This window comes from Vulpes lagopus, chromosome 2 (assembly GCF_018345385.1).
Source record: "Vulpes lagopus strain Blue_001 chromosome 2, ASM1834538v1, whole genome shotgun sequence".
NCBI lineage: Eukaryota > Metazoa > Chordata > Mammalia > Carnivora > Canidae > Vulpes > Vulpes lagopus.
This window is the reverse complement of record NC_054825.1, coordinates 168,569,866-168,691,277: the sequence shown is the minus strand read 5'-3', so window position 1 is coordinate 168,691,277 and position 121,412 is coordinate 168,569,866. Positions and strand designations below refer to the sequence as shown.

The following is a 121,412-nucleotide window of genomic DNA, read 5'->3' as shown; positions in this document are numbered from 1 at the left end:
AAGGCAGTCACCAAACTGCTGAGCTACCCAGGGATCCCTGATCGTATCAATTCCAATGAACAAGGGGGACAGTCCTCTCTCTGCTCCCGTTCACTGTGAAAAACCTACACAGATCCCCCCTCCCTGGGGCTTGTGAAAAGTGCAGCTTCTCACAGACCTAAGACACGCCTACAGTGAGCAGTGTCACGCTCCAGGGTGAAAAGAACTCTGTCCGGACAGTGAAAGCACCCTCACTCCCATGGACCTAGCACTTCTTGTTCCAGTTTACCATCCTGACACAGATAACATTTATCCTGTTGCTATCAGACTAAGGCATGGACAGAACCTGTCCTCAAAGAAATCCCAACACTCCACAGACCTCACTCCTAGAAAGGAAACTGTATGGATGATAAAAAATCGGAGTTGCAACCTACCCATCATCACCTAGAATGAGCAACAATGAGCCATTACTAGGTACATTGTAGCTCCCTTAGAAATAATATGAATCACCCTATAAGGAGAATGTAGCCACCTAAACAGTGTGACCGCCCCCCAAACAAAAAAAAAATGTAGCCCCATTAAAGAGTATAACCCTTCTTCAGCTCCCTGACTTGAAATGCTGAAGGGCTCCTGCACCCAGACCTGGGTCCTCCTCTCCCCCTGGGTGATCTCCACCAGCACCATGTTTTTCATATGCCATCTCTATGCTGGTTATACCCAAATTTCTCTCTCCAGCATAGGACTCACCCCTGGCCTCCAATCTCACACATCAAGCTGCCTCACCAGTGTCTCCATTTGGATATCTCAAGCTTGTCAAGTCTTTCTCAGCTCCCACAAACTGTCCCCAAACCAGTCTTCCCCATTGTGGGCACCTGCAACACCATTTTGTAAGTTGCCCAGGCCGAATTCCTTGGAGTCATCCTTAACTTCTCTCCCTCACCTGTCATCTGGTCTGAAGGGAACTCCCATATGCTCTACTTTCAGCTGCTTCAGAATCAATCTCCTCCCCACCACCACCTGGCACCTCTGGTCTGGGGACTCTTCACCCTCTCCTAGCTGCCACCAGCCCCTACAATTTGTGCCTCACTCACAGCCAGAGGGGTTCTAGTAAGTCAGATGACATTCCAGTGCTGCCCCAAATCCTCTGTTCTCTGGGAGTAAAAGCCAACTCCCTGCAGTGGCCAGCAAGGCCCTTCCTCCCTGACTTCACCTTCTACCTCTCCCTCCATTTCTGTGCCAGCTGCACTCCAACCTGTGATTCCTTGAACAGGCCAGGTTTACGCCTGCCTCAGGGATTTTGCCTGTGCTGTTCCATCTGCCTGGAAGGCTTTCCCTCCAGAAGTCTACATAGATCTGCCCTTCATCCCCTTCAGATTTTTATTCAGAAACCCACCTTCCCAATAAGACCCTACCTGACCACTCTATTTTATTTATTTTATTTTTTTAAGATTTTATTTATTTATTTATTCATGGAAGACACAGAAAGAGAGAGAGGCAGAGACACATGCAGAGGGAGAAGCAGGCTCCATGCAGGGAACCTGACGTGATCCCGGGTCTCCAGGATCACCACCTGGGCTGAAGGCGGCGCTAAACCACTGAGCCACCGGGGCTGCCCACTGACCACTCTATTTTAAAATGGAGCCCCCTTGAGATGCCTGGGTGGCTCAGTGGATGAATGTCTGCCTTCGGCTCACATCATGATTCCAAGGTCATAGGATCGAGTCTCACATCAGGCTCTCCACGGGGAGCCTGCTTCTCCCTCTCCCTATGTTTCTGCCTCTCTTTCTGTGTTTCCCATGAATAAATAAATAATTAATCTTTAAAAAATAAATAAATAAACTGGAGCCCCCTATGTCCCTTCCTTCTATGCACTGTTTTTCTCCATAGCACTCATTCTCACATGATATGTATTTCTGGGACGCCTGGGTGGCTCAGCGGTTAAGCGTCTGCCTTTGGCTCAGGGTGTGATCCTGGAGTGCCAGGATCGAGTCCCACATCAGGCTCCCTGCATGGAGCCTGCTTCTCCTCTGCCTGTGTCTCTGCCTCTCTCTCTCTCTGTGTCTCACATGAATATATACATAAAATCTTTTTTAAAAAGACATATATTTCTGTAATATATTAGTTTGTCATCTGAATCCCTCCTCTACAATGTCAGCTCTGCTTTATCACCGTGCCTATACCATAGTGGGTCATAGAACAGTCTCGTAATATGTATCTGCTGAAATGAACTGAGTCCAGGTACAGTTGGTATAACCCTACAATCAGAACCCATCATACAGACAGAACGAAGTCCATAATCGATACAAACTCCAATCTGCAGTGTGGCTCTCATATGGACAGTGGAAACCCCAAATAGTGCGAAGCTGAAAAACAGTACGAACCCCAGTTTAGGCAGCACGACCCTCATAAATCTCATAGAGACCGGGTAACCCTCATAAATAATGTGAGTCTCACTCAAATAGCACAGCCTTCATAAACTTTGTGAGCCTCATATAAAAGGGCAATCCACATAAATGGTGTAAACCACATATTGGCAGTGTAACTCTCATAAACAGTGTGAGCCCCATATACATGGTGAGACAGCAAATAAACAGTGTGGGTCCCCCTACGTATAGCATATACTCTCATTAGTGCGCTCTACCATAGAGGCAGCACGGCTGGCTTAACACTTTGAATTCCTCTATCAACAGGGTCAACTCCTACAACCTGGGTAAACCCATATGCACTCTGGAGACAAGCATATAAATAGGATCATTTCTGTAACTGGTGTGACTTTTCATGTGAACAGTGTAGCCCCATAGTCATTTAGCCTCATGCAGTGTAACCCATGGACACCGTGCCCTCACATGGACGGTGCCGCCAGCCTCAGTGGGCCACTCAGTGAACAGTGTAGATTTAACAATGATTGCAATAGGGTGCCTGCATGGCTCAGTCCTTTAGGCATCTGACTTCAGCTGAGGTCATGATCTCAGGATCCACACGGGAGTCTTACATGGGGGAGGGGGGAAAAAATCCGTGCTCAGCAGGGAGTCTGCTTCTCCCTCTATCTCTGCCCCACTCCATGCTTGTGCAAGCACTCAGGCACTCTCTCAAATAAATAAAATCTTTAAAAAAAATCCAATGGTTGCAATAAACCTCAATGTCACTATGTCAGTTTTATTGTCATTGACAATGTAACCTTTTTCCATAAAAAGGGAGAAAATTCCACCTTCCTTTTAAGCCCCTGGACCTTGTAACCTTCATAAAATTATATTATGCACCCCCTCTCCAAAGTCCTAATTCTCCTATTAAAAATTACCCAACTTCCCTTCAACACACACATGTATTAAGACAGAATGGCATCCCTGAAGGGTGGTGTAACCTGTCACAGACAATGAGGCTCCAAATAAAGACCAAGAAATGGTGAATTCATGAATGGCAGGGATTTCCCAGGGCCCAACACAGGATGGGGCACATAAAAAAAATGCTTCTCCTATTTACTGAGCGTTTACTATATGCAAGGCCCTGGATTCAACATCTGATTTCATTGCTACCTCAACTTTATCACGTAGCTACTCCCATGATCCCCATTTTTCAGATGAAGAGAGTGAGACTTAGAGAGGTTCCAGGCTCCAAGGCAACACAGCTAAATAAGGTGACAGCTGAGACATCAAGTACTGGACCAAATGCTTCCTGGTAGACCAATAAATGCCCCAAAGATCTGTTGAACCCTGAAATCTTTCCAAAAAACACCGCCCCCACCATGACCAGCACCACCATACACAAACTGTGGACAAGGTGACCAGTGAGACTGAGGTGGCACAAACTCTTCAGGCAGTGATAACCTCCCGAGTACTGCCAATCACAATAATAGCTAAGATTTTTGAGGATTTACTCTGCTGGAGACACTGTTCTAAATGCTTTGCACATAAATTCATTACAACCTAATTCCAAGGTGGTTTTTTTTTTCTTTTCTTAATTACCTCTGTACAGATGTAGAAATGGAAGCACAGAGGGATTAAATGACTTGCCCTAAGTCACACAGCTGGGGAAAAAGCCCAGCTGGGTTTGACCCCAGCAGCCTGGCTAAGCCTCTATTATTCTGCTTCCTGCAACATCACCCCTTCCCTCCACTTCGCAGGACAGTGTAATTCCATTGAACTGTACAACTAAGTTAACTACATTTTATGTAATTCTCTCAGGGGCAGGGTACAGCTGACTGTGCATACCTTTCCTTGATGACAGCGAAAATAGGTCTTAGCATGAATTCCCATGCACAGGTCTCCTTCATGTATGGTATACCTCCAATAAGCAGTGAGGATTCTTCTGTAGACATTGTTTTTGTGTGTGTGTTGTTGTTGTTTTTTGGTAGATTTTATTATGAGAGAGAGGAGCACAGGGGGAGGGGACAAGCAGGTTCCACACTGAGCATGGAGCCCGATGTGGGGCTCAGTACCGTGACCCTGAGAGCATGACCTGAACTGAAACCAAGAGTCTGGACTTTACTGATGGAGCCACCCAGGTGTCCACACCCCCCCCCCACCTGGTGGACATTGTAAAACTCACCACAGCTGAGCAGATCCTGAGCCAACAGCAGAGGCCCTTTCACTACAGTAGAATGCTCCCTGGGCAGGGTGAGTTCCTTCATAGACAGGACACACCTCCCCACCGGCTGGCTGATTCTCCCTCACACCTAATGTGAACTGACCATGGACCATGAAATACCATCCCAATCAATGGAAGTCTCCCTCTAATGCAATATAATCTGCTATGGGCAATGTGAACTCCCACCCAGTATGTGCCTCCCCGTGGACAGTATAATGTCTCCTATCCATGACAAAGTTAACAAGGACAGTGCACACCTCCATGTATGGGGAGCCTTCTGCAGCAGCTGTGAACCCTTTTCATGACAGTGTAAACCACTCTCCAAGGGTCTACCTGAGTAGGCAATGGGAACTCTTCTGATGACTATAAGCTTCCCTCAGACCCAGCATCTACTTAACATACAGTCTAAACTCAAAACCTGCTCGATACTTAAGTGCAGACTCTTCTGGAACGTGATCAAAATAGCACAAAAGCATAAAATAGCATGGTTATGAAATGGCATATGTAAGTCATAATACAATAGCGTAAGTAATAGTGTAAGATTCCTTGTCAGTGTGAACTTGTAGACTGAAATTTCTCCCTCTCTCAAAGCGAAATCTTCTGTGGACGGTGGATAACATGAATCTCTTCAAACTCAGTGAACCCCAATGGACAACTGATATTTCTTCCTAGCCCCGGGATGAACTGGCCCCACAGTGGGAGTGTTGCACGGCGTGCACCTGCGATAGGTTGGGTGCATTTTCTTCACAACTGGGATGAATCCTGTGTGCATCCTCGGAACCCATCACAGGCAGCGGAAGGCTCCCCTAAGGTAATGTTCCCCATTACCCTCTATCTAGGGCAATCCAACGGATTTGGAGAATGGATGCACTGCAGAGGGCTTCACACCTGGCATAAACTCCGTGTCCGGGCTGCAGGAATCTACTACTGACAAGGCATATCTCCCCCTCCCTACCCTGTGTGAACTCCACCCCCCCCACCCCGAGACCTTAAAAAAAAATCTCGCTCCCGCCAAGCGCGAACACCCACAAAGTAGCTTTCCACAGAATGTAGTGAGAAGGGAATGTGGTGTGAAGCCCCATGGAGCGCCGCATTTCCCCATCCCGTGCCCCGACAAGCCGAGGGGGGCTGTCAGAAAACTGCACCGCCCTAAATGTCAAAGTCTTGGAAGAGGGGACTTGTCCCCAGGGTCCCCAAGCCCCAGGCCGCGCGCGTTCACTCCACTGCAGCGCGCGCCGCCCTACACGCGCACGTTCTCTCCCCTCCCGGTGGCAACAGGGCTTTCCGCGGGGCCGCGCCGGACTTTCTGAAGCTGTTGATTGGTCATAGTCCCGGCCACCCTACAGCCAATCAAGCGGGGGAAAGGTGACATCACTCGTTCTCCTCCCCTCCCCCCCACCCCAAACTTCCCTACTCCCGGCTACCGACAGCAACAACCACGTGGGGGAGGGGTAACAGAGTAGAACCCGGTGAGGTCATTGCGCCGCCCCGGCCGCTGCTGATTGGCTGCGGGGCTTGCGGGTGGCGGTTGGCTGCTCCTCGCACCTCCCCCTCGTGCCGCTACAGCCGCCACTGAGAGGAGCCACTGGCGACGCCAGAGCCGGGAATCCGGGTGAGTTGGGGCCCTGGGTCTAAGATGCTCCCGGTGTGCAGGGAGACTTACAGGAACTGCCCTGTCCGACTTTTTCTCCTCGCCCGGGTTCTTTGGTGCTACAGCACTCTGTCACATGGGAGTTGTAGTCTGTTATGTACTGTCGACTATGGGCCGGAGACGTCAGAAGACTACCATTCCCAGCAGGAATTGCGACTAGCCGGTCAACAAACGCTCAGGCCACGCCTTCTCAGTCCGCTTATTGGACAGCCTATTCCTTAGCCCTTCCTTCTTGCACTTCATTGGCTACTGTCCCTTACAGAGGCTGGGTTCCGGCCTAGAGTGCAGGGCGACTGGGTACTGTATTCGTCATTCTGCACTAGGACGGCCTGCAATTGGTCAAGGCTGATGCCCATCACTTGTTGTGGGGCAGGGCCCTAGGCAGATCAGGCGGTCGTAGGCTCAGGTTGGTGTCGGTCCCAGAGGGAGGCCGGTCTTGGACTTTGGCCCCTCCCCCTTGCGCTGCCGGGTGGGCGGGATTGGTCGTGGCGAATGTCGCTCGTCGTGGAGAGGCGGAGCCGACCAGGCTGCGAACATCTATTGGTCTAGGACGGCGCCGGTCAGCGGGGTTGTGGCCGGTGATTGGCTGGCTGCTCCAGCTGTTGCAGGTCCATTCACCATTTTGTGTGTTGGAGTAAAAAAAAAAAGGGAGAATCGAGAGGGAGAGCCGGAGGGGGGGCGGGGAGGGACCGGACCGGACCGAGCCGGGGCCACGGCCCCCCGCCCCGAAACCCCGCCGAGCCCGAGGTGAGGGGCGGGGCCAGGGCTGACACGGGCAGGGGGGATTTGGGGTGCTGGGGGCCGAGAGGGGACAGGTGGCAGGGACGGGGAGGGGGTACAGGGGGAAAAAAGGTGGGTTGGATGGTGGGAAGGGGGGATAGAGTGGATGAAGTGGTGGGGAGGAAGAGTGACAGAAAAGGGGTGACGGAGAGGGGATGGTGGGCAGAGAATGGGTAACAGGAATGGAGGGGTGACAGGACTAGATCAGGGTGACAGGGAGAGGGAGGGGACAGAGTTGGAGGGGTGACAAGGAGAGGTGATGGAGAGAAAAGGTGACAGGTCCGGAGATGGCTGACAGGAGAGTGACTGGGAGGAAGAGGTGACAGAGATAGACGAGGGTGACAAGGATGGGGTGATTGAGGAGGGGGCCTAGGGCCTGTGAGGAGAGAGGTAGAGGTGGTGACAGGATGGGAGAGAGAGTGGCAGAGAAGCTGGTGCCAGCCAGCAGGGCTGATGGGACCAGAGGGCATGAGACCCTGAAGAACCAGGGCCTGGGCCGGCCTGGGCTTCCAGGAGTTACTGCTTAGATTCTGAAGGAGGTGAGGGCCCACAGGGCCTTGGGTGGGAGTTCTCCAAAGTGGGGTGAACAGGAAGAGAGTAGGCCCCAGGGGAAAGAAAAAGGCTTGGCTTTTGGGGTGAAGAGGCAGGATCAGGTGGCAGGGTCCAGGGGTGCCAGGCGGTATGGTTGTAGGCCCTGGGTGGGGTATGCAAAGGTTTGTGTTTGGGCAGGACTGGGGCCGGATCTCAGTCCCCAGGATGGTGGCCCAGCGGGTCAGTGGGGAGAAGGTGGTGGCAGCTTCCCAACTCCTGGGCACTTGGATGCCTGCCCCAGTGTGAGAAGCCCCGGACCCTACAGGCTCTGCCTGTGGGGACCCCAGGATTGGTCCAGAGAAGGAGCAGCCTGAAATTGCAGGGTCCACAGGAGGAGCAGGCCCCAAGTAGGAGAACACAAGATCAGGGGTTCCTGGGGGAGCTTGCACACTGAGTTGGGGGTGTCTCAGATTGCGTTTGGGTTATGGTCCCGGGCACCCCCACCCTCCCAGAGGCCCCCTCTTGGCCTCTCAGGTTCTCTTAGTCACTTTAGAGTAAAGTTTTTTCCCTTTTCTCAGGGCAGCTTGAAAGGGGGCGGGCAGTAATGACTGTTCAGGAAGTGGGTGAGGTTGGCCTGCTGGGCTTGCCCTGCTTTCTTTGACCTTCTCCCACTTACCCCCACCTGGAGCCGGAGGGCATATTTGGGGGCCCCAGGGGGCCTGGCCAACTCAGCCACCCTGCCAGAGGCAGCCCAGTCAGGGCGGGGATGTGTGCAGGCCAGAAGGGGGGCTGGGCTTGCTGGTATCACGCTGGGTGCTGTGGGGGGAGGGGCAGGCTCCCATCCAGTGGGACAGCGAAACCCTGGGGTGTAGCTCTGTGTCCCACTGTGTGATGACGTGTGTGTGCCTCTGTGTGTGTTTTTGTGCGCGTGCGTGTGCTCATGCACGGCCCCGTGGCAGCACTGGGTATAAGCTCTTGCCCCAGACGTGCCCCTGCCTGCTCCCTGCCAGGATCTGGGAAGATGGCTATACCTGGCAGGCCTGGGGTGCAGAGAAGAGTGGGCAGCTGTCCCTTAGGACTTCCAGCTGCCCACTCCTTCCCATAATGTCTGGCCATGCCAGGTGGCCCAGAGGGGTTGGGGGTGGGGGTGGAGAGAGGCTCACATCACAGCCCAGTCACCTCCTTTTCTGTGACTGTGTTCCTGTGCATGTGTGTGTATGAGTGTGTGTGCTCTCTGGACAGTGACAGTGCAAGGAAGCGTGCCCTCTGGATCATGTGACAGGCGGCACACTGAAATGGTTAGGAGCACAGACTCTGGAGCAGCCAGATTGCCTGGGTTCAGACCCTAGCTCTGCCATTTCCTAGCTGGATGAATTTGAGCAAGTTGCTTGGTGTCTCTGTACCTCAGTTTCCTCAACTAGGGCTGTTGGTCGCACCTGCCTCTCAGGGCTGTTGTCAGGATCAAACGGGTTAATAAAATCAAGTTCGGCCCAGGGCTTGGCACAAAGTCAGTGCTCCATAGGCATGAACGGTTACTGCTTTTTGTGTCCCCCTGGGCAGTTGCACACACTTGCTGTGGCCTCTGTAGAGGGAGCAGATATATGTAAGTGTCCCCGAGGAGCCAGACTGTGTAACTCAGGGTACACGGTGCCAGTCTGTGTCTGGGGCCCCTGGCCCACATGAGTGGAGGACAGCCAGGAAAGAGGCTTTGGGCATCATGGAGTTGAGGCAGTGGCCTCAGCAAGTGAGAAGTCTTGGGGCACACTGGCTCTGGGGGGCCCTTGAGTTGCTCCCGATGATCCCTGTCTGCCTCCCACCTGCAGGTGGACAAAAGATGAAGCCAATGAAGAAGGCATGTGTCGGCCTCCCGGGTTCTGGCAGTGGCGGCAAGTCCCCACCAGCCACCCGGGCCAAGGCCCTGAGACGGCGAGGGGCTGGGGAGGGCGACAAGCCAGAGGAGGAAGACGACGAGGCGCAGCAGCAGCAGCAGCAGCAGCCGCCTCCAGGGCCAGAAGAGGCTGAGGAGGGTGAGGAGGAGGAGTCCGAGCGGGGCCCTGGGGCGGAAGGGCTGCCCCCCGAGCTGCACCCTGACGACCCAGCGGCCCCAGGCCCAGCCGAAGACCCCAAGGTAGAGGGGGAGGCAAGCCGCTGGGAGCCCTCCCTCAGCCGTAAGACGGCCACATTCAAGTCTCGAGCGCCCAAGAAGAAATATGTGGAGGAGCACGGAGCTGGCAGTGGGAGCAGTGGGGCGGCCGGGGCCCCCGAAGAAAGAGCACGGACCCCGGAGGAGGCTGGCACCCTGGGTGTACCTCCACGGCCACCCACCTCCACCCGTTCCTCTTCCACTGACACAGCCAGCGAGCACTCGGCCGACCTGGAAGATGAGCCAGCCGAAGCTTGTGGGCCAGGCCCCTGGCCCCCAAGTGGCACCAGTGGTGGATATGACCTGCGACAGCTGAGGTCCCAACGGGTGCTGGCTCGACGGGGAGATGGCCTCTTCCTGCCGGCCGTGGTACGCCAGGTGCGCAGAAGCCAGGACCTGGGGGTACAGTTCTCCGGGGACCGGGCCCTGACTTTCTACGAGGGGGCACCCGGCGGCGGTGTAGATGTGGTTTTGGATGCCACGCCGCCGCCGGGTGCCCTGGTGGTGGGCACCGCTGTCTGTACCTGTGTGGAGCCTGGCGTGGCTGCCTACCGTGAGGGTGTGGTGGTGGAGGTGGCCACCAAGCCGGCTGCCTACAAGGTCCGCCTCAGCCCCGGCCCCAACACCCAGCCAGGCCCCCCAGCCGCCCTGCCACAGCCCCCACAGCTGCCGCACCATGAGCCCGAGGAGGCCGTGTGGGTGGCCCGCTCCAGCTTGCGCCTGCTGCGGCCCCCCTGGGAACCTGAGGCTCCACCGAGGAAGCCCCCTGCGGGCCCCGAGGAGGAGCAGGCTGAGCCAGCGGGCACCCTACCCCCCTGCCCTGCTGCCCTAGACCCCAAGCAGCCTGAGGATGCCGAGGTGTCTAAGATCAGCTTCGGTGGCAACCTGGGGACTTGCGAGGAGGGTGAGGAGAAGCACCCGCCGGCCCTGGGCACCCCGGCCCTGCTCCCACTGCCCCCGCCCCAGCTCCTGTCACCGCCACCAAAGTCCCCGGCTTTCGCAGGCCCCGGCCGCCCTGGCGAGCAGCCCTCACCCTGCCAAGAGGGGAGCCAGGGCGGCAGCCGGAGCAGCAGCGTAGCCTCTCTGGAGAAGGGGGCTGCGCCAGCCGCCCGGGCCCGCACCCCGCTGACAGCCGCCCAGCAGAAGTATAAGAAGGGTGACGTGGTGTGCACACCCAACGGAATTCGCAAGAAGTTCAACGGCAAGCAGTGGCGACGGCTGTGCTCCCGAGACGGCTGCATGAAGGAGTCGCAGCGGCGGGGCTACTGCTCACGCCACCTGTCCATGCGAACCAAGGAGATGGAGGGCCTGGCAGACAGTGGCCCTGGTGGCACCGGGCGGCCGGCGGGCGTGGCTGCGCGCGAGGGCAGCACCGAGTTTGACTGGGGCGATGAAACATCGCGTGACAGTGAGGCCAGCAGTGTGGCGGCCCGTGGGGACTCGCGCCCACGCCTGGTGGCTCCCGCTGACCTGTCACGCTTTGAGTTCGATGAGTGTGAGGCGGCCGTGATGTTGGTGTCGTTGGGCAGCTCTCGCTCAGGCACGCCCTCCTTCTCCCCCGTGTCTACGCAGTCGCCCTTCTCACCTGCCCCATCGCCCTCCCCGTCGCCGCTCTTTGGCTTCCGCCCTGCCAATTTCAGCCCCATCAATGCCTCACCAGTCATCCAACGCACTGCTGTTCGCAGCCGCCACCTGAGCGCCAGCACCCCAAAGGGAGGCGTGCTGACGCCACCAGACCTGGGCCCCCACCCACCGCCGCCCGCCCCCAGAGAACGCCATTCTTCTGGCATCCTACCTACCTTCCAGACCAACCTGACCTTCACCGTGCCCATCAGCCCTGGGCGGAGGAAGACAGAGCTGCTGCCCCACCCAGGGGCTCTGGGGGCCCCGGGCACAGGGGGCGGAGGAGCCACCCCGGACTTCCCCAAGAGCGACAGCCTAGACTCTGGCGTGGACTCGGTGTCCCACACGCCGACACCCTCCACGCCAGCTGGCTTCCGGGCGGTGTCACCTGCTGTGCCCTTCTCTCGCTCCCGCCAGCCCTCGCCGTTGCTGCTGTTGCCCCCACCTGCTGGCCTGACCTCGGACCCTGGGCCCTCTGTGCGCAGGGTTCCTGCTGTGCAGCGGGACTCACCGGTTATTGTTCGCAACCCCGATGTGCCGCTGCCCTCCAAATTCCCTGGGGAGGTGAGCACTGCTGGCGAGGCGCGGGCAGCGGGACCTGGGCGGGGCTGCAGAGAGACCCCAGTGCCCCCCGGGGTGGCCAGTGGGAAGCCTGGCCTGCCCCCACCTCTGCCAGCCCCCGTGCCCATCACCGTGCCTCCAGCCGCGCCGACTGCCGTGGCCCAGCCGATGCCTACCTTTGGCCTGGCTTCTTCACCCTTCCAGCCGGTGGCCTTCCACCCCTCACCTGCTGCCCTATTGCCCGTCCTGGTGCCCAGCAGCTACACCAGCCATCCTGCCCCTAAAAAGGAAGTCATCATGGGCCGACCTGGGACAGGTAAGAGATGTGGGTGGATGGGTCGGGTGAGGGCTCATTTTAGACGGGGCCACTTGCAAACTGGCTCCCAAGAGAGGTGAGCTCCCCACCTTGGGAGGGGCTCAGGGGGAGATTAGCGTAGATGTTTCAGCGGGAAGTCACATGTCAGGCAAGGGACTGGACTTGGAAGGCTCAGTGCCGTGCTTCCAGAGGGCTCCTGTTGGAAATGCACTCTCAAGGGCTCTATCAGTTAGCAAACCTTTCCTGAGCTTTGGGAGCCAGGCCCCCACAATTCTGATGGAGTAACAGAGTTGACAATCGTGATGACAGCTGCCATGTCTGGAGGACTGGCGGGGGCATCACCGTGATAATAGGCATTGCGTGTGAGTTATCTCACCGAACCCTCAGACACACCTCTACGGTACCAGGGTCTGTTTTCAGCCCTTTGGAAATATTCACTCATTTCGTCTTCACAAACCGAACAAGCGGGTGCTAGGATTATGCTCATTTAGAGGAAACGGAGGCCAGGTTAGTAATTTGCCCTGGATCCCATGGTTAGTAAATCCTGGAGCCAGCCTTCAAAGCCAGGCTGGCTGGCTCGTCCCCCTGGGCCATAGTGCTGGGTTACAGATGGGAAGATGGAGGCTCCAGCAGGGCCTTCTGCCTCGGGGTGGCAGGATCAGGACTGGAGCCCTCACCTCACGCCTGTGCCGGGTAAATATCACAGGTGCGGTCGGTGCCATGTAGGGGAAGTGGGGGTGTGCTGGGCAGGCCTCCAGGTGTGAAATCCAGTCTGGCTGCCCTCAGGAAAGGGCGTGTAAGCCAAGAGTTGAAGGATGAGTTGTAACCAGCAACCGCGGGGTGGAAGAGCCTCCTAGGAGGCTGGCAGGAAAGCTTCTAGGCCAGAAGGAGCACAGCTGAGGAAAGCTGGTATGGCCAGAGGGCTGAGGTCAGAGGCGGGGAGAGCCAGAGGCCAGGCCAGGCCTTGTCAGAGCAACTGTCAGGGAGGGTGACCAGTCACCAACCCTTCCTTAACATCTTATTTATTAATCCACTTTTGACTGAGTATCCCGGCCCTATGCCTCTGGGCCTGGCCATGTGCTAGTTGGTCTGAGGACACAGCTCTGTCCTCACAGGGCTCATGGTCCTGGAATAGACAGATCTGTCCCCAGACAGTGAGCATCCAGAGTGATCAGAGCTGGGATGGGGGAAGCCAGGAGGCTGTGGGAAGTCAGGGAGGGCTTCTTGGAGAAGAGGCCAGGGTCTCTAGAGTGAGATATGCAGGGTGTGCAGATGTGAGCCTGGCAAGGCTGGCAGGAAGACCATTAGGCAGAGGGAAGAGTTTGGGGAAAGGCATTGAGGCCAAATTAAGTATTTGAAAGGAGTGGAACCTGCAAAGTCAAAGGCTCTAGATGATGAGGGTGAGTGTGGGGATATGGGGCTATATTAATGAGTGAGAGATCATCGAGGGCCCTCAGGAGACTTGGGAACTTTACCTTGGAGGGCATTGGGGAGCCATGGAAGGTTTTGAACTGATCCAACCATGGTTGTACTGTGGAGGGCCATTTCCGGAGCCTGAGACCAGAGGCAAGGAGACCAGGGAGGAAGGAGGCCATGGTGGAGACCTGGGTGGAAGCAGGGACTAGGGCCAGAGGCTGATGCAGGAAGGAACCCAGGCCCTGACCTCACGGAGCTCCAGGTCTAGACCCAGGACACAGGGACACGGGGCTGTGCTTGTCCCTCAGACTCATAGACTGAGGTTGTGAGTTGTTTTTTGCTCTGCCTCCAGCAGTTCTAACATTAGTTAGGGTAGTTGATACGAGTGAAATTCCACAGAAATGGGCACAGCAGGGATTTCTGTCCTTAGCCAGATAAAGACAATGAAGCAGAAGGACTCTTAACCATCTCCCCCTGCCACATGCCTACAGCCCCCGACATTGTTTTCAGAGCATTGTGTCACGTGACCCTGACTGCTGGCACTTGGGGAGGGATGGCACTGATGCAGGTGACCCGAGGCCTACCAGGGCAGCCCCAACAGGGGTACCTGCCACCATTTTCCAGATGAGGAAAAGTGACAGAGGAGTCCTGATTGAGATCGCCCTGCCAGGGAGGGTCAGGACCGGGCCTTGAACCAGGTCTCCCAATCTCCAGATCTGCCAGAAGCTACAGCCGTCAGAATTTCTTGAGCACCACCAATGTGTGCGTGTGGTACACAGCTCTGTAAGTGCCACCTGAGCATTTACTCACCAAATCCTCACAACACTCCAGGAGGCCAGTGCCATTAGTATTTCAAGTGTTCAGAGGAGGAAACCACACCCCAAGAGGTTAAGTGACTTGCCCAAAGCCACCCACTTAGGAAGAGGGAGAGCCAGGATTTGAACCCAGGCTGTCTAGCTCCAGAGCCCAGGCTTTTAAGTACTCTCAACAATAATGGTAACGATAATAGTAACCAGTCTTTTATTAAGCATTTACCGTGTGCTCAGCCCCAGGTGTGGGGCCATCTCGTCGGATCCACCTGATGCTATGCAGTAGGGATTACCAGCCCGGTTTGGGGGGTGGGAGGGTGGGGACTGAGGTTCAGAGAAGGGAGGCTGCAGGCTGTCTAGTCGTCAGAACTTGTCCAGTGCCTGTCCTGGCGGTTCTGAGCAGCGCCTCCCTAACAACACCCATGCTGAGGTATCCAGGCTGCCCTCAGGTTCTCAGCCAGCAGGTCCTTTTGTTCTTGTCCCAGAGGCCTCTCCAAGCCCTTGGGAGGCAGGCACCTTGGGGCGTTCTCCGTCTTGAGGCCCAGATAGGGAAGACCATGCCCAGTGGCATAGTGAGGCCGTGGTCCGGTCCCTTTCTGCCCACTCATGCCAAGGCCTGACCCTCACTCAGGGCAGCAGGTGTGAGGGGGCGGCTTGGGACAGCTTGCCTGCTCCTGCCCCCCGCCAGGCATTTGCTTCCGCTGGGGGACGTGCCGGGGCAGGCGGCCGGCATTCTCCACATTCTGTGCATGGCCCGGCCAGCCAGCTGCCATTGCCACCTCCCTCTGACTCTTCCCGCCTGCTCCCCAGGAGAGGAAGCCGCCCCAGGGCCTGCAGCCCCAGCCCAGGAGGCCAGATGTCTCAGCCCCATTCCTGGCACAGCCTCCTTTCTAGCTCCCAGTTTCCGCCTGGCTTCCCCGTACTGACAGGCAGTGCCCCCCTCTCCTGGGCCTCTGCCTGCCTGCCTTTGAGCCACTGTGTGTCTATCTGTTGCTCCCTTGGGTCCCTACATCTGTCTGTCTAGGTCTCTATTTCTGGGTCTGTCTGAGTCTCTCTCTCTGGACTTCTGGCTCTCTCTCTGTCTGGCTCCCTATATCTTTCTTGGTTTGTCCCTCCCTAGACATCAGTCCTTGTCTGGGCTTTCATCCCACCTTTTTTCTGTTTTGGTCCCCTATCCTGGGATCCTGTGTCCCTGGGCCTCCCCTGGCCCTCCTCCCCCTCCTTCAACAGACTTGCTGTCCCTGTCCTAGCCCCTCACGTCCACTCTCTGCACGTCCAGGTGCTCCATCCCTTTGAGTCAGTGGACAATTGCTAAGCATTAGGGTCCCTTACTCCCTTCTTGGGGAGTGTTGGGAGGTTGTACAGGCCCAAGAGTCCCTTCCTGTTCCTTGACAAATTAACTGCCCACCACTGTCCCTGAAACATGCTGAGAGGTGCCAGGAGCCATCTCCATCCAAGCACCTGTTCCCAAGTCAGGCAGGAAGGCGGGGGCTGCCTGGGCCAAGCTAGCAGATCCGGCTGTAGGGGAACAACAGGAAAGCAGCTCCCGTGCCCACCCACCTGCTAGGGGGCATGACCTGGATCACCCCTACCACCTCCTCAGTGCCTTGCAGGAGACACATTTAGTGCCAGCTCCATTTAACAGAATCCCACATGTAGTCTGCCCCAGTGAGTAAGACTTCAGAGACCAGGCTGTACCCACCAACTGTGCTTGGCCAGATGGGGAAAATAAGGCCCAAAGAGGGGCCTAGGTTCTCCGGACTCCCCAAATCCAGAGTCTACCCACCAGAATTTTCGTTTTGTCTCCAACAGTGAGCCCCTTCTCTCCCACCAGAAGTCCCTAGTCATCTGTACCAAGCTCAGGCTGAGCAGCCCTGGGGGAAATGGGTGGGGAATGCAGACATGGATGCAGGCACGGGCGAGGATGAGCGGAAGGAGGTAGTCTGGGCAAGCCAGAGGACAGAGACAACTCTGTGGCTCGGTGCAGGGTGATGAGGGAGGTACAGGTATGCCTCACAGTGGAAGTGACATTTGAGCTGAAGCGTGAGGCATGAGTTGATTTCAGGACAGTGAAAGAAAGGGGTGTTCCTGGCCGAGGCAGCTGTAGGATCAAAGGCCAGGAGGGGTGAAAGTGCATGACCTCTCTTGCTCGTTGAAGCTGGAGCTGACACTAGAGACCAGGATTGGCAGAAGGGTGCCAAGGGGTGCAGGTCTCGCCAGGCCAGCTTGTATGCCGGTCGCTGAAGAGCCAAAAGTTTAGAGCAGGAGAGGGAATAGGTTAGGCTTGGGTGTCAGAGACCCCTGGAAACTGTCCTGGAGAGGAAGGAGGCCTCGGCTGGGAAGAAGAGGATGACTTGCCCAGGAGAGAAGAGAAGGGGCGTTTTTTGAGGTAGTCTTAGAGACTTCGTGAAGAGACCCCAGCGCCGGGAGCTGCGAGGGGTCAGGCTGCCTCCTGGCGGCGGCGGGCGGCGGGCCGCAAGCGGCTGGGGGAACGGCGCGCGCATGCGCCGGGCGGCGGGGGGGCGCGGCCCGGAGCCCCCGGCGCCCGGGCATTAATGGCTCCATTAGTGGCCGGGAGGGAGGCGCATTAGCGGCGGCGACGGCGTCTGGCTCCCATTACCACCGGCGGCAGCGGCTGCACCGCAGGCGGCTGGACCCTAGCCCGCCGCGCCGCCTCCTCCGCCCGCACCCCGTCCCCTGTTCCCGCTCCCCACGGAGGCTTGGGCCAGGGAACCCCCCGTCTCCCTATTTCCGCAGAAAAGCTGATTGTGAGGCCAGGCAGACCTGGGTTCAAATCCCGAGCGTGCCACCTCCTGTCTTGCAAGGTCCTATCCCCCTCTGAACCTTTTTCTTGCGAAGCAGCCGGGGAAACAGGGTGCACCGGGGGCATTGCAGGTCCGGACCGACACCCTGAGAGGACCGCGCCCAGCCCCCGTCCGCACGGAGGGGCGCGGGTTCCCGCGCCCTAGGGGTAGGCCCGGAGCGGCGGGCCTCTGTCTTTCCCATTGGCCGCCTACGCGCCTGCCGACGCTGATTGGCCGAGAACACCTCCCCCCAACAAAGCTGCTGCTCCTTTAACCCTTAAGCGGCCGCGCCCTCGGGCTGGGTGGGGGGGCCCCCCCGCAGACAGCTCGGGTGCCAGCTGGCCCGTGCCCCGCCGCGGCCCGCGTGGGTGTCAGGCCGGCCGGGCGCCCGCCCGCCCTCCCAGCACAAAGCGGCTTTGTGGGGCCCGCCGGGGGCTGGCTGGGGGCCAGGCGGCGAGTGGAAAATCTCGTGAGCTCGGGGAGGGGAGGAGAACGCAGGGCGGCGCCCCCTCCTCCGCCCGGGTTGGGGCGCCTCCCTCAGTCCGCGCCGACCAGCCCTCTGAAATCCCGGTGCCTGTACAGTCCCCCACCCGCCGCCCCTTTCCACCCCCGAACCCACATGCCCCCCTCCGTCCTATCCCGTCCGTCTCCCAATCCCTGGGGACCCTCCCCCACACCTCGCCTGCCTCTTTCCCTCCTAGTCCCCCTGCCTACCCCAGCCCCACTCACACTGACTCACCCCGGCGCTATTTTTAGGCCCCCATCCTTCCCGAGCCGCACCAGCCCAATCCTGGGCTCGTTCCCCAGGCAACCCTGGCCGTCGCCGACGCCGCCCGGGGTGGGTGGGTGGGTGGGTGTGTATGTGGAGAGCGGGTGAGGGGAGCTGGGGACACCGGGGTGGTGAGCCGAGGCGGGGACCCAGGCCTGTAGAGCAGGGTGGGGAGCCGCGGGCGACAGGGGTGCGGTGCCTCATGGGCTCAATAAATGGGCCCGTGAGTTCAGGGTGTGTGTGCCTGTTCCTCAGTCTGTCAGCATCCCTGGCTGTACGCCCCAGGCCTCTGGACAGGCCTCAGCCTGTGCCACCCTGGGTGGCAGTTGGTGTCTCCGTCTGGGCTCCCTGTCCCCGGGCTGGGGGTGGGGTAGTGCTGCGGGGGCTGTTTGGCGCCAAACCTTTTGTGGAATTGGTGATGGGGTGGTGCAGAGGGTTGGGTTGCACCATAGTTCTGCCGAGGACCTGCACTGAGTGAAGGATGGCGTTGCACCCTCTCTCAGATGAGGGGCTGGGGCCCTGGTTTGGGAAACCCCCTCAGCCTTTTCCAATTAGGGAGGCCCCAGTTAGGGTTGAGAATGGCTGGAGAGATGGAGCTGTCTGGGGTTAGGACCTGCTCCCTCTTCACTTCCAATCACCCCCACCCAGGGTTCCTCCACTCTGAACAATGGAAGCTAAGTATAGGGCTGGCCCAGTGCCCAGGGCAGGGGGGCCCTTCCCGCCCGGATTCCGGCCCCTCCCTGCCAGGCTGGGCCCCCACTTGGCTGTACCCTACCCTGTAAGGGGCCTCTTCCCATCCCTCCTATGTGGGCACTGTGTCTTCTACCAGATGTGCAACCCTCCCAGATGTGTGGGGCCCTCTTTTCCCTGCTGTGCCAGGCCTAGCTCTTTCTCTCACCCTGCAGAAGTAGGGGAGCTGGGGGCAATGTTTCTCTGAGCTCGGTCCTCGCCTGCACTGCAGTAGGGAAGGGGTTAACTTGCCAGTAGGTGACTCACCGGTGGGGAGAGGAGGGGGCAGCGGTGGGGAGATAGCGGGCCACATTGATTTCAGCCTTGATTTCTGCCTCACATTGCAGTCCCTGGGGCAGTGAGGTAATGGAGGGTCTGAGTCTGGGGCTGCGTAGGGAGGAGGGGGCAGTCACCTAATAGTCCCTCCAGTGGCCCCCTCCAGGCTCATAGCCAAGTGTCTGGTCCTGCAGTCTCTGGAGGTCAGAGGGCTATGGACCTTCCCTTCCCCTCTGGGCTCAGATTACCAGTTTTTGCCCCCTTTCCATGCCTTCAGCTCTGTCAGTGGATGGAATAGGCTGGGAATGGGATTTGTTTGTGCCTGTTGCTGACTCCACCTGTGTAGGAGCCCACTCTTTATCCATCTGAGCTTGTGCAACCTTTACCTGCCCAGGTGTGACCCCAGGGCCATGCCGCTACTGAATGTGACCCCAGGGCCCATCTCGGGTGATCCCAGGCCTCTGCCTCTCTCCCTAATGGGCCCCAGACCTTTGCAAGTGTCTCTGTGTGTGCTCTCTGACCTTTCTGCAGTTCTCTGTATCATTGTTTGACCATAGTCCGGGACTTCTGGGAGTGTCTGCCTGGGTCCACCCCAAGGTTAAATTTTCAGTAGTGGAAAGAGCAGCTGAGTTGGAACACTGGGCTGTTAGGTTCTGGAGACATGATCTTGCACAATTTACTGCTTCTCTGAGCCTCATTTTCTCATCTGAACAATGGGTGTAATAAAGTATACCTCCCTAGTGGCTGTGAGGATTCAATGAGCAGTATAATACATACAAACTCTCAGCATGCTGCCCCCTCCCCCCTGTGTTAGTTTCCTTTCTTTCTCCTGGGCCTTTTCTGGAAGGGGTTGCTCCTAGCCTAGAGTGGTAGACCCAGCCCACAATGGTGCTCTGTGCCCCCGCCCCTTACACTGTGAGGTAGAGGGTCCCAGGTGGCTGCTAAGTGTCAGGCGGGGTAGCTGAATGATGATGAATGGCCTTGGCACTCTGTATACCTGGGGGGCCAGGATACTGAAGTAGTGCTCACTGGGGTAAGTTTATATAGTGTGCCGGGGTCAGTATGACGGCATCAGTAAGAATTTGCCCGTGTCCGAGATGAGAGGTGCCAGGAAGGCCACATGAGAGTGTGTGAAGCTGGAAGATTGTGTGTGTGGCTGGGTGGGAGGGATGTGGGGGGTGTGTGTGTATGATGGACAAGCAGTGGTTGTGATGAGATGTGTGAGATAATGCTGCCTGTTTGATATGTTGTTTGTATGATGATTCATGTGGGCTGGCAATGAGAATATGCGTTGGTGAAGCATGTATGACAAGGCGTGTATGAAATGGGTGATGTGGAGGAAGGGTGAGAACGTGTGTATGATGATGGGTGGGAGTGATGGACCAGGAGTGTGGGAGGTAGTACATACATGTGAGCAGGTGTTCAAGGTGTGTGACTTGTGTTTGACTGTAAGGCCAAGGGTACATGTGACCGTGGGGTGTGTATGAGATAATGGGTGTGGCAGGAAAAGTCTATGAGAGGGGTGTGTGTGTGTGTGTGTGTGTGTGTGTCTGTATGTATGTGGGGGGGGGTCAGAGTCGGCTGGTGTGAGTTGGTAAGGGCCCAGGGTGGCTCGCGTAGCCCTACCGCGCAATTCGTCTGCCCTGCGGAGCCGTGCGCGCCCAGGCGGGCGTGAGGGAGGCGGGCCAAGCCGCGCGGGAGCGTGTTCCTCGCGTGGACTGGACACACGTAGCACCACACACAACCCCGGGGCCTCCGCAGCGCGGTGCCGCGAACCGCCCCCCTGGCTCGCTGCCTTTACTGCAGTGCGCCCTCCCTGCCACCCTCCTCCCGCGGTCCCGCCCCGGGCCGGCTTGGGGCCAACCGGAGCCCGCCCCGCCCTTCCCGCATTTGCATATGACTGACGTTCCCCCGGGGCGGCCAATGGGGGCGGGCGCGGCGGGGCCTGACCCGCGCGCGGCGGCGGCAGCCAATGGGCTCACGCGCGGGGGGCCGGGCTTGCGCGGAAGGCCGCGGGGGAAGCGGGGAAGGGGCGGGGGGAGGTGCGGCGGGGGGAGGGGAGCGCGTAGTAGTGGCGGGGCGGGGAGGCGGCGGTGGCTCTGCGCGGGGCTCGCTCGGAGCGCACGGACGCACGCACGCTGGTCCGTCTGCCCGCCCGGAGCCGAAGGTCGACCCGGCGCTGAGCCGCGGGCCCGGAGCCCGGAAAGGCGGGGCGGCGGCACCGGCAGTCGGGGCGCGCGGGGCCAGAGCCGTTACCCGCCGGAGCTGCGAGGGAGGGAGGGAGCGAGCCAGCGAGAGGAGAAGGGAGGGGGCCGCCCCCGCGCACGCGCGCCGCGCCCCGCCCCGCCTGCCCCGCCCGCCGGGCACCGCGCGGGAGGAGGGAGAGGGAGGGGGCGGCGCCGATGGCCCCTGTGCCGCGCGCCCCGTGACGGCCCCCGCTCGCGCCGGGGGGCGGGGCGGGGCCGGCGCGCTCTGACCTCCCCCGCCCCCCGGGCGGCGGGAGGCAGGCGGCGCTGTGCGCAGGCGCGCCCGGCGGAGACCCCCGCGTGGGGCGGCCGGAGGGGGGCGGCGGGGGGGGGCATGCGGCGACGGCCTCCAGCTCCCCCCGGGCCCGAGCGGCGACGGCCGAGGAGCCGGCGGCGGGCGGAGTGGCGGCGGCCGCTGAGGAGGCGAGAGCCCCGGCCGGGCCCCCCCGCGCCGGACCATGTACTCAGCCCACAGGCCCCTGGTGCCCGCGTCCGGCGGGGCCTCCCGTGGCCTCGGCATGTTCGGTCAGTAGCGCCTGGGCCCTGGGACTGCAGGGGTCAAGGTGTCGGGGTGCTGAGTGCGGCGTAATGGTGATAGGGGTATAGTACGAGAGTGATAGAGGCGGAGTACAGGGGTGACGGAAAGTTAGAGAGCTCGGCTGGGCCAAGCGGTTAGTGACGGCAGGTGGGAGTGTAGCGGAAGTGATGGGAATGAGGAGAGGGGCGTAGCTGGGGACAGCTGTGGTGTTTGGGTGATGGGGTGGCGTGGTCCGTTGTCATTCGAGGTGAGGGGTGCAGAGTAACTGGCTGGGGAGCGTGCATTAGAATAGGGGCAGCGTGAGACCTGCTGGCCTTAGGTGGAAGAGGGGGGAAGGGATTGTGATCTAGTAGTGGGGCTAAGAACGGCTTGAGAAGTGAGTGAGGCTCTGCTTGCTTAGAACAGAGTGATGGGCTGGAGTGTTTGTGGTGTGCTTTGCAGAGACAGAGGGAGGGACCCAAGAACCTGGACGGTAGTGCACTGAGGAGGACTAGAGGAGGGGCAGGACCAAAGGACTCTTCCCCCATTGTCTGCTGGTCCCCTACTTCCCCACCCAGCAGATGAGGAGACCTGATGAGAAAGATCTTGGTGAAGAGAGGGACAGGTTCAGGTCCTAGGGGTTGGAGGACTGAGTAGGCTTTTGTGGTCCCCACTGCCCCCAGGGATCGGGGACAGGGTCCTCACAAGGTCTTGAGACCCCCCCCCCCCTCCGGTGCTGGCTTCCTTATCTCCCTTTGGTTGATTTGATGGCTACTTTTTCTTTTGTCAGCCCCTTGAAGACTCAGGTCTCGAGGCCAGTGTCACTTATAGAGCTCTCTTAGTCCAGGCTTTTGAAGGCATAGAGGGGTCACCCCAGGTCAGATTGATCTGGATCAGGGGGAGGCCTGGAATGATGGAGACCAAGGCTAGGGCGTTTCCCTTCTCTCTTCATCATCTTCCCTCTCAGGGGCCTCCTCTGCTGGTTCCACTTCCCCCAGGGAGCCAGCAGTGAGAGGGCAGCCCACTCCTAGCCTAAGCCTGCCCCGGGAGCCCCACCAGGGATGGGTCCCAGACCAGGGCTTAACCCTGCTACCACCCAGCTCCTGGGGCAGAAGTTTGGACCCCTGGGATTACCGCCCTGGGAGGGAAGTGCCTTCCCGTGCATGTGTTCAAGAAAACACCTGGCACTTTTGTATTCCTTGGGCGCAGACTTGTTACAGTTTTCTTGTCTGTCGTATTGTCTGTGCCTTTTCTTCCAAGGAGTTTACTGCACCCTCCTCTCTTTTTGGGCAAGGGGGCTGGATGCTGCACTCAGGTTAAGCTCAGGGTTGAGAGGGAAAGGGGCTGGGAGACCTCTTAATGGGCAGTAGATTCTCCTAGTGGGTGGGGGAGATGCTGGAGCCACCTGTGCCCAACCCAGGAAAGGCGGGTCTAGCTCCTTGGGGTTTGTGGTATGGCGAGGGAGGCAAGGAGAAAGACTTAAGGCCCCACCCCTTATGGGTAACAGAGAAGAGAGGGGCAAACCAAGCCATGGTCTCCTCAAGGGAGATAAAGGGAGTGCAAGGCAAAGATGTAGGATCATGTGAGATAGCAACACGGGCGCTGGGAACGTGGCATGACTGGGGAGAGTTCCTAGCCCTGATGAGGTCTTGGGGCCCTGGGAGTATGAGATGGCAGTCGAACATGGCCTGGTTTGTGACAGGAGCCAGTCATTCCTCTGGCCTGGTCCCTGGTGGCAGGGCTGGTGGAGGTGGGGGAGGGAATGGGGCATGAGGCCTATTTCCCTTCCCAGCTTCTGTTTTCTTTTTTATAAACCTCGAAATCTTTCAGGGAGGAGTTTTTCCTGAGTGATGTCGTGTGCATGAGCCTCTGAGGCTCTGGGATAGTGGAAGGGGATGTAAAAGAAGAGTAGAGCCACCTCATCCAGGGTGGAAAAGAGCTTGAGTTGGGGGTCAAGGGCAAGGTCTTCTGCACAGCTTAGCTGGCTTCTTCCCACAGTGTGGACGAATGTGGAACCTCGCTCTGTTGCTGTGTTCCCCTGGCACTCCTTAGTCCCCTTTCTGGCCCCCAGCCAGCCCGACCCCTCTGTGCAGCCAAGTGAGGCCCAGCAACCTGCCAGCCACCCAGTGGCCTCCAACCAGAGCAAAGGTGAGGAGTGGGGGGCCACAGAAGGTGTGGGGATAGGGTCCAGATGGTCCAAGAGCCCTCTGACCTGCCTCTCTGCCCCCAGAACCTGCTGAGTCGGCAGCTGTTGCTCATGAGCAGCCCCCAGGTGGGACAGGGAATGCTGATCCTGGGCGGCCCCCTGGAGCCACATGCCCTGAGAGTCCAGGGCCTGGACCCCCCCACACTTTGGGGGTGGTGGAACCTGGAAAGGGTCCCCCTCCCGCCACTGAGGAGGATGCCCCCGGCCCTCCAGGAGAGCCCCGGCTGGACAGTGAGACAGAGAGTGACCATGATGATGCGTGAGTGCTACGAGGCTTGAGCCTGGGGGGTGGGGTCGCCCTACATATGGCCCTCACTGTCCCTGCCACTCCTGCCACAGCTTCCTCTCCATCATGTCTCCTGAGATCCAGTTGCCCCTGCCACCCGGGAAACGGCGGACCCAGTCTCTCAGTGCCCTGCCAAAGGAACGAGACTCCTCTTCAGAGAAGGATGGACGCAGCCCCAACAAGGTGCCTCATCTCTACCTGTCCCTAGCTTGCTCTACGGCTGCCGGAGCCTGTCTCCTGGTTTTAACCATCCCACTTGGGCCTGTGTCTGCTGCAGCGGGAGAAGGACCATATCCGGCGGCCCATGAATGCCTTCATGATCTTCAGCAAGCGGCACCGAGCCCTGGTCCACCAGCGTCACCCCAACCAGGACAACCGGACCGTCAGCAAGATCCTGGGCGAGTGGTGGTACGCCCTGGGGCCCAAGGAAAAGCAGAAGTACCATGACCTGGCCTTCCAGGTAATGTCTCTTCCTCTTGGCTCTTCCCCAGCTTCCTCTGGTGGGACGAGGGAATGAAGGGTCCCTCCTCTCTCCCTGGCCAGGTGAAGGAGGCCCACTTTAAAGCTCACCCAGACTGGAAGTGGTGCAACAAGGACAGGAAGAAGTCCAGCTCAGAGGCCAAGCCCACGAGCCTGGGGCTGGCAGGAGGGCACAAGGAGACTAGGGAGCGGAGCATGTCAGAGACGGGAACCGCCGCCGCCCCTGGAGGTTGGTCAGCGCCTCTGTTTTCTCTCCCTGCTGCACCAACCTCCCTGAGAAGTGCCAGCTACCTCTCCCTCATTGCCTCCACCCTCACCCCAGAAACCTCTCTCTGTCCGATCATTTTATTTGGTGACCCTTACCCCTAAAGGAACTGGCCTTTGTTTCGTATGAAGGAGCCAGGGAGGCCCAGACAGACAAAGTTTCCAAGCAGTGATCTAATTATCGGTTGTCGTTTACTGAGCGTTTACTACGTGCCAGGTAACAAAAGGAGTATAATCTCTACTTCTGGAAGCTGTAACCCGCTTTCCAGATAAGAAAACTGAGACTTACAGAGGCGGAATCACTTGTGGGAAGTTCTGGGAGACCAGTGAATGGTAGAGCCGGCGTGTAAACCCCAGCTTGGCTGGTTCCCAGAACCACAGTTGGAAGCCCCTCGTGGCTGCTGCTAGTGGCATAGTGTCTAGTGTGTGCAGTGCTGTCCTGAGGCACTTTTGGGGAGTGCTCCTATCGTGGGGCCTGCAACTCTGAGGGTGGGGTCACTTTCTCTCTGAGACTTGGGGATGTTTAGGTAGCTGGCCAGCACCCCACCCCCTGTCTTCAGCTTTTCGTACTCAAAGAAGGCCCGCCTCCCAGGGAGCAATCTGTTAGGAAATGCTGGGCTGGTGACTGGTATATTTTCTGCCAGGTGGCCCAGGGTTTTTAAACTTATCTTGTCCAGTATTTAGAGCTGTTTGTGGATGTCTTGGCCAGTCTGGGTGCCGGCACAAGGTGTCTTGACGCTGTGACGCTTCTCTCCTACCACTCTGCAGTGTCCTCGGAACTCCTGTCTGTTGCAGCCCAGACACTCTTGAGTTCGGATACCAAGGCTCCGGGGAGCGGCTCCTGTGGGGCAGAGCGTCTGCATACAGTGGGTGGACCTGGCTCAGCCCGGCCTCGAGCCTTCTCCCACAGCGGGGTCCACAGCCTGGATGGTGGCGAAGTAGATAGCCAGGCACTACAGGAGCTGACTCAGGTCTGGGGGGTAGGGGACATGGGCAAGGAGGGCTGCCCTGAGGTGATGGCCCCCACTGAACTCTCCTGGTACATGCCCTGCAGATGGTGTCTGGCCCTGCGTCCTATTCCGGTCCAAAGCCTTCCACCCAATATGGGGCTCCAGGCCCCTTCTCAGCCTCCGGTGACGGAGGTGCCCTGGCAGCCAGTGGGCGACCCCCGCTGCTGCCCACCCGGGCCTCCCGTTCCCAGCGTGCAGCCAGTGAGGACATGACCAGTGACGAGGAACGCATGGTCATCTGTGAGGAGGAGGGAGACGATGATGTCATTGGTAAGTTGCGAGGCCCAGAATCCTGCTCAGAGAGCAGTAGGCTAGGGTTTGGGGGGTGGGCAAAGATCTGATCTAGGCCTCAGGCTCTTCCTCTTTCTTCTCTTGCATGTCTGTTTATGATTGCAGGCATATTCAGTCCAGGCCAAACTGAGTAGACCCAGCCCTGCCCTTGGGAAGCTCCCGGCCAGGCAGGAAACCAGGAGGACAGGGGCATGGATGGCCAGGCCATCGGGCACAGTGTTAGGTGGTGTTATCTGCATGCTCTTAGGCCCCCCGTCGGGCAGGGGGGTACATCCTAGACTGAGGAACAGTGTTCTTGGACGCCAGTTCCTCCTGGCTTACCGGGGAGCTGAGGCCTGAGCCTGGGCTCTGTGCTGTTCCTCCTGGGCAGTCTGGCCCCCAGCCCTTTTGCCAATAATTTTCCGTCCCTCAGCTGACGACGGCTTTGGCACCACTGACATTGACCTCAAGTGCAAGGAGCGGGTGACTGACAGTGAGAGCGGAGACAGCTCTGGGGAGGACCCAGAGGGCAGCAAGGTGAGGGCTGGGGAATTGGTGCTCTCTGGTAACAGTCCGAGGCAGGGGAGATAACCTGCTCTTGGGTGCGTCACCACAGAGGGAGATTGAGGCCCAGAAAGGGCAAGCTACTCATCCCGTGGCAAAATGGTCACACCTTGGATGAATTGAGGCCTTCAGCTGGCCTCACTCCTGGGCAGGACAGGGTTGGGCAAGTTGGGGGTATCCCGGCTCCCTGATGTGGTTGTGTCTCCTCCTTCCACCTAGGGCTTCGGCCGGAAGGTGTTCTCGCCTGTGATTCGTTCCTCCTTTACCCACTGCCGCCCACCGCTGGACCCTGAGCCCCCAGGGCCCCCGGACCCACCTCCAGCCTTTGGCAAAGGCTACGGGCCCACCCCGTCCTCCTCCTCATCCTCACCTGCCTCCTCCTCAGCCTCAGCAGCCACCTCCTTCCCATTGGGCTCAGGGACCTTCAAGGCCCAGGAGTCAGGCCAGGGCAGCACAGGAGGCCCACTACGGCCCCCACCCCCTGGGGCCGGGGGCCCAGTGACACCTTCCAAGGCCACCCGGTTCCTTCCAACGGATCCTGCGGCTTTCCGACGCAAGAGACCTGAAAGTGTGGGAAGCCTGGAGCCGCCAGGCCCCTCGGTCATTGCAGCCCCTCCTGGTGGGGGAGGAAGTGTCCTACAGACGCTGGTCCTGCCCCCAAACAAGGAGGACCGGGAAGGCAGTGGAAGCCGCATGCCCTCCGCCCCGGCTCCATCACTGTCCTATGGGGCCCCAGCAGCCCCCCTGTCCCGCCCAGCTGCTACCATGGTCACCAACGTGGTACGGCCTGTCAGTAGCACTCCTGTGCCCATTGCCTCTAAGCCCTTCCCCACCTCTGCCCGGGCTGAGGCATCTCCAAATGACACAGCAGGTGCCAGGACTGAGCCGGTTGCAGGGTCCCGGGCTCCTGGGAGCTCCCCACTGGGTGTAAGCTTAGTATATTCGGACAAGAAGTCAGCAGCAGCCACCTCGCCAGCCCCGCATCTGGTGGCTGGGCCCCTACTGGGCACCGTGGGGAAGGCCCCCGCCACGGTCACCAACCTGCTGGTGGGCACGCCTGGTTATGGGGCCCCAGCACCCCCTGCTGTTCAGTTCATAGCCCAGGGGGCGCCTGGCAGTGGGGCCACTACAGGCTCAGGAGCAGGTGCGGGGAGTGGCCCCAATGGGCCTGTGCCCCTGGGCATCCTGCAGCCAGGTGCCTTGGGCAAAGCTGGGGGAATCACCCAGGTGCAGTACATCCTGCCCACGCTGCCCCAGCAGCTTCAGGTGGCGCCCGCCCCGGCACCAGCCCCTGGGACCAAGGCAGCCGCTCCCGGCGGCCCTGCACCCACCACCAGCATCCGGTTCACCCTCCCACCGGGCACCTCCACCAATGGCAAAGTTCTGGCGGCCACCGCACCCACTCCTGGCATCCCCATCCTGCAGTCTGTACCTTCTGCTCCGCCCCCAAAAGGTGAGGCCTGGGCTGAGCCGTGAAGGAGAGGGGCCCCAGAGCCCCTGTGGCTCCCTCGTAATTTCTCCTCTCCTCTTGCAGCCCAGTCTGTATCTCCTGTGCAGGCCCCGCCCCCGGGTGGCTCAGCCCAGCTGCTACCCGGGAAGGTGCTGGTGCCCCTGGCGGCCCCTAGCATGTCAGTGCGGGGTGGAGGGGCTGGCCAGCCGCTGCCCCTGGTGAGCCCACCTTTTTCAGTACCTGTGCAGAATGGTGCCCAGCCACCCAGCAAGGTAAAGGCATCTGGGCTCCACCTGTTCCTTGTCTGTTCTCTCCTGGGTGTTGGTTTCTGTGCCATGGTTTCTGTGTCTGCCTTTTTTTTTTTTTTAATTTTTTTGGTCTCGTGCTTTTTTTCAGTTCTGTCTCTCTGGAATCCTGTTTGTAGGATCGTGTCTTTCTGCTTGCTTCAACGTCTGTGTGCATCTCGGTTCTGTGCTAAGTGCCTGCGACTTGTTCCTTTGTTTTTCACACGCCTTGCTTTTTTGTCTTTGTCCCTTTCTGTCTCAATTCTAAATTTTGTGTTCCCTGTCTTTGCTAAGACCCACTTTCCTTGGTCCTCCCTTGCCCCATTCTGAGTCCCCAGCTCACCCCAGCCTGTGGGTGCCCTTGCCCACAGATCATCCAGCTGACTCCGGTGCCTGTGAGCACACCCAGCGGCCTGGTGCCGCCCCTCAGCCCAGCCACACTCTCTGGACCCACCTCGCAGCCTCAGAAGGTCCTGCTGCCCTCTTCCACCAGGTAATGGCAGCTGAACCTCACCTGGAGGCCAGCCCAGAGAAGGGCTTGGCGGGGCGGTGGGGGGGCCGCAGCTCACCTCACTCCTCCCCCTTCCTCTCCCTGCGGCAGAATCACCTACGTGCAGTCGGCGGGTGGGCACGCGTTGCCCCTGGGCACCAGCCCTACGTCCAGCCAGGCTGGAACAGTCACCTCGTATGGGCCCACGAGCTCGGTAGCCCTAGGCTTCACCTCGCTGGGGCCCAGCGGACCTGCCTTTGTGCAGCCCCTGCTTTCAGGTGAGGGGCAGCCTGGCAGGCAGAGCTGGGGACCCAGGGTGGTGCTGAGGTGGCCTAGGTCCTTAACTGGGGCCCCTGCCTCTCTTTCTCTGTGTCTGTCCCTGCAGGCCAAGCCCCACTGCTGGCTCCTGGCCAGGTGGGCGTGTCGCCCGTGCCCAGCCCCCAGCTGCCGCCCACCTGCACAGCCCCCGGAGGTCCCGTCATCACAGCGTTTTACCCTGGCAGCCCTGCACCCACCTCCTCAGCACCCCTGGCCCAGCCATCCCAGGCTCCCCCGGGCCTGGTTTACACTGTGGCCACTAGCACCACCCCACCTGCTGCCAACATCCTGCCCAAGGGCCCACCGGCCCCTGCCACTGCCACCCCGGCCCCTACCAGCCCTTTCCCTAATGCCACAGGTGGGTGTTGGGCCAACCCAGGGTGGGGTGAGTTGGGGGACCCAGGAGATGGGCTCCAGACAGGCCTGGCTCAGCAAATGCTCTTCTCCCCACCAGCAGGCTCCATGACCTACAGCTTAGTGGCCCCCAAGGCCCAGCGGCCCACCCCTAAGGCCCCCCAGAAAGTGAAGGCAGCCATCGCCAGCATTCCCGTGGGTTCCTTTGAGGCAGGTGCCCCTGGGCGGTCAGGCCCTGCAGCCCGGCAGCCCTTGGAGCCTGGCCCAGCCCGTGAGCCCCCTACCCCTGAGTCTGAGCTTGAGGGGCAACCTGCAACACCGGCCCCTCCACCACCCCCAGAGACCTGGGCTCCCACAGCCCGGAGTAGCCCCCCACCGCCCCTGCCTGCTGAAGAGCGGACTAGCAGCAAGGGCCCTGAGACCATGGTGAGTGCACAGTGGGCCTGGGGTCTCTGTCTCAGTCCACTGCCTGCTTTTCTGTTCCATCCCTCTTTCCTGCATGCTTCTCTGATCTGTGTCCTTGTTGGTGGGGCAGGGGGCTTCTGTCTCTTTTGCTTGTCTGTGTGACTGGGTCTTCTCCAAGGCTCTATATCTGGGGCAGTCAGCATCCATCTATTTGTCATTCTGGGTTCGGCCCCGGTGAGTCTGAACCCAGTGTCCTCTGTCTCCCTGCCATCCCTACCCCAGGCCAGCAAATTCCCTGGCTCATCTTCAGACTGGCGAGTCCCTGGGCTGGGTCTGGAGAGCCGTGGGGAGCCTCCCACCCCTCCCAGCCCAGCACCAGCTCCGGCCCCAGCCCCTGGCGGTGGCGGCAGCAGCAGTAGCGAGGGCAGCAGTGGGAGGGCAGCTGGGGACACCCCCGAGCGCAAGGAGGCCGCTGGTACCGGCAAGAAGGTGAAGGTGCGGCCCCCGCCCCTGAAGAAGACCTTTGACTCTGTGGACAAGTGAGCATGGGCTGGGGTCCGTGGCAGTGTGTGCGGGGCTGGCAGGAGAGGGGGTAGCTGCAGCTCAGGACAGGAGAGGTGACCCTGCCGGCTCTCCAGCAGGGTCCTGTCGGAGGTGGACTTCGAGGAGCGCTTTGCTGAGCTGCCTGAGTTCCGGCCTGAGGAGGTGCTGCCTTCGCCAACCCTGCAGTCTCTGGCCACCTCGCCCCGGGCCATCCTGGGCTCCTACCGCAAGAAGAGGAAGAACTCCACTGGTAGGCGAGGTGGGGGCTCCTGGGGTAGGTACAGGACAGACTGGGGCTGCCTCCGCTGAGCCTGCTTTTGTTGGACCAGACCTGGACTCAGCCCCTGAGGACCCCACCTCGCCCAAGCGCAAGATGAGGAGACGCTCCAGTTGCAGCTCCGAGCCCAACACCCCTAAGAGTGCCAAGTGTGAGGGGGACATCTTCACCTTTGACCGTACAGGTACTGACCCCGAGGCAGGCAGAGCTATAGGAGACCCAGGGCCTGCAAGAAAGGTGGGGTCTTGGGAATGGGGTTACAGATGAGAAGTGAGACAGGTGTCGCTGAGCAGGATGGCAGGTCAAGAATGGGAGGGTGAGTTCTGGAGCCTGACAGGGTCCAGAGGCGGGTGCCCCCTCTGAACTCTGCTGTGGAATAGAACTCGGTGAGGGCTGCTGGGTGGACACATCAGATGGGGGTCAGGGGCGGGGGAAGGCTGCTGCGGTCCCCTCGACCCTGCTCCTTGCACCGCTCCCAGGTACGGAAGCCGAGGATGTGCTCGGGGAGCTGGAATATGAGAAGGTGCCATACTCTTCACTGCGGCGCACCCTGGACCAGCGCCGGGCCCTGGTCATGCAGCTCTTCCAGGACCATGGCTTCTTCCCATCAGGTGAGTCTAGCTTAGTGCCGCGGGGGACACTTGGAAGAGGACCTGCCTGCTCCTCTCACCCTGGCCTTCCCCCACCACCACTGTCCTTCTGTCCCCAGCCCAGGCCACGGCAGCCTTCCAGGCCCGCTACGCAGACATCTTCCCCTCAAAGGTCTGCCTGCAGTTGAAGATCCGGGAGGTGCGCCAGAAGATCATGCAGGCCGCCACGCCCACGGAGCAGCCCCCTGGAGCTGACGCCCCCCTCCCCGGACCGCCCCCTGCTGGCACTGCTGCTGCCCCTGTCCCCACTCCCAGCCCTGCTGGGGGCCCCGACCCCACCTCACCTGGCTCGGACTCTGGCACAGCTCCGGCTGCCCCGCCACTGCCTCCACCTCCAGAACCGGGTCCCGGACAGCCTGGCTGGGAGGGCCCCCCCCAGCCATCCCCCCCACCCCCCGGCCCCTCCACAGCTGCCACAGGCAGGTGAGGGGTCCGAGAAGATCCCGGGACCTACAGTACCCCCCTCAGGACATGGACAGTATGTAGGTGGCAGGAACGGGGGGGCAGGATGGTTACCTCCTCCCCAATAAAGCCATTTCGTCCTTTCTAATGTGGGGCGGAATGAGGTCTGCTCCTCTGGTCTATCCCCTCCCCCCACAGCTTTCTCCCTGTGATGGGGGGCAGCTGAGGGGAAGCAGGGGCACAGTCTGCCTCCACCGAGCCCCTGTATATAACCTGGAGTGTGTTACCTTCAGACCTTTTCACTTGTACTTTATGCAAAATGGCTCATGTGAGGGCTACAAGCTGGAGGGTAGTGCGGGCCTTGGGCCACAGGGAGGTGCCTGTGGAGTAGGGGGAGTTCATGCACCCCTTTTTTCCCCAGAGGGGCTGGACTCAGGTTAGTTTGGGGTGGGGGCTCCTGCACTTTGCCACAGGCATGGGGAGGGTTCTCTCCCCACCCCCTCTGCCCTCCCAACTTGGGTTGTACTTTCTAAGAAGGTGATTCCCCCTACCCTTGTCCCCGTCCCCAGAACAAAACATGTTGATCATGTGCAATATTTCTTACTGTGCCGAGAAGCCGAAATGACCGAAATTAAAGCTGTTTAACACACCTGTGTGGTTGCCCATTTTAAAGGGAGAAGGAGTGGGGGTTGTACCGGGCCTGTCCCCAGATGGGGCAAGGAATTCTACTATACACTCACCACCGCCCCCCAATGAGGTTGGGGGAGTGAGTCCAGGACCTTACCCTCCCAACATCAGAGGGACCCTGTGGGCTGATGGCCCAGCCTCACCCAGGACAGCAGCCTCTCCAGCCCCGGTGCTTGGGAGTCACTGTGCCTGTGTGTCTCTCTCACAGCCATCCAGTATGAGGGGGTCGGGGAAGGCCTGGGATGAGGTGCTACAGGAAGGGCAGTCCACCCTCGAAGTGACCCAGGAGGTCTGAACCTAGTTGGAGTGGGGTGCAGTGCAGTTCTCAGTGGCTCCTGCTGCCCCCACATGGCATGAGGCAGCACTGCAGCCAGGCCCAAAGGAGCCTCTTCTCGGTTCCACCCCTCACCGCCAGCCTGTGGACAGTGCCCCTCTGGGGAGACACATAGCCATGCCAGGTGTGAAGGGAGGACTGCTGGGGATGGAGAGTGTCAGGAAGTGGCATCTAAGCTAAGACCAGAGCACCAGAAGTCCCAGCCAGGGGAAGATCTTCTGCAAGGAGGAGAGGGTAGCTTTGGATGGGCTTTGCCAGGCTGCTATGTTTCCAGAATTGTTGCTTAACCTTAATCCTATAGGTAGTGCTGGCAAACTGGTTTTACCTAGTGTGTTACTGAGCAGTAGTGCCTGTGTGGAGCTGATAGTAGAAACCTGCCAGACTCTCCAAGAACCAGAACACCTTGATGGATCGGCTGATGCCTGCTTTGGGCAAAAGCAGAACACCCTCCAGAGCTCCAGGGCTGCAGAAGTCGAAGTTGAGGTTGAGGTGCCCAGAGGGCTTGGCCATAAAGCAAGAAACGGGAGACTGAGGAATGAGAATTTAATGTCGGGGGAGGAGGATGCTTAGGGTGTAGCTTCTGGCAGGGGGATGCCCTGGCCCTGGTCTTGGGCCAGGAGACGCAGAAGCAGGGAGTGCAGGGCCCGACAGACAGGTGTGTAGCCCAGGCGGCTCAAATGCAGGTAATCGTACATGTCATGGTGGCTTATGGTGCCGTCTGAGTGCACAAAGCCAGGGTCGGCATCCAGGAAGTGCGCCCGTGGGTGGCCAGCCAGTGCCGCTCGGACCAGCTCGTTCACCCGCCGGTTTTTCTCACGAAGTGGGTTAGGGTGCTGGCCCCTTGGAAGCAGGCCCTGGGGAGGGGCACCAACAGTTGTGAGGAGACACCCTACCAGCATCTGGGTATCCTGTGCTCTGGGCCAACCCCTTCACCCGCCTCACAGAGTTCTGGCCTGTGGAATACGCTCAGAATGGGAAAGCAGGGCGTTGGCAGGATAATTCCTGATACCGAGTCTGAGACCCCCAACTCAGCAAGAACCTTCCGGGTGCCAGCCCCTTTCCAAGTATCAATCATAAAAATGTTGACAGCATGGATGGCAAAGGGTCAGTCCCTCTTTCCGAGTAGCAAACATTCCAGCTGGAAGGGTGGAGCCTGGATTCACCCTAGGAATGTGACTACTTTTGGCTAACCATTTTGGGTTTTGCAACACCCCCAGAATCATCAGCAGTTCCTTAGGAAAAAGGGGCTTACTGGTCCCTGAACATGGCCTTAAATGCAGCTGCTGGGTGTGTAGCAAGCTTCAATATGAGCTTTTGCCTTTCTGCCGCCTTGCTGCCCAGAACTGTGCCAGCTGCAGCTGCACCCAAGGGGGTCCCAGACCACTGCCATTCTTTCTTCCCTGACCTCCCCTGCTCTCACCAGCACCACGACCCGGGCCTGGGGCTGTCGTTGGTTCACCAGTTGCACAATGGCCTTGATGCCACCAGTCACTTGCTCTGCTGTGTGCCCGTGGTTGTTGGTACCCACCCAGACCACCACAATCTGTGGAAAGAGAGGCATGATGCAGTGGTAAGGGCAGAGGCTTAGGGTGCTTTAGCTGCCCACTCAGGCTCTGCTCACCTTGGGCCGGATGTGTTCCAGCTCACCATTCTCCAGCCGCCAAAGCACATGTTGCGTGCTGTCACTGCCAATGCCAAAGTTAAGCGCGTGCAGAGGAGAAAAAAGCTCCCGCCAGATCTGTAGATGAGAAGTGGTATGAGCACCGGGGTGTTGACAGCAGGGACCACCGCCCTCTGTACAAGTGTTAACCAAACGTCATTGTGGAAGAGCCCTGCCTTACAGAAGCAGTGTGGTCAAAACCTCACTTTATGCAAACCTATTATACTCTCTGTTTCACGGAGCCCCACAGAAGCAAGACTCACTTTATGAAAAGCCATTTGCTTGAGTCATGCATTGAACCAAAAACATTACAGTTCATGAAAGCTATTACAGTTTGACCTCACTTAGTGGAAGGATAACATAATTGAGCCCCCTTTGTGGAGTGCTATTACAGCTTTCACTTCGTTGAAAGACCACAGCTTTATGGACATCCATTTGGGCTGTGCACTCCCTTAAGCAAACAATAGAGTCTCAGTTTAGGCAACCTTCTTGCAAGAAAGCCTCAATCTGACAAAGACCGGTCACACAGTTCCTTCTCAGGAGAATGCTGCACCTTACACCAAGATTTGGGGTTGTGGGTGCTGCCTGCGGCTACTCAGGTACCTCATACTGGATCTGGCCTGGGCTCTGATCCGGGTGTGAGAGGGCACAGGCCTGGGTGGGGCAGGGGGACTGGGACCTGCAGAGGCCTCACCTCGCACTGGTGCATTAGCTGGACCAAGGAGTCCCCGATGAAGACGACTTCGGGTTCCTTATCTTTGCTGTCGGCCACGAACCGATGGTGCTTCGGGGACGTACAAGGGGGAGTCAGTGGCACGCGCGCCCCTGGGCCCGCCCCGCTCTGCTTCCTTAGGCAGCACCACCCCAACTGCCCTGTTTCCTAATCACGTAGAGAGACAGCGCCAAACAGCTGCTCTCCCGAGGTCCCTCCCGGACTCCAGAGTATCGCGGGCCGGGTCGCTCACCAGGGACATCCAGCGTCCGTCGCCCTGCACGTCCTGCACCGGCGTCGGCTTGCTGGCTGGGTTCTCCTCTCCGCTCATCTTGGCGCCGCCGCTCCTGCAAGGATGGGCGAGCGAGGTCGACCCGGGAGAGTTGGCCCAGGGGGTGGCTCCGCCACGCCCACCCCTCCCTTCCAGGCAACAATGGACGGTCCCGCCGCCCGCACTCCCGCGAGGCCGCTGGCCGATCCCGGGCGCCTCCTCCCTCTGCAGGAGCGGAAACCCGCACTTGGCAGGGGAGGTGGAATTGGGAACCCGTGCTTCCCCCGCGCCGGCCGCGCAGTGGGCTCGTCCAGCGCTTCCCGCCCGGGCCGCTCGCTCCCGGGCGGCGGCCGCTAGCGCACGGGGCGCCCGGGGACGGCGAGGCGAGACCATCAGCACCCGTGGGGGAGGGAGAAGCCACCACGCCCGCGGCAGGGGGAGGGGTGAACTACCTGAAAGGCCCAGCGTGTGTCGGGGGTGGTGGTGAATCTAGAGTCTTTTCTTGGGAGGGGAAAGCATTTGCTATAGGGTGAGAAATGTGCGGAAGGGATCACCAGCTCTGTGTGTGTGTGTGTGTGTGTGTATCAGAGTGAAAGAGAGAGATCACCAGCTGTGTGTGTGTGAGACATCACCAGCGCTGTGTGTCTCATTCACGTGGGGGGGGGGGGAGGGGAGTGAGTGGACGAGTCCATTCTTCGATCCTTTGAGGGGTGGCTCCTACGCACCTGGCTAGGAGGGGACGCTCCTATTTTCTACTGATGTGGGGAGAAAAAAGGAAGATGGCAACATGTGAAAAATAGAGCCTCAGTTGTAAGGCTAAGGCAGCACTAGCACTTTAGTGAGCCTGTCTGCTCGTGCCTCCTCCCAATACCCCCTCCCGCCCCACTGAAAACCAGGTTTTGTGGCATAAGATCTAAACTATCTTTGCGTTACATACATCGTACATCACTGGCCCTGCAAAGAGGGCAGCAGAAAGTGCAGAAAGAGAAAGGAAATTAGAGATGCTGCAAGGCCCAAGTCCAGCCTGGCAGCCCTCCCGCCCAGCTCATCTTGCAGATCTGTGGCCTCCGTTCCTCTCCCTAAACCCTCAAGTGTTTCTGGGCACTGAAACCTACAACCATAGCCAAGGCCACCTAAGGTCGCCCCCCACTGCCCCATATTAATCTCAAATCTCAAGTCTTCCCAGCTCTCCAGTTCTCAGGGACCAGGTGGGGGTCCCCTACCTACCCACCCCCACACTTCCTGGCTATATTCCTGTAGCTTTACTCCCAGATGGGACCTTCCATCTATTCAATCTATTCATTCTTTCTAGGTAGGTTGATACTGAAATAGTCTTATTTATCATGTTAATGTTTTGCCTCCATCCACTAGTTTGGAACAGGCCCTTATAGTACCAAGTATTATGGCTGCTCATAAGAACTTGAATATTAAATGAATGGGTCAGATCCTGGCCTTGTCCCAGCCCGTTGGGGAAGACAGATCAGACACAGAGTTGGGAGAAGGATCAAGGTTGTGATTAAGAGAAGTAGAGGAGGAGGAGGAAGAGGAGGACTCTGAGGGTGAGGGGTTTCCTAGTAGTATTTGAGTTAGGCTTTGAAAAATCAGGAAGACTGGGTGAGCAATATTACACAGGTAATATAGCTTATCAGGGCATGGGGAGTACTCGGGCCACAGCTAGGCACTCAGCAGGGAGCCTGCTCAAGGATTTGCTCTCCATTCTGTCTGCCCTTCCCCTTGCTCAGGCATGCTCTCTCTCAATTTTTTTTTTTTTTTTTTTTGTCTGAGGGGACAATTGTAAAAAGAAAAGTTGGAAAGGTAGAAAAGAACTTCTGGAAGCAAAGCTTGTCAGGAAATGGCTTCGAGGCACTCATTTCATTCAAATCAAGTGCTGTTTCAAGTTAGATATATTGGCTCATTTAGATATATTGGCTCATTTTCATACAGCAACCACATGAAGGGTGTACTATTACCAACTCCATTTTACAAATAAAGAAACTGAGGGTCTGAGCAGCTATACACATCCCCAAGGTCACACAGTTCAAGTTCAAAGATGCCACTTGGGCATATGAACCTAGGTAGTTTAACTCCAGATCCTTGTTCTTTTTTTTTTTTTTTTTAAGATTTTATTTATTTATTAATGAGAGACAGACAGAGAGAGAGAGAGAGAGAGAGAGAGAGGCAGAGACACAGGCAGAGGGAGAGGCAGGCTCCATGCAGGGAGCCTGTCATGGGACTCGATCGCAGGTCTCGGATCAGGCCCCGGGCTGAAGGCGGCGCTAAACCGCGGAGCCACCCGGGCTGCCCCAGATCCCAGTTCTGAATGATGACTCTACAATGATTGGGGATGAACTCCGTGACTGCCTGGGGACCGCCTGCCAAAGGAGACTACGCTGGCCCTTTAGCCCCCCTACCCCCTAGTGCCTCGCCTCTTCGCACTTTCCAGAAAGTCCGCCAATAGACATTTGAGCCAATCAGCAATCAGGAAGGGGGCGGGCCCCAGCGGGCCTCGCAGCCAATTGGTGGATCGGAGGTGTCCAAAGACAAATGAGAGAGGTTTCTGAAAGTAAGGCTGGAATGGGCGGGACTATAACCGGCACTCTGCGCCGCGCCTCGTGCTTCTCGGGAGCAGGAAGCCGAAGGGCGTGGGTGGGGCACACGCATGCGCACAGCGCGCATGAGGCTCAGCGTGAGGCCTGGAAGAGACCCCCAGTGCGTCGTGAGCTGGGCTTACCTCGGAGAAGAAGCCACTGCACCCCACAGCCACGGGGGGCGGGTGGGGGCGGGGTTCGTTGGTCCAGGAGAAGGTGAGGTGCTCGACGCCCTGCCCCCACCAACTGTACCCCCCCTTCCTAACCTCAACTGCCCACCCCTCCTTGCCTCCTACCCTGGGCCACCTCACTCCCGTGAGTAGGCCCCAGTTCCTGGTAGCTGCTCAGTCGCCCCTTCTGCTTTCCCAAGGTGTCCTCTGTCTCCAGCTTTTTTGTCTGCCTTTCCTTCCCTGCCACGTCTCCCTGCGTTCTCCAGTACCTCCTCTACCCCTGGATTTCTCCTCTGTTCACAGTCCCTTTCTGGTTCACCAGCTCCCTGTGGTCTCATGATGCCGTCCTGTCCCCCATCATTTCCTTATGTCCCTGTACCCTGTAACCCTTTCTCTATTCCCTGGCAAATCACATTTACCATGACTCCTTTGACTCCTTTCCTGACCAAGCCTTTGCCAAAGATTCCCTCCCTACTACCTTACTCTCATCTTGTCTCTGTAAATACTCTCATCTTTCCACCTCACCCCAAACCGTCTCCTCTTCTCACCTTTCACTCTTAGTCCCCGACTTACTTGCATACTGATGGCCATTCTAGCTTTTTCTTCCAGGACACTATGGACCCCCGGGGGCCAGCCCCCCAGCCTTTCCAGAGGCCTGAGAAACCTGGTCGAGTTCGCCGTCGGAAGACCAGGCGGGAGCGTAATGAGGCCCTGATGGGCAGCCGCCGGCCACTGACCTGTCAGCATCCTTCTGTGACCAGTCAGGATCCTCTTGTGGCCCCTACTGCTCCCAAGCTTGTGGTCATAACCCAGGGCCGGCTGAGCCGGGAGCACCGGGGTCTTTTCAACCATGAAGTGAAATCTCTGGACGTGGCTCGGCTGCTTAGAGGCAGGCCCCTGGAACCAGGCACCCCGTCACTCCCTGCCAAACCCTCCCCAAGCCCAAGCCCGGTGCAAGAACCAGCTCTACAGTCAAGAGGCAAGGAGAACCAGGTCCCTAGAGGCTCAGGCCCAGGTCTGCCCAGTTCCAGTCCCACAGAGCTCCCTGGCTTGGGGCAGCTGTTGGAGGAGCTGCAGTGCCAGCTGATTCTGCCACAGGCCTTCCCCAGGAGGAACCTAGTGCAAGAAGCCAGGGATGCCATTGTGAGCACCTTACAGGCCTGCCATGGCTGTGTGCCTGACCTCACCCTGGTGCTCCGTGGCTGCCAGCCGCCCTTACCAGGTGAGCCTACCTGTACTCACTGTACTTCCCTTCCCCTTGTCTGCTCTAGCTCCCTGTATGCTCCTTCTCTTTGTCTGCTATAGCTTAGCTGTCCCCGATGCTTTTTTCCTTTGTTCCAGGGACCAAGCCTGGGGGCCCTGAAAGCCAAAGAATGACACCTTCCTGGATCAACAGCCCCAACCAGTGCCCAGGGGAGGGGAGGCAGAGGAGGCAACAGAGGACAAAGGAGCTCACCTTTGCCATGCCTCACAGCTCCAGCACTCCTATGGTGCATAGGGTGAGCTTGGCACCATCAAAAGGTCCCTGGCCACCCCCCTTGCCCTTGTTGCCTTCACCATCTGGGGCAGCCTGGGGTCCCCCAACAGCCTTTGATCTGCTGAAAAGCATCTGGCTGGTAGCCACACCGCCCCCTCCGCGGCCCTGGGGGGTTGGGCCACAACAGCCCCTGCCTCAGCCACCATCACCCTTGTTGCCCGGAACCTCTGCCCTGGACTGGAGCCCCAGCCCCCCTGCCCCACTGCCCAGCCTCTCCTGGGTAGTGGCCCAGAGCAGCCCAGAGGCCTGGTCTTTTCCACCCATGAGACTGTACTGAGGGGGCTGGACAGGAGACAGGAAACCGGCACTCCTAATCACCTCAATAAAGTACCTTCTACATGGTTCTCTTGATTTTTAGTGAGTGGCTGACCCAGGACAGCAGCTTTGCTTTGCTGAGTTCTGTGTCCAAGATGGAGGGGAAGCTACCATCACTTGTCACCTTCTTGGGGTTTGAGGGGCCAGCAGCCTGGAGAAACCTGGGGCTTCGGTCAGTTTAAGATATTCACCCGCTGAAGCCAACTATGTGCTGGGCTCAGCTCTGGTGATGCTGGGGTCCCAGAGTGAGCGCTACTGTGGCTCTGTCCCCAGGAAACTTCTAGCCTGGTGGTGGGCAGTCTGGCCCCAGTGGTTGCATTTGAGAGAGAGGTGGAGGGGCTGAGGGAGTCCAAGGAGGGAGTGATGACACTGCCCTAGTGATAAGGGAGTCCTTCAGAAAGAAACAGATCTAGACTTTACATGTTTTAAGATTACTAAGAACTTACTAGTAAAGGGGGGAAAAACATTTCAGGCAATACCAAATTGCTGTTCTATGGCATAGCATGTGCAAGGCCTGGAGGAGGACATATAGAAGACTATTTTCATTCAGCCCATACCCCGAGGCTATCCTGGGACCTAGAGTGAGTCATGTCCAGTCCCTGCCCTTGTTGGGCTCCTGGTCTGGTGGGCTTGGAACTGTGTTCGAAGGATCATGACAGGAATGGCAGATGAGGCCCGAACCTGCCCCACAGGCTTTTTACTTTGGCCCAAGATACATTTAAAATTTCTGAATTCATTACCCACCATTACAAATCAGTATGCTTTAAAACAAAAGCAAAACAAAAAAAGCCCAACACATTTCTGGCTTGTCTGAAAAAAAGAAAGAAAGAAATTTGGCAGTAGACCTACTATCCCTTCTGGCAACAACTGGCTCAAGCCAAGTAGCCGAGGCCGCCTTTTCATGGGGCTCACACTCTCTTACACTGAAGTGTTTCATGCACTTATGTTTCCTGTTGGCCCCTGGCTTACAAAGTTTTTTAAAATGATATTTTGAGGAGCAGCACTTTTTTTTTTTTTTTTTCAGAGAAGGGGGAGGAATGAAGCTAGAAATGTTTGTTGGAATCTGATCAGGAAAACGAAGCTGAGGGACTTGGATGCTACTCTGTTAAGCCTTTCCAGGGATCCTCATTGCCCACTGGGAAACCATAAGGTTGGAACCAGCCGGCAGGGGACTGAAGTGGGAGATCACACGACTTGGCGGAGGTCTAATGAGAAAGTGGCAAAGCTGGGTTTTGAACCCAGGCGGCTGGTTTCACTCTGCTCTGGGCTTCTCACAACACCTCTTCTGCCTCACAGCAGCCAGATTTCACACCCTGGTGAGCGGCGACTGGACAGGGTCAGGCAACAGAGTGTAGTGGTTGTGGCCCAGAACAAGTGGTGTGCCCTCTCCCTCTTCTGTGTCCCTGTGGGCACTTCACAGAGCCCATGGGATCGCGGGTGGACACAGCTGGGGATGGTTGTCATGGGGGCGGGGATGAGCAATCAAAGAGCAGTTTGGGGACTAAATCTGGGGGAAGTCAGGACAGAGCTGGGGTGTGTGGGTTGGGGGTCACCCCGAGATGGCAGTCTGGAGGAGGAGGCATGGCTGGGGCAACGGGAGTTCAGCGTAGGACACGGGGAGCCAGAGGTATCAGGGACACCCCCAGAGGGGAGAACTGAGGCTGGGGCGGGGTGGAGAGGCTAGGAAAGGGGCGTCCTCTGTCACACCGCTTGGGAAGGCGCCAGGCCGGGCCATCCCCGAGGAGGGGGGCGGGGAGCGCAGCGCCCGGCGGCCCCTTTAATCGGGGGCGCGCGCTGGCCGGCCCGCGCGCTCTCGCCGCCGTCGCCGGGCCGGAGCCGGAGCGGAGCTGGGGCCGGGGCCGGGGCCGGGGCCCGGAGCGGGCGGAATGGAGCCCCCGCGCGCGCCCGCTCTGCGCCGCCTGCTGCCGCCGCTGCTGCTCCTGCTGCTGCCGCTGCCCCCCCGCGCCCGGGCCAAGTACGTGCGGGGCAACCTCAGCTCCAAAGAGGTGAGCGCGCTGGGCCCTCCCCTGCCGCCCGCCGGGCCCCCGGGGACGCGAGGGAAGGGAGGGGGGCCGCCCCGCCCCCTGCCGCCCTTCCCGGGGAGCCCCCGGGAGCCGCGGGAGCCGCGGGGGGGGAACGGGGCTGAGGGTTACGGGGTGGGGGGGCTGGGTCAGTGTTGAGGCCGAGAGGGGCTGTGGGGTCGGGAAGAGACTTGGGGATTGCAGGAGGGACATTGAGGTCAGAGCTGGGCGGGGAGGAGGGACGGGTTGGGAGAGTCGGAGTTTGGAGTGGGGGTTGGGGGGACGCCGAGGTGGTGCTGAAGGGACAGCACTTTTCACTCCGCGGAGAGCCTGGAGTTCACACTCCTGCTCAGGCCCGGGAGAGAGCCGTTTGGAATATTCCCCAGCACGAGATGGTCTCTGGGACCACCGTGGGGGCGTGTGTGTGGATAACCCCCCGGGGAGGGAGGGATGGCAGTCAGGTGGAGTCTAGGACTGAACGTGGCCAGGGTGGGGATCTGGCCTCCAGGGTCTTTCTCAAGGCACTTGGAAAACGGGAGAAGTGTTTGAGGGGAGAAGGAACTTGGGTGGGGGGCATCTGAGGCAAGAATCCAGGACCCAAGGTGAAGGGATCACAGAAGGATCTGGGAGGTAACTTGGTCCCCTTGTGTTTCTTGGGAACCAAGTACCGAAGGGTAGGGAAGGAAAGTTGAAGGCCTATGGAGTCCAGGGGAGTTCTCAAAGGACTCGGACTGGGCCCCTTTTCCAGGACTGGGTGTTCCTGACGAGGTTTTGCTTTCTTTCGGATTACGGCCGACTGGACTTCCGTTTCCGATACCCTGAGGTGAGCCTTCCCCAGCCAGTCTCCATGCTGAGGCTGGGAACTCCCTTGGCCTCCTGAGGCAAGGGCCAGCCCAGCTCCCCGCACTTCCCCAAACTTCAAAAGCTCTGGGTTTACAGGCCAAGTGCTGTCAGAACATCCTCCTCTATTTCGACGACCCATCCCAGTGGCCGGCTGTGTACAAGGCAGGGGACAAGGTAAAGGCTGTGAGGAGGTTACATGGGAGGGAGGAGAAGGTCGAGACTGGCCAGAGGGTGACCAAGTCCCTGCCTTCCCCAGGACTGCCTGGCCAAGGAGTCGGTGATCAGGCCTGAGAACAACCAAGTCATCAACCTTACCACCCAGTACGCCTGGTCAGGCTGTCAGGTATGGGCCCAGTCTGGGAGTGGGCAGGTGCTGAAGGCCGACAGCCTCAGGGCTGTGCAGACAGGCATCAGCCTTCTTCTTGCTCCTTTTCAGGTAGTGTCAGAGGAGGGAACTCGTTACCTGAGCTGCTCCAGTGGCCGGAGCTTCCGCTCAGTGCGAGAGAGGTGGTGGTACATCGCACTCAGCAAGTGTGGGGTAAGGGGCTGGGCCGGTCACCTGGGCCTTCTCTTTCCTGCCTTCCTGCCGACCCCCTGCCTGCCCAGCACCCCTCCCCCCCACTCCCTGACTTAGGCCAACACACTCTCCACAGGGAGATGGGCTACAGCTGGAGTACGAGATGGTCCTCACCAATGGCAAGTCCTTCTGGACTCGGCATTTCTCGGCTGATGAGTTTGGTGAGCATAGGGGGACCCAGAAGCCAGGATCTTTGAGGACGTCAGAGTGGAATGCCTGCTGAGGGATGGCTATCCTGACCTTACCATTTCCTCCTTCTTCCAAATCGGCAGGGATCCTGGAGACGGATGTGACTTTCCTTCTCATCTTCATCCTCATCTTCTTCCTCTCCTGTTACTTTGGATGTGAGTCCAGGACATGGTGGTAGTGGTGGGGTTAGGAGTTATGGGGGGCAGGACTGGGGTAGATGAGCTACTTTCCTTCCTGTCTGTGAACCACCTGACCCTCCCTCTCTTCTAGATTTGCTGAAAGGTCGACAGTTACTCCACACAACTTATAAAATGTTCATGGCTGCAGCAGGAGTGGAGGGTGAGGTTTAGAGTATCACAACTTTGAGTTCTGTCAGAGGAGGGAGCTAGGGTCCAGATACCTGGGTCTGAGGGAGGAGGGGCTGGGGGCAGAACTCCTGGGTCTGAGGGAGGAGGGACTGGGGGAAGGGCTCCTGGGTCTGAGGGAGGAGGGGCTGGGGACTTGGACATCTGGGTCTGAGGGAGGAGGGGCCTGTGGGCCTGGAATCTGGGTCCTGCAGAGGTGGGGCTGGGGCTTGAACTCAGGAGTCTCCCAGGACATCAGTGGGAGTAAATAGTCTTGAATCCTGATGGGGATGAAGGAGGGGTTCTGGCCATCTGGATCACAGTGCTAGGGAACAGTGATGCCCCAAAGCCCGTTTCTGTCTTTCCTCCCTCCGCCCATTCTCCCCTCAGTCCTGAGCCTCCTGTTTTTCTGCATCTACTGGGGCCAGTATGCCACTGATGGCATTGGCAACGAGAGTCTGAAGATCTTGGGTGAGAATGAAGTGGGCCGGGGAAGGGTGCCCGGGCTCTCTCTGAGCCCTGTGTCTGAGACGCCCTCTCCTCCCTTCTCCCAGCCAAGCTGCTCTTCTCCTCCAGCTTCCTCATCTTCCTGCTGATGCTCATCCTTCTGGGGAAGGGATTCACGGTGACACGGTGCCCAGGCTGGGGCGGGAGGGCATGCGAGGGGGAGGTGTGGTGGGGCTAGGGAACAGGGCACTTGGGTGGACCTGGGGGGTGGCTGCCTGCTTCTCCCTGACAGCCCCCACCCCTGCTGTCTCCCCTCATGGCTGGCCGCCAGGGGCCGCATCAGCCACTCGGGCTCTGTGAAGTTGTCGGTCTACATGACCCTGTACACCCTTACCCACGTGGTGCTGCTCATCTATGAGGCCAAGGTGAGTGCCACCCGCCCCCACCCCACCCAAAGCTTTTGGCCACCTCCTCCACCTGTCTGCCAGCCCTTCCCCACATCGCACCCTTGCTGGCTCGCTCTCTCCCACTCTGCGATTTCTGCCTGCCCATCTGTCTCTCTGAGTGCCTGCCTCCCCTCTTCCCCGTCTCTGAGGAGCCTTCTTCCTCCTCCCTCTGTCTCTCGCTGTCTGTCACATTTATGCTCGATGTCATGCTTGAGAGTTCAGGAGTCCCACAGACCTGGATGCCACTCTAGCTCTCTCACCTCCCAGCTAGCTGACCTCTGGTAATCCCCGTCCCCTCTAAGCCTGTTTCCTCTTCTGTAAAATTAGTAGGGTCTTACCTGTCCCAGGGGGCTCCTCTGAGGCTTTATGTCACCTCGGCTTTGACCAAAAGGTGTCCGTCTTAGCCTCAGTGTCCCCATCTGTGAAGTGGGGTGATAATAAGACCTAACTTCATCAAGTGGATGCAAATGGAAAAGCTTATGTGTCGTAGGTGTCTAGCCCCATGCTGGGCCCCTGGTAGGAAATGTGCTGCCCTTCTCTACATGCTTCTATTTCCATTTTGTGCTCTCCTGCTGCTTCTGTCCTGACCAAGTACCTCTGCCCCCTGGGTGCCCAGGGGTGGGGTCTGGGGCCCCTGTGTGGAAGGCAGGGGGTCAGGGCTATGATGAACCCTCTCCCTTGGGTCCAGTTCTTTGACCCGGGCCAGGTACTGTACACGTATGAGTCGCCGGCGGGCTATGGGCTCATTGGGCTGCAGGTGGCGGCTTACGTGTGGTTCTGCTACGCCGTGCTCATCTCCTTGCGCCACTTCCCGGAGAAGCAGCCCTTTTACGTGCCCTTCTTTGCTGCCTACACCCTCTGGTGAGACGTGCTGGGGCCCCAACCTGTCCCTGTCTCCTGGGGCCTCCCAGAAATGGCTATCCGTTTCTCAGACCCTCCTCAGTGAGGCTGACGGGCTTTCAAGTCAGGCAGCTGTGCCAGGGTCTGCCACTTACTCACTTTGTGGCCTGGAAAAAATTACTTTCCCAAGTTAAAAAAGAAAAAAAAAGTGCCTCAGGTTGCTTACCTGTAAAGAAAGGATTATCTTGAGCATGCGTTGGTAATATTGGGTCTGGCACATAATAAGTGTTCAATGAAAGTTAGTTGTAACTTTTTTTTTTTAATCATTCAATGTAACATAGCAGGACCGTAGACAGATTCTCAGCCCGACTGCCTGGGTTTGGATCCCAGTTCCAAAGCTTGTAAGCTGTGTGATCTCACACAAATCAATTAACTTCTGTCTGCCTCGGTTTCCTTACCTGTTTAGTGGGGATAGAAACTGTACTTGCCTCATAGAGTCATTGTGAGAGTTAATGAGTTTATATACGGGAGATGCAGTAAGTCCTTATGTTCATTCATTCACCAGACACCTTCTGATTTCCTATCAGGTGCTAGGATTTGGGGTGGGGTGGAGCTGAGTTAAATTCAACCTAGTCTCTCCTTCCAGAATTTCCCAGGCTAGTGGGATTCCTGGCCCCTTTTAACGTCTGGCTTCTGAAGGTCACACTGACTTCTTTCTGGTTTGGGACCCACTGGGGCCCTGTGCGTGTGCATGGCAGGGGAGCTGGGGCCATGGGGTGGGGAGGAGGGCAGAACAGTGTCTCTACTGACCCAGTACCTTCCCTTTAGGTTCTTTGCGGTTCCTGTCATGGCCCTGATCGCCAACTTTGGGATCCCTAAGTGGGCCCGGGAGAAGATTGTCAATGGCATCCAGCTGGGGATCCATTTGTATGCTCATGGCGTATTCCTGGTGAGGAAGGGCATCCAGGTGGGAGTGGGAGCCTGATGGGCGGGGGACACGTGAGGGTCCCCACCCCTGATCTTTCTGAATCTTCTGTTCTGAGCTCTCCATCCATTTCCTTCACTTCATTCCTTTAGTCATCTAACAGACATTTACTGAGAGCCTGCAGGCTGATATACCCCCCAGAGTCCACCCTCTTTTATTCCTCTCTCCTACCTTGTCCTGCCCTCTTCCCCAACCCTACTGCTCCATTTTTTTTTTTCTTAAATAAATTCTATGTTCAACGTGAGGCTCAAACTCAACGACTCTGAGATCAGGAAGCTGCATGCTGTACCAACTAAACCAGTCGGGTGTCCAATAACTCTACCCTCTTTCTTTGCCCCCTTCCATTCCTATTCGGAACCTGTGTCCCCAGACTCACATTTCCCTTCTGTATCCCACCCCACTACCTTTCCCAAACTCCTTGGTCACTACTATACTCTTCCCCAACACATTCTCCCATCTGCCATCACAGGCCATTGTCCAGGAAGAAGCAGGTGGGGTGGGCCAGGGAGGGACCCCAGGAGGCCTAGATCTGAATGATATCAAGAGAGTATCAGCACCAAACCTCTTTGCCCTGGTTTATATCCTATATGGCCTTCTGGGTGACAGTTCATTCATCTATATGTTTGTATGCCTTGTTTAATTGTCAGAGCAGCCCCAGGACAGGATGGATAATGGTTGTTGAACCCACTCTACAGAAAGGGTTAGAAGCTAAGGCCCAGATAGGGGAGGTGACCTGCCAGGGCTCCATAGCATTTGGTATTAGGTCAGAGACTTGAGCCCAGTCCTTCCCCAGCATACCATCAGAGGGGGCTGGACAGAGATATAGGTCCTTACCCTAGAGGTCCACAACGTGGACCTGGGGAGGGAATGTACTCAGTCACAGATGGTCCAGTCCCCCATCTTCCACCCCAGAGCCTGACTTAAGTACAGACTGACCTTCCCAGGACAGCACTTCTAAAAGCTCTGCGGGGGAAAAAAAAAAATAAAAAAATAAAAGCTCTGTGGGAAGTCTGAAAGGAACAGAGAGAGGAGAAATGCTGGGAACCATCATGTGCCAAGCTCTGCACCAGGGGTTTGCATTTCTACCCTCTCCTCATCTTTCTAACCTCTTTTCCCCAGTGAGGCTCAGGGAGTTTTATCAACATGCCCCAGATCCCATACTCAGTGAGCTGTGGGGCGAGAGGTAGGGTGCTAGCCCGAACATGGAAATGCAGTGCCCTTTTAGCTAGATTTCACGTTCAGCTGCTTTCTTTCCTAAAAACGCTGTTAGTTCAGCACTGCTCCACCTCTGGCATTCCACAGTTCCTTGTTCCCTACTGAGCACAACCTTGGAGGGGTGGGGGTGGGGGGGTTGTGCTAGGTTCCCATGGGCTGCACACCCAGTCCCTGCCCCCATGACCTACTAGACTAACTGGGGACACATCTCTACATTTGACCAATACCTATCGAGCACCTATGAGCCCAGGTACTGTTCTAGCTGTTGGGGATTCAGTAGGGAACTGAACAAATTCCTGCCCTCATGGAGTTAACATTCTATAGAGTCTATCTGGTGTTGTCCAACTGATCTTTCTGTGTTTATGAAAATATTCTAAACTCTGTGCTGTCCAGTACAAGAGCTACTATTCACGTGTGGCAACTGAGCACTTGAATGTGGCAAGTGTAATTAGAAGCAAAACTTTTCGTTTACTTTTGATTAATATAAATGTAAACAGCTCCATATGGCTAGTGGCTATCATACTGGACAGTGAAAGGCTCTGACCCTTAACCAGCCAGCGATAAGTCAGTGATCAGGGCTGATGGAGGAAACATCGCAGGGTGGTTGAGGGAGGAAAAAAGGTCGGAGCTAGGGCACGGTGAGAGCTCAGAGTAGGTGTCTAATCCAGGCTGAAGGGCGGCAGGGAAGCGTGGGGGATGTCAAGTGAAGGGGAATCCTTAGGACCCCGTGTTTATGGAGACGGCCTGAGGCCTGGACAGTACTTCTCCAACCAGCACCTGGCTCTCGCCCCAGATCATGACGCGCCCATCGGCGGCCAACAAGAACTTCCCGTACCACGTGCGCACGTCGCAGATCGCCTCAGCCGGGGCCCCGGGCCCCGGAGGGAGCCAATCCACGGACAAGGCCTTCCCGCAGCACGTCTATGGGAACGTGACGTTCATCAGCGACTCGGTGCCCAACTTCACGGAGCTCTTCTCCATCCCCCCGCCCGCCTCCTCCGTAAGCCCCGCGCCCCCGGCGCACGAGGAGCTGCTGGCGCCGCCCCTGGAGTACCTGACCCCGCTCCCGGCCCCGCCGCCGCCCCCCTCTCCCAAGCGCCTGAGCCCACCCCCTGCCTTTCGCACGCCCCGAGCCCCCACACCGCGCCGCGACCGCCCCCCGGCGCCCGCGCCCACCCTGCCCGACTGGGTCCTGGCGCTGCTGCGCACGCCCCCGCAGACGCCACGCGCGGTGCCCCCGCCCCCCGCCTTCCGCGGCTCCCCGCCCACCCCCCGGCCGCCGCGGGAGTTCGCCCCGCGCGCTCCGACGCCGCCCCTTGAGTACCTGGCCCCGTTGCCCAGACGCCCGGCCACCCGCTCCTTCCCCGATTGACACCTGCGCCCGCACCTCGGGAGGGGGGCTCCTTTGCGGGGAGGGGGACGGGCCTTCGGGGCCGCATCTGCCCCCCGTGGGTCCCGGACGGCCTCTGACCCTGACCCCCCTCCCAGGCCGGGAAGCAGGTGGAGGAGACGGCGGTGGCGGCGGCGGTGGCCCCGAGGGGCCGCGTGGTGACCACGGCCGAGCCGGGCGCGGCCTCCCCGCCCCTTCCCGCTCGGTTCCCCAAGGCGGCCGACCCGAGCTGGGATGGCCCGACGCCGCCCTACCAGCCGCTCGTGCCCCAGACGGCGGCGCCGCACACCGGCTTCACCGAATACTTCAGCATGCACACGGCCGGGGGCTCCGCACCCCCGGTCTGAGCACCCTTGCCCACCCCGCCCCATGGGCCGCGCGCCGGGCCCCGGCCGGGCTCCGGATCCCCGCTCTATCCCGGCCCCAGGGCTCTGCCATCCCAGGCCTTCCCGACCCTCCCCACCCCGCGCGCCCAGGTAGGGGTGCGTACTGGCCCGCTCCCCTCTCCCGTTCCCCCGACTTTTGTGCCAAACGGTCCCGCGGGAGCCGCTCTCCCCGTCCCCTCCCTCAGCCCCTGCCCCGAGCGGCGCCGGATTCTGGGCTCCCGCTGTTCCGAGACCTACGGCCCCCTGGCCCCCTCCGAGACCTCTGATCCCGCCGGACCCCGGAACACCAGTGACGATCGCCGGGACCCTGCGCGTGACTCTCCAGGACTCCGCGACCCCGAGCCATTGCTCCTGGGACGGAAATTGTGAATCTGGTCTCGACTCAAACCTTCCCTTGGATCTCTGTGACCTCGGACCCGAGCTCTGCCCACCCCTATCTCCATCCGGGGGCCCTCCCTCAGGTCCCCGGCAGAAAGACTTTCTCCCTTCTTGCCAAAATAAAGCGGATTCGTTGAGTTTTTATCTATAAAATGGCCTCTTTACATCTTGCCAGTGCTCAGAGGCGGGGCGGAGCGTGAACCAGCCCCGGCTCTGGGCCTCGGTGTGTCCATCTGTGAAATGGCATTTTGGGAGGGGCCTGCATAAACCTGGCCTTCACGTCGGCCCAGACGCCGGCAGCACTGAACGAGCGATTCGTCTACCAGAACCCTCTTCACTGCACCGCCTTTAATTCTGCCGTCTCTTCTCCAGTCAGAGCTAGAGGCGCCCTCCAGTGGCACAGACTTTGCTCAACCACCTGTACCCCGAGTCCGGCTTACGACTTTCGCACTGCGCATGTGTACTTCTCTCTTCGCAGACGGAGGAGGTCACTGCTGCGCACGCGTCTGGGAGCAAATGGGCGGGGAAGCTTCCGGAAGTCTCCTTCTGTGGAGGGGTGGGGTTGGATGCTCCGCAGTCCTCCCAGGGCCGCTCTGACCTGCGGCTCCGCCGCTTCTCGCCTCCTCTCCATCTTTCCTCCCACAGCGGCCGCTCGGCCCCCGCCCCCTCGTCCTCCCAGCGGGTCTTCCCAGGCCGCTCTGGCCCGAGCGTCCCCTCGTCTCTCTGATCTGGCCCATCCGGCTCCGGAGGGAGGCGCGGGTGGGTGAGCAAGCGAGTGCGTCTATGGGGTCCAGGCCCGAGCCCCTGCAGACGGGCTCCGCCCCCGACACCCGCTCGCGCCCCGCCCCCGGCTGGAGGGGTCTCTCTCGGACCTTCCAGGCCTGGCCCGGCACGACCCGCACCCTCTATGGAGGCCCCCGCCGGGCTGTAGAGCCCTTCGCCCCCTGGGGACCCACCCGTATATAAGGTCCGTTTCCGCCTGCAGCGGCCCGAGTCCGTAACTGCTGGACACCGTTTATGGGGTCAGCTAGCCTATGGGGGCCCGTAACTATGAGGGACTCCCACGGTCCCTAGGGGTCGGCCCCGTCCATAACGACCCCATCTACAGGTCCCTGCATGGGTCTATAGGGCCTACTCCTCGACTTCCCGAGCCCGTCTGCAGCGGCGGTCCCCGTCGCGGGGTCTGCAGTTCCTCGACCTCCCGGGTCTACAAGGCCATGTCCCGTCTATAGAGGTCACATTTGCGGGGCCTCACGCCGCGTGGAGGTTCCTCTCCCGGCCTTTCAGGCCTGTCCCGTCTATAAGAGTCTGCGGGAGGCGCGATGGCCCTGGGCTCGGCTCTGGCCGTGGCGCTGGCTCTGCCGTTGGCCCTGCTGGGGCCGCTGTTCCCTGGGGCCCGGGCAGGGGACTGCAAGGGGCAGCGGCAAGTGCTGCGGGAGGCTCCAGGCTTCGTGACGGATGGTGCGGGCAACTACAGCGTCAATGGCAATTGCGAGTGGCTCATCGAGGGTGAGTGGGGCCGCGTGGGTCACACACCCACCCATTCGCTAATTCATTCATTTGTGCACTCATTAATCCCACTCACTGCATTCCCACACCCCGGTTCTGGTCTAGGCCCTTTGCTCTGAAAAGCAGCCAACCTGGGCCCTGCCCTGGGAAGGCCTTGAAGTCTGGTGGGGGAGTTGCACCCAGACCCAGATGGACAGTTACAAGCCAAGAGCATCAATGAGAGTTATTCTGAATAACTGTTACCAGCTCAGGCTCTGAGCCCAGCCACCTGCTTCAAATTTGGGTTCCACTTCTCACTAGCTTTGTGAATTTGGGCAGGCACTTCCCCTCCTCCCAAGTGGGGTTCACGCTAGTTCTGCCCTCATAGGGTTGTTGGAATTAAATGAGAACACTATTGAACAGGCCTGGCACATAGTAAGTACACAATAAATGGTATTAGAATTATACTGTCGTTATTTATTTATTTACTTATTTTTAAAGATTTTATTTATGAGAGACACAGAGAGAGCCAGAGACATAGGCAGAGGGAGAAGCAGGTTCCTCACAGCCTGATGCGGGACTCAGTTCCTGGACCCCGGGATCACACTCTGAGCTGAAGGCAGTTGCTCAACCGCCGAGCCACCCAGGTGTCCCTATACTGTTGTTATTTTTAAAGTACTTTGATAAAGACATTGTTTTTTTTTTTTTTTTTTTCAGTCATTCATGTGCCAGACATGTTTGCTACTGGGACATAACAGAGACCAGGACAACCCTAGCAATCTGTGATGATTTGGGGCTTAGAATCCAGTGGGAAAGACAAACACATGAATAGACAATGACAATCCAGAGGGGTTGGGACTGTGATGGAAGAACCCCAGGAACCTGTGGGAGCCCAGAGGAAATGCCTGGCCTGGAGGCTGGGAGAAGAGAGAGGGCTTCTTGGGGGAAGAGATGTCTGAGCTGAGATCTAAAGGACCAATAGTAATCAGCCAAGAGGAAGAGGAAGAGCATTCCAGAGGGAACAGCCTGTGCAAAGGCCCCATCCCTATCCTTATGGGTTCCTAGTCCACTGTGGGGAGCAAACCCACCCCAGAGAGTGAGAAGCTCGGAAGACCTCTGACTTAGCCTGGCTTGTAGCTAAGATCAGAGGCTTGTGTAGGAGGGAACAGAAGGGCACCCCAGGCCAGGAGAATAGCCCATGCAAAGGCCTGGAAGCAGGAAGGATGATGCTTTGGAGAAACTAGAAATCCAGTGTGCTAGGACACAGAATACAAGACAGTGAGCCAGAGGGTGGAGGACTTTGTGATTTTGAGCTATACCCTGAGGGCAGTAGGGTGGTGGTAGTGGAGTCCAAAGGCAGGGGATGGAGAAGTCCAGGAAGGCTTCTGGGCAGTGGATATAGGAGCTAGTGTCCAAGGAGAAATAAGAGTCCTCCAGAGGAGGTTCTGGGCAAAGGCCAGAGGTGTGATGGTGCAGATCATGCATAGCCTCCCTTTACAGGCTGCAGACCTTGGTCTTTATCCAGGGAGTTGTGGAAGGGTTTTGAACAGGGAAGGACGTGATCTGATTTATGCTTTAGGTCTCTGTGGCTGTTGCGTGGGGTATGGATGAAGCATGTTTCTTGGGGACCAGTGTGTCTGTCCCCAGCTTGGGAGCCATCCCTGTCTGGGGGTGTGGGTGAGCATAGAATGGGAAGTATATGTATGTGTTTGATGGACACTTCATTCTCTGGCCTTATAGAGCCCCAGCCTGGTTGGGGATGGTAAGGCTGGTCGCAGACACTCATCCCACAGTATGTCCAGGGCTGAGACAGAAGGAGGTAGGGGGGTTGGGTAGATGGGCTTAGGGGGTTGAGAGTATTCTCCTGGGGCGGGTCACAGAGGAGGAGCCTCTGAAGTAGAGTTCTGAAGCATTCATAGGAGTTTATTGTATGAAAAAAAGGAACAGCTTCTGTGAAGACAAAAGAGAGGCAGGTGTGTCTCTGGAGCCATGTCTGGGTTTTCCTGGTCTGATTGGACTGTTGGCTGAGAGGTGGGGAGGGTGCCACAAGCAGGGGAAGAAAGTCATGCTGAGCAGCTTGGCGTTTTCTCTTGCGATAGGTGGGGAGCCACAGAAGAATTTTGAGCCATCAGCCTGGTAGGGGGTGAACTGGAGACTTGGTGTGCTGGTCTCGCAGGAGAGGATGGGTGTTGAACTGGGCAGAAATGGAGGAGGTGGAGAGAGCGCTGAGAGATGTTGGGGAAATTTCACCAGTGAGACTTGGGGACCAGCTGCCTGGACATTGGGGTAGGAGGGAGTCCAGGCGGCTTCCAGATCCTCTTGATCTCCCGTGCTTCCCCACTGCCTATCACCTTTGAGAACCAACATGTTCCCCCATCTTTTAAAAATAAGCAGCTGACCCACTTCCTTTTGTACCACATTCATGCTTTATTGTAGCTAGTCCTCAGAACATCCTCATGAATAAGAGGCATTCTGCTTTTGAAAAGCAGGGAGTTGGGGCACCTGGGTCGCTCAGTGGTTGAGCGTCTGCCTTCAGCTCAGGTCATGGTCCTGGGGTCCTGGGATCAAGTCCCACATTGGGCTCCCTGCAGGGAGCCTGCTTCTCCCTCTGTCTGTATCTCTGCCTCTTTCTCTTATCTATCATGAATAAGCAAGCTCAGGTCGTGATCCTGGTGTCCTGGGATCGAGTTCAGCATTGAGCTCCCTGTAGGGAGTCTGCTTCTCCCTCTGCGTATGTCTCTGCGTCTCCCTCTGTGTCTCTCATGAATAAATAAAGTCTTAAAAAAAAAGAAAAGCAAGAGGTTGGGGTGCCTGGGTGGCATAGTCAGTTAAGTGTTTGGTTTTTTTAGAGATTTTATTTGACAGAAAGAGACAGAGAGAGAGAGAGCACAAGCAGGGGGAGAGGGAGAGGGTGAAGCAGGTTCCCCACTGAGTGAGGAGCCCGATGTCAGTCTTGATCTCAGGACCCTGGCATCATGACCTGAGCTGAAGGCAGATGCTTAAATGAGCTACCCAGGTGCTCTTAAGTGTCCAACTCTTGGTTTTGGCTCAGGTCCTGATCTCAGGGTCATGAGATTGAGCCCTGTGTCAGGCATTGTGCTCAGCGTGGAGTCTACTTGGGTTTCTCTCTCCTCCCTCTGCCCCTCCACCTCCCATCCCTGTGGGCTCTCTCTCTCTCTCTCTCTCTCTAAAATAAATACATATCCAAAAATAAAATAGGGGCACCTGGGTGGCTCAGTGGTTGAGCATCTGCCTTAGGCTCAGGTTGTGATCCTGGTGTCCTGGGATTGAGTCCCACATTGGGCTCCCCATGGGGAGCCTGCTTCTCCCTCTGCCTATATCTCTGCCTCTTTCTCTGTGTCCCTCGTGAATAGATAAAATCTTCAAAAAAAGAAAAGAAAAGAAAAGAAAACCAGGGCGTTTTGGGGTTGGAGCTCTGTCCAGGAAGACATGGGGGATGGGGCCATGTTGGGTGGAAGCAGGAGATTTTGAACTTAGGAACTTGGGGAAAGCAGATGGTGAGCTGGCCTCTGGCATGTCCATGACAAAGATGTACTTGTTGTGATCCTGGGAACTGAGCTTGTTGTGATTTTAGTTGAGGTTGGCAAGATTCTGGGAGGTCTGGTTGCCTGGTCTGGCTAAATGGTTCTTCTTCATTCTCCAGACCATGGTTTGGGGTCTATGTGATGTTCTCGGGGCAGGGCGGGGGGGCTCTGATCAGAACCTGATGGAGAGCTGCCAACTTCAGTATTCTTTCTTTTGTGCATTTCTTCATTCCTTCATCCAGCATTTCCTGAGCCCTTGCTCAGTGCTGGACCCTGTGTTGATTAATGTCAGGGAGGGACCCTAAGATGAGTTAGCCTTTGGCCTGGCCCTCTGGGCCTCCCTGGATGTAGAGGAGACAGACCCAGACATAGATGGTTCTGGCTCAGAGGAATGAAGGTTACAATGGAAAGTGAGAACCCCCAAGATAGGCATCTAACATAGCCAGGTGGCATCAGAGAAGACTTCCTGCAGGAGGTGGGGAAATTTGCTGGTGTGAAGGGAGTATGTGCTCCAGACAGAGGGAGAGGCTTAGTGCAAACTCCCAGCTCCTGATGGAGTTGCAAGCAGTGGGGAGACATGAAAGAAGATGAGACTTTATTTATTTATTTATTTTTAAGATTTTACTTATTTATTCATGAGAAACACACACGCACACAGAGAGGCAGAGACATAGGCAGAGGGAGAAGCAGGCTCCATGCAAGGAGCCCGATGTGGGACATGATCCTGGGACTCCAGGATCACGTCCTGGGTTGAAGGCTGGCGCTAAACCACTGAGCCACCCAGGGATCCCCAAGATGAGACTTTATTTTATTTTAAAGATTTTATTTATTTATTTATGAGACAGAGAGAGAGAGAGAGAGAGAGAGAGAGGCAGAGACACAGGCAGAGGGAGAAGCAGGCTCCATGCAGGGAGCCTGATGTGGGACTCGATCACAGGTCTCCAGGACCACACCCCAGGCTGAAGGCGGCACTAAACCGCTGAGCCACGGGGCTGCCCAAGATGAGACTTTAAACACGGGGTTGGGAGCTGGACTTTCCCCTCGGGATGGCGGGGAACCATGGAGGGCTTTTTTTTTTTCTTAAGAGAGAGAGAATGCTAGCAAGCATAGGGGGAAGGGGCAGAGGGAGAGCTTTATTCTTTCTTTATTTTTTTGGTGCTGAAAGTAGGAATGAACCAGGGATAGAGGGAATCTTTTTTTTTTTTTTTTTTTTTTTTGATAGAGGGAATTTTAAGCAGGTTCCACACTCAACTGAGATCATGACCTGAGCCGAAATCAAGAGTCAGACACTTGGGGCACCTGGGTGGCTCAGCTGTTTGAGCATCTGCTTTCAGCTCAGGTCATGATCTTGGGGTCCTGGGATCCAGCCCCACTTGGGGCTTCCTACTCTGTGGGGGGCCTGTTTCTCCCTCTGCCTGCTGCTCCCCCTACTAGTGCATGCCCCCTCTCTCTGTCAAATAAAGAAATAAAATCTTAAAAAAAAAAAAAGAGAAACTGAACCAACTGAGCCACCCAGGTGCCCCAACCATGGAGGGCTTTTGAACAGGGTGGGGCCATGGCCAAATGCCAAGTTGGAACAATCTCAGGGACCCTGGTCAGGGCAAGACAGGAGGCCAGGGAGAGGCTGAATGAATCAGTGGTCCTGGTGGGAGAGGACGAGGCCTGGGCAGGCATGTTAGAGTCACCATCTTTTTTTTTTTTTTAAAGATTTTATTTATTTATTCATGAGAGACACACACAGAGAGAGAGGGAGAGACACAGGCAGAAGAAGAAGCAGGCTCCACGCAGGGAGCCCGATGTAGGACTCCAGGATCACATCCTGGGCCGAAGGCAGGTGCCAAACCGCTGAGCCACCCAGGGATCCCCTAGAGTCACCATCTTGAATCTTCCCACCAGCCTTGGTGGGTGGGGAGAATATCTTCATTTTACATCAAGGAAACTGAGGCTCAGAGAGCCTGTGGAACCAGCCCAAGATCACACAGCTAGTGAGTAGTGCATGAGCATCTCTGGTATACAGATGGGTGTGCTGGAGGCATGGGGGAAGGGGCTGGCTCAGGGTCCCCCAGCAGGTCAGGAGCAGAGCTGAAACTCAGGTCTAGTCTTTTGAGCCCCTAGTGTGGGATGTGGGATGAGAGTTAGGAAGGGCCAGGGGATCCTGGCGGATTAGCGCCTGCCTTTGGCTCAGGGTGCGATCCTGGAGACCCGGGATCGAGTCCCACGTCGGGCTCCCTGTGCATGGAGCCTGCTTCTCCCTCTGCCTGTGTCTCTGCTTCTCTCACTCTCTCTCTCTCTGTGACTATCATACATAAATTAAAAAAAAAATTAAAAAAAAAAAAAAAGGAAGGGCCAGGCCTTTCCGGTGGTCCTAGCTCGATGTCAGCTGGGACTTAAGTTGTTGGAACACTCACCTGGGTCACATGCCCAAGAAAGCTCCCTCACAGGGCTGGCAGTTGCAGCTGGTGGCCGCTCAGCAGGGACTGTCAGCTGGGGCGCTTACACATGGCCCCTCCATGTGGCTTTGGCTTTTCATAGCTTGACAGCTGTGCTCTGAGAAGGAGCATTCTGTGATGTTCAGGTAGAAGGCGCAAGGCTTCTCTGATCTAGCTGTGCGAGTGCCAGAGTGTCCATCCTGCTCTTTTGTCTTGATAAGCTCATCTTTCTGAGGGTCTTGGATACAAACGGCAAAGAATCAGCCCTCCCCTCTCGATGGGAGGAGCTGCCAAGAACTTTGAATCGACCTCAGTGCAGTTATAACCCTACTTTACAAATGAACAGACCGATCTAGAGAGGTTAGGTGACTTGCCCAAGCCCACAGCTAGTAGCTGGTAAGTGGCAGAGCCGAGATGTGAGCGCAGGCGGTTTGACTCAAGCCGGTGCCTTTAGCTACTAGGACAAACTGAGATGAGACCTGGATGAGGGCCCAGAGGACCTCTGGCACTCCGAGGTTTGGCCCATCCAGGGGGAAGAAACTGGCCTCTTCCCGTGGAACTCTGATCAGCCTGGAACAGGGGACCCTCCCACCTGGGAGTAGGCTTCTCTGCTCAGGTCTGAACCCTGCCCCCCAGGTATAGTGTCTGAAGCTCAGAGATAAACAAGAAGAGCTCCATGTGACCACTGGAGTGGGATTCTCTCTGGGGCACTTCAGTTTTCCCATCTGAGTGGTGGGAGGTTCGGCGCCTGGTCTCAGGAGTCCTTTCCAGGACTGACACTGGGATTCCTTCTCTGGCTCCTGTCCTTGCTGTCACAGCTCTGATCTCCCGGGGCCATGAGACCAGGAGCCCCTTGAAGGCGGGGCTCAGGTCTGACTCATTTTTGGGCCTCCAACATCACCAGGCATGGCTTGGTACTTTTGGGTAGGGGCACATGGAGGCACAGGGAGGGGATGCACATCTGAGTCTGGCCCCTGTGCTCTCACCACCCAGCCCCAAGCCCTCAGCACCGGATCCTGCTGGACTTCCTTTTCCTGGACACGGAATGCACTTACGACTACCTGTTCGTGTACGATGGTGACTCTCCCCGAGGGCCCCTGCTTGCCAGTCTGAGTGGGAGCACTCGGCCTCCACCCATCGAGGCCTCCTCAGGCAAGGTTGGTGGGGCCAGACTGTGGTGGGGGGACTGTGGGGGCGCTGGACTGTGGGGTTCTGGCTGGAGGTCTAGGTGGAGTTTGGAGGAGAGAGGGGGTTTAATACACAGAAGGAAGCAAAAGAGGGGCAAAGAGGCAGCAGGAGAGACTTGACGTCAGACCAAAGGATACAAGGGCAGAGAAGGGTGGAGAGACAAAGGAAGGAGGTGGGGCTCCCCAGGGTGGGGTGGGCACAGGAGCAGACCACCATCCCAGTCCAGGCCCCAGAGCCGAGTCCATCCTGTGCCCGCAGATGCTGCTGCATCTCTTCAGCGATGCCAACTACAACCTGCTGGGCTTCAACGCCTCCTTTCGCTTCACCCTATGCCCCGGGGGCTGCAGCGGCCATGGGCAGTGCCAGGCCCCCGGCGTGTGCACCTGTGAGCCTGGCTGGGGTGGCCCTGACTGCAGCCTGCAGGAGTGCCCAGCCTACTGCGGCAGCCATGGCACCTGTGCCTCGGTGAGCCTGTCCCCAGCTGTGTCTCCCTGGGCCCCTGAGTGGTGGCCATCTCACCCACTCCATCTCCGGCCTCAACCCCTGCCTGAAACTCCCCTGCCACTGTGCCCTCTCCTGTGACAGCCACCCCATCGCTTCTTGGGATCCTGCCATCACCCACAGATCCCGCCTCCACCTGTCACTCCAGCCATATCCCACCTTCACCTGGAGCCCCTTCTCTGCCTGAGCCCACTTCTGTCCTGCCTGTAACCTACCTCTCACCTGTGAACACCTGCCTTCCTCTTGTTGGGCCCAATTCCATCCTCCCACCCAGCCACTTTGTCAGCCCTGACGTCTGACCACTGACCTCGGACCTCAGCCGTGCACATCCAGCTTTGGGGCTGCGGCACGTCTTGAGCTGTCCTGCCTTCACCTCCCCATATTGAGGTCTTCCAGCCCAGGTTGACCTTGCCCTCACCACTGTCCTCCTCCAACCTTTCCTGCTGTCTCTCCTTGTTGTCCTCTCCGGGGCCTTCTGTCATTCCCATTCCCTTTTTTTTGTGTGTGAGTCTGTCTGCTTTTTTCTACCTTTGTGCCCCCATCTGGTTGTTTCTGTGTCCCTTTCTTCCTCCGTCTGTTGGCCTGTCTCCTTCCTGGCTCTTATTTCATCTCTCCTTTTCCATCCCATCTTTTTCCTTTTCCCTTTCTGTCCCATGTGTCTCACTCTGGCTTTGTCTCTCCTCCCCCTGGCTCTCTCTTTTTCTCTCTCTATCCTTGCCTTTGTGCACCTGTGTCCCTTCAGCCCCTGGGACCATGCCGTTGTGAGCCTGGCTTCCTGGGACGTGCCTGTGACCTGCACCTGTGGGAGAACCAGGGCGCTGGCTGGTGGCACAATGTGAGTGCCGGGGACCCTGCCTTCTCGGCCCGAATCGGGGCGGCTGGTGCCTTCCTGTCCCCGCCGGGGCTGCTGGCCGTGTTTGGAGGTGAGCAGATGGGATGCATGTCTGGGGTCTGGCGGCCTGGCAGCCTGTGGCCAGGGCTTGAGCCTGTCTGCCTCTCCACAGGCCAGGACCTCAACAGCGCCCTGGGGGATCTGGTCCTGTACAACTTCTCTGCCAACACCTGGGAGCGCTGGGACCTGAGTCCTGCCCCGGTATGGATCCCCTTTTGCCCCCCACCCCACCCCCACCCTGCTTGGAGGCGCCTGTGCACTCTGGGAGACCCAGCCGGGGTCCCCTGGAGTGGCCCCTCACCCCATACGCTCCCACCCTTGCAGCTTGATATGGGTCCACCTCCTCCCGAGGCTGCTTTTCTATCTCTTATTTTCTTTTTTGTTCCTGTATTTCCCTTTTTGCATCTTATCCTTCTGTACATCTCCATCTCTTTCTCTTGGTTTTTCTGTCTCCATTTTTGTCTCATGTGTTGATCTTCTGCTCTCTTGTGTTGTGTCTCCCCTCTGGGCTGTCTGTTTGTCTGTCTACATTTCTCTGCCATCTCTCCTATTCCTGTCCCCCTGCCTCCTCTGCCTCTTTTTTTTTTTTTTTTTTAAGATTTTATTTATTTCTTCATGAGAGAGGCAGAGACATAGGCAGAGGGAGAAGCAGGCTCCCTTTGGGGAGGACTCTGGAATCATGCTGTGAGCCAAAGGCAGATGCTCAACCACTGAGCCACCCAGGCTCCCCCCCTACTTTTTTTTTTTTTTTTTTTCAATTTGTTTTTATTCACTCGTGTCTGCCTTCCTAGGTCTGTCTTCTTTTCTCTCTTTGTGTATCCCAGGCTATATTTCTCTATGTCTCTGTCTTTCCCTCCATGTCTCTGTCTCTGCATCTCTCTGGCTGGCTTTCCCTGTCACTCTTCCTTTGTGTCACCATCCTGTCTCCTGGTCTCTTCCCCACAGGCTGCCCGTCACTCCCATGTAGCTGTGGCCTGGGCCGGCTCCCTGGTGCTCATGGGTGGTGAGCTGGCCAATGGTTCCCTCACTAGTGACGTGTGGGCTTTCAGTCCGCTGGGTGGGGGCCACTGGGAGCTCCTCGCACCACCTGTCTCCAGTTCCTCGGGCCCGCCAGGCCTGGCAGGTCACGCAGCCGCCCTAGTGGACGACATCTGGCTCTATGTGTCTGGTGGCCGCACCCAGCACGACCTCTTCTCCTCTGGCCTCTTCCGTTTCCGTCTCGACAGCACCAGTGGGGGCTACTGGGAGCAGGTGGTTCCAGCAGGCGGGCGGCCCCCTGCTGCCACCGGCCACTCCATGGTGTTTCATGCCCCCTCTCGCACCCTGCTTGTTCACGGTGGACACCGGCCCTCCACCGCCCGGTGAGTGACCTGCCCGGCAGTGCCAAACCTGGCTCAGGACCCTGGGTCTTCAGTCTTTAGTGATCTTTGCCTACTGATGGACTAGGGCAGTCATCCGGTCCCTCCTTCCTTAGGTCATTCACTTGTTCATTCATTCTCTTATTTTCTTCACTGCTCACCAACTCTCTAACCCTCCGTCCACTCTCTTGGCCACTTAACTTCCCATGCACTCCCACCTGTCCATCCACTCAGCCATGCCCTGCTTGGTGGCCAACCCTGGCTACATTATGTATGGAATCCAGTGATGAGCCAGACCTGGGTCTTGCCCACCAGGAGCTTCTTGTTCTGTGGGGACATAAACCCCATTATGCCAGTCTCCCCCTGCTCTTGAGAGCCCAGAGGAGGGAGAGGAGCCCTTCCTGCCCTGAGCCCCTCCTCTGTCCTTCCCAATAGGTTCTCTGTGCGGGTGAACTCCACCGAGCTCTTCCATGTGGATCGGCGCGTGTGGACCACCCTGAAGGGCCGGGATGGACTTCAGGGCCCACGGGAGAGAGCCTTCCACACAGCCAGTGTCCTGGGGAACTACATGGTGGTCTATGGTGAGGAGGCTCCCTGGTCCCACCTGCCTGCCTACCTGCCAGCCAGGGCCCCAAGCCCACACTGAGCTGGGGCTCCCTACATGGGTGTCCCCACCGCCACCAGGCTTGCCAGCTGTGCCCCTTTCGTCCTTTCCCAGGAGGCAACGTACACACCCATTACCAGGAGGAAAAGTGCTATGAGGACGGCCTCTTCTTCTACCACCTTGGCTGCCATCAGTGGGTATCAGGGGCCGAGCTCGCACCCCCAGGAACCCCAGAGGGTGAGTGGCCTGTCTGTTTTCCTGAGGGGTCCTGAGATTCTGAGAGTCACACATCACCTGACAGCGAATCTGGGCTTTGGGCAGGAGCCACCTGGGTCCTTGTAGGGTGAGCCAGGTGTCCTGTTGGAGGAGGCCTCCAGAGGCAAGCCTCGGGAGGAGTCAGGGCAGGGGCACTGTTGCCATGGAGACGGGAGGAGTTAGAGCCATCTAGGCTCTAGTCCAGATTTTGCCAGTTTCCAGCCACCCAGGGAACTGTCTCCATGTAGCCTTTTCAAAGTCCTATGATGGGCAAGTGGCAGAACCAGGATGGCTGGCCCTGAGCAACCGTCTACACAAAAATATCATTTCATCTCTTTGTGCCTCAGTCTCCCCGTCTGTAAAGTGGGGATGACAGTAACACACCACTGGGCTGTCACAAGAGGTGCGAAGAATGAAGACCGCCTAGCAAAGGGCTCAGTATGTTGACTTTCTGAAACTGTCAGGATCCTGACCCAGGGCCTGAGGGCTTGCCTGGAAGGGGGTGTGGAGAAACCCTTCAGACTCACTCAATCAGACTGCTTGGAGAATCACACGGAAGCCATGGGCCCTCTCCAGAAAGGCACCTGTACACACAAACTGGGCATATCATTTCATGGGGCTGTGGACTTCCAAGAGGCCCATCTCTTCTCCCCATGCCACTTAACAGAAGAGTGAGGAAGAGAAAACAAGCATGAGGAAGGGACATTGACATTTAAGGGGTAGGCTGGCCAAAGGGTTCCCCATGGAAGCCTATTTGACCGTCAGGAATAAAGCCTTGGCCTGGCCTTCGAGGCCTATAATCCAGGGCCCTTCTGCTTGTCCTTTAAAGATTTTATTTATTTATTTATGAGAGACACAAAGAGAGAGGCAGAGACACAGGCAGAGGGAGAAGCAGGTTCCCTGCGGAGAGCCTGATGCAGGACTCGATCCCAGAACCCTGGGATCACGCCTTGAGCCAAAGGCAGGTGCCCAACCACTGAGCCACCCAGGTGCTCCCCGGGTTCTCCTTTAGGCCAGAGTGTGAGGTTTCTGAAGCCCTCTTCCTCCATGGTTTTTGAGTCCCTGGGCTAAGTCCCATGTGCTTGCAGAGCATAGGAATCGGTAAGTGGGTGAGGGATCACCAGTCACTGACCACTTACCCATCAGTCAGAACTCTTGGTTCTGAGTAACAGAATCCAACCCAGTCAGCTTGAGCAGAACCAAGTTCTCAGCTCACTTGAGTGACAGCTGGCTTCAGGCTGGCCTGGGTCTGGGTGCTCACCTGATAGCATCAGCTAGTTCTCTTTAAAGTGGGAGAGGGTGATTTTCCACAGTAAAATCAGAGGCTATCACCAGGAGGGAGGCTGGTGCCAGACAGACAAAACCACGTGAGAGTCAGGGTAGCCTGCCTCGTGGTTCCCTGAGGGCAGGAAGATGGTTCTGTTTGTTGAGGAGGAAACCAAAATTCAGAGAAACTGAGTCCCTTGCCCAAGGCCACACAGCTAGTCAGACCCATGATTTGAACCCAAGGAAGTATGGATGCCTGGGTGGCTCAGTGGTTGAGCGTCTGCCTTTGGCTCAGGTTGTGATCCCAGGGTCCCGGGATCAAGTCCTGCATTAGGCTCCTCACAGGGAGCCTGCTTCTCCCTTTGCCTGTGTCTCTGCCTCTCTGTGTGTCTGTGTCTCTGCCTGTGTCTCTGCCTCTCTGTGTGTCTGTGTCTCTGTGTGTCTCTCATCTTTAAAAAAAATCTTTTTTAAACGACTTTATTTATTAATGAGAGACACAGAGAGAGGCAGAGAGAGACACAGGCAGAGGGAGAAGTAGGCTCCACTCGGGAGCCTGACGTGGGACTCGATCCCGGTCTCTAGGATCAGGTCCTGGGCTGAAGGCAGCACTAAACCTCTGAGCCATCCGGGCTGCCCAGAAAATTTTTTTTTTAATTTTATTTATTTGTTCATGAGAGACATAGAGAGGCAAAGACATAGGCAGAGGGAGGAGCGGGCTCCATCCTGGGTCTCCAGGATCATGCCCTGGGCCTAAGACACTCAACCGCTGAGCCATCCAGGTGTCGCAGAAAAAAATTTTTTTAATTAAAAAAGTGAAATAAATAAAATGAATCCAAGTAAGTGGTAGACCGGGGAATTGAAGCCAAGTTTTTCTGACCCCAAAGATCATGCTCTGTCCTAAAGGTGGTTTGGGCTGTGGCTGTGGGAACTCTGGCAGGGCCAGGGCCAGGCGAGCTAAGATGGTTTCCTTGGACACATTGAGGTAAAGCAGGAGGTGAGAGGCTGGGCTGAGGCATAGGAGAGTCCGTAGTCCTCCAGGCAAGGGAGCCGAAAGTGTTGGAAGGGAGATTGGTTGTAATCTCATGTCCTTGGTTGGGGGTGGGGGTCTGTATTCTCCTAGGCCGAGCAGCACCTCCCAGTGGTCGATATTCACATGTGGCGGCTGTGCTAGGTGGCAGCGTCCTGCTGGTGGCTGGGGGGTACAGTGGCCGGCCCCGTGGGGACTTGATGGCCTACAAGGTGCCTCCCTTTGTGTTCCAGGCGCCTGCCCCGGACGTGAGCACGGGGGTGATAGGGAGAGGGTGGCTGGGGAGGAGATAACCTGGTCCCCAGGGAGGAGGGAGAAAGGTGGGGTGGGTCCCTGGGAGAAGGACTTGGGGGTCCCAAGTCCCTAGGAGAGGAAGGTTGGTTCCCGGGCCCAAGCGGGGGGAGGAGTGGAGGTCCCTGGGGCTGAGGGCAGAGTGGATAGAGAGGGGTCCAAGGTGCCGAGCAGGTGAGGTTCCTGGGGTAATCAGAGTGCAGGGGCATGAGGGAACAGGCTCCAGGTCTGAGGAGACCCCTTTTTCTCCCCATCTCTCTGCAGTACCACTTAGACTACTGCTCCATGTACACGGACCACAGTGTCTGCTCCCGAGATCCCGAATGCAGTTGGTGTCAGGGAGCCTGCCAAGCTGCACCACCTCCTGGGACTCCCTCTGGGGCGGTGAGTGACTGTCACAGTGCTCAGTCTCCTAGCATAGAGACCCGACGACCCTCAGTGTCTCCCTCTGTCGAAACCTAGTAGAGAAGGACTTTCTTCCACTTGGGAGATTTGGTGTCACACCTAAGATTGGCATTCCTGACTGCTGTCCCCTGAGCCTCTGACCCCTCCTGATCCTTTTGAACTTACGACCCTGTCCCTAGATCCCCTAGCTCCTGCCCTCTTGATCTTCCTAACTGGCTTTCAATTCCCTTCTGCAATTTCCTGATGCTTTCTACCCCAAGACTTCTGAATCTACAGTACTTCTCGGGTCCCATACTACCCTGTGGACAGTAACCCCTGTCCCCTCCCCTCCCCGCAGTGTCCAGCTGCCAGCTGCCTGGGCCTGGGCCGCCTTCTGGGTGACTGCCAGGCCTGCCTGGCCTTCAGCAGCCCCACAGCTCCTCCCCGGGGGCCTGGGGCCCTGGGCTGGTGTGTGCATAATGAGAGCTGCCTCCCTCGGCCTGGTGAGTGTGCAGGGGCAGTGTGGGAGGGGGCGGTGCAGCACCCCATACTGACCTCCATTCCCCCACCCTCCTATCCTCACAGAGCAGGCCCGCTGCCGAGGGGAGCAGATCTCAGGCACTGTGGGCTGGTGGGGGCCTGCCCCCGTATTCGTCACATCCCTGGAGGCCTGCGTCACCCAGAGCTTCCTGCCTGGCCTGCACCTGCTCACATTCCAGCAGCCGCCCAATGCCTCGCAGCCTGACAAGGTGGGGGGCCAGGGGGTGGGGCCCGGTGTGGAGTGTTGAAGGGTCTGGTCCTAGAGTTTTCATTTTTCAAATGGATCTGTACCAACTCTTATGTTTGCCCAATAAGTCTTTACTTTCAAGGGTCTAATTTTTTTTTAAGATTTTACTTATTTATTTATTTATTTATTTATTTATTTATTTATGAGCGACACACAGGGAGAGGCAGAGAGATAAACAGAGGGAGAGGCAGGCTCCTTGCAGGGAGTCCGATGCAGGACTCAGTCCCTGGACCAGGATCACACCCTGAGCTGAAGGCAGATGCTCAACCGCTGAGCCACCCAGGCGTCCCAAGGATCTGATTTTTTTGCACTGACCTCAAAAGATTTTTTAAAATTGTGCTGAAACACATATTACATAAAATTTACCATTAGTGATACTAAGTGCATTCGTGATGTTGCACCACTGTCACCCCCTAGTTCCAGAACATTTTTGTTACCCCACAAAGAAAAGTCCAGATCCATTAAGTAATCCCTCTCCATTACCCCACCCCTGCCCCAGCCCCTGGCAATCACTAACTGTTTAGTGGTTAGTGGTTGGCAATCCACTAACTCTGGATTTGCCAACTCTGGATATGTCATATAAATGGAATCATGTATATATTGTCTTTGGCACATGGCTTCTTTCACTTAGAGTAATGTTTTCAAGGTCTAGCCAGATTGTAGCTTGCCTTAGACCTTCATTCCTTTTTATGGCTGAGTAATGTTCTCTTGTATGGCCGTGCCACATCCATTCATCAGCTGGTGAACATTCAGGGTATCTAGTGCTGCTATGAATGTTCATGTGTAAGCCACTGTATTTTCTTTCTTTTTTTTTTCTTTTTGGAATACGTTTTTTCTTTTTAACAGTACTTTCCTTTTTTTTTTTTTTTAAATTGAGAGAGACGTACAATATTATGTTTCAAGCGTAGAAGGTGATTTGAAATTTGTATATATTGCAACAAACACCTATTTTTTGCGGGGGGGGGTTACATATCTAGGAGCAGAATTGTTAGGTCATGTGGTGATTCAATATTTAGCTTATTTGAGGAATCACCAAACTTTTCCACAGCGGCTTCTTGTTAAATTTTATTTATTTATTTTTTTTAAGAGAGAGCGGGAGAGGTGGAGAGGGAGAGAGAGAGAATATTAAGCAGGCTCCATGGTCAGTGTGGAGTCCCACATGGGGCTCAATCTTAGACCCTGAGATAATGACCTGAGCTGACCTGCTTAACTGACTGAGCCACCCAGGTGCTCCTCCTTATCGATTTTTAAAAGAGGTAATATAGTTGTATGGTTCAAAAGCTATAATAATGTAAAAAGTTGTGGAGTGAAAATCTCTCCCATCTATTCCACTCCCTACCTTCAGTGTGGGAAGCTGTCCCCAGCATCTCCTCAACTCAACCCACCCTGACTTTCCCTAGAAGATCTATTTGGATTTCTTTTTTTTTTTTTTTTTTTTTTTTTTTAATTTTTTTTAAATTTTTATTTATTTATGATAGTCACAGAGAGAGAGAGAGAGAGAGAGGCAGAGACATAGGCAGAGGGAGAAGCAGGCTCCATGCACCGGGAGCCCGACGTGGGATTCGATCCCAGGTCTCCAGGATCACGCCCTGGGCCAAAGGCAGGCGCTAAACCGCTGCGCCACCCAGGGATCCCTGGATTTCTTTTATACCCTTGCAGGGTCTACCTATTCAAATATGTATAAATGTGACATTTAATTATTTTTCTTTCTTGCACAGAAAGTAATATTCTAGCCACACTATATTGCCACTTCCTTTTCTCTTTCTCTCTTTTTTAAAGATTTTATTTATTTATTTATTTGCAAGATAGCATAAGTAGGGGGAGGGACAAGGAGAGGGAGATGGAGAAGCAGATTCTTTGCTGAGCAGGGAGCCTGATGTAGGGCTCCGTCCCAGGATCTTGGGATCATGACCCGAGCTGAAGGCAGGCGCCCAACCAACTGAGACACCCAGGCACCGTTCCTTTTATTTCTTAATGTATCCTGGCAAGCGGGCAGCCCGGGTGGCTCAGTGGTTTAGCCCCACCTTCGGCCCAGGGCATGATCCTGGAGACCCTGGATCGAGTCCCATATCAGGCTCCCTGCGTGGAGCCTGCTTCTCCCTCTGCCTGTGTCTCTGCCTCTCTCTCAATCTCTTTGTCTTTGAATAAATAAATAAAAACTTAAAAGAAAAATGTATGCTAGCAAGCTTTTTAGAACTTACGAAACACCCTCTTTTTTCTTTTATTTTATAGCTTTGTAATATTTCATTTAGATTCTAGGCCTGAAGTGCTATACTTTAAATAAATAGTCTCCCATTGACAATTACTGGGGTTATTCCATTCTTTTGCAATTACAAAATGCATGCTAGTCATGTAGTGTATCTGTCATTTTGAATGTTGGATCTGGACTCCTTTTTTTTTTTTTTTTTGAACTATGTACTTGTTTATTATATAACAGAGAACATGTTAGTTACATAGGGTGAGGTCCAGAAGGGCCATGAGCAAAGGAGCTCTGTCCCCATAGAGCTGGGGTGTGACCATCTGCTGGCGCACAGATGTGTCCACTAACTTGGAAGTTCTCCAAACCCTGTAGTTAAGAGACTTTTTAAAAAGCATGGACTCTCAAGGGGTTTAGTGGAAAGGTGGAATGTCGGAGAAGAAGCTCCTGAGAGGTCTGGGGTCCGGAGTTTCATGAGAGAGGTGATAAGCGGGGTCAGGACCCTGCTGTCTATTGTCGAAGTTGGAGTCCTAACTCAGAGGGCCCCTGGCCTCTGTCTTTTGTTTGATGAAAGAGGGAAGGAGGTTGGGGTGCCTGTTCTTTTCAGGCTTTGATGTTCACCTGAGGGGTGTGGACACCGTGGGGCCATGCGGAGAGGCACTCATGCATCCCCTCCCTCCTGGTTGGTGCAGGTCCTGATTGTCCGCAGTACGACCATCACTCTGACGCCCAGCCCAGAGACCGACGTGTCCCTGGTCTACCGTGGCTTCATCCACCCACTGCTGCCGGGAGGGCCTGGGGGGCCGGGGGCTGAGGATGTAGCTGTGTGGGCCCGGGCCCAGCGTCTACATGTCCTGGCCCGGATGGCCCGGGGCCCTGATACGGAAAACATGGTGAGGGTGCCTGAACATTCAAGGGGCTGTTAGTTATAAATACAGGGACTGTGGTGTGTGATGCAGGGGAGGACCTGGGAGAAATCAGAGACGTGGGATATATCCTCAGTGGAGGGAGGACCCTGGGGTTTTCAATTATGAAAGGAATTGTGTGATGGGGAATTTTGAAGAATATGGGGAAAGCCTAAGTTACTGAGTCAGACTTCCCCCAAGGAGGAGGTGGGTGGAAGTGTTGGGGGGAGGTTGAGGGTTTTCGGAGGTTTTTGGGGTCCAAGGAACTCTGAGGCCCTCTTCCTCTTCCCAGGATGGAGGTGAGTGTTAGGTGGGGTTGAGGCTCTTCGGGGTTTCAGGGGTTGGGGGAGCCGGAACGTTCTGAGGCCCCTGTCTGTCCCTCACCCCTATGCAGGAGGAGGTGGGGCGCTGGGTGGCTCAGCAGGAGAAGGAGACAAGGCGGCTACAGCGCCCGGGGTCTGCTCGCCTCTTCCCTCTGCCTGGCCGGGGCCACAAGTACGCGGTGGAGATCCGGGGCCAGCTCAATGGCTCGGCAGGCCCTGGGCATAGCGAACTTACCCTGCTGTGGGACCGGACTGGCGTGCCAGGTGGCAGCGTGAGTACCCAGGCCCCAGCCTCAGATCCCCTGAACTTCCTGAACCCCAGACCACAAAGTCTGACTCTCTTGACCTGACCTCCCACTCTCTGACTCTTGAACTTTGAGTCTCCTTGAGCCCTCCAGACCCCAACCTCTGACCCCCAGACTCTGACCTGATCTCACTTCTGACCTCGGCCTACATCTGTCTCCTCCTGCCCTTACCCCACTGGCCCTGACTACTGCCTCCGTACTTGGCTCTCTAATCTCTAGATTCTCTCAAACCCTGATCCCCCTTTGTCTGCTCATCCCAAATCCTGAATTTCTACATGATTGAGTTCTCAACTTTGTCTCCAAACACTTAAGTCTTTAGCTCTAAAGCCCAACCCCTACCCCTAACCTCAACTCCTGCCCTGGGACTGGGGAGTGTGGACCCCAGCCCCTCATGTGAGCCCTTCCCCCAGGAGATCTCCTTCTTCTTCCTGGAGCCCTACCGCTCTTCAGCCTGTTCCTCCTACTCCTCCTGCCTGGGCTGCTTGGCGGACCAGGGCTGCGGCTGGTGCCTGACCAGCGCCACCTGCCACCTGCGCCAGAGTGGGGCCCGCTGCGGGGATGATGGGGCCGGTGGGTCCCTGCTGGTGCTGGTGCCTGCCCTCTGCCCTCTCTGTGAGGAACATCGTGACTGTCACGCCTGCACTCAGGTGCCTGCCAAGCCACGGAGGGGAGGTCTCAAGATCAAGGCAGCTGAATCAGGCAACTGGGGAGGGGGAGGGCCCCCTGGAGTTGGCACGGGCATCTGAGAGGTCTCCTGGGTGCAGTGGGGAGAGAGAGATGAGGCTGTCGTCCTTGCTCTGGAGGTGAGAGAGGCTAGAGAATAGGCTCCCGGCAGTCAAGACCGTCCCTGTTGTAAGGGCCAGAAGACGCAACTTAGCACTTCTTTACTGGAGGGACATTTATAGGCTGGGGCACCAGAGCCCAGGAGTAGGTCTTTAGGCCTTTGTTACACACCATGTAGTCAGACACCCACTTCTCCATTCCCTGGAGAATTATTCCTTGGGAGTGGCAAGGGAGCCACAAGGGCTCCAGATATTCACCCCCTTGCTCAGCCCCGAGTCCCAAGTGGAAGAGAGTACCTTTCTGTCCCCACCGCACTTTCACCCCCAGTTCAACTGAAGTCTTAGAAGCACATTTCATTGGCTCTGTTTGGGTCTTGTGCCGACTCTCAGACCCATCTGTGAGGCTAGAAGAGGAGGGAATGTGGCCCCCGGCCCACGTCTGGATCTTAAGGATGGATTGGCCCCAACTAGACCACACATACGTGTTCTTTTGCCCCCAAAGGGGAGTGGGTCCTAGGAAGGTGGGTCCTGTGAATGCCCTCCAGGAAGGGGAAAGCCTGGAGAGGCAGGCAGCTGGGGAGGGGAGGGGAGCTGGAGGGGGGGGGTCTGTGGGTTTGAGCTGGTGATGGGACTGTTGCTGGGAGTCCAAGGTAAATGACTTAACTGGGCTTTTACATCTTTAATTCCCCAGGACCCCTTCTGCGAGTGGCATCAGAGCACCAACCGCAAAGGGGATGCTGCATGCAGCCGGCGGGGCCGGAGTCGGGGTGCCCTGAAGAGCCCTGAGGAATGTCCCCCGCTCTGTAGCCAGTGAGCCGCCTGGGCCCAGGGAGAGGGTAGATAGGGGGTTTGTGGGGGCCGGTACACGGTTTGACGCTGCCCCTGCTCCCCGTCCCCAGGCGCCTGACCTGTGATGACTGCCTGGCCAACTCCAGCCAGTGTGCCTGGTGTCAGTCCACCCACACCTGCTTCCTGTTTGCCGCCTACCTGGCCCGGTACCCGCACGGGGGCTGCCGAGGCTGGGACGACAGGTGCAGTCTGGGCAGGGTGGCAGGGCTCACAGAGAAGAGGGGGGTGTGGGAGGGGGGAGAGGGTTTAGACACGCCTACCCACACCTGTTGCCCTACAGCGTGCACTCCGAACCTCGATGCCGGAGCTGTGACCGCTTCCTGACCTGCCACGAGTGTCTGCAGAGCCATGAGTGCGGCTGGTGTGGCAATGAGGACAACCCCACGCTGGGACGGTGAGGCTGGGTGGCCGGAGGGTGGAGGGTGGAGGGCGGGCAGGGTGTGCAGCTCTCCTCTTGCCCTGATTCTAATGACCATGGTCTCTTTGTTTCTCCTCCCCTTCTCCATCCCTACTCTTTCCCTGTCTCTGTGACTGGTTTCTTCTGGTCTTCCCATCTTGTCCTTCTGTTTCTGTCTTTCCTTCTCTCTTCCTTTCTTTGTTTCCTTGTCTCTTTCTCTTGTTTGCCTGTTAAAATCTTGCCTGTCTGACTTCTCTGAGCATCTGTCTCTTTCATTTCTCCTCGTGTCTTTCTCTCCATATTCATATTTCCATTTCTTTAATTCCCATTGGCCCTTCGCTCCCTGGCTGTGTCTCTTATTCCTTTATCATCTCCCCCTTCCAAACCTCCCATCTCCTGTGCCTCCCAGGTGCCTCCAGGGGGACTTCTCAGGGCCGCTGGAGGGAGGCAACTGCTCCCTATGGGTGGGAGAGGGCCTGGGGCTGTCGGTGGCCCTTCCTGCCCGCTGGGCATATGCTCGCTGCCCGGATGTGGATGAGTGTCGCCTGGGTCTGGCGCGGTGCCACCTGCGGGCCACCTGCCTGAACACACCCCTCAGCTATGAGTGTCACTGCCAGCGGGGCTACCAGGGCGATGGCATCACGTACTGCAACCGCACGTGAGTGGGTATGGGTTTCCATGGAGATGTCGCCCCAGAGCTGGGCCTATGGAGATGGAGGGAGGAGTGCCTCCCAGGGAACCAGCATCTCTGGTGAGCCTGGGGTTTTTACTTTTCAGGGCAGGTCCTCATTAGAGTGACAGGGTCCCCCGGTGTAACACTAGTTACTGTGGGGACAGGTCACCCACGGACTGCGGGCCATAGTCTTCAGCGTTGCCATGGAGATGGAGGAGGACCAAGTTGAAAGGGGTTTTCACAGAGCAGATCACCAGTGGTGATATATGGTTACTATAGAGACAGGAGTTACCACGTGTGGTGGGGTTACCTTGGAGACAGGGCCGCCCACAGAGTCCTTGGGTGGGGCGGAGGAATAGGCAATACCCTGTGATGGCGTTGCTGGGGAGAGGATGGGGTGGAAGGGGACAATAGGGAGGTGTGCCTTGGGGGCTCTGGCCCGCCCAGCCCTTCCCCACCCCCGCCACACCCTCAGGTGCCTGGAAGACTGTGGCCATGGTGTGTGCAGCGGTCCCCCCGACTTCACTTGTGTGTGTGACCTGGGCTGGACGTCTGACCTGCCCCCACCCACGCCTGCCCCGGGACCCCCTGCGCCCCGCTGCTCCCGGGACTGCGGCTGCAACTTCCACAGCCACTGTCGCAAGCGGGGACCTGGCTTCTGTGATGAGTGCCAGGGTGAGCGGCCTCATCCTCAACTCCCGGGGCTGGCCTCAGGGACCCTCCCTGGGCTCCGGTTTCCTTTCTCTGCCTGGGCTTCTGGGTCCCCTCACCCAGCTCTGGGTCCCCCTGCCCCATTGCCTGCTCCTGACCCCAAATGGTTTCAGTGCCAGCCATCTCTTGGGTGGGGCCTCAGGCTCCCCTCTTGGGGCTTGCAATTCCTCCCCAATCTGGCCCCAGTTATCTTCCTCTGGAGCAGCCATGGGGGGTCAGGGATCAGCTGAGTGTTCCGGGCTCCTGCCCTGCCCTGACTCTACGTCCTGCCTGTGGGGCCTCCACAGACTGGACGTGGGGGGAGCACTGCGAACGGTGCCGGCCTGGCAGCTTTGGCAACGCCACAGGTTCGGGTGGCTGCCGGCCCTGCCAGTGCAACGGGCACGGGGACCCGCGCCGTGGCCACTGTGACAACCTCAGCGGGCTCTGCTTCTGCCAGGACCATACTGAAGGTGCCCACTGCCAGTTCTGCTCCCCCGGCTACTATGGGGACCCCCGGTGAGCCAGGGGTCAGCCAGGTGGGCCAGGGTGGGGTTAGGGACATGATGGGATGGGGTGGGAATGGTCTGACGTTCTTGCTCTCTCTCCTCCATCTCCCCAGGGCTGGTGGCTCCTGTTTCCGGGAGTGTGGAGGTCGTGCCCTCCTCACCAACGTGTCCTCTGTGGCCCTGGGTTCACGCCGGGTTGGGGGGCTGCTGCCTCCAGGTGGCGGGGCAGCAAGAGCCGGGCCAGGCCTGTCCTATTGTGTGTGGGTTGTCTCAGCCACCGAGGTGCTACAGCCCTGTGCCCCTGGGACCCTCTGTCCCCCACTCACCCTCACCTTCTCCCCTGACAGCAGCACCCCCTGCACGGTGAGTCCCAAGGGCTCCAGAGTTCAGGCCCATGTCTCCCCCACCCAGTCTGAATCTGCAGGCAGATCCTAATCCCACATCCCTGTTTCTTTATTCTCCAAATCCAAAGCTCTCTTCCTCAGACCGCAGACCTCCGGTTCCCCAGACCACCTCCCATCTCCGGAGTCCCCACTCCCCAGTCTGGGCATGGTTAATATTTGTACTTTGTGTGCCAACTCCCACCAGTAGGTAGTGGCCACCAGGAGCTATGTATTAAGAAAGAGCCTCCATGTGAGAGTGCCTGATTGATTAACCATGTCTGCTGTGAACACAGGAGGGGGATGGTGGCCTCCACGCCACTGTTTGACAGTCTGCCCAGAAGTGTCAAGCGGCCTGCTTCCCGGTCTCAGATTGCCCTCTCCTCTTGAGCTCCTCCTCCTCCTAGACCCCAGGTGTCCCTCTTTCTCACCCTTCCTGTCCCCTGATCCTTCACTCTTCATCCTCCACCTTTAGCTGAGCTACGTCCTGGCCTTTGATGGATTCCCGCGCTTCCTGGACACTGGTGTCGTCCAGTCAGACCGGAGCCTCATTGCTGCCTTCTGTGGCCAGCGGCGGGACAGGCCTCTCACAGTGCAGGCCCTGTCTGGTATGGGGACTGGGGAAAGTGGGAGCCTGTCCTAGGCTGTGTAATTCTTGCCCTCTTGTATGCTGTCACCAAGGTGGGCTCGAGACCCAGCCCGACTCTGCCCCTGACTTGCCACATCTAGGCCTCCGTTTCTCTAGTAGAGAGGATTGCCCTGGCTGGGGACAAGTCTTTGGGGGACACAGAATGTGGCTGGTGTGAAGGCCCCTTGCCTATCTCCTCAGCCTGGTGGTTCTCAGCCAGGGGTGATATTGCCCCTTGGGCCCTTTGGCTACATCTTAGAGACACTCTGATCATCATGAGTGGGGAGGCCAGGGATGCCACTCTACATTCCACAGCATACAGGACACGCCACAAACAAGAATCACCAGGCCCGTTACATCAGCAATGCTGGGAGTTTGGGAAACCAGCTCAGGCTGATGAAGTTGTGCTAAAAATAATTTGTTACCTGGGGCACTTTGGGCCCGAGCCTGGAAACACTTCTCTTCACATCATAGATCAGAGAGATCTCCGAGGCTGGGAGAGAGAGGGCGGAGTGGTCGTGGGCCTGCTGGGGATCGCTTGAAACCCCAAACCCCCTCTGCAAGGTGCAACTTGACCCGAGGGGCCGTCGATTTTATTTCATTCAGCAAATGTGTACCAAGCTGCACCTGAGCTGGATGCTGAGGATACAGGAATGAACGAGGGACACAGGCCTTCGTGGACTGACAGTGGGAGGGGGTGCAGGGGGTGACAAACAGCACTTAACCAGTTAGAGTCAGGAAGTCAGGAGAGTGGCACCTTTGCTAAGGGAGGAGAGGATGTGGGAAGGAGCAGGCACCTGGCCTGTCTGGGGAGTTGGGGAGGGCTTCTTTGCGGAGGAGATATTTCACTTGAGGCACAGGAAGGGGCGAGGGAGGAGGGCGACCTCTCCAGGCCAGAGGAGCAGGTGCCCAGGCCCTAAGAGGCCAGAAGGGGGCCTGCGGTGCTGGAGTGCTTAGGGCTGGGACACAGGGAGGCCTTAAGGTCAGAGAGCCTACAGCTGCCCACCTGCTTTGGACATAATTTTATTGAGGCACTATTTGCATAGCATATAACTAATTCCTGCTCCCTTCCCCCACCACTAATCTATTTTGTAAGGAGACTGGGTTTTATGTCAGAGCTGCAGGGAGTTGTGGAGGGTTTGGAGCTTGCCAGTGATGGGATTGGAATGGGAATTTGATGGGTTGGATGAGGGAGAGGGTGTGCAGGGTGCAGGATGACAGCTAAGTGTGGCAGTGATTATAAATGATGAGGAGGGCCTTGCTGTCCTGGCCAGTGACACTGAGAACCTGGGGTGGAGCAATACCCTGGAACTTGGCCCTGCCACAAGCCTTTGCCTCTCCCCCAACAGGACTGCTCGTGCTCCACTGGGAGGCCAATGGCTCCTCATCGTGGGGGTTCAACGCTTCAGTGGGCTCTGCCCGCTGCGGGTCGGGGGGCCCCGGGAGCTGCCCTGTCCCCCAGGAGTGCATCCCCCAGGATGGAGCCACAGGCGCTGGACTCTGCCGATGTCCCCAGGGCTGGGCTGGCCCCCACTGCCGCATGGCTCTGTGTCCTGAGAACTGCAACGCCCACAGTGGGGCGGGGACTTGTAACCAGGTATGTGGAGGACAGGCAAGCCGAGTGGGACCCAGGTAGAGATCTGGGCTCCCTCTGAGCCTCCTTCCACTGTTCCCCAGAGCCTAGGTGTGTGCATCTGTGCCGAGGGCTTCGGGGGCCCTGACTGTGCCACGAAGCTGGATGGCGGGCAGCTGGTCTGGGAGACCCTTATGGACAGCCGCCTCTCAGCTGTGAGTTGTGGATGCCACTCTCCAAGGAGGGGCCACACAGCCTGCCTCTGGATCATTCTCCCCACACCATTTCTGGGACCACCCCTCCGACCCTACACCCAGCCTGACACTTTATAATAACTTTCGCCTGACCCCTCACGTCCCCACCTCCACCCCCAGGACACTGCCAGCCGATTCCTACACCGCCTCGGGCACACCATGGTGGAGGGACCTGATGCCACCTTGTGGATGTTTGGGGGCCTAGGCCTCCCCCAGGGACTGCTAGGAAACCTGTACAGGTGAGGACTGCCTCCAGGAGGTGGGATGCGTGAATGAGAGAAGGTCACCTCAGGAGATGCTGAGATGTGTGTCATGAGTCCCTTAGGGGTGAAAACAAAACCAAACCTGATATAAAAAAACCTCTGCAGGTGAAGGACACCCCAAAAGATGCTGGGACACTTGTCACAGGAGGCTCACCTCGGGGTCTGGGATACTTGTTTGGGTGGTGCTACTTGGGGGAGACGGGGATGGTAAGATGGTTGTCATAGGAGGGTCACCCTAGGGATTTTGGGATATCTGTGTGTGTGAGGGATCGTCCCAGGTGATGCTAGGATACTTATTGCAGGGTCATCCCAGGTGATGCTGGGATAACTATAGCAAGACTTCTCTTTTGCTCCATGGTGCCAGGTATTCAGTGAGTGAGCGACGCTGGACACAGATGCTGGCGGGAGCTGAGGATGGGGGCCCGGGCCCCTCACCCCGCTCCTTCCATGCAGCTGCCTACGTGTCCTCTGGCCGTGGTGCCATGTACCTTCTGGGGGGACTCACAGCTGGGGGTGTTGCTCGCGACTTCTGGATCCTCAACCTCACCACCCTGCAGTGGCGGCAGGAGAAGGTGAGCCCCCTCTTCTCCCAGCCCCCATGATCCATCTCTAGCAGGGATGGCCAGAGTGGCTCCTGCCCATCCTACCCCTGAGAGGATGCAGCTTCTCCCCAGGGCTCCAGCACGGGTCCAAGAGTTGAATCTCACTGGCCATCCTAGGTCACGTCATATTCCCAAGCCAGCCTGTGGCCAAGTGGGTGGGATACTCTTGTCCGCCGGGCCGGGCTGTGGCCCACTGTGGGGCAGGTACGATCAGCCCCATGCAGCCAGAGTGAGAAGAGGGCTTCCCAGAGGAACAGCAGGCTGCCCCGACCTGCATCAGTGACAGTGAGCGAGTGGAAATGGCAGGGGGCCCCACTGCACGCCTGCTGGGACCATGGCCAGTTGGAAGCTTAGGGTCCGACCAGCTTTGGGCAGCTCACTACCTCCTTACGGGCTCGAGAGGAGTGTCGAGTTCTGAGGCTTGCTTCTGCCCGTAAAATCACCCCTCACCAGCTCCCTGGTGACTTCTGCCTTCTGTCCCCCAGGTTCCTCAGACTGTGGAGCTTCCAGCGGTTGCTGGTCACACCCTTACATCCCGCCGAGGCCTGTCTCTGCTCCTGGTGGGCGGTTACTCCCCTGAAAGTGGCTTCAACCAGCAGCTCTTCGAGTACCAGCTGGTGACTGGCACCTGGGTGTCTGGAGCCCAGAGTGGGACACCTCCCACGGGTAGGGCTGGGCACAGGGCGGGCACCTGGCCAGCTGGGGCTCTGTGTAGGCTCTCTGTCCACTGCCGTACCCTGTCGTCACTGCCCCTGAGGCCCCTGTCTTCCCCCTATGCCCACCCAGATCCTCAGAGCAGCTCTTGAAAAGGTCAGCCTTTCTCTCTCTAGCCCAGGATAGGCTGCCCATCTCCAGCCCAGTGTCAGGGGGTCACCGTGTTCCTCTCCCGGGTGGGTCCTAGATCCCTGCCCCTCAGGTATTTTCCTTCTCCATTCTTTGCTCACTGTCCCTCCCCCGACCCAGGACACTCAGGTCACCCCGTCTCCCTCTCTTCCCTTGCCCAGAGTCTCTGGTGGTTGTCCTTTCGAGCCGTAGCAGGAAGGAGGGGTTGAGGAGAGTCCCTAGGTGGTGTGGCCCCAGGAAGGGGAGCCCAGGAAGGTGGGAGATTGTTCCTAATCAGCAGCCTCCCCCGTCTCTGCTCACTCCTTCCCCCCCAGGTCTCTATGGTCATTCTGCAGTGTACCACGAGGCCACGGACTCCCTCTACGTGTTTGGGGGTTTCCGCTTCCATGTGGAGTTGGCAGCCCCGTCCCCTGAGCTCTACTCCTTGCACTGTCCTGACCGCACCTGGAGCCTGCTGGCCCCTTCCCAGGGGGCAAAGGTCAGGAAGATAGGTGTACACAGACAGACACGGGGGGCAGGAAGGAGCGGGGCCCCCCTTTTCCCAGCATCCCAGGGACGAGCTCAACCCTGGATTCCTACTCCCCTCCTTCCTAGTCCCCTCGACTGAACTGTGGCACCCCGCATGTCTCCCCTTCTTGCACTACGCACTTGGAGGGAAAAATCCTAGAGCAGGAGGTCAGAGGCCCGGTTTGGCCCCAGCTCTGCCCCACTCTGGGGGTGGCCCTGACAGGTCCCTCCACTCCCCAGCTTCCCCTTCTGGGCTGCGACTGAGCCTCCTTGTGCCTCCTGCCTTCAAGGCCAAAGGAGGTAGATAGTGGGTGGGAGTCTGGACTCTGGATGTGCTGGGTAGAGACCATTGATTTTCCATCTGCAAACATCTTTCCAAGCTCTTTTGGGGACTGGACTATAAGGGAGACCCGAGCTTCACCCCCAGGGTGCCCCCAGTCCAGCTGGTAAGGTCACACGAGAATTGCAGGATTCAGCGCAAGCAGCCTGGGCCAGCTTCCTGGGGAACAGCGCACGGCATGGGGCTTCTGGGAGTCCAGGGAAGGGAGATGGCCCTGGGGACTGCTCTGAAGAATGAAGGAGGTTTCCTGGAGGAAGGAGTGGAGTTTTGAGGGAGGTTAGGGTTGGGTGGGCTGGTGGTGGCTGAGGTGTGGGAGGGGTCAGGGTGGCAGGTGGGCTGAGGGGTGAGTAGAGGAGTGTGGACTCTGACCGGCCATCCTGCGGTGTCTCCCCAACAGCCCCGGCCCCGGCTTTTCCACGCCTCAGCCCTGCTAGGGGACACCATGGTGGTCCTTGGGGGGCGCTCGGACCCTGATGAGTTCAGCAGCGATGTTCTACTCTACCAAGTCAACTGCAATGCCTGGCTCCTGCCCGACCTCACCCGTAAGTCCAGTGCTCCCCTTGGGAGCCCCTGTCCTGGGACACTCACTCATCACCCACGGCAAAGCTGCTTTCCCCTCTCTTACCTAAACACCTGCAGAGATGCCTGCCTTCTTTTTCTTTTCTTAGAAAGTGTATCTTTTGTTTTGATTATAAAAGTAATAATATTCATTGCATGTAATTGGTGAAATAAGAAAGAAAAATATCCCCCATGATCCCGCTCTCTAGAGACAGCACTGTTAACGTGGGGCTGTTTCTTTTCCAGTCTGCTGTTCAGAGGCTGGAAAGGGGCCTGTACAGTGTCTGTTTCGCTTACTGGTGCAGGTGACTGCCTATGCTCTGGGCCTGCCTCCTTTTCTTTTTGCTTCTCTCTCTGACCCTGTCTCTAATTCCCTTTTGCCCAGAATCTATCTTGCTCGCTACTCTGTGACTTTCTCTCTCTCCCCCTGCGCCCCGCCTTTTTTTCCTAGAGGATTTAAAAAACTAGGCGAAATTCACATTAGAAAATGAACCCTTGTGAAATGAACGATGCAGTGGCACCTCATGCTTTCATGTTGTGCAGCCACCAACCTATGTCTTGTTCTAGAAGCTTGTGTCTTTATCCTTATCCCATTTTTTCTGCTTCCTTTTTCTGTTTGTGTCTCCCCTCTTTGGTCTTGCTTTCCATTCCAATTTTCTTGCCCTTTCTGGCCTTCTGTCTCTGCTCTGTCTGTTCTGTGTCTACTGTCCTTAGCATGTCACTCTGCCCGACATCCCTCTCTGACTGGCATCTTTGTGGGGGCTCTCTTCCCTGAGTCTCTGAATGCTCTGTCTTTCCCCAGGCCCAGCCTCTGTGGGGCCCCCGATGGAGGAGTCTGTGGCCCATGCAGTGGCGGCGGTAGGGGGCCGCTTGTACCTCTCAGGGGGCTTTGGGGGAGTGGCCCTGGGCCGCCTGCTGGCCCTGACCCTACCCCCTGACCCCTGCCGCCTGCTGCCCTCACCCGAATCCTGTAACCAGTCTGGGGCCTGTACTTGGTGCCATGGGGCCTGCTTGTCCGGGGACCAGGCTTATAGGTAACCATCATGACTGATCAGCACATGGGTGGGCAGTCTGGTGCCCTCTGAAGGGGGTTCTGTGCTAGGCCAGGCTTGCGGTGAGGCCTCAGGAGGGTACCATCAGGAGGATACCAGCTCCCATGGGAAAATGGTCAGCTGCCTCACAGGCAGGGTCAGGCTGGGGGACCCCTGAGTAGCCCTGCCTGTGGGCTGGGTTATCATCCAAGAATGTTTCCTGGAGGAGCTGGCTCTGAACAGACTCCTGAATGACCACAAGAGTTTAGACCAGCAAAGGTTCAGAAGTGGGGCTGTGCCTGGTGTATTTTAGAAGACCATCTGTACTAGGGGGAAATGAGACTAGAGTTGTGGGTGGGGATAGCTCAGAAAGGGCTTCCAGTGCCTGGCTGTGGCGCTGGGCTTCTGTTGTTTGGGAAGCCAGACATCTCAGGAAGATGAAAGGGCTGTCTTAGGTTCAGCACAAACTCTTTGGGCTACAGAATTATCCTGAACCAGTATGAGGCTACTAATGGGCTTGGCTAATCCCATTAAATGTGTCACTGTGTTTGCTCCTGAATTATTAAAGGGTTTGATTTATGGGGTGCTCCCCCGCACTTCACTAGGAGTGTTATGTAAGTGTGTACACCCACTGCTTTTCTAAAATCTGGAAAGTTCTGAAACGTGTGCCTTCAAAGATTTTGGGTAAGGGATTATGAACCTCCAGTGTGGGTGATGGGGAGCCAGGGAAGATTTGAGCGGGGGCGATCAGGGCCAGGCCTCGGCAGAAAGCCCTGGGGCTGTTGGGAAGGAGCCAGTAGTGAGGGGAGACTGTGGGTAGAGACCTTGGAGGAGGCTGAGGAGAAGGAGGCTGCAGTAAGAGGAAGAGGCCTGAACTGGGCAAGAGGCTGCAGGGGTGGAGAGTGGGGGATAGTGTCCAGTGTCTTGTGGGAGTGGCAGGGGAGACATGAAATCATTGCTGAGTAGGGTGGGGAAGAAGCAGCCTCGGGAGGCCGGGGCTGAGACCAGCCTGGGATGCACATGGGGGCCCTGCAGGACGATGCCCAGGAGGCACCAGGAAGGGGCGAGGCCAGGTGGTGGTAGTATGGGGTCTGGCTGGGTGTGCTGACCCAGGCCTCTTGCCTTCCCAGGCTGGGCTGCGGGGGCCCCCCCTGCTCCCCAATGCCTCGATCCCCCGAGGAATGTCGACGTCTCCGGACCTGCAGTGAGTGCCTGGCCCGCCATCCCCGGACCCTGCAGCCTGGAGATGGAGAGGTGAATGGGGTGGGTGTCTCAGGCACTTCAGCTGGGATTGGGTGGGAAGAGCCGAGTCAGGAGGGGTTCCAGGGACTCCGAGGAGCCTGCTGAGCTCCTGTTCCCCCACCAGGCATCGGCCCCCCGCTGTAAATGGTGCACCAACTGCCCGGAGGGTGCCTGCATCGGGCGGAATGGGTCTTGCACCTCGGAGAACGACTGTCGGATCAACCAGCGAGAGGTCTTCTGGGCCGGGAACTGCTCGGAGGCTGTGTGCGGGGCTGCCGACTGTGAGCAATGCACCAGAGAGGGCAAGTGCATGTGGACGAGGCAGTTCAAGAGAACAGGTAAGGCTGGCTCAGTCGGCAGGCCCTCCTCCTGGGGAGGTCCAGGGGGCCTGGACTCCTGGGCCCAAGGGATGGAGGAGGAGGGGAGGGGCCGACCGCCTGGACCAGGCTCTGATTCCTGTGTCCTTGACTCCAGGGGAGACCCGCCGCATTCTCTCAGTGCAGCCCACTTACGACTGGACGTGCTTCAGCCACTCTCTGCTGAACGTGTCCCCGATGCCAGTGGAATCATCGCCCCCACTCCCCTGCCCCACTCCCTGTCACCTCCTGCCCAACTGCACCTCCTGCCTGGACTCCAAGGGTGCGGACGGGGGCTGGCAGCACTGTGTCTGGAGCAGCAGCCTCCAGCAGGTACCGCTCAGGCTGGATGTCCAGGGGGCCCTCCCTACCCTGACCCTGCTCGCCTATCCTGCCTCCTGCTCCATTTCCCTGGCTCTGGTCCCACCGTGGTGCTTCCTCTGTCCTCCTGCTTCCTCTCCTCTCCCACTGGCACCTCTTTCCTGGCTTCGTGAGTCTCCCTGTCACGTCTGCTGTGGACTCCACAGCCGGGTTCACACTCCCCCAGTCCTTCCTGTGACTGCTAATGCCATCTTGGCTTTCTCTCCCAAACCTCTGCACTTTCCTTCATCTCTTTCTCTGCTTTTGGAACTCCTGGTTGTAGGAAACAGAAACCTCAAGCTGTTTTTATTGTAAGGAATCGGGGTAGGAAGCATTGCTGCTCCATCCTTCTTGGGCCTCGTGGTTTATAATCTCGGCTGCTCTCTGCACAGCCCCATCTGTGCTGGGCTTGATCATCCGGGCACTGGGCTTCATACGGCAGCCCTTGGCCTTTGTTCTATGTGACTTTCTAATTCCAGAGGAGACAGTCATCTCTGTGTTCCTCGGTTAGCTCACGTTCTTAAGGGGAGACTTCAGCTCAGCTCACAAGTTAGATATCCAGCCTTGACCCAGGGAGATGTGGCCAGGGATGGGTAGGAGTACACGGTTCTAACACAGCGGTTCAGACCCACTCCTTATTTATGGCTGTGGGTTGGAGAAATGATTCCTTGTGGGCCTGTTCCGGGCAAGCCCTTTGTAGCTCAAGCTTCCTTATAGAATCCGTTCCAAAGATGCCTCTGCCTAGGATGATTTGGCCATCCCAGTGGCAGACACAAGCCCTTGGACCCTCAACCCCACCCCAGGGGGAGACAAGAATGATTCACCTCCTGCCATCACATCTAGAAGCAGTGTCGTTGGGCCAGAGGTCTGGATCTCTGATTCCCAGTGATGTCCACATCTCATTCATCTTTCTTGGAGAACACCCATTCCACATGTGGCCATTCACCATCTCACAACATGTGAGCCTACGTGAATCTTTGGTAAAATAGGACCAGTAACAAAAGAGTAACAAAAGACCCACTGGGGTGTCATCCAGCACCAACAACCTGTTCTCCAATTCTCTGGACACCAACTGGGTATCTAACAACTCAGTTTATTCCTGACACTGCCCACCAGAGTTTGAGCCAGATCCTGCAAGGTTAAAGCCCCATAAGCCTGCCCCCATTTCTGAGGCCAGTCATGACTGGAGACCACTTCTGACCAACCAGCTATAAACCAGGCGTCCTACCCCCGCCCCTGAGGGTTTGATAATTTGCTAGAATGGCTCACAGAACTCAGAGAAACAACTACTTATGAATACCAGTTTCCCATAAAGGTTGTAACTTAGGCAGAGCCAAGTGAAAGAGACGAATAGGACAAGGTACGGGGTGGATGCACAGAGCTTCCGCACCCCCTTGGGGCACACCATGCTTGTGGAGAGCTTTCTGAACCTCCATGTTCTTGAGTTTTTATGGACCCCCATCCCAGTCAGGGGGATGGACCCCCATCCCAGTCAGGGTGACTCTAAGCGCCAACCCATTAACCCCTTGGTCTTTGTGGTGACACTCTCCCTAAATCACCTCTTTAACATAATCTCAGGTATGAAATCAGCTTCTTGTGAATAGCAGAAGAGATACCAGCACTCAGGAAAAAAACAGGACTCCTGTAGTCCCACCGGCAGGTTGTATAAATTAAATGGGAGAGTGTATTTGGAGCCTGGGGCCCTGCTTGCGACTCAGTAAAAACCCAGTCGCACCCCAAGTTCTGCCCAGCGAGAGGATTCCCAACCTCCACTTTCTGTGACACACCCAGAGGGTCACCGCCTCAGGGTGGGCAGTGTTCCCAGTAAGGGTTCTCGGTGTGACCCTGCAGGGTGGGTCTCTAATCCACAGAGGCCTCATGGCCTTATGGTGATACGAGTTCTCCCCACATACTATTGAGATTCCCATCATCCGTGTCTGTGAGGACTCCAGGGACTGGGAGGCAACACCAGAGAGCCTGTCGGCAGGCACCCGCTTCTCCCCTAGCCCCTCCATGCTGCTCAGCGAGGCCAGAGGGAGCTGTGGAGCATGAGCCTCCAGCATAAAGTCAGTGCCACATGCAGATGTGAGAGCACTTCTGCTGGAGCGTCGGATTTCTGTGCAATCTCCTAGCTTTGAAGTGTTGGCTCAGGCTCTTAGCAGATGTGCAGACCAGACTCGTTATGATTTGGCTCAAGGGCAGCTGTTAACCACCAGGCATTGTTTGTTTGTTTGTTTGTTTTTAGATTTTATTTATTAGAGAGAGAGAGAGAGAGATAGAGAGAGAGCACAGGCTTGGAGGAGAGGGAGAAGCAGACTCCCCCATGTGGGGCTTGATCTCAGGACTCCGGGATCATGACCTGAGCTGAAGGCAGATGCTTAACTGACTGAGCCACCTAGGCGCACACACCACCACCTCCCCCCCCCCGCCACCCGAGCATTGTTCTTTTGAATGACTTTGGCCTCAGAGCCTGGTATGGGGCGACAGTGCTCTCTTGCCTGGCTTCTCTTCACCAGGTTCTTTATTGAGCACCTTCCCTATGCCAGGCACTTTGTTAGGTTGTGGGCATCTGTCAGCACAAGCTAGAGTCCTACATTCGGAACTTATATCCCTATGTCTCTTCAGTGAACACCGGAGATGCAGTTCATGGTGTTGGGCAGCATGGCGTATGGCCACTAGGGAGGTCACAGCAAAAGACGCTGTGCACACCGGGGACTTGGTTTCCCCCTCCCACCCTCCAGATTGCCCCACCATCTGCCAAGGGGTGCACTAAATTTAGATCTGGAACCTGGCTCCGGCAGTTCGGCAAGGCGCAGCTCACTGCTGGCCGGAACCGTCAGTGGGCTCAGAGCTCCGGCCACAGCGGTGAGGGCGTCTATTTCAGGATCGCGTGGTTGCTGAGTGCTGTCAGACAGCCCAGGCTAACCTCTGTCGTCTTTATACTTAAGGCCCAGACAGTAAATAAAATACTCTGACACCCTGAGGTAAGTTCCCAGGAGTCTGAGCCTCATTGCCCACCTTATCTGGGTTCCAGGACATGAGAAGTGATGGTGTGTGAGCTACTGGGCACCCCTGACCACAGATTCCACTTCCCAGCCTCTGTGGGAGGACCCTGTTGTCCCAGCAGCCAGCTCTACATTTTTCCTAAGTGATAGTGGCTTGCAGCCCCGCTCCTGTTACTAGTTTCTGTGTCCGTCTAGAATTGTTGCCTTCCTTTGGTTGTGAGAAACAGCTGTGCACACTAAGTCGGTGGGGAAGGGGGAGACCTAACACCACCAGTTGCACTAACGCAGTGGTACCTCTTGCAGGCCAGGGTGGAAAGTGCAGCCAGGCCAGGCCTTTCCATGGGATTGGAGACAGAGCCTGGAAAGCTACCCACCCCCTGCCCCCAGCTCCCACCACCAGCAGTTTTGGGTGTGTGGTCCTCATCAATGCTTCCTCCTGCATCTGCTCTTTTTCTGCGCCTCTCTTCTCTTCATTTGCTGTGATTTGCTCATGCAAACAGCCCCACCAGGCCTCATCTCCAGAATCTTCCAGTTTCAAGGATGCCCCAAGCCTGACTGCCATTGTGGACTCCCAGTTACAGATACTTGACAAGGAGAATGTGATGCGCCCATGCTGGTGTCCACTTTGGTCCAGCAGCTGTGGCCAGGGAGGGGCAAGAGCCCCGAGGAAGGGTGCAGTCTGGGAAGACACTCAGGATATGTTTGATCCTCTGCCTCTTTTTTGCTGCCCACCTCATTTCTCATTTCTCCTCCCCTGTACAGTGCCTGAGCCCCTCCTACCTGCCCCTGCGATGTATGGCTGGAGGCTGTGGACGCCTGCTCCGAGGACCTGAGAGCTGCTCCCTGGGCTGTGCTCAGGCAACCCAGTGCGCCCTGTGCCTGCGGCGTCCCCACTGTGGCTGGTGTGCCTGGGGAGGCCAGGATGGGGGTGGCCACTGCCTGGAGGGTGGACTCAGCGGTCCCCGTGATGGTGAGATGGGCTAGGGGTGAGGTGAGAGGGCCTGACCCTGGGCTGGGGTCTGGCACAGAAAATCTGCCAGGGGAAAGGCTCAGGGGGAGGTGGAGTGAGGGCCCGGGTGGCTGGGTGGGTGCTGCAGAGGCACCCAGGTAAAGCTCAGTGTCCCTGTGCCAGGGCTGACGTGTGGGCGGCCTGAGGCCTCCTGGGCTTTCCTGTCCTGCCCCCCTGAGGATGAGTGTGCAAACGGGCACCACGACTGCAACGAGACGCAGAACTGCCACGACCGGCCGCATGGTTACGAGTGCAGCTGCAAGGCGGGCTACACTATGGACAAGTGAGTGGGTGGGGGTGGTGGGCCCAGGCAAGTGAGGCGGGAGAGCCTATGGGAGTAGGAAAGGGTGAGGCCTGGACCAGTGTATGTGTGAGGCATGGGATTCATCCAGGAAGGGGTGAAGGTGGAGGGGCAGGGTTGATGAGCTCATCAGGGCATGATGGAAAGAGGGAAGGTGGGAGGCTTAACCCCTGAAGGAGGTGGAGGGTAGACCCTGGAAGGGGAGTGTGGAACCAAGGAGGAGCCACCAGTTGTGGGCAGTATAGTGGGGGCGGTAGGCTGACTGGAGCCCTGAGGTCACCTCCCCTGCCCTGACCCTCCACCCCTGCAGTGTGACCGGGCTGTGCCGCCCCGTGTGCGCCCAGGGCTGTGTGAATGGCTCATGTGTGGAGCCTGACCACTGCCGCTGCCACTTCGGCTTCGTTGGCCGCAACTGCTCCACAGAGTGTCGCTGCAACCGCCATAGCGAGTGCGCGGGTGTGGGGGCCCGTGACCACTGCCTCCTCTGCCGCAACCACACCAAGGTGGGCCGCCTAAGGGCCCCAGACGCGCCTCTGGGACAGACCCTGCCTTGCCTTCAGCCCATGCTCAGGTGTCTTGAGACTCACTCCAAGTCCTGATAAGCCAGGTCCAGAGAGGAGGTGGCGTAGCCCTAACCCAAGGGGATGCAGGGAGATTTGGGGGCTGCTGTCTGCATTTGTGTCAGAGAGGGGCCACCTCGGAATAGTGGACAGAGGGAGTGCTGGCCTAGGGAGGCTGGTCCCAGGGAGGAGGACTTAGGATGGTGTAGGGAAGGCCTTTCTGAGCTCACACTTTGGGCCGGATGGGCATGAACACAACCCCCCCACCACCACCACACCCTGCCGGTCACTGGAGGTATGCAAGCGAAGGCAGAAAGCTAAGTTGCACAAAGGCTGGGATGGCCCAAACCAGGTGCCCGAGCCCCTGCTGCCCTCCCGTGGTGCTCTCAGAGTGCCCCTTTCCCACTCCCAACTCGTACCCACCCCATGATTCTCCACCTCCTCTGACCACCCCATCCCTCGTTTCTAGGGCAGCCACTGCGAGCAGTGCCTCCCCTTGTTCGTGGGTTCGGCTGTGGGGGGCGGGACCTGCCGGCCCTGCCACGCCTTCTGTCGTGGCAACAGCCACGTCTGCGTCTCCAGGAAAGAGCTCGAAATGGCCAGGAAGGAGCCAGAGAAGTATCCGCTGGATCCAGAGGAGGTAAAAGGGCTGCAGTCCAGGACTCCTGGGTCTGAGGGGCTGTGACTCAGGGAGGAGGGGGGTGTCCACACCTTTTTGTGATCACCCCATCTTTCCTTGGCCAGATTGAAAACTGGGTGACAGAGGGGCCTAGTGAAGATGAGGCTGTGTGTGTGAACTGCCAGAACAACAGCTATGGGGACAAATGCGAGAGCTGCCTGCACGGCTACTTCCTCCTGGATGGGAAGTGCACCAAGTGAGAAGGGGGGCCTGGGACCCTTGCCCTGCCCACTCCCCCCACCGAGCTCTCTGCCCTCAGTCGGGAGCCGACGACAACCCCAGGGAGGCCCCCAGCTCAGGCAAAGTTGGGGGCAATAAGCCAGGCTGTGGTGGGAGGCCCCCTGCCCCAGAGGCCAGCGCTGGCAACAGGCTACAGAGCGTCCCCCGTGGAGACTGGTGGGCAGAGAGAGAGCTGCCGAGGGCCGAGGCCTTGGGACAGCCTCCCATCCCAGCCCTTCCTTCCGATCGGTCGCTAGACTCTGGAGTCATTCCAACCTGGCTTCAAATCCAGACTTTGCTACTTACTGGCTCCATGGCCTTGGGCAAATGGCTTGCCCCCGCTGTGAGCCTCAGTTTCCCCTTCTCACCTATTGGTCGGATTGGAGCTCACATATGCAGCCTGGACCCCTCGGCTCCCCTAGGTCAGGGGAGCTCTGTGACCCCCATCTTCTTCCCCTTCCTCAGATGCCAGTGTAATGGCCATGCAGACACATGTAACGAACAGGACGGGACGGGCTGCCCATGTCAGAACAATACGGAGACGGGCACGTGCCAGGGCAGCTCCCCCAGCGACCGTCGAGATTGCTACAAGTACCAGGTATGGTGGAGAGGCGAGTTCCAGGCCAGGGGACCCACACCCTGAGAGGTCCACTCGTGCATTCAGCACTTATTTACTGGGCACCTACTATGTGCCAGGTAATGTGGGAGTGTGGGAGTCACTGGGACGCAGGAGGGAACCAAATGGGCAAAGTGTTCTGCCCTCAGGAAACGTACATTCCTGTGGAGGAGTCAGCAACAAACAAATGAATAAGTTAGATGCACAGTATGCTGGTGATGAGCCGTTAGGAGAAAGGAAGGCCGGTGCTGCGGAGTGGGAATGGTAGGCATGATGACCAACGAGGCCTTAGTGAGAGGGTGACACTTGAGAAAAGACCTGATGTAGAGAGTGAGCCAGGCAGGAGGATCAGCCAGTGCAAAGGCCCGGGGGTGGGACATACCTTATGCAGTCTAGAAATGGCAAGGCTGGCAGGTGAGGTTGGCCCACCCTGTGCTGTGCCTGGGGCTTCGGCAGTCCCGTGAACGAGCCCTGTTTACTGTTTGGGTATAGAGGAAGATCTCCAGTTCAGTGAGGTTAAGTCCCTAGTCCGAGGCCACACAGGTAGCGGCGAGGTAGAGACAGGCTCAACAGAGCTCTTTATCACTGTGCCTGAGTTCCAGAGGCCTCCGCATCAGGGTGCTGTGGCCACTGGGGATGACAGCAGGGATAGCAGTGCTGGAGTGTCGGGTCCTGATGGCTTCCACACGGTGTCAGGGAGGTCTGGGGGTCAGAGTGGGGGTGGTCACGGTCACAAGGAAGCTACTAGGGATTCGGAGCCTGGAGCAGTAGCTACCCACTGATTGGTACAGAATGTCACTACTACATGTGCTGGCCCCTGAGCTCGGCCCTGATCGCCACCCCTTTCCTGCAGTGCGCCAAGTGCCGGGAGTCATTCCACGGGAGCCCGCTGGGTGGCCAGCAATGCTACCGTCTCATCTCTGTGGAGCAGGAGTGCTGTCTAGACCCTACGTCCCAGACCAACTGCTTCCATGAACCCAAGCGCCGAGCCCTGGGACCTGGCCGCACCGTCCTCTTTGGCGTGCAGCCCAAGTTCACCAATGTGGACATCCGCCTGACGCTGGATGTGACCTTTGGTGCTGTGGACCTCTATGTCTCCACCTCCTACGACACCTTTGTGGTCCGTGTGGCCCCTGACACAGGCGTCCACACCGTGCATATCCAGCCACCTCCGCCGCCACCGCCTCCCCCACCCCCTGCTGATGGCGGACCCCGGGTGGCCGGGGACCCAGGGGGACCCGGGGCCGGGAATGGGCCAGGCACCCCGGCCGAGCCACGGGTGCGGGAAGTGTGGCCACGGGGCCTGATCACCTACGTGACCGTGACTGAGCCGTCGGCGGTGCTTGTGGTCCGTGGCGTGCGGGACCGGCTGGTCATCACCTACCCGCATGAGCATCACGCTCTCAAGTCCAGCCGCTTTTACCTGCTCCTGCTGGGCGTGGGGGACCCAAGTGGGCCTGGCGCCAATGGCTCGGCTGACTCGCAGGGCCTGCTCTTCTTCCGGCAGGACCAGGCCCACATCGACCTGTTTGTCTTCTTCTCTGTCTTCTTCTCCTGCTTCTTTCTCTTCCTCTCGCTCTGTGTGCTCCTCTGGAAGGCCAAACAGGCCCTGGACCAGCGGCAGGAACAGCGCCGGCATCTGCAAGAGATGACCAAGATGGCCAGCCGCCCTTTTGCTAAGGTCACCGTCTGCTTCCCGCCCGACCCTGCTGCCCCAGCGCCTGCCTGGAAGCCGGCTGGGCTCCCACCGCCCACCTTCCGCCGTTCAGAACCCTTCTTGGCACCCCTACTGCTGACAGGGGCCGGTGGGCCCTGGGGACCCGTGGGAGGAGGCTGCTGCCCGCCAGCCATCCCTGCCACGACTGCCGGCCTGCGAGCCGGGCCTATCACCCTCGAGCCCACCGAAGATGGCATGGCTGGTGTGGCCACTCTGCTGCTCCAGCTGCCTGGAGGACCCCAAGCACCCAACGGTGCCTGCCTGGGCTCAGCCCTCGTCACACTGAGACACAGGCTGCATGAATACTGTGGGGGCGGCGGGGGTGCCGGGGGCAGTGGGCACGGGGCTGGCGCGGGCCGAAAGGGGCTGTTGAGCCAGGACAATCTCACCAGCATGTCCCTCTGACCCGCGGTGGGGTCCTCAGCTGCGGCAGCTGAGTGCCTGGATGATGTCGCCCTGGACTTGGGGCTCCTCCTCCCGGGGGGGCCCCGGGACCCTGTGTCCTCTGAGACCTCTGGCTCCCTTTCCCTGGGGCTCCCCAGACAGGGCATTCAACGTTCTGCATTCAACGATTATTTATTGACTACTTCCTATATGCCAGGCAGTGTTGAAGGCCCTGGGCCAAGCAGAAACTGAGACCAGTTCCCTGATCTTGTGGGACTTAGGGTCTAGTGGAGGGAGACGCTTGGTGCGTGCCAGCACTTGCATACATGCACACAGATGAGTAGGATCATGTCTGTGCAGAAGGGCCATGGGTGATCACAGGATGTGGTCGTGAGGGATGGCGGGGTAGAGTCAGCTGGGCACTTGGAGAAGCTAGGTCTAATGACGGAGAGAACTGGCCACGGGGAGAACTCTGGGAAGTGGGGCCTAGGCAGCAGGAGCTGCAAGGACAAAGCCCAGGGGTGGGAACCAGTGTGCTTTATTGGAGGGATCGTAGAGATGGTCAGTGTGACCTAGATGGAGTGTGGAAAGGAGGTGAGGTTGGGGACAGGCAGGGGTGGGCATTAGCCAGGGCCCTGTCGGCCCCAGATGGGGTTTGGAACTTTATTCTCAGGGCAATGGGAAGCCGTGGGACAGGTTTAGGAGGGGGAGTGACAGGATCCGATGTATCTATTCAAGAGGTCACTCAGCTGTGGTGTGGAGAATGGGCCAGAGGTGACAAGAGATGACAATGGCTGGACTAGGTTGGTGGCGGGGAGGGGGTGGGTCAGGGACAGGTGCAGGATGTGTGTGGGAGGAGTAAAGGATGATGTGGATGTTGGGGTGAGGGAGGGGGGAATCCAGGACCATCTCAAGTCTGTGGCCCGAACTAGGGGCAGACTAGGGCGTGTGGGGAGGATCAGAGGTCCGGTCTTAGACTCTAGGATGCTCGTTAGGCATCACTTCTATCGGGTCCAGCCAGGGAGACAGACTGAGTGCAGGGGATTGGCTGGACTGGTGAGGGACTCAGCTGTCAGAGGTGGGATGGTGAGGCAGCCCAGGGCTCTAGGCTGGAGGGACAAAGCTCAGATGATGTTGTTGACCCTAGCACTAGGGTCACCTGGCTCAGCAGGAGTCCCAGGAGACAAAGCTTGAGATGCTGCCCCAGGGAGTAGGGGGTTGTGTGTGTGGTGGGCGAGGTACCAGGGCAGGAGATGGAGACGGTGGGATCTTCAGTGCACAGCTCTCTCCCCAGACCGTGCTGCTTTGAAGACTTGTGGGCTCTCTCGGCGCTGCTCCCGCCCACCTGGCCACCACCTTGGACTTCCGAGCTCATGTCTGCTTGAGGACCACCCCCCTCCTACCCATCTTGAACTTGGAACTTCTTTTGCAAGACTCCATCCCTGAGCTGTGTTTTTGGACCTTGAGGAGCTGGGCGCTGCCTCTTCTCTGCTGGGAGCTTCTGTCCAAGAGACCTGTCCATGTGTGTATGTGCCTGAGGTCAGAGGCTGAAAGGTGGGGAGCAGGTGAAGCAGCAAATAAAGAGTGTGGGGAAGGCCAGTGTCTGAGCGCTGTCTGCATGCAGGAGATGGGGTGTCTTGTTTCTCTGAACCGCACCGAATGTGGAGAAGTCCAGTCGGGGTGCTTACCTTGGTGACCCTTCGGAGCCACACGGCTGGGCCTGGCTCCACCCTGCCTCCCCAAGGAGGGGTGTTGGGGTGGGGCCACTACGGAAGCTCTCGATCATTATTGGAAAGGACGGACCTGGGGGACAGGAGGGTGTCGATCCCTGTCGCAGGGAGACCCATTTGTTTCAGGAGACCGGCTGCCTTGGTCTCAGGCTTGGTTTTGTTCTGGCCTCTGACAGAAGCGTTGAGGCAGCGGAGAGACCAAGCCACCCCAACGTGATGAGTTTTCTCAAATCCAAAAAGGCTCTCATGGCCCAAACGGGGAGCATCACGGGAGCCTTCATCTGCCAGGCCCCCAGGGCAAGCAGGCGCCATGGCGCAGGCGGTGGCAGTGTGCCCTCAGTGGAAGTCTGGCTGAGAGTTCACGACACATGTTCCCGTTGGGCCAGCCTCTGGCACACACTGGCAGCTTCATCTGATGTTTAGCCCAAGACCTGGCAGTGAGGTGCGCCTAGGGAGTGTTTGGGTCTCCAGTATGGCCCCTGAAAATCATAGTGGTTTCAGATATATGGGCAACTTTTTTTTTTTCTCTTAAAAGTTTTTATTCATCAGAGACACAGAGAGAGGCAGAGACACAGGCAGAGGGAATAGCAGGCGCCCTGTGGGGAGCCCGATGTGGGACTCGATCCCAGGACTCTGGGATCATGACCTCAGCTGAAGGCAGACGCTCAACCACTGAGTCCCCAGGTGCCCTGCAGGTTCCTACTTAGCCTACCTAGCTGAGTGCTGCTGACCCAGCACAGAGCAGGCGGTAGGGGCAGGTGTTCAAAAAGGCCAATTTCTAAAAAAACAAAAAACAACAACAACAAAAAAAACAATTTCTGCTGGGGATAAGGCACAATTTCCCAACCGGGAAGCTCACCAGAAGTGAGCCATACATACTGCCGCAGGGAGTCCACAGCCAGTGGAGAGCTCATCTGTCACCAGGAAGGAGCTAAGGTGGCTCTCCAAGACTCGTCTGTGTTATGATCAGACCTTTGGGAAGGCCTCTCCCTGGTCACCACCCCGTGACTCTGCCCTCCCGAGCAGGGTGTTTGCTCTGTGGCTGCACCCTTTGTCTGGGATGCAGAGCTGCCTTCCCAGCTCCCATCTGTAGGTGCGGATGCCCCTGCATGAATGCCCCATAGCACATGGTCCACGTCAGCCCGCGGCTGGCACCTCCACGTCAGCCCGCGGCTGGCACCTCCCCCTGGTGTCCATGTACCTGAAAGCATGAGGCTCAGGGACCATGAGAGAAACACTGAGCACTGGGTGCTGAAGTTCTGGACCCTGTTCTGTGTATGGCCATCAATGCCTTGGGGACTTCAGGAAAGTGGGGGGTAGAATTTCACCAAGGACCTACAGCATTACAGGCAGGGTGCTGGGTGCTTGTTATGAGTCTTTTTTTGTTGTTTAAAGATTTTATTCATTCATGAGAGAGAGAGAGAGACAGGCAGATGGAGAAGCAGGCTCAATGCCAGGAGCCCAACGTGGGACTCGATCCTGGGTCTCCAGGATCACACCCTGGGCTGAAGGCGGTGCTAAACCGCTGAGCCACCTGGGCTGCCCTGGTATGAGTCTTTTATTCTTCCCAACACCAGGGCTGGGAGGTATAGGTTTGTTCCCCCATTTTGTGGATTTGGAAACTAAGTCCCTTGCCTAAGCACTCAGGGCAGATTGACAGATGAGCCCAGATTCTGGTGCAAGCCTATCTGACTGCCTGTTGTCCCCCACTCCCAATTACCTCTAAAATCATGTCCCTTTTCTGTGCTGATGTCTCCCACCTGTCATCACTCATCTCTACCTGCAGTGGGCTCCACACTGTTCTAGGTGCTGGGGACACTGCAGTGATCAAGATCCCTGCCCTCATGGAGCTGACAAGCCAGCAGGAAGCCAGATGATAAATAAATAAATGATGTGGTATGTCGATATATGACCAGAAAAATAAAGTGATGAAGGAAGGGAAAGGGGTTGGTACTTGCTATGTAATATAAGATGGAAGGGAAGGCCTCTCAAGATGACGTATGAGCAGAAGTGAAGGAATGAACCATAGGGACAACTTAGGGAAGAGAATTCAAGGTTGACAGAAAAGCTAGTGCAAAGGCCCTGAGGGGGAAGCACGACTATCATTTTAGAGAAACAACCGAGGGACTCCTATGCTTGGAGTTGAGGGAATAAGGAGGAGATAAGGTCACAGGGAAAGCAGGTCCTTGGGCCACAGTGAAGACTCTGGCTTGAACTCTGTGCAGGAGGAGACATGAGAGGGTTGCGAGCACAGGAGGGATGTGACCTAACTCAGGTATTCATGGGGCTTCTCTGTGGGAGGAAACTAAAGATGTGCATATAGGGCAGGGAGCCCAGTGAAGAGCCACTGCATTAGTTTAGGCTGAAGAGGAGGGTGACTGAAACTAGGTGGGGGCAGCGGAGTAGGAAGAAGTAAGGTTCTGGATATATTCTGAAAGCAGAACCAACAGAATTAGTTGACAGATTGGGACCTGGGGTAACAAAGTGAGCAGCTGGAAAGATGGGGTTTGCTATGTCCTGAGAGGGAAATGGGAGAAGCAGGTTATGGGTGGGGAATCAGGTTAGGTTTTATTTTTATTTTCTCTTTTTGCAAAGGGGGTGCACTTGCAAGGTAGGGAAGGTAGGGGGAGAGACAATCTCAACCAGGCTCCATGCCCAGTGCAAAGCCTTTGGTGGGGACTCAGCCTCACAACCCTGAGATCACGACTTGAGCCAGAATCAAGAATCAGATGCTTAACCAACTGACCCATCAGGTGACTTTGGAGTTAGGTTTTTTATTTTTATTTTTTTAAATATTTTACTTATTTATTTATGAGAGACAGAGAGAGAGAGAAAGGCAGGGACATAGGCAGAGGGAGAAGCAGGCTCCCTGTGGGGCTCAGTCCCAGGACCCCGGGATCACGACCTGAGCCAAAGGCAGACGCTCAACCGCTGAGCCACCAAGGTGCCCCTAGGTTTTAAATTTGAGATGCCAGGGATCCCTGGGTGGCTCACTGGTTTAGTGCTTGCCTTCAGCCCAGGGCATGATCCTGGAGACCGGGATCGAGTCCCACATCAGGCTCCCTGCATGGAGCCTGCTTCTCTCTCTGCCTGTGTCTCTGCCTCCTCTCTCTCTCTCTCTGTCTCTGCCTCTCTCTTTCTGTGTGTCTCTCATGAATAAATGAATAAAATCTTTAAAAATAAATAAATAAATTTGAGATGCCCATTAGATATTCCAAGTGAAGATATCACTTGATGGTTGGATACGCAGATGGAGAGAAAGAGAGAATACCAGCAAATAATACAAATAACAGAATAGTATAATATTATTACACATAATAATATTAACAAGCTTATTTTTTAAAAGATTTATTTATTTATGATAGACATAGAGAGAGAGAGAGAGGCAGAGACACAGGAGGAGGGAGAAGCAGGCTCCATGCCAGGAGCCCGACGCGGGACTCCAGGATTGCGCCCTGGGCCAAAGGCAGGCGCCAAACCGCTGAGCCACCCAGGGATCCCCTATTAACAAGCTTATTAAGCTCACTCTTTGGTCTTTCCATCTGTTCTATCTCTTGCTCACACAGTAGCCATATGACATATTAGGGATTATCCTCAGAGGAGGAAACAGACTCAGAGAGGCTAACTAACTCACTAAGATAGCACGCGTAGTCAGTGGCAAGATTCAAGATCAGATCTTAGGTCTGCCCAATTTTGAGACCAGATTTTCTAATCTGCTAGTTGCTTTTGCAATAAAGAAAACTGGGTGATCCTTAAGGATTAGTTTCAGCTCCAGAGAGCCTTAAACCTGGTAGTTCTTTGCTTTGGAGACAAAGGACCCTCCCTCCCCAAACCTGTTACCATTGTGTGTAGGTCAAGAGTCAGTAAGTATTGACTTAGTGGAGATAGGGGGTGGGGGAGGGGCTCTCTTAAACTTTTTTCTTGGAGTGCCTAAACTCTACCAAGACAGCTTTTTCTGGTTTTGCCTATTTTCAGGGTCCACGCAGACCGTTGGTTGGGCAGCTTAAGAAGTTAGTGGTTTCACTTTGTGAATGAGGACTGAATGAGGTTTAGAGAGGTAAGAGACTTGACTTGCCAATGTCTTCCACAGCAGGTTGGGGTCAAGGATCTGACTCTGGAACTCCTTCCACACCTAGGCATCTTCCCTGTGTCCCCACACCCCTCCTCCTCCACCCAGATTCCTTCTCTGGGACCAAAAGAATGTAGGCGGAGTTGGTTTTCAGGTTTTTATTGTGGGTGTATTTCTGGTAGCGGGACAGGGCGTGGGGGCAGGCCCTCCCAGGAGGGGGCAGAGGAGGCCGCCGGGGTGGAGGAGGAGGCGCCCGGGGGAGCCTCCTCACTCTCGGATCTTCAATTCCCGCGCCATCTGACAGAGGGCGCAGGGCAAACAGAAGGTGAGGGCCGCCCAGTCGTGCCCCACGGAGCCCTAGAGGGTGGGAGAGAGAGGTCAGGAGCCCGGCCGCAGCCCGGGAGGCCCGTGTCCCCCGCCCCCCCCCCCCGGCCCCCGCCCCGCCGGCGCACCTGGATGTGATAGCGCTCCCGCATGCCGGTGCGCAGGGAGTGCAGGCCTCCGGGCAGGTAGGGCGCGCAGCAGCACTCCCCGAAGTCGTCGGAGATGCGGCAGGCCAGGCACAGGGGGGCGAAGGTGCCGCACAGACCTGGGGCGGGTGCAGGGCCGTCAGAGGCGGACCCAGGGCGCCGGGCCGGCTCCGCCTCGGGGAGAGGCCAAGGCAGGTAGCGCAGCGCCCAGTCCAGAGTCCGGGGGATTAAGGGTCCCAGCGCGGAGGGTTTAGAGGCTGGGGGGGTAGGGTTGGGAGGGGGAGCTGGGGCCACAATGAGGAAAGTAGAGGGTGCACGGGGGAGGTTGAGGGTCTGAGGCGGGAGCTGGAAGGGAGTGAGGTCAGGATTCTAGGGCGCTTTGGAGGTGGGAGGAAGGGGTGGGGGGTTAGACTGTGGGAATTCAGGGTAATCCAAGGAAGAGAGGGGAGTGAGGTCAGTGAGCCCCCCCCCCCCCAGCCTGGGAGCGGCAGGTACTCACAGACGGGCATGTCATTGCAGCAGTCGGTGAGGCCCGTGTGCCAGTCACTGAGCTGGGTCTGGTAGCAGCTGCTGGCGCACTGGGGCTGACTGGTCACTGGGTAGGACATGGCTGCAAAGGTGGTGGGCCAGGGTCAGGGGGCAGCCTGACAGCCTCTCCCGGACCCTACCTCCCTGCTGCCCCTTCCCCTGCCGGGCAGGTCTGGGCAGGGCCACCAGGCCGCCCACTGAGGGGACACTACTGCACCCCCCTTCCTTTCTGCCACGTTTGGGTGCTGACACCCCAGTGTGTCCCCATCGCCACTGCCTCCTGCACATCTGGTTGAGCTGTGAGTGGGGAACTCCTGCACGTCTGGGGAAGGGTGGTCCGGGCAGGACCTAGACGTGCTGCTGCCTCCTCCACGTCTGGGCCTGGGGTGCTGGGTTCCCGCATTTCCAGGGACCTCTGGGGTGCAATCAGGTGCCATCTGTCTTCGAAGCCAGGGCGCCCAGGGGAGGGAAGCAGCCAGGTTCCAGGGACTGGAAGGGTTGCTGGTCCATCCAGAGATCCCACCTTTGCCTTTCACGTTGTCGTGCATCTCAAACTGCATCTTGCTGGCCCTGAGGATGTGGCGTTGGGGACGGCAGAGGTGGCGGCGGTGACAGTGGCAGGTCTGTCCAAGGGATGCTGGATACTGGGGAGGGGTGGGCAAGGAGCAGGGGCACTGGGGGCTGGGTTCTCAGGGGGAAGGGCACTGGGGAGAAAGAGGTCAAGTCAGCCTGCCAGCTCGGAGAAACATGGAGTAGGGGTGTATGGACTGGGGGCGAGAAACTCGCCCATCTCTGTACAGCTGCCCGACAGACCCCAGAGGACCTTCCTTATACCAGAGGTAGAGCTGGAGGCAGAGACCAAGAGACAGAGACAGGCAGAGTTAGAGACACGGGGAGAAAGAGACCTGAACCAGGTGCCCATAGAAGATGCCATCAGTAACACACCTGCCTGGTGCTTTGCCTTCTCTGCAAGCCCATTTCCCAGATGGAACACTGAGCCTCAGAGAGGTGAAGAGAAATCCCCGCATCCCAAGCCAAGGGGGTTAATAGAGGCAGTACGGGGCCCCAGGACTTCCAAATTCAACCCCACACCACTCAGGTTGAGAAGGTGGACACGGAGGGCATTGAGAAAGACAGAGATGTTCACAGAGACAGTCAGAGAGATGCAAGGAGACAGAGATGTCAGTGGAGCGAGGTGGGGGTGCACAGACCAGAGGGCTGTGGGCAGATGCTCCTACCTGCAGGACTGGCGATGGGCGATGGTGATGATACAGGCAGGTGTGGGTGAGCCAGGCACTGAGTTCTGTCTCTGGCCAGGAGCTGCTTATATTGGGGCGGCCACTCAGCCCTGGGCGGGGCTCTGACGGAGGTACCCAGGGAGCCCAGCCGGTCTGGCTGACCCTCTTCCCTCCCCCCCGCAGGAATTCCTCTCCCCTGGCCCCATCCTCCATCCCCCCTTTACACTCCAGCTCTTGTGGGACCAAGGAAGTCAGGGAGGGGGCCAGGGATGTGGATGGGAGTAGCGGGTGTGGGGGGGCAGGGGATGTGGTGCAGGGAGTGCTGTTGGGTGAGACAGAGAAGGACGAAGATCTGGGGAAAAACAGCACAGGGGAGCTAGGTTCAGAGGGGAGACACAAAGGAGGGAAGTGAAGGAAGGAATGGGGGTGTGGGGGAGTGCAGTGGGGGTGCCCCTGCGAGGGCCTCTCCTGTTCCCCCTCAGTGAGGTTCCCACTTCCCTCCCTTTTGGGGCCACCAGGCACGTGGGGGGGCAGTGTGTTTTGGGGGTGACTCATGCTGAAACCAAAGTAAATATATGCAACTCACTCTACCTTCAAACTGGGAAGGGAGGAGGCTGGGACTTGAGATGCTGTAGTTCTGGAGGAGGTGGATGTGGCCCAGGACTAAGGACGGGGTGGTGGTGGGCAGTGGTGTGTGATTAACAGAGCAGATGGGGGGTGGCAGCTGGACTCCTGGGTCCCAGGGAGGAGAGACTGGGGCTTCATGTGGGCCCCTAATAGAGGAGGGAGAAGGGCTCAGGTTCTCTGTCTGAGGGGGGAGGGCCGGGGTTGTAGACTCTTGCGCTAGTTGAGGCTGTGCCCCTGAGTGTGCAAGGGTCCTGGAATTTTTGGCTGTTGGGCTCTTGAGGTGTGAAAGAGCAAGGGGCCTGGAAGCCTGAGTCACCAAAGTCTGCCCCCAACAGGCCTGGCAGGGTTGGAAGTGACTCAGTGAGGGAAGCAGCATTAGAGCCGGGTGGGGTTTCCAGCACGGGTGTCACCCCAAAAATGTAGGAGGCACTGGAAAATTGAGGTGTCACCTGCAGAGAAGGTGGTGCTGTCACCCCACTGGGAATGGGTATGGGGCGATGGCAGGTGGATTACCCTGTCTGCCTGGGATCCCAGCTTTTCCCTCGCCTCCTTCCTGATCCAACACACCAGGACCAAGGCTTGGTCTCCCAGCACCACCCGGATGGCTTGTTGTCCTCGTCCCCGGACTGATGGGTGGCACTCAGCATTTTGCTGGTGTGTGTCCATCACTTGGTCCAGGAGCCTGAGTGTCCAGAGAAACATCTTCTCTCCGCTTCTAGTGTCGTGTCCCTGTGCTCCCATCTCTGGAATCTTTGCCTCGCCAGCTCTGGATCTCTTTCCTTATCTCTGCCAATCTGTTTCCAGGTTGCTCTGGTTCTCTGGCTCCCCCTCTTTGAGTCTCTGCTCCCCCAAGCTGTGTGTCTCTTGCCCTCATCCTGGGATCTCTGCCTCCCATCCCCACATCCCCATCTCCAGGCCTTCCTGCGGAGGCAGCCACAGGGCCCCATCCCCCAGCTGTCCAGACCATGGGCTGCAGGTGACTCAGGGTGAGTTATCTCTGAGGACCCCACGGCTCCCAGGATGGATGACAACCCGAGTTGTCCTCAGGTTTCCTCTCTCCACTCTGACACAGCCTGGGGGCTGCAATTAGACAGCAACTCATGTAGATGAGGAAATCGGGTGGGGAAGCTGTGAGGTGGCCTGCTTAGGGGTGAGGAGGAGGGCAGCAGGAAGAGCAGGGGCCTGGGGCCTGACCGGTGGCCACGGCAGTCTCCAGGCACCAACATCCATCTCCTCAACAGGGTTGCTGGATAAAATATAGGATGCCCAGTTAAATGTGAATTTCAAGTAAACAATAATTTTTTTTAGCATAAGTATATTCCATGCAATATTTGGGATATACTTATACTAAAAAAGGTATGTGGTGTTCATCTGAAATTCACATTTAACTGGCTGTCCTGTATTTTATCTGCTAAACCTGGAACTCTGCCTTTAAAGACAAAGGAGAGGAATCCAAGTCCCTGCCCCCCACCTTTTTTTTTTTCCAGAACCAAGGATCCCAGGCCCCCAGCTCCTTGTCCTCAGGACCTGAGAGTCCAGGTCCTCACCCCCCCCCCCTCCCCGTCCTCCTCTCTCCTAGAATCCATGACTGGGCACTCAGCTCCTATTCCCTCAGAACCCAGGAGTTCAGGCTCCCATCCCCTTTCTCTCCAGAATCTAAGTGTCCAGGCCAAGTCTGGGTCCAGTTGCCCAATGTGGGTTTCATAAGGCGGGTGGTGCCATCCATGGCCCTGGTGGAACCAGTCAAGCAGAGCGGACAAGTGAGGTTGCCCCCTCTTCCCATCCCAAGCCTGCTGCTTCCTCAAGGGCCAGCCCTGTGAGGCTGGGAGCAGAATAGGAGCTCAGTGGAGTTCTGGGTGGGACACTGTGTCTGGGTTTGGGTGTGTTGTGTCTCTGCATGTGGTGTGTGCGTGTGGTGTGTGCCTCTCTTTGGGTGTTGTGTGTCTTTGTATGGCTTGTCACGATGTCTCTTTGTGTTCTGGGGGATGACACATGATGACACATGAGGGGGTCTTTTCTATTTGTGTGTCTGTATCGCCTTTCTGTGATTCTCCCTACTGTGCATGTAAATTTTTTTTTTTAACCTACTCTGCATCTGGTTCAGGTGTGGCCAGTTGTCATGGTTCTATAATTCTGATTGGATTAGGTCAGGAGCGTTTTATTTTTTTTTTTTTAGTTTTTATTTATTTATTCATGAGAATACACAGAGAGGAGAGAGAGAGAGACGCAGAGACACAGGCAGAGGGAGAAGCAGGCTCCATGCAGGTGAGCCTGACGTGGGACTCGATCCTGGGTCTCCAGGATCACGCCCCGGGTCAAAGGTGGCACTAAACCCCTGAGCCACCCGGGCTGCCCAGGAGTGTTTTATTGAATAGTGTAGCCTTGTGTGATGGATTCTAGAGCCAGAAAGCCTGAATCCAAATTCCTTTTTTTTTTTTAAGATTTTATTTATTTTTATTTGAGAGCAAGAGTGGAACACACAGAAGGAAAGGAAGAAACGGACTGTTTCCTGAGTAGGGAGCCTGACATGGGGCTCAATCTCAGGACCTGAGATCGTGACCTGAGCTGAAGGCAGATGCTTAACTGACTGAGCCACCCAAGCGCCCCCTGAATTCAAATTCTGCAGCCCCTTCCTGGCTGTGATAACTTCGGCAAATCATGAAGCTTGCCTGGACCTCAGTTTGTCCATCTGCAAAATGAGTTGTTGCAAATAACAACAACATGGTGGTTGAGAGGATCAGATGAGTTAATTCATGTGAAGTGCTTAGAATTGTGCCTGGCACATAGCAAACATTTTATGTTTATGCCAACAGTGTTGGCAAGGGGCTGTTCTAGTTGCTGGAGATACAGCCGTGAACGAAACCAAGTCTGCTCGATTCTGCTCGCAGTCCTGGTAGGGATGAATGAGTGGCCTGCTGGTGGCTGGGTGTGTAATTGCATACCTGGGGTGTCTGTTTTGCATATGAAATAGGATATTTCTGTGTGTGCTGTCGGTGAGGCTGATTGTGTGATTGTGTGCTTGTGTTTATATTTGTGTTTGTAGGTGACTGCGAGTGGTGCATGTGATTCTCTGTGTGGGTGCAAATGAAGATCGCACTAAGCAGGTATTGAGGGCACGTGTTTGGTGTGATCTTGCATTTCTGACTCTGAGGTGCCAGGGGTGTGTCTGTATTTGGGGTCTTGAGAACCCCTCTCAGCTACTCCTTACATGTCCCACAGGTGACCCTGGGAAGGTGACTCCTTCCAAAATGAGCCTCAGTTTCATCTTTTTCTTCTTCTCCCCCTCCCCTTCCTCCTCCTTCTTCAAGATTTATTTATTTACTTCGGGGGGAGAGGGGCAGAAGGAGATGGAGAAAATCTCAAGGAGACTCTCCGCTGAGTGCTGAGCCCATCACAGGGCTGGATCCCAGGACTCCAAGATTATGACCCGAGCTGAAATCAAGAGTCGGATGCTCAACCGACTGAGCCAGCCAGGTGCCCCAAATCCTCAGTTTCTTCCTATTGGGGGTGGAGGAACAGTGGCCTCGAAAGAAACATGTGTGTGAAAGGGAAGGTGGGAGGAGATGGGTGAGGCCAAGGAGAGGCTGAGAAACATGATGGGGACATGGAGAGATGGTCAGGATGGAGACAGAGGAGGAACTGCACAGAGAGTTTGTCTATCCACTCACTAAGCATTTGCTGAGCTCCTGTGATGGGCCAGGACCTCTGGTGGGCATTGCTTCAAGATCTGGGGGAAAGAAGAGAGACCCAGAGAGAGGAAGACCTACCAGGAAAGCAGGCCCAGGGGGGGCCTGTTCGTCTCCACCGTGGGGCTTAGTGCCAGTTCTGAGTGATGGAGACGCAGCGGTAGAGAGGGACAGAGAGGACCCTGCCCCTCCCCAGTCCTTCCTGAGGCCTTATCTGTCCAGATGAAAGAACAGAGGCCATGGGGGGAAGGTCCCTCTGGGCTGGGGGCACCCCCATGAATCACTTTCTTATCATCTCTAATAGGATAATGACACACCTGCCCCCTCCTAATCACTATTTTTGGCCCCAACTAGGTCCAACGCCCACAGTGAGAAGGGCTGGATGAGTCTGGTCTTTTAGGATCCGGAGAGGAGACACCTGAAAGTCTGAGTCCTGGGTCCTTCCAATGCCAGGACCCAAGAATCTTAGGCCTCCCCACCCCACCTAGGAGTCCCCCCTTGCAGCCCCTCTCCTTTTGCTGTCTTTTCTAATCTCTCTGGGCCTGTCTTTATCTCTTTATCTCCATCTGTGTTTTGTGTCTCTCCTGTCTCTTTACATCTGCATCTGATCCTTCCTCACTGGGCGTCAGTTTTCTTACTTGTAAAATGGATATTAAAATAATAATCTGATCTCTTAGAACTGTAATGAGGAAGACACGCGATAATTATGTAAAATGCTTTTGCGTAGAACCGGGGCCAGAGTACTCGCCATACAAGAGAGCTCTATTTTAATTATTGTTTTCAATATTTTAATCTCTCTTGGTATCAATGTTTTTCTCTTTGTCTCCGTGAGAGTTTCAAGTCTCCTCCCGCTCTGGGTGCCCTTGGCAGGCAGCACCCTGGCTTCCCTTTTAGGGGAGGTGGAAAGGGCACGTGGAGGCCAGGCCTTCCCCTTCAGTCGCTGCCTCTTCATCTCTGTTTCTAAGCCCCACCTCGGGACCCAGAACCCTTGCTCGGGGACAAGGCCTGGCTCCAATCCCATAAAATCTTAAACCTCAAATCTGTCATCCTTGGCCAGGGCAGTGACTCTTGGGTGTCCCCGTCCCTACACGCGGACCTTTCAGGGTTTCCAGTTCCCACCTCCCTCAAGATCCAACCATTCAGATGCTCCTGGGACCCTGAAGTCTAGGTTCCTCTGTCCTTCCTCCCTCGGGACCAAGGAGTCTGGACTTCTCAGGTCCCCATCGTCCCTCAAGACCCAGGGATGAGGCCAGCGGCCACTCTCCGGACCCCGCGCAGCCCTCCACGCCCTCCGCCCGCAGCGCTCGGCGTATTTCGAGAGGCGGGCGTGACTCGGTCCTCCGGCGGCTAGCTGGGATAAGCCACCCCTGACGTCAATCACTATCTTCCAACTAATAGACGCTCCGCCTCCTACCGCCCTGACCAATAGGAGCAGGTTCCCCGGTAGGCGGAGCCCACGGCCTATGTCGGGCAGCGATTGGCTCTGGAAGACGCCAGTCTCCACCAGCCAGCCAATAGGCGGGGTACCTGCGGGGTGGGACTCCCGCGGCGCACCGCAGAGGCTGGAGCTGCTCGTGAGGGAAACGGGTTCCGCGGGACAGTCGGTAAGGCCTTTGCAGCACGCCCCGTACTGGGATTCTGGAGATAGTTCGGAGGGAAAACGGCGAGGCTTGGTGGGGCTGGAGGCGGACGGGGCCGCTGAGCCCGGACCGCGCGTTTGCTCTGATGGAGACACTGAGTCCCAGACACCCATCTCCGTTCCATGCCTCTCGCCCGGGCCTCATTCTCTCTGCCCCTTCCCGGCCTGCACACCCATCCGTTCAGTCTCGCTTGGCCTCATTGTCTCTCCCACCCACTGGCTTTCCCACTTCCTTCTCTTGCCACTCACTCGCTCGCTCGTCGCACACCCAGCCACTTATTACTTAAACGTTTCCCGAGGCTTCCAGTGTGCCAGGCCTTGTGCCGGGCGATGGTGGTGACCAAGATGAGTCAGATCGAGGCCCTGCCCTCGAGGATCCCGGGTCAGACGGGAGGACAGACACGTTGATGGGCAGGGGTGTGCCGAGGTGGGGGAGTCCAGGAGAGCCTTTTTTTGGCTTTGCTGGGACAGGGAAGGGCTTCCAGAGGAGGGGACATTGGGACCGGATCCTGGAGGGGCAGGAGGTGCCAAGCAAAGGAGATGAGCACGTGGGAGGGTGTTTCAGCACAAGCAAAGTATTACTGTGTGTAGGTGCCCAAGAAGGAGGCCGGTCACGTCCATGTTGTGACGGGGTAACTGTAAGGCTGGAAGAAGATGAAGAAGTGCACAAGGGCAGCCTTGGCATCTTGGACTTTGTCCTGGGGTAGGGTGGTAGTGGGGAGCCAGGTCAGAGCTGGAGCCAGAACTGGAGAAGTGAGACTGGATGCCAGTGGCCCAGAAGGTGGCTTGGGCAGGGATACAGGCAGGAGATGAAGCCTGGGTTAGGACAGAGACCGAGGGAATAATGCAGAGGTTCAGGAGGCCGAAACAGCAGGATATGGGGCTTGATGGGCTTTGGGACGAGGGGCTGTCCAGGACAAAACCCAGAGTTCTGGCCTGGGGTACAGGGGTAGAAGAGCCGTCCCTGAGATGGGGACAGGAAATAAGAGGCAGGTTCGTGGGTGGATGACTCTTTTGGGAGAGATGAACAAGGGGTCCTATGAGCTCTCAGGGGCAACAGGACCTTCAGGGACAGTTCTGGGCCATGGTTCCGTCCCCCATCACAGCCCTGGCTCTGAAGTCACTTGCTGGGTGAAAGAGGGCCTCTGAGATGAGGGTCCCTCTGTCCCTAGCCCCTCAGGAGACTTTTCTTGTGCTTTTGCATCTTCAGCCTCTCCCTCTTCCCCCCTCCTTTCCTGGCAGCATTAAAACATGTTCTATCATCTCTAAACACACACACACACACACACACACACACACACAACTACATCAAGCTCCCTTGCATTATTTCTCATCCCTTTTACAGCTGAACACTTGTGCTACCCACTGGCTAAATCTCTTACCTTCCGCTCCCTCCTCAGCCTTCCATGCCTGGCTGCCCACATGCCATGGCCCTGCAATGGCTCTGGACAAGGTCACCAAGGTCCCACCTGCTCCCTGGTGAGGATAACATTTCCATCCTCATCTAACCCAGACCACGCCCTCCCACCTGAAATCCCTTCTACTTACATCTTTCTTGTTTCATGGTTTGCTTCCTCCCTCTCCGGCTGCTCCTTAGAACCTTCCAGGACCGACTCCCCTTTTACTGCCCATCCTTTTACTGGGGGCTGTCGTCCTCACGGCTCTCTCTGTCTTGGCCCTTGGCTCATCCCACCTGTCTACTCTTCCTGGAAAGGTTCTAGTCCCTCAGCCAGAAGTGAGCACCCAGCCTGCTCTCCTGCCCCCTGCTGTCTCCCAGATGTCCCCCTGGATTGTCTCGCAGAGACCTTTTGATCTCTCCATGTGCAAAACAGCTCTCAGAACCCCAACACCCACCTTGTACACACCAGAGCCTCTTCCCAGTAAAGACACAGCTCACTGTCTACACGCTTCCGTGGCTAGGCCCGAGTGCCCCCTTTACCCCCTTGCTCTCCTGTAACATCTGCTCTGCTCTCAAGGAGTCCTCTTCAACCTCAGTTATGGCTCCTACTCCTATTCCCTAAACTCACAGCCTGTGCCCCAGCTCAGGCCTGTCTTCCCTGTCCCCAGCCTCCTTGGCTTCCTCCACCTCTAGTCTTGCCCTTTCTGGTCTATTCCCCAGTGTCCCAGCAGGCCCTTTCAGGACCTTAGCTGATCCTGGCCCTCTCCTGTTCAAAGCTCCTCTGTGGCTCCCACTGCTCTCATTATAGTCCAGATTGTACTCCAGGCCCTTCACGATCTGCTCTTGCTGACTGCTCCAGGCCCCTCAGGCCACTTCCCACTTTACACCTGACCTCTTGGCCAGGTGGAGGCTTTAACTGCCCACTGGCTCTCACAACTTTGCATGTTTCTTCTGCCTGGCAAACTTCTGCTTATCCTTTAAGGTCAAGCTCAGATCACCTCTGCTTTGAAGCCCTCCTTGATTACCACAGATGGAGCCTGGGGGGACTGTGACTGGCTGTGCCTCAGCCACTCTGCCCCCGCTCCCTGAGTCCCTTGAGGGCAGGCTCTGGATAAAAAATCATCTCTGCCCCAAACCCAGGTCTCCAAAGGGTAAGAGCCGCAGAGTCTTGGTTGAGGGACTGAGTGACTGTTACAGCTGGGCAGAGCTTGGGCTTCCAGTATTTGGGGTGACCAGCTTCTGGTTTCCTGTTGTATTTGTTCCAGTTCTCTAGGGAGTTTGGTTTTTTTTGGGGGGGGTGGGTGCTGGGGCTGGGTCTGTAAAGGGAAATAGCTGAGAACCCAGGGCCCTCTGGCAGTCACCTGGATTGTATGAAGGGGAGGCGGCCTGTGTTAGGTGAGTCCAATCCCTCTGTATCCTAGAATCTGGGGCCGCAGTCCCCTCCCTCCTCAAGACCCAGAAGTTGGGCTCCCAGTTTTCTACGGGCCGGCCGGGTTTCTCGGATCCGAGCAGCAGAGTCTGATGCTGCCCCCTGGTGGACGACACCCGTCCCTATTTGCAAGAGGCCAAACTAATTAAATACTTTTATTTACAAAGGAACAAAACAACTGACTTGCCGGGTGGGGCCAGGCCCCCGACCCCGCGGCGGTCACAGCAGCAGCAGCAGCAGAAGGCAATGGTGGAGTGCAGCGCCAGCTGTCTCGGAGACTGGTCGGTGTGCGCCCCCTCCCCCCAGGCCGGGGTCTGGGCTCTCGGGGCCGCCCCGCCCCCCGCCCACCCCGCGACCATCCCCGCCCCCCCATCTTAAGGCACAGTCTACCCCTCCCGCCCGGCCCGAGGGAGGGGCCGCATGGGCCGGGAGCCCCTCGCGGGGGTCCCCGCCGCCCACCCCGGGGCGCATTCACCACGGAGGCCGGCTCGGAGGGAACAAGAGGCCTTTAGTGCCGCCCCCCGCAGCCCCATCCCCGCGGCGCGGCTCGGGCTTGGGGCTCAGAGGGGCGGTGAGGAGGGCGCGGCGGGCTGGGTGAGGACGAGACGGATGCGCTCCACGCACAGCGCGGCGGCGTGTCGCGTCTCCCGGCACAGCGCCGCCAGGCTCAGGAAGCCGTGCGGCAGGTCCTCCACCACGCGCAGCGTCACCGGCTTGCCCAGGCCGCGCAGCCGCCGCGCGAACATGACCGAGTCGTCCAGCATGGGGTCCAGCGCGCACGCCTGCGGGATGGGGCGGGGAGGCGGAGAATGAGCCTCTGCCCAGCCTCTCCCCCGCCCCGAACCCACCATCCCGCCTCTTTCCCCTTCCCCGATGCGCCCCCAGCGCCCCCCCTGTGCCCCCAGCCCTCCCCTTGTGGGCCATTCCTCCCGGTGGCACCTGCGTGCCCCCCCTCCCCGCCCGGGGCCGTCCCACCCAGGCGCTCACCACGATGTGCACGGGCGGCAGGCTCTGTAGCATGCTGTCAGACGCCAGCAGCGGCGACATGAAGGGGTTCTTGACAATGGGCGAGGAGCAGACGGGCATCCAAGTGGAGCCCTGGCTGGAGCGCCTGGGGTGGAAACCCTCAGGGAAGGCAGCTCGAGCGCCACAGCCTCTGTCCTTGGCGCTCAGCTCCTCCTGCGTCTTGGGGGCTTCTTCGGGGGCCTCCTCTGGGCCAACTAAGAAGTTGACGTTGGAGGGTGTGGAGGAGCCCAGTGTCTCCGCAGACAGCGACAGCTCAGGGGTCTCTGATGTGTCAGAGCTGCCCTTTAGGCTCAGGTCATGGAGTGTCAGGCTCTTGAGGGAGTCCGTGCCCAGCAGGCCCTCAGGCTGGGCCAGGGCTGCCTCAGACACACTGCGACGCATCGGCTCTGCAAGAGGAGCAGGGTCAGGTGGCCAGGCTGGGCCACAGATCAGCCTGGCTCTGTGGGCTGGTGTGAGGGTGGCTGGCAAGAAAGGTCACCGGAAGGGCGGTGGCCTCTGCAGGAGGAGCTGTGTCCTTGGGCTCCGGAGGCAGAGTGTTCCCCCAGAATCCATCCTTGGGGAGGGGAGGGGAGCCCCAAGTGCCCCAGGCTACAACTCCAAGGGGATGTGGGAGGAGTCACCTGGTGGTGGAGGTGGAAGGGTGTGTGTGTGGTCACTGGGAGGGTTAAATGTAAGTCAGTTTACCTCTGGGAGCCTTAGTTTCCTCCTCTGTACAAAGAGGAGATAAAAATAGTCCTTACCTCATAGGAAATGTAGGACTGGGTGGGATGCAGTACTGCTGCCCCCTGGGAAGTCACATGCTATCATGTTTTATGGTGCCTAGTAACATTACATTCTGGCTGCCTCCTGACCCCAGCAATGACGGCTAGCCAACCTGTTAGGGCCACTCAATACAGAGGGTGTGAACAGATCCAAGTGGAGGGGTGAGCAAGCCCACACAGCTTGAAACAAGGCCAGGTTCATGGGGAGCTAAAGACAGTCTAGGGAGCCTGTTCAGTCCTCAGGGATCCCACACCTGCAGCCACATAGATCTCCCCACAGTTCCTTCGTGTTCTTGGGTTTTATCCCTTCCCTTTGAGAGATCTGGCATATTGTTATCACTCCAATGATGCTAAAGATGCGCCTTGACCCACATGGAACGCTCATTTTTGTCTCAGCTCCATTAATTTTATCAGATCCATGATGCTTACCACTAGGGCCAGGACCCTGCCTTTTTCACTTTTTTTTTTTTTAACTTATCTTTATAAATCCACGAAGGTAAGATGCAAGACAATATGAGAACAACTATATAAGTGCTCTGTGACCCAGAGGGTCACTGGAAGAGAACCACTGACCGGAGTCACGGGGCACAGCCTGTCAGGGTGCCGGCATCTGCTTAGGAGCACCTACTCTGTGTCAGGTTTGTGCTGGGTGCTTGGTACAAATAGTTGCATGAAATCATTACAACAACCTCATGAGGTAGGTACTCTTAACTGTACTCATTTCATGGAGGAGCAAAGAAGGCTCACAGATATGTACCTGTCACCTGGCAACCAGGGAACTTATACTACAGCAAGTTTGCTAGACTGGCCCATGCGCCTCTAGGAGCTACACTTGTCACCTCTAACCTGTACAAGGAAAGCTCCAGTGTTCAGTGGCCCATGGTTCAAATCCCTTTTGATTGTTTTTATATTTATTTGCATCCATTTGAATACCCTAAAATTAAAAAAGTTAAAGTAAAACATATTCAGTTGGAATAATTTTCTGAATAGGAATGGTACCTACTTTTGAACATGCACTATTATTCAGAAAATACTGTTGCTTTGCTGGAGATAGAAAATGAGTTGGCTGTACTTTAAAATCATTAAAATGTTTTTAAAAAATGGTGGGAAAAATAATAGATCCCTGGCTGTTAGTGGTTTTTGGCTGCATGAGGATCCTGCCACCTGCCCCAGGCTGGGAACCTCTTCCACTGACCAAGGTCTATCCAATCTGCTGATCTCTGTAAGTCCAGGTTCCTAGGCCAGCCCCAGAGTAGGATGTTCCCCTCACGTTAAAAGTCTGCAAAGAATCTGGGAGGGCTGGATTTGAGTGGCATTCTTGGGATTGAAAATCGGCACATGTCATAGGCCTTCTGAGTTTTTTCTACACTCTTTTTGTGGGATGGGCTGTTTGGAAGGTTAACTCGTATAGTTCTGGGAGTTCTGAGATGACCTGGTAGATTGGAAGTCCTGGAAATTCTAGGATGAGAGGCATTGTGGAAAATCAAGGCTGTGCCGAAGTTGCTGGGGATAAATAAGGGGTTAGAGCCAGGTGATCTCTGCTCCCATAAGCACCCCAGGGCACAGTCCCTTTCTTCATCCAGGACTTCAGGTGCGCCACGCCCTCCCTGCTGTCTACCTGGAATGGGTGTGTGAGGGGAGGGGCTTCACTCACCTGCCGTGGGCACTGAATTCGTATGGGACTTGTGCCCACTCAGGTCCAAGAATGAGTGGAGCCATGAGGAGGCACCCAGGCGGAGGTCTCGGAAGAGCAGGGCTGTGTCCCGCCGCACCAGCCCCATCATGCCCAGTGCCTTCTGGTCTGAGTCAGAGCGGTCCTCTGTCTCTCCACCTGTGGAATATATGTGGAAGGCTGAGGCCCAGCTCAACACCCGAAACTTCAGGCATCTGTGCCCCTGGGGACCCAAGAAGATCTGATGGCTTCAGTAGGGACAAGGAGTCTCAGATTTCCTTTCCTGAGTCCCAGAGGCCTGGACTCTAGCCCCGTCCCTGCAGGACTCAAGCACCCAAGCCTCCCCCGGGCCCCCAGCTCTGTGTGTGCTGGCCTTACCAGCATAGGCGCTGACACATTTGGTGAGCACGCTGAGGGGCAGCAGTGGGTCCATGAGGCTCAGAAGGCGGGAGGGTGAGGCGGTAGATTGTAGCATCGTAGCCGGGTAAGCTGCCATGATGCCATCTGGCACCCGCACCCCATAGGCTGCTGCCCGAAGGGACACGGTGAAGCAGAGGTTCCCACCTGCGCTGTCTCCTGCGAGGCATATCCGTTCCCCTGTTGAGCCTGGGTTGGAGGGGGCTTGATCAGTCTCGCAGGGAGGAACTCAAGCTCTGAGCCAGGAGCGCTGGACTCTCAGAGGTGGGGTTTGCCCCCCCCCCCAGCCCAAGGTCTAGCCAACTGCAATTTTAGAGATGGCAAACTGAGGGAGGGGCTTGGGGGACAATGGTAAAGGGGATCAAGCCTACTGAGGATGTGGAGATTAGGAAGCTCTGGGAAGGCTGGAGGTCAGAAGTTTAGGGGGACAGGTGGTGGGAGAGGGGAAACCAGGGCCCATTTAAGGGGCAGCTGAGGCCAGGGGATGGAAGGGCAGGGTTCAGCTGACCATGCGAAAGAGCCACATCCCTGTGCCCCAGGGATGTGGCCTGTGCCTTGCCCTATGCCGCCTTGCCACTTTGCCCTTTGCCTCTGAAGAGGTTCAGAAGCCGGGGGTCAGGGGCACTTGGGTGGCTCAGTCAGTTAATCGTCTGGCTTTGGGTCAGGTCATGATCCTGGGGTCCTGGGATCCAGCCCCATGTCAGGCGCCCTGCTCAGCGTGGAACCTGCTTGTCCCTCTCCTCCCTGCTTGTGCTTTCTGCTGCTATCTCTGTCTCTCTCTTTCAAATAAATAAAATATAGATTAAAAAAAAAAAAGACGCAGGAGGTCAGAGGAGCTGAAAGAATGAGCTGGGGCGTGGGCCAGGAGGCTGGCGGTGCAGGACAAGAGGGTGGAAAAAGGAGGAGAAACAAAAGGTCAGGGGTGCTGAAGAGATGGGGGGATGAGGCATCAGGGCTAGAGTTGGGGAGCAGGAAGCAGAAGAAGGAAGTGTTTGGGACAGAAGATCTGGGGAGCAGTGGAGCAAGAGGGGGTGAACAGATGGCAGCGCTGGGTGGTAGGAGATGGGAGGGCAGGCCCTAGGGGCACAAGGCCAAGGCCTGAGGGAATACATGGCTCACCCCCCTTGCAGTCCCGGGGTGGGGGCTGAAGTGGGCTGGGGCTGGAGCAGGGAGTGGGTGACAGTGAGGGGCGGGGGCTCACCGAGGAGGGCACAGTGCTTGACAGCCCAGCAGTAAGCGTAGAAGCACTCCTCCAGCGCTCGGGGGAAGGGGGCCTCAGGGGCCAGGGAGTAGTCGATGGAGACGATGGGGACACCCAGCTCCTGGGCCCAGCTCTTGAGGTAGGGCTCATGGGATTTGGAGGTTTGGGCCACAAAGCCACCACCATGGATGTGCACCACCAGGGACTGTGAGCGGGGTGCCTGCTGCGGGCGCGGCCGCAGCTCCAGGCTCCGGGGCCCCTCGGACTTCACCAGGCTGCTGAGCTCCTCACTGTCCTGGGGGGTGAGGGAGGAGGGTATGGGTGAGGCCGGGCGGCCTGCCGGGCTCACCCCACCAAGGGGATGTGCTCAGAGAGACAGGATTGGGGGGCAGGTGTAAGTGGTGGGAAGTGGGAGGGCACCTGCGGGAGGGCTGTCTCCTACCTGTCCTTCACGCAGGTCATAGGAGATGAGCCTGACAAGGACTGGCCCCGGGCCACTGTGGGCCAGTGGAGGTGAGATGGTGACTGTGAGCTTGGGGTCAGCAGTCAATGGCATTTCAAAGGCCTCTGGTGGCAGACTGAGCAGGCGGCTTACTCTCACAGTGGCTGATGCCATGTTTGCTAGAGACTGGTGGGAAGGAACAGAGGGGTGCTAGGAGGAGCTGCTTGCAGGGGTTGCCCTCAAGCCTCCTCTCCTTCCCCGCCCTCCTCCCCACCCTCATCCCTTCTTTGCCATCACAGGCTGTCCCTGGGCCTGGAGCCCTGCAGATGCCTGATATGGGCTGGGCTGGGTCTCTGGGTCTTCTGTGTGCCCATCTTGTAACACGTAGGGCCTTCGTCAGGCCCCATGCTTACCGACAGCACCTCAATCTCGGTGATATTCCAGAAGGCTTTCCAGAAGTGCACATCTAGGTTCTGTATGATCCGCTCAAACTCCGCCCCACGCAGCTCTGGGTCAATGGCAAACCGGCCGCTGGTGAAGAGGGAGCTGGCGGTCACACCTAGGGGTTGGGAGGGATGTCAGGGAGCCCAGCGGGGTGGAGGGGGTGGGAATCAGAGGAGGAGGAGGGACAGGAAAGGAGGTGAGGCCACGGGCAGGACCTGGCCAGGACTCACCAAGGCCTGTTTCATTGCGCTTATAGTGCTCCCCGAAGGACACCAGCCCGATGGAGATGGTCTGCAGGAATGGCCGGATGGCCGGTGTGAACTGTGGAGAGATGCTGCTAGGTCACCCACTGCCCAGGAGGGACTGGAGGCAGGCAGGAATGAGGGGCAGAGACATGCTTTGGGGGGAGACATGGTCATTCACAAACACTTAGTGAGCTCCTGCCATGTGCCAGGCATTGCTCTAGGCACCTTCGGGGAGCTGATGTCAAAGGGGAGACCAACAATAAGCAAATAAAGGCATATATTATATGATGCTTCAGGACCAATGCTTTGGAAAAACAGTAAGTGGACATAGACTGGCAACTCGGGTCAGGCTGCTTAGATGGGTATCTGGGGAGCACTGGAGGAGGGGTCCAGATGAAGGGAGGGAAGGCTGCTCCCTGCAGAGGACATGGCAAGTGCAAAGGCTCTGAGGCAGCCTGTGCTTGGCGGGAATAACGTGTGGCTGGAGCACCCAGCCAGGGGAAGGAAGCGGCCAAGGTCAGAGAAGCGGAGGGAGCTCTCACAAGCCCTGAGGCATTTGGATATATTATTCCAGATGTGGGTGGAGCCATAGAAGGCTGGGAGGAAGGTGCAGGGATTTCCTGAAAGTCAGTGAGGACAGAGACGAGGCCAGGCAGACGGACAGACGGACGGGGACCAGTTCCTGGGCAGCAGTTAGACAGGAGATGGTTAGAGATGGACAGGGCCAGAGATCTTGAGGCAGAAAGACAGCTAAAGGGGAGACTGTGTCTGAGAGAGGAGCTCAGCAGGCTAAGAAAAGACAATAGGGAGACCAGATCAGAAGGAAAAAAAAAAACACAGGAAGCTGGGCAAGGGCCAGCTTTGTTCACTCCACAACAGGCCTATATATCCTACTGTGTGCTCAGTAGGAGGCTTGAATTGGGGGCGGGGGTGCGGAGTAGGGGGCTAAGCTGGAGCCACATACCAGAGGCTTCTGCCTAGGGGAGCTGACATTTTGGGGGCGGGGGCTGTCTGGCACCAGAGCAGCTGGGCCCTCAGAGAATAGCTGTCAAGCATGACCTTGCCCCTGGCCAGGGGCCCAGTGGGCCAGAGAGCACAGCGGTGCCTGGCCATTTTGACTGGAATGCTGGCTTCTCTGGCCCCAGGATCTCTCTCCCGTGACTCTAAGGTCATGGCACGGGCACAGGGAGGAGCCAGCTGGCCCAGCTGGGCTGATCAATATTTGTGGGGTCAGCTTAGGTGAAGGGAAGTTCCCAGGCTGGGTTGGTGAGGACAGGTTGCTCTGTGGGGAAGTGTGGAAAGGTGAGGTGGGATGAAGGCTGAGAAACTGTCAAGCTCACCTGGAGTGGGGATGGGGAGGCCCAGAGAGGATCTGAAGGGTTGCTGTGTCACGCAGGTCCAGATACTCCTGCGGGGGTTCCCTGATGTGGCTGGGGCCTGGGTGACCCAGCACTGACCTCACACAGGAACAAGTTCGGCCTCTGCTCTGAGTCCAAGGACCCCCCCCCCCCCCCCCAGTTCTGAGATCCTTAACTACTTTGAGTCCAAAGGCTCCCAGGCTGCTTTCCTCTCAGTGCTAAGGTGAGCAGTTACCCCCTGGGGGTGGTTAGGATGGGCAGAGGGTGGAAGACCTGCACCCGGCAGCCAGGGCCCTGAGTCTGGGAGGAGAGGGGCCACTGCTAGGTCTTCCTTGCTCTCGCCAACTCAAAAGTGCTCCTTGGCCTTTTCTGTGGCCTGAAAACCCTGATTCTACAGCTCTTTAGGTGAGCCAGAAGAAAGCCCAGGCCGACTGGGGTCTAGCTGAGCAGCTGTGGCCTGAGCCCCTTGAGCCTCTGTAAAGTGGCGGTGGCACCCTCCCTCCTGCCCACGCCTTCAGTGCGGATGACTAGATGGGGTGTGCTCTTATAAATGGGTCTTTGAGAAAATACTCACTCCCCTCCTAAGGGGTCTCAAATGATTTCAGGGGCCAGACAGGTCATGGCAAAGGGTAAACGACTCTCCCCTGAGTGTAGGATGGAAGGGAGCAGTGGGGATCCTGGTGGAAAGAGCTACCAAGTTAAAGATTTCTTTCTTTTTTTTTTTTTTTTTTTTAAAGATTTCTTATTACAAAGTAGAATCGACCCAGGGGCCACAAGTTTGAGACCCCTGGTGCAGCCGTCTGAGCCCTAGACCGCTTCCCCTTTCCTGAATCTACTCTTTCTGGAGTTTGGTGATACTGATCACTGTGGTTATTCGGTGATGCTGTCGGGACAGGTCAGGGTCCACCACGTGCCTTCACTGTTGGCCGGGAGGAGGGGGGCGGGGGGCTCACCTGGAAGCCCAGACAGCGACCGTAGAAGCAGCCCTTGTGCAGAGTGACATACTCGCGCAGGAATTCAGCAATGAGCCCCTCGTCGCCCTCGAAGAAGAGCCCCCCAGGCCGGTTGGTGGCCAGCAGGCGCTGGGCGTAGTAGGCTAGGGCACGGAGCTGGGTGAGGGCGACCAGGTAGGCCTCGAGTTCTGCCAGGTTGTGGCTGGTGCGGAAGAAGATGCTCCGGCGGTTGGAGGCCACGTAGCGGGATTTGTGTAGCAGGTGTGCCAGGCAGCAGCGGGCTGTGTGCACCAGGCTGCGGTACCCATTGGCTGGCGTCTCTGCGTCCAGGTCGAAGAGGTGCGCCACGCTCAGCAGGCGGCCCAGGGCTGGCTCCAGCCCCAGCGCCTGCTCCCGAATACCCGCAAAGACGCCGGCCAGTCGTCGTGCGGTCTCCCCAGGGCCCTGGCTCGAGAAGAAGGCCATGTTGTCTTCTGCCAGAGTCACCAGCGACTGTGTCATCGTGCGCAGGTCCATGTTTTGTGTGAGCCGCGAGGCTGCGGGCAAGTGGGGAGCCCCTATTAGGCAGGAGTGGACCAAGGGTGCCCCTGAAAAGGATCTTCCTTTTTTCAGACCCAAGAGTCCAGGCCCCAGACCTCTCTTCTCTTTGCCGGCTCCTGTGTGGGACGCTTACTGGTTTCCTAACTCCATGCTTCACCTACAACCCAGACTCTCTGCTTCCAGAGCAACCCAACTCTCTGCTTCCTTCCAGAATTACCCAATAATTCAGGTATCCACCTCCACTTATTCTCCTGGGGCCAGGACTCAGAAAATCTGAGAGGTGTGGAACCCTACCTGATGCCCTCTCTCAGGACCCAGTTCAGGCCCCCATCCTACCTCCTTCTCAGGCCCCAGGCGTCATCCACAGGCTCTTCGCCTCCACCAGTATTTGGGAGAGCTCAGCCCATAGCCCATCCATTCCCATCAACCTGCTGGTGTCCTAGGACCCGGGTCTCAAGCCCAACTCTCTCCCTGATCCCAGTTTGTAATTCTAGCCTTACTTAAAACCGAGGAGTCACTCCTGCCCCCTCCTGGTCCCTCATATCTGACTGTGGAACCACCCCCCTAAGTTCTGGCTGCTTCCCTGCTCCTCTGCGGGATCCCCAAAACTTGGTTCCACCACTCCTCAGCTGGATCCCCTGGCCTTCAGGCCTCTCCACTTGGTTTGGATTGCACGGGCCAGCTGTCCTCATCCCTGCCATTAGCCTTGAGCTCACTCTGTGCCAGACCTGCGCTAAGAACTTTCTGTGTGTTTGCTCATTTAGTGCTTGCTAACCCTGAGAACCAGACTGCTTCTGTTCACATTTCAATTATTACCGGTAGCATCCCCATTTTACAGGAGAAACTGAGACTCAGGGCTGTTCAGTAAGGAGCTAAAGCTTGCATTGAAAGTGGAAGTGCAGAATTCAAACCCAGATCTCTGGGTCCAGAGCCATTACTTACGCTGGTCTCCCTCGCTCCAAGGGCTCTGGAGGCTGCACCTTTAGCTATGGCCCTCAAAGGCTTGCTCTGGACTAGGCCCGACTTCCCGCACTTCAGGGTCTCTGGTGAGCGTCCTTCCAGGATCCCTGTACTGTCACCCAGGTCCTGGACAAGCCACTCTTGCACCCCTTTGGTGGAGATGGCGCTCTGTGCTCTGGAGACTCTTTCCTCCTGAAGCCCACTCAGGACCTTGCCTGGCTTCTGCCTCGTTCCCCAGAAGGTGTCTCCCCCTCCCTTCCAGGCCCTGGGTTTTATAGCGTGGCCATTCCTGTCTCTCAGCAGACAGTGCACTCACCCCTCCCAGACCTCTTCTGAGCTCCCCTAGGCTGAGCTGCAGGCTGCGCAGTGTGGCTAGTGCCAGTAGAGTCCTGGGGCGATAAACCAGGGGGAGGGACAGAGCCTGCCCAGGGTGTGGCCACCCGGCTCCACCTCCCAGCCAGAAAGGACACGGAAACCATGTGCTATAAACAGAGCAGCGAGCCCAACTCCCAGCCCCCTCTGCCGGTTCCCGCTCCAAAGACAGTCCTTGTCCCAGGCTCCTCTGCCTTAGAACCCAGGAGTCTGGGCCCCAGCCCCTTCCTCCCTTGGGTCTAGGAGTCCAGACATTCAACTGCCTCCTCAACAATCAGAAACTGAGGCATCTGGCATCTAGCTTGCCAACCCTCTTCTCCCTTAGCAGCCAGGAACCTTACCCTCAGTTCTGAACACACTGTCCCTGCTCACCCAGTCCTGCTGCAACTCCCTCTCCCTAGGCCCAGTGATCTCAGCTCCTGGGCCCCCAGGCTGGCCCTGGCACAGCCGGCCCCAGCTGCTGGGGGGAGAGAGAGGGTAGCCAGCCCTGCCTGTCCCTCCCGAGAGGACAAAAGCCGATTAAGGGTGGTGCCAAGCTCAGCTGGGGGTTCTGAGCCACAGGTCCTACTGTGTGGTGTTCCCATACTGGGCACCTGCCACTTACCCTTCACAGGCCATCCTGCTGTGACTGTCATCCTTACCTCACATATGGGAAACTGAAGCTCCAAGAAATACTTTACCTATGTTATTCCACATGTTTCCTACCTGGCCAGCTCCTTCTCACCCTTCAGGGCTCAGCCTGTCACCTCCTCAAAGAGGCCTTCCTTAACTACTCCTCCCCACCTAAGATACATACGCCTATCATTACTTTCTGCCGTCATACTTGTGTCTCTCTCTTTTTTTTTTTCATATTTGTGTCTCTTCCTAGAATTTTACACACTTGTAATTATATGCATTTGTTTACATGTTTGTTTGTCCCCCCTCCCCGTTCCCTGGGACAGAACCAGACTTCATGGAGCTGTGAAGCTTATATGTGTAGAGGTAGAGCTCTTTAGGAAAAAAGATATAAGATCACAAATACAAACTTAGGGACAAGGCTTTGGAAGGGGTCTGCATGAATGAGAGGCCCTGAGACCTCAGTGTCATTGGCTTGGCTATGGGTGAATCCTGTCTCTCCTCTTTTTTTTTTTTTTTTTTTAATTTATTATTTAGGGACACCTGAGCATCTGCCTTTGGCTCAGGGCATGATCCTGGAGTCCTGGGATCAAGTCCCACATCAGGCTCCCTGCATGGAGCCTGCTTCTCCCTCTGCCTGTGTCTCTGCCTCTCTCCTCTCTGTGTCTCTCATGAATACATACATAAATAAAATCTTTTAAAAATTATTTATTTATTTGAGAGAGAGAGAGAGAGGGAGGGAGAGAGAGAGAGAGAGAGAATAAGCAGGAGGGGAAGAAGGAGAGGGTGAAAGCATCTCCAGTAGACTCTGTGCTGAGCAGGGAGCCCATTGTGGGGTTCAAACTCAAGACCCTGATCAGGACCTGAGCGGAAACCAAGAGTCAGACGTTTAACCGACTGAGCTACCCAGGTGTCCCTGTTTCTCGTCTTTGATTATCATGCCCCCTAGGGCAGGGGGTGGCCCCAGGGCTCATCACAGGGTCTGGCACACAGTAGTGCTCAGCAAATATTTGACGATGGTAAGGAAGAGTAAAGAGTCAGAGTGGGGGCAGAAGCAGGTGAATGGGAGCCTGGGAGAGGACCACCCCTCCCCAGGGCAGGCAACCTGATGAACAGACAGAGGCCTGTGGAGATGGCGCTAAGCTTGGTGGCCGGGGGAGCCTGGATGGGCCTGGGTGAGCAGCAGTGAGGAAGAGGCTGAATCCGAGGCCTTCAGGATTCCAGGCCCTGCCTTTTGCCCTGTTCTAGGCAGGTCCATGGGGGCTGTTGGGTGGAGACCAGAAGGGATGTCGAAGTTGCCAGAAACTTGCCAAGAATCTCAGGCAGAGGGCACTGGGGCAGAGGCAGGCGCACAAGGCCCGTGGGCAACAAGTGAAGTAGAGGTAGGGCCAAGGGGTCCTGTTGCCTGGCGCCAGCCCTTTGCCCTAAAGAGCCACAGGACAGCTGGATCCAGCCTGGATTCTGGCCCCTGAGGACTGAGCAGAGGTGAGAAGGGTGGTAGGGAAGGAAACTCCGGGAGGATGGAGGAGGAAGGGCCAGGTCTGAGGCCTGGGAGCCTGCCAGGCAGCTGCTGGGTTGGGGACAGTGAGTGTAGCCGGCGCCCTGAGTGTGTCTGCCTAAAAAAAAGCAAACACTGCTCTAACGACCCTGTGGGCCAAGGCCAGGCACTGTTCTGTACAGGCTTCACGGGAAGTAACTCATTTCATCGTGGGGACCGTCATCATCATCATCATCACCCCTTTGGCAGAAGAGAAAAGTGAGAGGCAGAGGAGGATGGGACTGCCCAGTCACAGGGCCGGCAGGGATGGCTCAGCTGGTCCCTGCAGCGTTTCTGCAGTGTGTGTGTGTGTGTGTGTGTGTGTGTGTGTGTGTATCTCCTCGCCATCATGTCTAAGCTGACAGCTCTCTGGGTGGTCAGGTGTGAGTGTCTTTGAGGCTCACACAGATATACATATGTGGGTACATGTCATGCCTTGTGTTTGCCGGCCGGGATGTTTGTGGGTGGGTGTGTTGACATTTTTTCCCAGTCTGTGCTTTTGACTATTTCTCGGTCTGCTTGAAGGCATGTTTGTACGTATGTGTCATGGCCTGTGTTTCTTGGCCTGAGTGTATCTGTGTGTTTTCCTTGCCCTGTAAGATTGCACGGGCATGTGTTTGTATGTGTATGGACGTATATACTCCCGTTTGTGTGCACTGG

The 121,412-nt window shown here is 57.3% G+C and overlaps 7 protein-coding genes across 21 annotated transcripts in view; 4 read left to right on the top strand and 3 right to left on the bottom strand.

Moving 5' to 3' along the window:
- The first annotated feature begins 6,066 nt into the window (after positions 1-6,066).
- CIC (capicua transcriptional repressor) lies at positions 6,067-32,636 on the top strand. 7 transcript variants are annotated; one of them, XM_041744032.1, is made up of 21 exons: positions 6,067-6,175; positions 9,349-12,168; positions 23,733-23,882; positions 23,965-24,199; positions 24,280-24,409; positions 24,504-24,686; positions 24,770-24,935; positions 25,739-25,941; positions 26,025-26,250; positions 26,684-26,787; positions 27,034-28,267; positions 28,349-28,536; positions 28,920-29,041; positions 29,150-29,316; positions 29,424-29,714; positions 29,811-30,136; positions 30,398-30,654; positions 30,754-30,908; positions 30,988-31,119; positions 31,415-31,546; positions 31,645-32,636. In XM_041744032.1, exons 2-21 carry the CDS (start codon positions 9,360-9,362, stop codon positions 32,010-32,012), a joined length of 7,578 nt encoding a protein of 2,525 aa, XP_041599966.1. In that variant the 5' UTR covers positions 6,067-6,175; positions 9,349-9,359; the 3' UTR covers positions 32,013-32,636. The 7 variants fall into 7 exon arrangements, 6 of the variants coding, with proteins under 6 accessions (XP_041599966.1, XP_041599967.1, XP_041599968.1 ...); XM_041744033.1 differs by lacking the exon at positions 6,067-6,175 and adding an exon at positions 6,869-6,961 and having other exon boundaries at positions 29,814-30,136; XM_041744034.1 differs by lacking the exon at positions 6,067-6,175 and adding an exon at positions 6,869-6,961 and having other exon boundaries at positions 30,757-30,908.
- A 901-nt stretch (positions 32,637-33,537) lies between these two features.
- PAFAH1B3 (platelet activating factor acetylhydrolase 1b catalytic subunit 3) lies at positions 33,538-35,949 on the bottom strand. Its single transcript, XM_041744269.1, has 5 exons — positions 35,634-35,949; positions 35,363-35,452; positions 34,630-34,746; positions 34,429-34,551; positions 33,538-33,862 (listed from the first exon to the last, which is right to left on the bottom strand). The coding sequence occupies exons 1-5, from the start codon at positions 35,709-35,711 to the stop codon at positions 33,575-33,577; spliced, it is 696 nt and encodes a 231-aa protein (XP_041600203.1). The 5' UTR covers positions 35,712-35,949; the 3' UTR covers positions 33,538-33,574.
- A 2,271-nt stretch (positions 35,950-38,220) lies between these two features.
- Positions 38,221-40,223, top strand: PRR19 (proline rich 19). Its single transcript, XM_041745959.1, has 2 exons — positions 38,221-39,631; positions 39,751-40,223. The coding sequence occupies exons 1-2, from the start codon at positions 39,025-39,027 to the stop codon at positions 40,221-40,223; spliced, it is 1,080 nt and encodes a 359-aa protein (XP_041601893.1). The 5' UTR covers positions 38,221-39,024.
- Positions 40,224-42,109: 1,886 nt separating this feature from the next.
- On the top strand, positions 42,110-50,475 carry TMEM145 (transmembrane protein 145). 3 transcript variants are annotated; one of them, XM_041743457.1, is made up of 15 exons: positions 42,110-42,267; positions 43,031-43,105; positions 43,222-43,299; positions 43,382-43,468; positions 43,562-43,663; positions 43,779-43,863; positions 43,975-44,046; positions 44,162-44,230; positions 44,626-44,706; positions 44,790-44,868; positions 45,014-45,107; positions 45,817-45,989; positions 46,797-46,917; positions 48,962-49,168; positions 50,130-50,475. In XM_041743457.1, exons 1-15 carry the CDS (start codon positions 42,148-42,150, stop codon positions 50,208-50,210), a joined length of 1,524 nt encoding a protein of 507 aa, XP_041599391.1. In that variant the 5' UTR covers positions 42,110-42,147; the 3' UTR covers positions 50,211-50,475. The 3 variants fall into 3 exon arrangements, with proteins under 3 accessions (XP_041599391.1, XP_041599390.1, XP_041599389.1); XM_041743456.1 differs by having other exon boundaries at positions 49,657-50,475; XM_041743455.1 differs by lacking the exon at positions 50,130-50,475 and having other exon boundaries at positions 48,962-49,793.
- A 411-nt stretch (positions 50,476-50,886) lies between these two features.
- Positions 50,887-92,988, top strand: MEGF8 (multiple EGF like domains 8). 2 transcript variants are annotated; one of them, XM_041743454.1, is made up of 41 exons: positions 50,887-51,831; positions 58,778-58,941; positions 59,231-59,437; positions 60,216-60,396; positions 60,478-60,566; positions 61,311-61,726; positions 62,159-62,304; positions 62,442-62,564; positions 64,969-65,123; positions 65,431-65,550; positions 65,909-66,053; positions 66,136-66,299; positions 69,227-69,427; positions 69,834-70,034; positions 70,478-70,714; positions 71,541-71,659; positions 71,749-71,880; positions 71,979-72,092; positions 72,505-72,753; positions 73,244-73,443; positions 73,767-73,977; positions 74,081-74,330; positions 74,823-74,955; positions 76,325-76,572; positions 76,653-76,763; positions 76,923-77,041; positions 77,430-77,637; positions 78,153-78,333; positions 78,825-78,988; positions 79,755-79,899; positions 80,718-80,949; positions 82,077-82,200; positions 82,313-82,526; positions 82,663-82,877; positions 86,672-86,879; positions 87,042-87,201; positions 87,530-87,722; positions 88,249-88,419; positions 88,524-88,654; positions 89,143-89,275; positions 90,147-92,988. In XM_041743454.1, the coding sequence occupies exons 1-41, from the start codon at positions 51,645-51,647 to the stop codon at positions 91,413-91,415; spliced, it is 8,370 nt and encodes a 2,789-aa protein (XP_041599388.1). In that variant the 5' UTR covers positions 50,887-51,644; the 3' UTR covers positions 91,416-92,988. The 2 variants fall into 2 exon arrangements, with proteins under 2 accessions (XP_041599388.1, XP_041599387.1); XM_041743453.1 differs by having other exon boundaries at positions 82,077-82,209.
- Positions 92,989-97,342: 4,354 nt separating this feature from the next.
- On the bottom strand, positions 97,343-99,592 carry CNFN (cornifelin). 3 transcript variants are annotated; one of them, XM_041745405.1, is made up of 5 exons: positions 99,430-99,592; positions 98,715-98,895; positions 98,163-98,273; positions 97,646-97,782; positions 97,343-97,550 (listed from the first exon to the last, which is right to left on the bottom strand). In XM_041745405.1, exons 2-5 carry the CDS (start codon positions 98,749-98,751, stop codon positions 97,461-97,463), a joined length of 375 nt encoding a protein of 124 aa, XP_041601339.1. In that variant the 5' UTR covers positions 98,752-98,895; positions 99,430-99,592; the 3' UTR covers positions 97,343-97,460. The 3 variants fall into 3 exon arrangements, with proteins under 3 accessions (XP_041601339.1, XP_041601340.1, XP_041601341.1); XM_041745406.1 differs by having other exon boundaries at positions 98,715-98,835; XM_041745407.1 differs by lacking the exon at positions 98,715-98,895.
- Positions 99,593-108,351: 8,759 nt separating this feature from the next.
- The window catches only part of LIPE (lipase E, hormone sensitive type), a 15,838-nt gene continuing 2,777 nt past the window's right edge, over positions 108,352-121,412 (bottom strand). The window contains exons 1-10 of one of the 4 annotated variants that reach the window (XM_041743484.1): positions 118,545-118,741; positions 116,729-117,264; positions 114,403-114,493; positions 114,142-114,287; positions 113,729-113,914; positions 113,287-113,581; positions 112,047-112,274; positions 111,651-111,827; positions 109,197-109,621; positions 108,352-108,991 (exon numbers count right to left, since the gene is read on the bottom strand). In XM_041743484.1, the coding sequence (XP_041599418.1) occupies positions 108,770-108,991; positions 109,197-109,621; positions 111,651-111,827; positions 112,047-112,274; positions 113,287-113,581; positions 113,729-113,914; positions 114,142-114,287; positions 114,403-114,493; positions 116,729-117,264; positions 118,545-118,707 (2,469 nt within the window). In that variant the 5' untranslated portion in view covers positions 118,708-118,741 and the 3' untranslated portion in view covers positions 108,352-108,769. The other 3 variants (XM_041743486.1, XM_041743487.1, XM_041743485.1) reach the window with 3 other exon arrangements.

Coding starts and splice junctions, on each gene's coding strand:
- CIC (XM_041744032.1), top strand. CDS start 9,360: ATGAAGCCAATGAAGAAGGCATGTGTCGGCCTCCCGGGTTCTGGCAGT. Junction 12,169..23,732: donor CATGGGCCGACCTGGGACAG/GTAAGAGATGTG, acceptor TTCTTCCCACAG/TGTGGACGAATGTGGAACCT. Junction 30,909..30,987: donor GAAGAGGAAGAACTCCACTG/GTAGGCGAGGTG, acceptor TTGTTGGACCAG/ACCTGGACTCAGCCCCTGAG.
- PAFAH1B3 (XM_041744269.1), bottom strand. CDS start 35,711: ATGAGCGGAGAGGAGAACCCAGCCAGCAAGCCGACGCCGGTGCAGGAC. Junction 35,453..35,633: donor ACGGACGCTGGATGTCCCTG/GTGAGCGACCCG, acceptor ACGTCCCCGAAG/CACCATCGGTTCGTGGCCGA. Junction 34,552..34,629: donor TGGAACACATCCGGCCCAAG/GTGAGCAGAGCC, acceptor CTCTTTCCACAG/ATTGTGGTGGTCTGGGTGGG.
- PRR19 (XM_041745959.1), top strand. CDS start 39,025: ATGGACCCCCGGGGGCCAGCCCCCCAGCCTTTCCAGAGGCCTGAGAAA. Junction 39,632..39,750: donor CTGCCAGCCGCCCTTACCAG/GTGAGCCTACCT, acceptor CCTTTGTTCCAG/GGACCAAGCCTGGGGGCCCT.
- TMEM145 (XM_041743455.1), top strand. CDS start 42,148: ATGGAGCCCCCGCGCGCGCCCGCTCTGCGCCGCCTGCTGCCGCCGCTG. Junction 42,268..43,030: donor GCAACCTCAGCTCCAAAGAG/GTGAGCGCGCTG, acceptor CCCCTTTTCCAG/GACTGGGTGTTCCTGACGAG. Junction 44,869..45,013: donor AAGGGATTCACGGTGACACG/GTGCCCAGGCTG, acceptor GCTGGCCGCCAG/GGGCCGCATCAGCCACTCGG.
- MEGF8 (XM_041743453.1), top strand. CDS start 51,645: ATGGCCCTGGGCTCGGCTCTGGCCGTGGCGCTGGCTCTGCCGTTGGCC. Junction 76,764..76,922: donor TGGACAGCCGCCTCTCAGCT/GTGAGTTGTGGA, acceptor CTCCACCCCCAG/GACACTGCCAGCCGATTCCT. Junction 88,420..88,523: donor ATCCGCTGGATCCAGAGGAG/GTAAAAGGGCTG, acceptor TTCCTTGGCCAG/ATTGAAAACTGGGTGACAGA.
- CNFN (XM_041745405.1), bottom strand. CDS start 98,751: ATGCAGTTTGAGATGCACGACAACGTGAAAGGCAAAG. Junction 98,274..98,714: donor CGACAACGTGAAAGGCAAAG/GTGGGATCTCTG, acceptor CCACCTTTGCAG/CCATGTCCTACCCAGTGACC. Junction 97,551..97,645: donor GGGAGCGCTATCACATCCAG/GTGCGCCGGCGG, acceptor CCCACCCTCTAG/GGCTCCGTGGGGCACGACTG.